This window comes from Lynx rufus, unplaced genomic scaffold, assembly GCF_022079265.1.
Source record: "Lynx rufus isolate CCGP_SWC_20201006 ecotype Redwood Valley unplaced genomic scaffold, mLynRuf1.p SCAF_11, whole genome shotgun sequence".
Lineage (NCBI taxonomy): Eukaryota > Metazoa > Chordata > Mammalia > Carnivora > Felidae > Lynx > Lynx rufus.
In genome coordinates, this window is record NW_025814825.1 from 28,532,813 (window position 1) to 28,676,607 (window position 143,795).

The following is a 143,795-nucleotide window of genomic DNA, read 5'->3' on the forward strand; positions in this document are numbered from 1 at the left end:
CCAATCAATCGTCCTTTCTCTCCTGTATCTCTTACTAAACCGTGCCGCAAACCTCGCAGTCACAGCGGTCACCTCCAAGATGGTCGTAAGTGACTCACAGTTTGCAGAGCACGGCAGATGCGCTGTCCCGTCTTGCAGGAAAGGTACAACAGCATGAGAGCATTCTCCTAAGCTGTCTTGCCAAACTTGACTCACAAGCCATTCTCCAGCTTTCTGTCTCCCCACTCCACAGCCTGAGGTAGTAGAATGCGTATGGCATTTCACATCCAAAATCCCTGTTGCTACTTTCCAGCTCTCTAGTCATCTGACTTTTTGAACATCAATTTCCCCATCTGCAAAAGAGAAATGATTCCCATCTCAGAAGAAGTTGTTTATGAAGTGGTAAAATGCTCCGTGGATGTGGTGGTGGTCGTTAGCAGGTGGGGTCTCTCTTTCATAAAGGTAAATGGGGGTGGGCAGGGGAGTGGATAACAGCCTGCCCCTTCTGCTCCTCTGTCAAGACCCCAGCATGCCTGCCTCTCTGGTATTCCCATTATCTCCCTCTCCCTTCTGCCCCCGTCCCAAGTCTTGCCTCCATCTGGCATTGCCTATGCTAAACTCTGTTCTGTCCAAGTGATGTCTACCTCCTTTCCTCTCTGCTGTAAACAGTGTTTAGATGGGGGAGGTCAGAGTGGGGAATGGGTTTAGGGGAAAGAAACCCTCATTTCTCACTGTATGCAGAGGTTGCCACCTGGCTATGAGAGTTTTTCTGTTTGACCAGAATTGATATTGGCTTTATTTTATATTATTTAAAAATTGAAAACAACTGTACAGAACACAACCAGCCATGGCCCCTTCACACAATGATTTCTGCCTGACCTCTGAAGGCATCTGAATTCACAACCCCTAGATTTTTTTTTTCTAGATAGATTTTTTTAAGTTAGTGGGCTTATGGCTGACTTTCCTTTTATTGTATTCTTCAGAAAAAGTTGTCTAAAGGAAAAATCAACCAATCAATTAAACATTTTTATAAATGTTTATTATTTATTTTGAGAGAGAGAGCAAGCTAGGGAAGAGGCAGAGAGAGAGGGAAAGAGAGAATCCCAAGCAGGCTCCACACTCAGTGCACAGAGCCCGACGCGGGGCTCAATCCCACAATAGTGAGATCACATACTAAGCTGATATCAAGGGTCGGATGCTTAGCTAACTAAAAGCCCCAATAAATGAAATGTTAAAATGTTTTTTAAGTATCAATAAGACAATGAACTAAAACCATCAATAATCTCACAACCGAAAGATAATCATTAATATGTTATTATATAGCTTATCATGTTTTACATAAATTTATTGTATGCATACTTTTTAAACAAAAAAAAAAAAAACCCAGGATTGTACCACTACCCAGTCTTTTAGTTTCTTATTCACTTAGTAATATTGTGAATATCTTTCGATATCACTGAATGTTTCACAATATTCTTAGAGGTTCTATACGGGTAGTTAGACATATGTCCAGGTGCTGTAATAGAGACCCGAAATAGTGACTTAAACAAGACAGTTTATTTCCCTTTTATGTGGACGTCCAGTCTGGTAAGGTGGCTGTGCTCCGTGAGGTGGCAAGGCTCCCCCTGACCTGGTTTCTCCACTATTCCTCGGGTGTGGTCCTTGTCCCCATGGCTCAGGAGGACCCCTCCCCAGATCAGCATTGCAGTCACCAGGGAGGGTGGAAAAGGAGGGTAGGTGACACATCCTTCCTTCAGAGGCACAGCCCTCTCAGGGTCTACATGGAGCACTTGTTACCTCTGCTCTTCTCCCATTGGCCAGAACCGTGGCCACACCCATCCATTAGCCTTAGAAACAGTTCTTATCTTGACATCCCTGTGCCAGATGAATAGGGCAGCTTCTACCATTAGATAGAACAGGGGGAATAGATAATGGGAGACAACTGTCAGTTACTGCCACTATCTTATTTTGGGGACTACTGTGGGATCATACACCTATTGTTATTTTTTGAAGATAAATTTTCAGTAGACAAATTATCAAAGAATAAGCATACTTAAGTTTCAAAAGAGCGATTCTCACTTCTCCTCATTTCTGTGAAAGGTCATACCCACTTAAACATTTTTCTTTTTGGCTTTCCTTCTGCCTTGAGCACACTTGAGGTCTCCATCCTTTAAAAAGGGACCAGCCTGGCACCCCCAGCCCCTGCCAGTCTGGAATGTCAGGTACTGCTGAGAACCCCCTTGCCAGGGGATGGAAGTCTGGATGGAGCCCCTGATCCCCCCAGACAGACTCTTAGGTAAAAGCACTGGTCGGGGGCAGAGGTCACAATCAGGAAACCTTAGGCAAAAGGACACTGGGATGTGGGCTGGAATGCTATGGAGGCAGGTCCTGGAACAGGCAGGTGGTTAGAGCTTTCTTTCTCAGGGCTGGAGAGAAAGATATTCACAAGGTCAAATCCAGGAGAGTCAAGACTCCAGGCCCCTGGCTGATTTCTTCCCAAAACAGGTTCATCTAGTAGTGGTCCTGAGGGCCTCCCTTAAACCCACTCCACAACTTTGGTGGGTCTTAGAGGAAGCTGCCACCAGCAGATGGGGCTCTCTGTTTACACCCCTACTTCCTGAATCACTGGTCAACACCATAAACTCCATGAAAATCTAAATTCAGATTTAGAGCCATGAGTGCCTCAAAAGGAGACTGGGGAAGTGGAAGGAAGGCGGGTGAGGATATCCTAGGCAAGTGCATCTTGGGAAGCAGGGAAGTGGAGTGGGGAGGGTCTCTGCGTTCCTAGTTCCTCTAGTCCAATTCTCTCAGATCTCCGCTTTCCTTGAGAGTTACCAAGCAGATGGGCGACTTCTGAAATGGCCACTATCCTGAAGTCACAGGGAGCCAATCAACCCAGAATCACCCTACTGATTTCAGCCAGAGCCAACAATTGCCACCAGGAGGCCCCAAGCTGCAAAGGGGGGTAGCTTGTTCCTTTACAGCAGGAAACACCACTGAGTCAGCTTCCTGGTCCATCAGAGAAGCCCCTCCAGAAGCCCTCCCAGCCGCCCCCTCCCCCCCCCAAACCCTCGACCTGGCCAGTCTTCCCACCCTGTCCTTGCCCTTCTCACTGTCTGGGAAGCCTTCAGGCTCTGGCCCGCACTTCATCCACCCCTAACTCAAAGTCAGCTCTTCAAGAGATTTCTAGGGACACCACAGCTCCACTCTCCCCAACTCTCTGCTCTTCTCCTGCCTTCATTTCTTTTTTTAGTCATCAACATCTTCTCACAAGTTTAAAAGAATTTTTTAAATCTTTATTTAGAGAGAGAGAGAGAGAGAGCTGGGGAGGGGCAGAGAGAGAGGAAGAGAGAGGATCCCAAGCAGGCTCCATACTGTCAGTGCAGGGCCCAATGTGGGGCTCCAACCCACGATCGTGAGATCATGACCTGAGCTAAAATCAAGAGTTGGTGGTTTAACCGACTGAGCCCCGCGGGGGCCCCAACACCTTCTCACAAGTTTTAATGGCACGTGTTTAGTGTCATCTCCCTGCTGGCATGCAAGCTTAATGGTACATCCGGAGTCTAGAACAGCACCTGGCTGGTGCACAGCATTTTGCTGACTGAAGAGACCCCAGTTCTCCCCCTGGCTGGACCAGCTTCCAGCAGCCCCAGGTCCCCTTGGCCACCACCAGGACTCTCCAGGCCAGGACTCTCCACCACCAGCAGAGTTTGATGCCTGAGAAATGTACCTTCTTGCTGCTGAGAACTTCTCCTTAATTATCTTGCTAATTATAAGCCCTATAGTCCTAGCTCTGCCCCGCCAGCATTGCAAACCTCATATCCTTATGAAGTCCAGGATAAACAAATCCAATATATTTTGTTTTAATTATTGCTGTTTAATGGGCCATAATGAAACTACGGCTTGGGTGCACAAAAGGAGATCATTTAGAGAAGACGCCGGTACAGAGCTGCTGGTGAGTGAAGGCCTTGCTGTTCCGATTTCATTTACTGTAATCCCGGCTGCCTCCCTGTGCCCAGAAACCCATCACTTATTCATCCCTCTTTGCCTTTGGCTCTGAGCCTGCCACCCCTGCAGGATGTCCACCCTCATGGAGAACAGTCAGGAGCCCGGGGACCAGGGGGACAGCGGAAGATCCCGGTGGGCCGGGTACCTGGACATCTTCCCGCATGCTCACTGAGGCAACGGGAAACTTTTAAAACAATTTGACAGTCTGACAAGCCACACATAAAAGACATCTTTTTCTATGCTCTCTTCTCTCTCTCTCTTTAAATCACTATATGGTGTTAAACAGTTTGCCACACTTATATTGCTTATATTGTATTATATTTCTTTGGGGGCTCTTTTTTTGGGGGGCGGGGCTTCTCATTCCATGCCTGTTTTTCTGTTGGAAGTTTCAAAATTTCTACTGGAGTACTAATGCTTTGTAAGAGCTCTGGATGCCATAAGATTTTACTCTTCTGTTTGGCCTCCACGTGGCCAACGTTTCTCTTGGTTTATCACGCACCAGTGGCGGTGTGTCCGTTCACAGGACAATCCCAGTGACTCTGTGCTTTGGCCTTGGTGAGGGCAGAAGTGGTCCCTCCATGGCCCCACCCCCGTGTGTGGAGTCGGTGGGAGGCAGCACCCTCCCTCCTCACTCAGGGGCTGGTTCCCTGGCTGCCCAAGAAGAACGACCCCCTCCTCTCCAACCCCCAGGACGACCCTGTCCCTCCTCTACCCTGTGCTCCCCACTCGGGCTTTTCCAGCTTTAGGAAGTAGAAACACTCTATTCTACTTCCACATTCAGGCTCCTGCCTCCTTTGAATCTTTGTTTCTCCTTTGGAGGAGACTGGGGAAAAAACATCTCTGGGCAACAGTGAGAGAATTCGGGGGAAAGCAAATATCCAGGCAAAGGACCCAGCGGAACCCTGGAGAGCACCCCGCATGATGGCTTGTCTTCACCCCACATGATGGCACCCTGCCTGATGGCTCCCAGAAAGACTTCTCAATACACTGCGGCCAGTCGGCGAATGGAAGAGTGGGGCTTCCTTTCAACCCTTGCCCACCAGCAAAGCAGAGTTTGAGGGTGAGATCTGGGGAGCGTCAGCTGCAGAGAAGGTGGGGGAGCCTTGGAAATAGCCAAGGCTGCAGGTGACACTGGGCTCTACAGAGCCATACCTGGCCCTGGAGCTGGAGTCCTGGGAGGAAGGGAGGTCCCACCCCCACCCCCACAGCATTTCCAGGTGCAGCCAGATGCTGGTCCTGGGCACACAAAAACTTGAAAGGGCACAGAGGCAAGTCTGGCCCCTAACTGTGGTCAGGGGATTATCTGAAGACAGTGGGTATTGTGCATGCTGTCACCTAACCAGTCAATAATGTGGACCAGGCCAGAGGGGCCTAGACATACCCAGAGGTGTCCTGCTGTCAGGACACCTATGGGATCAAATAGCAGCAGGCTCTGGAGGTCTGTGAAGGAATCTGTGCCTGTTGTCCCTGCAGACGGCCAGTGTTCCCATAGACTCCTGCCTATGCAGGATAATGAAGCTTCTGTCTGGGGTGCAGGCTAGGGGATGCTGGTGGTTGAGAGCTGGGGGACCCATGGGCCACGGCCTCTGACAGCAAGCTGCCCTGCAGGCCCCAGACTCACAGAAGGTGGGACAAAAGGGTAAAACCACAGAACTGTGAAGAGACTGAGCTGGGGCAGGGCAAGGCACCGCCAGTAGCCCCCAACCCCATCACAGCAGACTGGTGGACAAAACCCAGCTCTGCGGCTCAGGAACTGTGTCCTGTCTCCAGCAGGCCCAGCAGGTAGGGCTGCGTTGGGGGGCAGGGGAGGCGGTGACTGAAGAGCGGGGAGAGATCGAGCCCAGGGCGTCTGAGGAAAACTGAGCACTTTTTCCACAGCACCTGCTCCCCTCTTACCTTTGAGAGCTCCCAGCATCCTTCTAGACCTGTGGTTCTCAACTGGGGAAATTTTATCCCCAGGGAACATTTGGAAACCTCTGGAGATGCTTCTGGTTGTCACAACCTGTTGGGGTAAGGGACTGCTACTGGCACCTAGTGGGAGAGGCCAAAGATACTGTTAAACTCCCTGCAATGCAGAGGAGTCCCGTGCTCACAACAAAGACTCGTCTATCAGGCCCCAAACATCAACAGCACGGAAATCCAGAAACCCTGTTCTAGACTCAGCTCGCCCATCCGTCCATTCATTCATCCAACACGTATTCATTGAGGGCCAAGTGTATGCCAGGCTTTAATGGCCCCTCTGCTGACATGCCTTCCTTACCCCAGGCATGTGTAGGCCCCATGTCTTTCTCCTCTTCATCCCATGTCTTCATTAAGTAGTAGACAAGTCCCAAACACCAGCTCTGTGCCACACTTTGCCCTGCAGAAGAGGGGCCCGTGAAATCTTCTCCTAGATGCTCCTGGCCTGGCCCCACACCATCTTCTCTGCCACCTTTTCTGTGAACTAGTATTTGTTTCATCTCCCTCACCAGAGTGTCCCTTTACTTTTATTTTCTTACTGTGCGTCTGCCCCTCTGTTGACACTTTGAGAGATGTGCCATTTCCCTCTCTTTACAGATAAGGAGGCTGCCATTCAGAAAACCTGGGTGACTCTCTTAAAGTCACACAGCTAGCTGGCCAGGGGCAGAGCTGGGTTCAGACACAGGACTCTGACCACATTCTCAGTGTGCAAAGGGCTGTAAGCCAACAGCCCTCATTTTTAGGTCTGCAGGACACCGAGAAAAAAAAAATCCTTGAACGGGATCTTAGGTTGATCTGGGAAACCCAAGTTGTGCAAAGACTCAAGGTCACCAGATCCTCATTTGTACCGGGCAGGAGCCCACCGCAGGCTTGTAGGAAAGGCTTGTGTCCCTGGCCCTCCCTGCTTCCTCCTGCAGAGACACACATCTCCCTTGGTCAGTGTTCCATGTTGCCCAAATCGGAGAGTACATCTGTTTTGTTTTAAAAATGGTTGTTTTTTTCTTGTTAATATCTTTATTGTAGAAAAGGTGGGAAACATAGTTAAGTAAGAAGTAAACAAAAAGCACACAAGATCTCAATAACCAACTTTTGTAACCAGTTTGTAACCATTTTTTTTCATCCAATGATGCTGTGAACATCTTGCTATGAGCATCATCTTCTATTTCTTCTCCATAACTTGGATGGGAGAGTGGATGAATGGGTGGTAGATGAGTGGATAGGTAGATGATGGGTGGATGGATGGATGCTGGATGGATGGGTGGATGATGGAAGGAAGGAAGGAAGGAAGGAAGGTCATTCATTCACCAGTTAGTGCCCTAGAAATGGACATTTAGTTCACACCTATTCTTAAATGTTCCAAATGGTTTCTCCTTGATAACATACTAAAGAATTTTCTGGCGGGAGTTTTTTCTTTCTTGTTTGCTTCATTTCATCTAAGCAACACCACGCACCTACAATGGACCATAGAGGAAGACTTACTTCTCTTTCCACTACATGGTTGACAGTGGTAGCTTACAGGAAAGGCAAAGTTCTTGTTCTGATTTCATTAGACCTCTGGTGATCTCATCTGGGATCCAGCTGAGTTTGTCAAGGAGAAGAGTGAGGATCAAAGACACCTTTTGCTTTACTGCTCTCTCAGCTGCACAGGGACACAGGTGCCCCTGGCCCCTTGGCTTTGCAAGGTCTCAGCTGTGCCAGTGACCTACTTCCCTAAGCTTCATAAACACCATTGGTGATCCACCTTCTAAGATGGACAGCCCCCACCATCCATTGTCCAGCCAACTGGGAGAGGGAAAGACCCCAAGCTAGGACTCAGGACCCAAGCAGTGGAGGAGATGGAAGAAGGCAGGGAAGACATGAAACCCTTCCTCCTGCTTCCTCCAGACATGGCCTGGTAAGAATGACTACAGAAGCCTCCAGTTCATTTATTATTGATTTAGTACTATCAAGGACTGACTCTGTGCCCAGCCTATGTGGTCCACAGGGACCCAGCAGTGAACGACCCTGCAGGAGAGGATGACACAAGCAATAACAGCCCCTCCCAGAATGGAACCAGCCACCCTTTCCTACCCAAGCCAGTACCATTCCCAAGTCCTTGTCTCATCCTGTGAGGTCAATCAAAATTCAGATTCACTTTGCAGATGGATAAAGCAAGGCTTAGGGAGAGTCTATGCCTTGCCTGTCACACAAGGAGTTCAATGCATCCTTAGGCAAGATCTGGTGCTCTGGGCTTCCAAGTGGATCTTTTTCCTCCTGTGCCTGATTTCTGCTCCCCCTACTCAAGGGAGTCAAGTTTTTATGCCAGGGTGAGGCCCCAGGAAGAACTGCCACCCATCCCTGCCTCACTGGCAACCACAATTCTCCACCAACATGCCTGCACACCGTCATGGTGAGGTGTCTTCTGCTCATTGCAGTAGAGGGAGCTGACAGCATTGAGCTTATTGGAGACACAGGAAGGCCTGGAGATGGCGGGGTTCACCTTACAGTGGGAAAGGAAGGACATGAAGGAGGTGTGACTAGAAGTACAGATCCTATGGCCCAGTGGATGGACATGCTGTCCCGTGCAGTAGTTGACCTGGGGTGGGCAAGATGACCCAGCCTCCACTAGCTGATATCCTGGAGGTCCACGTAGAAGAGGTGCTTCCGGCAGGTCATAGGCCCCTTTGAGCTGCCTCTCGCACTCCACAGTCCCCCCACCCTGGGTGGCCAGTGGTGATGTGAGAAGGAGCTGTAGAGGATGTGCACCTAGCCTTCGCCGGCACCTCACCTCCCTGCCCTTGTCCCAGCCCTCACCCTCCACCTCTGTTCTCCAGGGGGCAGTAGGTACAGGTAGGACTTTACCTGTGACCAAGCACTCTTGTTGTCTCTCAGGTGCGGGTCCACTTCTTCCCTGCCGGGTGGCTGTGAGCAACACCAATCAAGCGTCAGGCATGGTCCATGCGTTTTATCCATGTGCTGGGGTCCAAATGGGTAGGAGTTAAACAGGATGGCCCTGCAGCCACACCACCTGGATTCAAACTCTGCCTCTGGCCTTCTCGTGCCTCAGTTTCCCTCCCCTGTACAATAGTAACAACAATGACATAAACCTCAAAGGTCTGCTGAGAACATTAAAGTCATTTGACTTGGTGTGGATGAGCTTAATTCGATAACTCATTCAACCCCACAAGATCCCAAGCTGACCCCAGTCTTTGCAAAAAGAAATGAAGGTTAGAGTGGGTGAGTAGATTCACCAAGTCATCAGGCAGTAAATGGCAGAGCTAGAATTTGAACCCAGGCAGTGAAGCTTCAGAGCCCACGTTCTTAACCACTACCTCATACAGGTGGCCTCTTGGTGCCTCAGTGTCAGATGTGTAAAATGCAGAAAATGCAGACAGCACCACCTCTTGGCAGAGTTTTCCTGCTGGTATGTATGATCAAAAAGGGGGGATATTGAAGGGCTTCATAAATGCACAGGCTGCCCATGGACTGCGGCTGGGCCGCATCATAGGGCTGCCTGCTGATGCCAGGGCTCTGTGTCGCCCTCTGGCTGGGCCTCCCTCCTGGCCCACCAAGCCACCTTCATGTCTGATGCTTCCCCTGCCTGTCAGATGGTCCCGTGACACCCAGCACACTGTCAACAGAGCTCTCGTTCACTCAGGCTGAGCATGGTTCATCCTCACCAGCCGGCAGGGCAGTCCCCCCAAGGGGCTTCTTGCCCCTGTTGTTGGTGTAGGCAACCTACAAAAGGTTCCCATTCCCTTTCCTGCCCCACTCCTGGTCACTTCTTGGGCTTGCCCACATCCTTTGTGGTCAGGACCAGAAAGCTCCTGGCCAAGGCTTTTGTCTGCATCCAGGTAGTCACTGGGAGACAGCATCCAAGTGCCAGGGGCCAAACAGGTAGGGGTTCAACAGGATGGTCCTTCAGCCACACTGCCTGGGTCCAAACTCTGACTCTGGCTCTTATTAGCAGAGTAGTTTTCTTTTAATATTTAGTATTTACTGGGCACTTACTATGTGCCAGACACTTGATAGTTTATGTGCATTATCTGAAACCAATCCTCACAATAGCCTCATGAAATAGGAACCATATTTATCCCCATTTTATATATAAAGAATCTGAGACTTGTGAGACATGTAGAGACAGGTAAAAGGTCCTTAATATGTACCACTTCCCCTTAAGACAAACTGAACGAGCAAGTCACAATTTTCTGCTTAAACAGACCCAAGTCAGTGTATGTTTTGAATGGAAAGAAACTCCAATGAACATTTTATCTTTGAATACTAGCAATATAAGAGACTTGAAATTTCATGCAGCCCCACATCTGATACCCCAGATTAGGAAAGCAGAGATCAGCATCCCTGGTCACCGTTATGGACTTGAATTACTGCAGCACCAAGGAGCCCTGCCTCACTGAGTAGCCTTTTGTGCTGCAGTTTCCCCATCTATATGATAGCAGTAAGAATGGTATAAGCCTCACAGTCCTGCTGAGAGCATTAACTCCTATGACTTGGTATAAATGAGCTATTTTTCTTAGCCTAAGCCAACTTTCCTATGAGCTGGGCATTCTCAGCATTCAGTGTTTTATGGGGGGAGGGGAGGAGTACTCCAAAGTGCCCCTTGGTGTTCAAAACCAAGTCCACGGCAATATGATCTGGGGCTTTCCTGACTGCACTGATTCATATCCCACCTATACGATGTGATACAAATCCAGGGCTTACTATCGACTTCAGTTTTTTCTATAAATTGCCTCATCTAGGTAACCCAAAATTTATTTTAAATGAACACTTTAAAGCACTATCATAAAGCCATTATCTTTCAGTTCATGAGGACAGACTGAATACAGAATACAAACAATATTCTAGTAGCAATGAGCACTTACTACTTGGTTTCTAAATAGCATTCCCCACTAAAACAGAGCCAGACTTATGAACGCTATGTAAATTTGAAATTATTTCAGAAAAAATAAAAGGTAAAAAATAGAGGGAAAGAGAGAGAGGAACAGAATTCCTCAGAGAAATGGCTATTCCAACTGAGGCAAGGAAAGTACACTATGAGCCTGAACGAGCTTCTTGTGCCAGGAGGTAAGAAAGTGGCCAAAAATGATAGGAACATGTCAAAAGGCCACAAGAGCTCACTTAAAGCAGCTCCTGGCCAAGACTGGGAATATCTGAGCATCAAAATAAATGAGGATACTAATGGATTATAATTTACTGAACAAAATAAAATTCTATGAGTTCGTTCTGCTGTAAATAAATACATAAGCAGTGACAGCTCTTCCTTCCAGTAAATGCCAATAATAAATATAGAGGGAATGGCGGAGTTAGAACATTTCTGGCAACCATCGTAGTAGTCACGGACTCAGGCGAAACGTTTCAATGAAGATTGAAAATACTGGGCAAGTTTGATGAGAAACAGCCACAGAATCTCATATAACTTCTTCACAAATTACTTACTGAGCTCAAAGGGGGAACGAAAGAGTAGTGCAGAGTGGAGGAACCCACCATCCCCAGTGGTCAAGTTGGCATGACCTACATGGGACCAGAGGCTCCTCGCACCTGCCCATGCCATGCCCCGAGGGGACACCACACCACCTCAGCTAACAATGCTTCACCTAGCCCTTACCATGAGGACCCACAGGCCCCAGTGGAGAGACACCCTGCCACGTTCAGGCTGGGACTATCATGAAGGCAGAGGAAAGACAGAAATGTAAAAATTGAAGGAAATTAAAAGGCTGGAGGACACAAGGCAGTGTGTGGTCTTGGACAGGTAGGCAGGGGGAGCTTCCGGGGACAGTGTGGGACAGCTGGCAAAATTTGAAGATAGGCTTTGTGTCAGGTGACAGTATTATATCAATATGAAATTTTTGACTTTGGTAAGTGTACTGTGGATAACGGAGATATTTTCCTTTTTCTTGGGAAAAACACACTGAAATATTTAGGGGTAAAGGGGCATGATGTCTGCAACTTACTCTCAAATGTTCAGGAGCAATAGTTGTGTGTGTGTGTGTGTGTGTGTGTGTGTGTGTGTGTGTGGAGAGAGAGAGAGAGTGCACATAAGCAAATGGGGCAAAAATGTAAACCGTTGGTGAATCTGGGTCAAGGGCACATGGAAGTTTTCTGCCATTCTCATAACTCTTCAGTTAGTTGGAAATTATTTCAAAATAGAAATATTTTAAAATTAGGGGCGCCTGGGTGGCGCAGTCGGTTAAGCGTCCGACTTCAGCCAGGTCACGATCTCGCGGTCCGTGAGTTCGAGCCCCGCGTCAGGCTCTGGGCTGATGGCTCGGAGCCTGGAGCCTGCTTCCGATTCTGTGTCTCCCTCTCTCTCTGCCCCTCCCCCGTTCATGCTCTGTCTCTCTCTGTCCCAAAAATAAATAAACGTTGAAAAAAAAAATTTTAAATTAAAGGTGTTTGTGTGCTGACCCTGATTCTCTGCTTTGGGCATCCTTGAAAGAGTGGAAATGGGGTGCGGCCAGTGGGCACCCTGCGGCCCAGCACCCATGTTCAGTCTCCAGAGACCTCCAAGCCTGACGGCACCACCTGGGACCTGGAACCATAGAAGTCTGGGCTTCAGGCTGGAGAAGGCTAGAGGAGACGCACCTGAGACAGTGTATACGGTAGCAGTGGGAGTAGTGCTTGGCACACCGTTGGTACCCAGCAATGCTGCCTCCTTGCCCCCAAGCTCTTCCAACCCAGGGAGTTGACACCCTGCCCCCTTACCATCCAGGTGACATCAAGCACCAGCCAGTGTTACAGGCAGATCCCCGGCTGAGGGGAGACTCCCTCGCTCCAGCTCTGGGGTCAATCTCAGGATCTCATGGCCTTATACATGAGGACATGCCAACCTGCCACAAGCTGTGCTCATACTCCCAAAAGAGGAGAGAGGCTGCCCTTGGCGCCATTAAGAAATAAAACCCAGATGCCAAGAAATGCCATAGCTCTGACAACTAGGAAGCTGGCCTCCTCCTTTCTGGAGAAGTTGAAGGGCCACTGACCTGGGAATCCTTCCAAGAAACTAATCCAGAGTGAGAGGGGAGATAAAGCCTTTGTGCCTGGAAATGTCCATCAGTATTATCTGTAACAGGAGGAAATGGGAAACTGATGTTAACTATGACACATCTACATGATACACTATTATGTGACCAGAAGAATTTTTAACATGGGAAAATAATTTAGTGAAAACATCAAATGAAAAACATATTTGTAAAATATAATCTGCTATAAAAGAATAGTCACGAGAGAGAAAACGATTGGACATAAACACATCTAGAAATTGTTAAAGTTGCCCATGAGAAGTATGATTATGGATATTCTTACTGGTTCTTCTTTATACTTTATATAACTTCAGAGTTCCTCCAGTGAGCATAGGTCTCCTTATTACCTATGGAATAAAGTCCAGTCTGTTCTCATTCCAGACCTTCTACAATTACTTCCAACCCACCACCCCACTCATGTTCCTGCACAGTTTTCCCTGTCCCCTTCCCAGAATACCTTCCCTTTTCTGCCTAGTAGCATCTATGCATATCTCAGGGCCAGCCCAGATGGCAGGAACTTGTCCAGGGATGCTGCCTGATAGAGGACTGTGGAATGAATGAGTACAATGGCGTCTCCCACACCAGCTCCCCCGGAATCCATGTTGCAATCCATCTGCCGCCTTTCTCTTGAGACTCTCACCAGGGCATTGGTACAGCCTGCCTCTTGATGGTTCATTGAGAGCCTGTCTCCCCTAGGATTAGGGTCTCTGAGGACAGAGTCTTTACCCTCTTTTCCCCTGAGGATGGATTAATGGCACATACAGTCGGGGCACCTGGATGACTCAGTCGCCTAAGCATCGGACCCTTGCTTCCAGCTCAGATCATGATTTCATGGTTTCGTGAGTTGGAGCCCCACATCAAGGTCTGTGCTGGTGGTGTGGAGCCTGCTTGAGATCTATTCTCTCTGCCTCTCTCTCTCTTCCCTTCCCCCACTCACTCTTTCAAAATAAATAAACTTTTAAAAAAAAATGGTACATACAGTCAACACTCAATAAACATGACCAAATGAAAGAGAGGAAGTGGGGGGGTGGATAAGGAAGGAAAGGTGCATTTGGGGACTTGTTAAATTGACCCCAGAAACACAGAGCACCCACCCTGCACCTCCTGGATTCCTGCTGCTGAAGATGCCTACCTATCCTGTCTCCTTAAGTAGGAAACCGTCCATGGCTTATCTCCCCACAGGCCTCCCAAGTCAACCCAAGAGCGAGAGCATTCCCTCAGAAATGGTTTCTCACCAGAAACCTCAGTGGGAACCCACCTGCCTCTGGGCCGACAATCTGTGAGCAACCTGAGAGCCCCAGGGAAATGTATTTGGACAGGCCGAGGCTGGTTGTCCGCTTCCAGACGCGCTCCCTCCAGCTCAACTGAGACCGGTACAGAGAAGCAAGCAGCCTCCCCACCTATCACTGGTGGGCGACACCCCCCCCCAAAAGGCCCTGCTCACACTGTGATAACTGCCCTATTGGCTTGCTCCTCTCACAGCTGTTTCTAGACCACACTCTTCTGTAAGGAAACCCTCACTGATCCCCCTCACCCAGCCATAGTGTGCTGTACAACAGGGACACCAGAAATCAGCCTGGGCCCCTTCCTCTCCATCTTATCCCTCATCTGACTACCTCACTTCAAGCTCCTGAGGAAGGGAAACACACTCAGCCTCTCAGCTCTCCCAGAGAGCCCAGCGAGGCCCTACTCACTCCAGGCAGAAAGGGCCTGTTGATGAGAAAACCAAGCGACCATAGGGATACCTTCAGTTCAGTCTTGGGGGTTCTCTTGGCTTCTCCATGCACAGTCAGCCCTCATTTATATAACCAAATCAACAAGCCCCTGGGCCCTGGGTTTCCCCCACAGCCTTCACCACTAGCCCAGACAAGGTCATGAGACCCAGCCCGGGTGCTGCAGGAGGTAGGGCTGCAGATACCACGTCCCTTCTCCATCCTCCATGCACACCCAGCTCACTTTGACGGGGTCCCATGGGTGTATGACATGGATGCTGAAGCTGTATCGGGACCACTCACTCGAGGGAGTCCATGTGTGGTTGGAGATGAAAGAACCCCTCAGAGCAATGGGGCTCTTTTGTCTTTCTTTAACTTTTCTTTTTTAACAAAGCAATATATGCATATGTTTTAAAAGTCAAACGCGACTCTAAAGCTGGTAATTAAACAAAAGCATTGTATGCCTTCATCGGGGTGGGAGTACACAGGTATACACGCTGTCCTCAAATGTTGGATCTTTACTTGCCTGTTCTTACTGCAGCAGAAAGAGGTATCAAAAGTGGAAGCTCCATGTGCAAGGACAGAGCTGGCTGGGTGATGGTCTTCCAGGAGGGGCCCCCACTATTTGCAGCCCCTCCATCCTGAAGGACATGAAGAATGAGGTCTTTTATCTTGGTCATTCAGCTTTTCCAGAGGATTCTGCCAATTTCTTGTCTAGGGGATGAATTCTGGCCACTGGGACTCTGGGCCCAGGTTGGAGAAAGTGGCTTGGCTCTCGCCAGTTCCACAGACGTCCACCTGATTTCTATCTTGCCGACATCTCTGTACCCCCAGTCTCTGCTATGCTTGATGCCCAAAGCCCACAGGTCCTCCAGTTCATTTCTGCAGAAGGTCAATGTTCCTGCACTGCTTGGGTAGCAGAAGGGATCTGGCATTTCCTGATTTGGAGGAGATTCCTCTGCATTCAGTCTCCAGCAGGCCCTTGTGTTTCTAATTCTGAGCCTTTCTGGCCACCCTCAGCATACTGTCTTCCTCCCCCTTCAACTTTATTCTGCCAAATTACTTACCCTCCCTCATCTGTGTCGCCTTTTAAAAACAGTTTTGGGGGTGCCTGGGTGGCTTAGTTGGTTAAGCATCCAACTTCAGCTCAGATCATGATCTCGTGATTTGTGAGGTCAAGCCCTGCACTGGGCTTTGTGCTGACAGCTCAGAACCTGGAGCCTGCTTCAGATTCTGTGTGTGTGTGTGTGTGTGTGTGTGTGTGTGTGTGTGTTGGCCCCTCCCCTGCTCGTGCTCTGTCTCCCTCAAAAATAAATAAACATTAAAAAAGAAGAAGAAAATATTTTTGGTATTTCTCATCTACTCTTTCCTCTTCTGTTCTCATGCCCTTGTGGGTCTACACCATGGCTTCAGGAAGGAGGCGAGAGCGCTGTGACCTCAACCACACTTTCTAACTGGATGTCTCTGGTTCATTTTCTAAGTTGTTACATTGCTTTGAAGAATGTTTCTTAACTTCTCTGGGCATGAGTAACCACCTTTGAAAGCCAAGAATGCAGACTTCCAGTCATCTTTACGATCTCAAAGTGTTTGATGACCCAAGTGCCTGGGTGTGTTGTGTACCCAGGATTCAGCTCTGTCTTTGGAACAGCAACCTCTCCATCGTCAGTGAACAAGGCAATGGAAGTGACAGCATGGGGAGAAGTTGCTGCACCCATGTTCAGTGGTGCTGCTGAAAGAAGGCTCTAAAAAGAGGGAAAGAAACACACCCACTCTGCCCCAACACTGAGTGAGTTGCTCACCTCCTGTAGCCTCAGCTTCTTCATCCTTATGTTGAGAAGAAAACCTACATACAGGCTGTAAGGACTGAGAGTGAAGGGACATTAATGATGAATGGAGAATGGTGAGTGGAAGTGGATGACGGATTGTAAGTGGAAGTGAATGGAGGTGAGTGGTGGCGGAGAGTGAAGGTGAATAGTGGATGGTGGATGGAGACAGATAGTGGATGGCGGATGGTGAATGGAGGTGGGTAGTGGATGATGGATGGAGGTGGATGGTAAGTGTAGGTGGATGGTGAATGGTGGGTGGTGAGTGGAGGTGGACAGTGAGTGAAAGTGGATGGTGGATGGTGAGCAGAGGGGGATGGTGAGTAGAGGGGGATGGTGGCTGGTGAATAGTGGTGAATGGTGGTGTGAATGGTGGTGAATGGAGGCTCGGAAGCTCTTTCCCATCTCTGAGAGAAGGAAAACCTTTTTCACATTCCTGTAACTTTCTAATCCACCTTCAAAGTGGATTTTTGCTCCAATCCATTTGAAAGAGTAGGGATTTGGGGATGGCTCTCAGAGGGAGGGCCTGGTATGAAGGAGAGGAAAGAAGACAATATCCCACTCTTGGAACAACTAATCTCCAGAACTTTGCTCTAACCTAAGTTCCAGGGATATATCTGGCTATTATCTTCCAGAATATATATAGAATAGGTGGCTCTCAAAGTGAGGTCCTCAGGCAGAAGCCTCAGCACAACCTAGGATCTTATTAGAAATGCAGATTCTGGGCCCAGCCTAAACCTACCAAATCAGGAACTCTGGTGGTGGGGACCAGCACTCTGATTTAAGGAGCCCTCTAGGACATAGTGATACCCACTCAAGTTTCAGAACCACTGATCTCTAACATGCACACAAATCACAGAGATCTTGTTAAAATACAGGTTCTGAGGCCTGAGGTCCTGCACTTCTAACAAGCTACCAGGTGATGCTGATGCTGTTGGCCCAAGGACTTCACTTTGACTAGTAAGGCTCTCGAAAATATCATCTGAGCCACAGATTAAATTAGACATTTTCTAGTAGCCACATTTTTAAAATGTAAAAGGAGGCTAACTTAGTTAAATGATATTTTCTTTACACCAATACATGAAAACATTATTATTTCAACACATAATCCATATAAAAAGGTACTGAAATATTTTATATTATTCTTACATTATTTCCATATTTATATTCTTTCTCACACTAAGTCTTTGAAATCTTTTAAGTTTGAAGCACATCTCAGCTGACACCGGCCACATCTGCCTGGTGGTTACATATTGTAAAGTGCAGCTATAGATGGTCTCCCCACGATCCCACCCACACATCCCTCTTCCTCCTCCAAGGACGCATCCTAGGATGAAGACATATGCCCACAACTCTATGGGTGACCTTCCTGTGGGACTGTCCCCTCATTAGAGTGTACATTTCATTTCACCAGTGATTTAATATTTAAAAAGATTCCTACCTGTATTTCGTACATTTCTATTGCTTACCAGAGATAATTACCCCTATGCTTTAACATCCCACAAAGAGACAGTAGAAAACTCATTGTGCCCACTCAAGCCAGAAAGCTGGAACTAAAACCACTGCACAAAGCTGGGATTCACAGTGGCAGGGGCACTACAGTCAAAGGGGAACAAATAAAATCCCGCCCAGCAGCATAAAAGAGGTCAGAGTAGCTGGTACATGCACAGGGCTCTGAAGTCAGGGGAAGACAGAGGAGTCTCCCAAGGCAAAGTGAAAACCTAAGCTTACATCATGCATGGGCTTGCAGTCCCCATGTACACAGTCAGGGAAACATGGAAATTCCTAAACCGAAAAATGAACATGAGAATTGGTCATGACTGGGTGAGACCTCAGGCATGCTAGAGAAAACAAAGGCAAAACCAGTCCTTAGGAATAATTTCCCAGCCCAAAGATTCCTACATTCAAAACAAACAAATGAAATCCCTGCTTTGTAGAAGGTGTCAATTTAAAAATTCCAAAATACACAGGGAAATGAGATACGATGAGTAAAAATTAGCAGGGATATCAAACAAGAGGATTAGCCTCCCCTCCCCCACCAATTTTGAGTGAGGACAACATGAAAAGGTTTCTAAAGAGAGACTATTTTCTTTCTTTCTCTTTCTTTTTTTAAATTTACATCCAAGTTAGTTAGCATATAGTGCAATAATGATTTCAGGAGTAGATTCCAGTGATTCATCCCCCAGGTATAACACCCAGTGCTCATCCCAACAAGTGTTTTCCTTAATGCTCCTTACCCATTTAGCCCATCTCCCCACACACAACCCCTCCAGCAACTCTCAGTTTGCTCTCTGTATTTAAGAGTCTCATGTTTGTCCCCCTTCCTTGTTTTTATATTATTTTTGCTTCCTTTCCCTTATGTCCATCTGTTTTGTATCTTAAATTCTTCATATGAGTGAAGTAATATATTTGGCTTTCTTTGACTAACTTCGCTTAGCATAATACACTCTAGTTCCATCCACATCGTTGCAAATAGCAAGATTTCATTCTTTTTGATTGCCAAGTAATACTCCATTGTACATACATACATCTTCTTTATCCATTCATCTGCCAACAGAAATTTGGACTCTTTCTATGCTTTGGCTATTTCCAATAGCACTGCTATAAACACTGGGGTGCATGTCTCCCTTTGAAACAGCATACCTGTATCCCTTGGATAAATACCTAGTGGTGCAACTACTGCGTTGTAGGGTAGTTCTATTTTTAATTTTTTGAGGAACCTCCATACTGTTCTCCAGAATGGCCACACCAGTTTGCATTCTCACCAACAGTGCAAAAGAGATCCTCTTTCTCCACATCCTTGCCAACATCTCTTCTTGCCTGAGTTGTTAATGTTAGCCATTCTGACTGGTGTGAGTTGGTATCTCATTGTGGTTTTGATTTGTATTTCCCTGATGATGACATCTGGATGTCTTCTTTGGAAAAGTGTCTATTCATGTCTTTTGCCCACTTATTCACCAGTTATTTGTTTTTTGGGTGTTGAGTTTGATAAGTTCTTTATAGATTTTGGATAATAACTCTATATCTGATATGTCATTTGCAAATATCTTCTCCCATTCATTCCATCGGTTGCCTTTTAGTTTTGATGACTGTTTCCTTCACTGTGCAGAAGCTTTTTATCTTGATGAAGTAAGTCCCAATAGTTCGTTTTTCCTTTTGTTTCCCCTGCCTCTGGAGACATGTTGGTAAGAAGTTGCTGCAGCAGAGGTCAAAGAGGTTGTTGCTTTATTTCTCCTCTAGGATTTTGATGGCTTCCTATCTTACATTTAGGTCTTTCATCTATTTTGAGTTTATTTTTGTGTATGGTGTAAGAAAGTGGTCCAGGTTCATTCTTCTGCATGTTGCTGCCCACTTTTCCCAGCACCATTTGTTGAAGAGACTGTCTTTATTCCACTGGATATTCTTTCCTGCTTTGTTAAAAATTAGTTGGCCATATGTTTGTGGGTCCATTTCTGGGTTCTCTATTCTGTTCCAGTGATCTGAGTGCCTGTTTTCGTGCCAGTACCATACTGTCTTGATGATTACAGCTTTGTAATACATCTTGAAGTCAGGATTGTGATGCCTTCAGCTTTGGTTTTCTTTTTCAAGATTGCTTTGGCTATTCAGGGTCTTTTCTGGTTCCATACAAATTTTAGGATTATTTGTTCTAGCTCTGTGAAGAATGCTGGTGTTATTTTGATAGGAATTGAATTGAATATATAGATTGGGTAGTATTGACATTTTAACAATATTAGTTCTTCCAATCCATGAGCATGAAATATGTTCCTTTTTTGTGTGTTGTCATCAATTTCTTTCATAAGCTTTGTATAGTTTTCAGTGTATAGATTTTTCACTTCTTTGATTAGGTTTATTCCTAGGTATTTTATGGTTTTTGGTATACAATTGTAAATGGGATCAATTCCTTGATTTCTCTTTCTGTCACTTCATTGTTGGGTATATAGGAATGCATCCAATTTCTGCACATTGATTTTATATCCTGCGACTTTGCAGAATTCATGGATCAGTTCTAGCAGTTTTTGGTGGAATCTTTTGGGTTTTCCATATAGGGTATTATGTCATCTGCGAAGAGTGAAAGTTTGACTTCCTCCTTGCTGATTTGGATGCTTTTTACTCCTTTGTGTTGTCTTATTGCTGAGGCTAAGACTTCCAATACTATATTGAATAACACTGGTGAGAGTGGACATCCCTGTCTGGGTCCTGACCTTAGGGGGAAAGCTCTCGGTTTTTCCCCATTGAGGATGATATTAGTGGTGGGTCTTTCATATATGGCTTTTATGATCTTGAGATATGATTCTTCTATCCCTACTTTCCTGGTGGTTTTTATCAAGAAAGGAAGCTGTATTTTGTCAAATGCTTTCTCTGCATCTATTGAGAGGATCATGTGATTCTTGTCCTTTCTTTTATTGATGTGATGTATCACATGATTGTTTTGCAGATATTGAACCAGCCCTGCATCCCAGGTATAAATCCCACTTGGTTGTGGTGAATAATTCTTTTAATGTATTGTTGGATCTGGTTTGCTATTATCTTGTTGAGGATTGTTGCATCCATGTTCATCAGAGAAACTGGTCTGTAGTTCTCCTTTTTAGTGGGCCTTGTCTGGTTTTGGAATCAAGGTAATGCTGGCTTCATAGAAAGAATTTGGAATTTTTCCTTCCATTTCTATTTTTTGGAACAGCTTCAAAAGAATCAGTGTTAACTCTTCTTTAAATGTTTGGTAGAATTCCCCTGGAAAGCCATCTGGCCCTGGACTCTTGTTTGGGGGAGATTTTTGATTGCTAATTCGACTTCTTTACTGGTTATGGGTCTGTTCAAATTTTCCATTTCTTAAGTTTCAGTTTTGATAGTTTATATGTCTTTAGGAATTTGTCCATTTCTTCCAGATTGCCCAATTTATTGGAGTATAATTGCTCATAATATTCTCTTATCATTGTTGGTATTTCTACAGTGTTGGTTGTGATCTCTCCTCTTTCATTCTTGATTTCATTTATTTGGGTCCTTTCCTTTTTCTTTTTGATCAAACTGGCTAGGAGTTTATCAATTTTTTTTAATTCTTTCAGAGAACCAGCTCCTGGTTTTATTTATCTGTTCTGTTCTTTTGTTTGTTTGTTTCAATAGCACTGGTTTCTGCTCCAATCTTTATTTTCCATCATCTGCTCGTTTAGGGTTTTATTTGCTATTCCTTTTCCAGCTTAAAGAGAGACTGTTTTAAATGATTAAAGAAATTAGAGAGGCACCCGGGTGGCTCAGTCAGTTAAGCGTCCGACTTCAGCTCAGGTCATGATCTCATGATTTGTGGGTTTGAGCCCCACGTCAACCTCTGCTAACAGCTCAGAGCCTGGAGCCTGCATCAGATGCTGTGTCTTCCTCTCTCTCTCTGCCCCTCCCCCACTCATGTTCTGTCTGTCTGTCTCTCTCTCAAAAATGGATAAACATTTAAAAAATTTAAAAAAAAGAAATTAGAAGTCCTGTAAGAACAAGAAACTTTGAAATATTACCTAACAAAAAGGAAATGAAATAAAATATTTAAAGATGTAAGTCACAGAAATTCAAAATGCAATAGGTTTAAAAGTGAGTTAAATGCCTGTGGGGGGAGAATGAGTGAGAGGGGCAATTCTGAGGAAATCACCCAGCATGCATCACAGTTAAAGAAAAGATGGAGGGGCGCCTGGGTGGCGCAGTCGGTTAAGCGTCCGACTTCAGCCAGGTCACGATCTCGCGGTCCGTGAGTTCGAGCCCCGCGTCAGGCTCTGGGCTGATGGCTCAGAGCCTGGAGCCTGTTTCCGATTCTGTGTCTCCCTCTCTCTCTGCCCCTCCCCCGTTCATGCTCTGTCTCTCTCTGTCCCAAAAATAAATAAACGTTGAAAAAAAAAAGAAAAGAAAAGATGGAACTCTTTGAGGAGTTCAAGAACTATACACTAGGATGAGTAGAACTGACACATATCAATAGGCATTCAGGAAGGAAGGCATGTGGGGAAGGGAGGAGAAGCGATCTTTGAGAGGTTGGTCACTTTAAGAAATTATTTTAAAAAAAAAGTGAATCCTCAGACTGAGGAAGCAGAAACAGTCATGAGCAGGAAAAATGAAAAATGAACCCATGGCTATACCTCACTAAGAATCACTTAAAAGGCAAAAACAAAAAGAAAGTCTACAGAGCAACCAGAGAGGAAAGACCAATGACCTTGCAAGGCAATGACCATCTATCTGACTGACAGCAGGTGTCGAAAGAGCAATAGAAGAAGCCATAAGACAAGAGAAGGAAATCTTCAGCACACCGGAAGCACATACCTATTAACCTAGCATTCCATACCCTGGTGTAGAATAATAGTTCCAGAATGAGGGGAAATAAAGTAATTTTTCATTCAAGTAGAACATGCCATTACAGTCACTCATTTACTCACTCACTGTGGTAACTATTTAGAAATGTACTTCTGAAGCAAAAACACTGGACCTAGAAGTAAGGAGTGAGATGCTCACAGCAATAATGAACAAAGAATTGAGTGATCTGCAGGTACATCTAAGTGAGCTTAAGCTGTACAAAGTAACACTATGATCAGTAGGCATCACTGGAAACAAGACAGACCAAAAAGCAAGACAATGAGCATGCAAGTTAGGGGGAGAGATACAAAAACAGTTCAAGGTCCTGTGGCTCTTTTATTTTTCAGAAAAATTATAAAAATGCTGATTTTTTAAAAAGCATATTCAACTTTTAAAGAATAGGGATAAACTATATAACAAGTAAATAAAAGTTAAAGGGAATAACAAAAATTCGGTTAATTCATAGAGGACAGGACACAAAAAATGAAGTTGAGGATTGAAACTAAGCATGATAATAATAAATAGAAAAAAAGAAGTAAATACAGATTTATTAGTAACCTCAGTTATAAACTGACTATATTTTCCCATTAAAATACAACAATTTCAGATGGGATTTTTTTTAACCCAGCTATATGCTATTTTGTAAGAGATGCAGCTAAACACTATGACACACACAAAAACAGATGAATGTAAAAAGGTGAGAAAATATAGGAGGAAAATATTATTCAAAAGAGAGCAACTGTAGCCATACTTATATTGGACAAATAGACATGACAAAAAGCATTATTAGAGTAAAAAAATCATACATGATGATAATGAGAACAATTCAACATAAAGATATAAAAAATCCAAATTTGTACATTTCTAACAACATAGTTATAAAACAAAGAAAAAATCAATACATTTATAAAAAGAAATTGAAAACTCCACATCATAATAGAATTTTATAACCCCCCACTCTGTAATTGATAAAGTAGAGGGAAAAAAATATTAGTAAGGACACAGAACATTTAAACAACACAGTTTACAGGTTTTATCTGACAAACAGTTACAGTATACCCAACAATCAGCATCTACACAACAAAACTGACCTCAACAAATACAAAAAAAATCAATACCATGCAGATCATGGTCTCCAACCACAGTAAAATAACATTAGAGATCAATAACAGGGGTGCCTGGGTGGCTCAGTTGGTTGAGCATCTGACATCAGCTCAGGTCATGGTCTCATAGTTTGTGGGTTTGGGCCCTACTATTCGTGCAGAGTCTGCTTGGGATTCTTCTCTCCCTCTCTCTGCCTCTCCTCCACTCATGCTTTCCCTCTCTCTCTCTCAAAATAAATAAATCTTAAAAAAAAATCAATGACAGTCAACCTTGCAAATGTATTTGAAAATTCAACACTTTAAATAGCTTATGAGGTGAAGAAGAAATAATACTGGAAATAAGAAATTAGAACCAAACAATGATGACTATATAAGCTTAGAAACTTTAGGATCCACCTAAAGTAGCACTTAGAGGGAAATTTATAGCTTTAACTGCATGCACTAAAATACAAGGAAGATTGAAGACTCATGAAGCAAGAATCCAACTCAAAGTGTTATTAAAAGAATAAAAGCTAAAACTCCAAAAGCATAGAAAGAAGAAAATGGTTTTTAAAAACAAGTTCATTTGGGGAAATAAATGAAATTGGACCTCTACTTCACACCATGCATAAAAATTAATTCCAAGGTGCATTAAGTACTTAAATGGCAAACTAAAATTTTTTGTAGAAAATGTAAGTAAACATCTTTCTGAATTTGCTGTAGGAAAAGATCTTTTAAACAGGAGATAGCAGGTACCAGCATTAAAATAAAAGTTTGATAAATTTGACTGTATCCAACTAAGAATTTATGTTTATCAATAAACACCTTAAAAAAAGAGCAAAGACAAGCTAACTAACAAGCAAAGAGAATATTTGTAACATGCACAGCCTACACTAGATTAGTATTAAGAATATGAAGAACTCCGGGGCGCCTGGGTGGCGCAGTCGGTTAAGCGTCCGACTTCAGCCAGGTCACAATCTCGCGATCTGTGAGTTCGAGCCCCGCGTCAGGCTCTGGGCTGATGGCTCAGAGCCTGGAGCCTGTTTCCGATTCTGTGTCTCCTTCTCTCTCTGCCCCTCCCCCGTTCATGCTCTGTCTCTCTCTGTCCCAAAAATAAATAAACGTTGAAAAAAAGAATATGAAGAACTCCTACAAATCAATGAGAAGGACAAACAACCCAATAAAAATTAACAGGAGAAATAAATGAAGAAGAAAGAAAACACATATTAGGAAATGTTCCCTATCATTTGTGAGTCAATGATCAAGGGAAAATCAAATTAAGATTAGGAGATTTTATACTCATTTGATCCACAAAATCTAAGACGTCAATAGCATCAACTGTTGGAAAGGATATGAGTTAATAGGATTTCTTATACTTTGCTTGAAGGGATGATTTTTGGAGCAATTCATACAATTGCATTCCTGGCTATTGTCCAGTAAAATATGTCCAAGAGACAGCCCTCCTCATGTAATACCAGGAAGCATATATCAGAATATTGATAGGTACTGTATTTATAATTTTAAAAACCTGGAAATAACTGAATGCCTTTCAATAAGTGAATAAATTATTCACCAAATGACATGTCATACAATGGTGAAAAGTGAAGAAGTACAGCTACATGTAGCAACAATGGATGAGACACAGTAGTATAATATTGATAATATTGACTTAAAAAAAACAAGTCCCGGGGCACCTGGGCAGCTCAGTGGGTTAAGCATCAGACTTTGGCTCAGGTCATGATCTTGTGGTTCGTGGGATCGAGCCCCATGTTGGGCTATCTGCTGTCAGTGAAGAGCCCACTTTGGATCCTCTGTCCCTGTCTCTTTCTGCCCCTCTCCTGCTCACACTTTCTTTCTCTCAAAAATAAAAAATAAACATTAAAAAAAAAGTCCCAGAGGGGTGCCTGGGTGGCTCAGTCAGTTGAGCGTCCAACTCTTGATATTGGCTCACGTCATGGTCTTGCAGTGGTAGGATCAAGTCCCACGTCAGGCTCCCCACTGAGCGTGCAGCCTGCTTGGGATTCTCTCTCTGTCTCTGCCCTTCCCCACGTTCTCTCTCTCTCTCTCTCTCTCTCTCTCTCTCTCAAAATAAATAAATAAACATAAAAAATAAGTCCCAGAATATCACGTACCACAATATTCCCTTTTTATTACATTAAGAGCACCCCAAAATAAACAATGTTCTTTTAGAAATATACACAAATACGGAAGCAAGAAAATGAAAAGCACATGGTCCGGAATAGTAGTACTCAGTTGGAGGAGAAGGCTGAGGGAAGGCGGGAGGAATAAATGGGTAGATGTGAACTACTGGGGTTGTCCTCTCTCTAATGTTGAGCAGTGGGCTCCAGCCTGATTATTATTACATACATAAACACAATAAAACAGGCCATGGCAGGATAACGATGAGCATCCTGAGCCAAGAATTCTCGCTTATCCAATTCTGAGCACCTGAGGTCCATTAGAAAGTTAATAACATAGTAATCGAAGAAATAATAGAGAGAATGACAAAACCTAAAAGCTGGTTCTTTGAAGAGACTAATAAAAGAGACAAACCTCTAGCACAATAGTGAGATTAAGGAAGGAGAAACACAAAAACAATCTCAGAAACACAAACGACCATAATTACAGGTACAGTCAAAATTGAAATAACCATTTGAAAATCAGATGAGTTAAGTTTATGCCAATAAATTTGAAAACCTGGATAAAATGATATATTTTCTACAGAACTATAACAATAAAGTAACACAAAAGGAATGAAAATGCAGAATAGATTCGTACCTATTTAAGTAGAATCAATAGTTGAAACTCTTCACACAAATACAGACACATACAGTAAAGCAGGTGGGTTCTTTCAAAATTTCTAGGAACAGATAATCTTACACATATTACTCCAAAGAGTTGAAAAAGCAAGAAAACTATCCTAACCAACATGTATTCTAAACAAGAATAGTGCACAAAAGGAGAGTCATACTCTGGATTCGTTTATGAACACACATGCAACTACCCTACATAAAATAGTGGCAAATGGTACCTAACAGTATATCCAAACATAGTAGCAAAGCGGGATTTATCACAGGAATACAGTGATGGTTTCACCTTAGACATCAGAGCAGTGTGTTTCATCACATGAAAAGATCAAAGCAAGAAATAAAACCACAATCACCTCAACAGATGTAGAAAGAGGATTTGATAATATTCAAAAACCCTTTTGTGATTACCATTCTTAGTAAAATCAGAGAAGGAAATTTCCTTAGTCTGACAAAGGCCAGCTACCAGAACCTAAAGCAAATATCATACATAATAGTGAAACCTTGAAATCATTACCTTTAAAACAAGGAATAAGAATTTTCTGCAGAGGAAAAAGCAAGAGACCCTACAGATAAAACTAATAGACCTAATCAGAGGATTCAATCACCAGCTGATAAATACATCAACAAATAATGAGAAAATGTACACTTCTAAAAGGTATTAATCCCAATAAGCAATAAAATCTATAGATATGTTTGACTAAATCTAACAAAATATGTGTATGAACTTTTATTGTTAAAAGTATAAAACTTTACAGTAGGCTATAAAAGACCTACATAAATGGAGAGCATACCATGATTAATGGACTATTCAAATCATAAATACAGCAATTCTCACTAAAATAATCTATAAATTCCATGCAATTCTAACTTAAGTCCAAACAGGATTTTTCATAGAACCCAAAGAGCTGATCTTAAAATTCCAATGGGAGGAAAAAAACCAACAACATGAAAAGCCAAGTCTGTTCTAAAGATAGAGATGATAGACTTTCTACTTCACATATCAAGTCTTACCACAATGCTACAGAAATTGAAACCATGAGATTTTATATATATATATATTTATTTATTTATATATATATATTTATTTATATATATATACATATATATACACATATATAATTTATATATATATATAATTTATATATATTTTTATATATAATATATATTTATATATATTTATATATTTTATATATGTATAAATATATATATAATATCATGTACACATATATTGTATGTGTGTGTATGTAAAACCTGTTATCTGACAGAGGTAAAATTATCTGAGGAGAAGAAATAAATAAATTATTCTGGGTCAATCAGCTACCCATATGGAAAAAGAATCAGGTTCCTGTCTCACATCATCCACAAAAACAAATTCCACACAGATTGAATACCTAAATACAAAAAAACTTTAAAACTTTAAATGAAAATACAGATGATCTGGGTTGCTCAGTCGGTTAAGCATCCAACTTCTTTGGCTCAGGTCATGATCTCACAGTTCGCGAGTTTGAGCCCCACGTTAGGCTCTGCACCAGTGGTGTGGAGCCTGCTTGGGATTCTCTTTCTCTCTCCCTCTCTCTGTCTCTGCCCCTTCTCCACTTGCTTGCTCTCTCTCTCTCTCTCTCTCTCTCTCAAAATAAGTGAATAAACTTTAAAAAATTAAAAAAAAGAAAATACAGGGGGGGCACCTAGGTGGCTCAGTCGGTTAAGTGTCCAACTTTGGCTCAGGTCATCATCTCACACCTGGTGAGTTTGAGCCCCGTGTCTGGCTCTGTGCTGACAGCTCACAGCCTGGAGCTTGCTTCGGATTCTGTGTCTCCCTCTCTCTCTGCTCCTCCCCCACTCATGCTTTCTCTCTCTCTCTCTCTCTCAAAAATAAGTAAACATTAAAAAAATGTAAAAAAAAAAAAAGAAAATACAGATGATCTTTACGACATTGGGGAGAGGGAATGATTTAATAAACATAGACTCAAACCCTAAATAAAAAGACTAACAGCTGAAAACTTCTCTGATAAGAGATACCTTGCACAAAGTAAAAACACAGTCTACTCAGAAGCAGCTTTTGCAACATACAGATAGAAAGACTGGTGTCTAGACTATGTAAGTCAGTCCTAAAATCAGTAAGAAAAGAGTAATATAAATAAGCAAATGATATAAACAGCCAATTCACAGAAAAGGAACATGAACAGTCTCTTAAGCAAATAAAAAGATGCTCAACGTTCCTAGTAATCAGAGAAATGAAAATAAAACAATGAGATACAATTTCACTATCTATCCATTTAAAATATATTTTAGGGGCTCCTGGGTGGCTCAGTCAGTCAAGCATCAGACTCTTGTTTTTGCCTCAGGTCATGATCTCACGGTTTGTGGGGTCGAACCCCACATTAGGCTCCGTGCTGACAGCACAGAGGCTGTTTAGGATTCTCTCTCCCTCTCTCTCTGCCCTTCCCTGGCTCATGTGCTCTCTATCGCTCTCTCTCAAAAATAAGTAAAAAATTTTTAAAAATCACTCAGAGGGTGCCTGGGTGGCTCAGTGGGTCAAGCATCTGACTTCGGCTCAAGTCATGATCTCAGTTTCGTGGGTTAGAGCCCCGCATTGGGCTCTGTGCTGACAGCACCAGGGCCTGCTTGGGATTCTTTCTCCCTCTCTCTCTGCCCCTCTCTTACTCACGTTCTCCCTCCTTCTTAAAAGAAATAACAACAACAAAAAAAAATGAACAAAAAAATTCCATTTAGTGTATGGCTAGGCATATAGTCAATAAATAAAAATATGCCTGGAAGAACACAGGTCAATTTTAGAGGGTTAACATATGCCAACATTAGGAATCTAGTTACCTCGGAGAGAGGAAGTGAAAAGGAATTGAGATGGTGGATTCCTTTGTCACATTTAGTTCTCTAAGAAACAGATCTGAAACAAATTTTGCATAATCTTCACATTTGCAAAAGCTCGGCAAAATATTCTGCCTTCATGAAAGAACATAACTTAAAAGGTACTTCATTGAAAACTAGTAAGAATCTACTTAGAAAAAGGGGAAATGCAGGGGGTAGGGAAAGTACCATACAAATGAAGATTTATCTCCAGGAGTGAGAAGCTTGAGAGTCGGGGCTGAAATCTCTGAAGAACAGGTGAGCAGTAAGGCAGAGAGTTACCTGGGTGGAGGCAGAGAGAAGCAGCTGGAAACACTATTAAGATACCACCTTCCTGGGGCACCTGGGTGGCTCGGTCAATTAAGCCTCCAACTTCGGCTCAGGTCATGATCTTATGGTCCATCGTCCATAGGTTCGAACTCCATACTGGGCTCTATGCTGACAGCTTGGGAGACTGCTTTGGATTCTGTGTCTCCCCTTCTCTCTGCTCCTCCTCCGCTCACGCTCTGTTTCTCTCTCTCAAAATAATAAACATTAAAATTATATATATCACATTCTTGCCTTGATATCTCAGAATGTTTGAGGTTCCAAAGTGTGGTTATTAAATGGAGGGAGACTCCTTTTTAATGCAAATTAAAATTATTCTAAAATGTGACCTATTATAATAGTTCGACAAATGAAAAAGAACTTTAAACCCACTTTGTCCTCTTAAAGGCAGAACAGCTGTTTACATCTTTCCCTGTTCCTCTGCCTTTTACCTGGATACAAACTCATCTTATATGGTGCACAATTCTGCATCCTGATTTCTTAACAGTGAAATGTGTGGTCCCCCAGTTCCCAGGGTCTCTGCAGCCACTCTCCCAGGGGGACATTCTGTGCACCCCAGGTGTCACCCAGGGCACAGATTTTCCAACCCTGAGCGCCCTCAGGGCTGAGTTCCATCCACAGCACCAGCAGCCTGTACCGACTACAGCACAGCTTTACAAAGCCATTTTCCTGATATCATGGGTTTAAAAATGGAGCTTTGGTTATTGCGATTACTGGTTATGACCCACTAAAAACCAAACGGAGAGGAGGCAGAAATGTGAAAGAACGAGGAAGAAACAAATGAAAGCGGGGAGAGATGGTGTTTCAAATTTAAAGTAAAACTTTACCTTGTGAGATAAGCCAGGATGGTCTCCTGGGAGCAAGGGAAACCTGAGGCACCTCTGTCCCTTGCTGACCATCTTCTCCCACCCTTGGTGTTTGTATCCAAACAAGACCCCTGCCCTGGAGGTGTCAGCCTCTCCCCAAAACTAAAGTGGACAGCCACAGTTACAAAGGTCTAACTCCCACCCCTCCCCACCTCCCCACCTCACACCACCCACCACCTCCCCCACCGCCCCGACCCCCCGCCAAGGCTGGAGAGTTAAACGCCTAGTTTTCAGAAGCCGTATCACTGTTTTCCAAATTACAGTTAGAGCCCTAAGGTCAAGGTTACCAGAGAATGTGAACCACCCTCCTCTCTGGGCCTCCTCCCTGAGGGTCCCCATGTTGAGTGGGAGTGGTCTGGTCTACCCTGTCGTGAAAAACAAAAAATGTTTGTAGATTTCTTTGTACAGTGCCTACAAGCTTGAAAGCACCAAATTCATTGCGGAAAAGAAAATGATAAATGGAGGTGGCCAATATTCAGATACACAGTTTCTCAAACCAAGATTCAAGCTAAGGCGCTGTCCTTTTTTCTCCTCCAAAGAAGCAGCGTGTTCTAACAAGCAGCTTAGAAGAAGTTATTGACAGTGACAATACTAATGAGATGCATCAGTCAGATGTAAAGATGTGTTTGTCTTAAATTCAGACTCTATCCAAAGCCATAATCTAAATCGAAGCTGGTTTTCGACTTTTTTCAAATCTGAAATCCACAAAACAGGTAAAGGAAATAGGCAGAACAAAGGTTTTTAGATCTGAAATCTACAATACACAGATGCAATACATAGGTTTGGGGGCACAGGTCTCCCACACTCTTGCTGGGTTGGTCTTACCAGGGGGCAGGTGGTCGTAGAACTGCAAAGAGCCTCTTCTGTGGGGATGAACTGATTATGGTCCTGTTAGATTCTTCACCTCCCAAATTTCATTCCTATAGTTAGTGAAAAGTATTTTCCGTTTACTCTCAGGTTACTTGCTTAGCAAAATGAAATTTTTATATTCCAGGGAAAACAATTTCAAAATTATATTCCAGGCATTAATTTGAGGATTAAAACATGTCCAACAGACTAAAAATGTTAGCTGACATTCTTCTCCTGTAGATAGTTACTTAGTTTGCATTCACTTCAGACACTTGTGCCAATGGAGGTATAAAATGTCCCCTTGGTGTGACTGGATCATCAGGAGGTTACCTTCCCTTCCCTCACTGCATAAATGAAGCTCCCAGAGATTTAACAACAGAGGACACTGAATGGGAAAGTGAAATTCAACTTCTGAAAGAACCATTCCCACTTGGGCAGTAAATTAAGATTCAGATAAAAAATATGTTCTAAAATTACTCCCATGAATTAAATGTTAATACATTTAGGTTAAAGAAGTTAAATCGGAGTCATTACATGGAGACTGAATGAAATGGTAGACTGAGCATAAATATTTGACACCCCTTCCAGACAAAATATATATACACATATAAAAATAGTTATATATAGTTGTATGAAATATATAGATATATCAATAAGTGTTGGAAGATGAATAAAGGAGGGCCCACTGTGAATCAGAAATTATGAAGCATCCCTGAAGGGCAGACACAATGGGATGAGAGCAGGTGGCGGCTGCCAGTGTGGGAGTGGCTGGGTGCTGAGCCCACAGTCAGCGGTTCTGCAGGCAGCAGCAGGTCATTTTGTTAGGATGAGGCAGAGGTTGGGCCCTCTCCCCCCGACCTTCACCCACCCCTACTGTGGCCTTGCAGGCAGGTACTTGAACAGAGGGGCTTTGCCATGCCCTCTGCTGGAAGCAGTCAGGAGAAATGGGGCCCGCATGCACCTGAGACTTGCTTTGGAACTCCCTCCCTAGCAGCAGAGCCTGGTTCCCTCCACAGTGCTCAAGACAGGTTAGGATAAACATGAGCATCTGTAGACAGACCGACAGAGGAGCTCAGAGATATCGATGCAAACATTAACTAAGAATCAATCATCAAAGAGGAAAACCAGCACCATAAAAATTAGTACCAAAACAATGAACTGCAGCACTGGAGTTCAAGGAAAGGAACTGACTAGAAGCAATGAAAGGAGATATTAAAAATAATTAACACACTGGAGGGATAAAAGAGCCTAATGCATCCATGACAAAGGAATAGGATATTAGGAAAGAAGGACCAATGACAAATCTCAGAAATGAGCAGTATTTTGTGATATTAGAAGACACACAGCAGGGCATAGACAGACTAACAGAATTAACATTGCTAAAGATCAATTTAATGATTGGAAGGATCAAGCAGAAACATTCCCCCAAAAGGACCAAACCCAAAGAGTTTTACAAGCATTCCATCAAATGTTCATATAAATTCCCATGTTGTATGAAATCTTCTTAGAACAAGGTGAGAAGTGTCCCGATTCATTTTCCAAGAGTAATATAACCTTCATACACACACATGTGCACACACACACACGTACACACACGTACACACACAGAGAACACATCAAAAAATGAGAAAAAAACCTGTAGAGCAAATTTCCTTATGAACTAAAGGGTTAAAAATCAAATAAAATGTTAGCCAACTGAAACCAGCAATATATTTAAAAGCAAACTATTATCATGACCTGATAGGGAACCCCCACCTCCAACCCAGTATTGAGAACATCCCAGGATTGATTGAATGAATTGATTCAACAAAAACTAGATCTACTATACTAATTTCTGTAGCAAATTAAGGAAAAGTCTTGTCATCACAGTAAATGCAGAAAATGCAAATGAAAAATTAAACATTCATTCTTAATAAAAAATAATTTGTAAGCTAAGAATAGGAATAAAAGTTTTTAATGCATTAAAAAGTATCAACCAGAGGGGCACCTGGGTGGCTCAGTCAGTTAAGTATCCAATTCTTGATTTTGGTTCAGGTCATGATCTCACGGTTCATGGGATCAAGGCCTGTGTTGGGTTCCACATAGCACAGAGCCTGCTTGGGATTCTCTCTTCCCCGCTCTCTCCCTCCCTCACTCGTGCTCTCTCTTTCTCAAAATAAATAAAAATAAACATTAAAAAAAAAGAAGTATCAACCAGAAACAGCACAAATACTCTTAAAATATGGGAAGTGGCCACCCTTATCACCAATCCTGGCTATCACTGGGCTTGAGAAACTAAGTAAGAAAAAAATAAGAGGTGATAGTATTGAAAAGCAAGAGAAAATTCTGTCATTATTTATAGATGATATTTGAAAGACCCAGAATATATAAGAGAATCAGCTGTCAAAATCTTAGAACTATAAAGATAATTCAACAGTAACAACAACAACAACAAAATAATAACAGCTAAGCTCTTATTTTTTGTGCCAAGCACTATTGTAAACCCTTTTTACCAACATGACTAATCAGAAAATACCATAGTTTCAGCAATATAACACATAGGATCATCTAAAGGTCTTTGTAAATAAGAAACATTCTATAATGTAAAAGCTGAGCTCTTCACAAAGTAAAATGTCAGAGCCTACAAATGAAAAAGAACCTGAAGAATATAGAGTAGTGCATGCACAGTGTAAAGTGCTATTTCTGGGGGCACCTGGGGGGCCCAGTCCGTTGAGCGTCCACCTCTTGTTTCGGCTCAGGTCACAATTTCATGGTTTGAGCCCTGCGTTGGGCTCCACGCTGTCAGTGTCACTGACAGCGTGGAGCCTGCTTAGGATTCTCCCTCATTCCCTCTTTCTCTGTCTCTCCTTCACTCGCGCACTCTTAGTGAATAAATAAACTTAAAAAAAAAAAGTGCTGTTCCTGAAATCTAGAAATTTGGATTTACCACCAAAATATGGATAAGAGACAAGGGAGTCAGAGCAGGACCCCCAATTATAGCCACAATCCTCAGAAAAACAATGGGCTCCTCCTGGAACAAAGAAGCGTTTCTCGAGCCTGAATTCTTCCTGGGGGTGTTTTCCTCTCCTCATACCTCACCCCTACACCCACTCTCTGAAAATTTATAACTATAGGCTCACATGGGTTAGAGTTCAAATTTACACACTACCATGTGATCCAGGAAGCTTCAAGCCAAGAAATTAACACAAAAATTGGTCTCAGGCTGATAATATCATGGGACATCAACAAATGCAAAACCACATTGGAGAGGCATGGTTTACACCCACAGATAACCATCCCTCTGAAGAGAATTCGCATCCAACGTTAGAAACCGCACAAAACAATCCACTGTGGGGAAGAGCCAACAGATACAACACAGAACAGGACAAATACCAAAAACTTCAGCCCTTGCGGTAATTGGATGCAGTCTTTAAAAACAACTGCTTAAAAGTATAACCATAAAAGAAAAATTCAAAGAGAAAGATAATGTGAAACAAACTCAGGAAGGTTTGGGGTGGGGAGCAGCTTTAGAAATAAAAATTTTAGTTTTAAAACTAAAAATGGAGTTACAAAATAAAAAACTAAAAATGCAATGGATGGCTTAAATAGAAAACTAGAAAGAAAGGGTTCCACAAGGATGGGAATAGAGAAAACTGGGAGATGTATATTCAAAGAAATAATGCCTACAGTTTTCCAGAATTATTGAAAGACACAAATCTTCAAATTCAGGAAGCACAAAATCCATATAAGATCAAAATAAATCCACACAAACTAGAATGAAATGCAGAACACCAATGACAAAGAGATGATACCCACAAAGGAACAGCTTTGAAAACTTAGATAAAATGCACGATTTTGCAGAAAAAAATGTAACTTACCATATTGACTGAAAGCAATATTGAACACCTGGAAATATTTTAAGTGCTTTCACTTAAAATTCAGTGACCTTTAGTACATTCACAATGTTGTGCAGCCACCAACTCTGTTTAGTTCCAAAACATCCTACTCACCTCCCAAAGAATACTGCGTACGTATTAAGCAGTCATTCCACATCCACTCCCCTACTCCCAGCCTCTGGTAACTTCCAATCTACATCTAGCTCTATGGATTTGTCTATTCTGGACATTTCATGTAAACAGAATCATACAATATATAGTCTTTTCTGTCTGGCTGCTGTCACTTAGCGTAATATATTTGAGGTTCACCCTCAAATGTGATAACATGTATCGGGCCTTCATTCTTTTTCATGGCAGAGTAATATTCCATGTCATGGGCATGCTATATTTTGTTTATCCATTCATCTGTCTTCCTTTACTCTTCTTTTGCATTGAATTCTTTTGTAATGTAGTATTTTAATTTCATTAATGATTTTTCACTATTTTTTTAGTTATTTTCTTAGCAGTTGCTCTAGGGTTTACCATATACCAGTTAACAGAATCTGTTAAAGATTGTTTTTCTAGTTTAATTCCAATGATGTATAGAAACATTATTCCTCTATATCTCTATTGCCTTTTCCTCTTTTTTGTATTAGTTATACAGATTTATTAATGTTACAAACCCAACAGTACACTGCTATAATTATTGTTTTGTCACCTGTCACCATTTCATTAGCCCATTACAGCTCTGCTCCCACCCACCTCCTTTGTGTTGTTATTGGCAAAGGGTTGCACCTATATTACATTTCTGCATGTTATAGGCTCAACAATACAGTACACACATACTATTTTATACAATTGCTTTTTGAATCAGTTTAGGAAAGAAAGGAGAAAAAATATGCATTTATAGTGTCTTTTATAATGACACGATTACTTTTACTGGGGCTGTTTATGTGGACTTGCATTTCTATCTGAAATCACTTGCTTTCAGTTGGAAGAACTTCCTTTAGTATTTCTTGCTAGGCAGGACTGCTAGCAACAAACTTCCTGTTTTTATTTGGAAAAGTATGTATTTCATTTTTGAATAATATTTTTGCTGGATCTAGGATTCCTGATTGATAGTTTTATTTCTTTGAGCACTTTGAGTGTTGTCCCTGCTTTTTGACCTCTATTGTTTCTTCCGAGAAATTGGTCATCTTACTGAAGTTCCCATGTAAATAATGCGTCATCTTTCACTTGCTACTTCCAAGATGTTCTGTCTTTGATTTCAGCATGTTTACTATGATGTGCCTGTAGGTCCCTTTGTGCTTACCCTGCTTGGAGTTCCTTGAGCTTCATGGATGTTTTTCAATAAACTTGGGAAGTTTTCAGCCATATTTCTTTGAATATTTTTTCTTTTTCTCTTCTCCTTCTGGTACTACCATTATGCACACATTGGTGTACCTAATGGTATATTACATTTTTCTGAGGCTTTGTACATTTTTCATCATTCTTATTCTTCTCTGCTCTTTGGATAGCATCATTTCTATCAATCTATCTGTAAGTTGGTTGACCCTTCTTCCCTTTCAAATCTGCTGAGCCCATCTAAATTTTTAAATGTTATTATACTTTCTAAATTTTTTTTTTACCATTTATTTATTTTTGAGAGACAGAGCACCAGCCGGGTAGGGGCAGAGAGAGGGAGAGACAGAATCTGAAGCAGGCTCCTGGCTCTGAGCTGTCATCACAGAGCCCAATGCAGGGCTTGAACCCACAAACTGTGAGATCATGACCTGAGCCAAAGTTGGATGCTTAACTGAGCCACCCAGGCACTCCTGTTATTGTACTTTTTAACTCCATGAACTTAATCCCTGCAACTTGGAGCTGGAGGGGATGAGAAATGCTGGTCACATACTCCTCCCAGTGAGATACTGTACCCTTTGGGAACAGACGAAGGGAGCCCTGTCTTCGTGGCTAAATCCACCTGGATTACAGCATCTGTCATCACAGTGAGGTGGGAAAAGGCAGGGAAGAAATGGGTTGTGGCTCAAGAGTCACAGACTCTTGCTGTTCTTACCAAGATTTAGTTGATTTTCTTGACTGTGTCTTCATTTGCAGTATGTCCTTAGGACTATTTCCAGAAACATTAATTGATCTGGCAGGGGAGGGGGGCTCTCTTGATATTTTGTCCAGTTATAGTTGCTTTCTGGATAGCAGGTCCATGGACTCCCTAACACTGTCAATCTGGAAGTCTAAAAGATATTTTAATGCTGGAAAACTTGACTGTACTTTATGACACTAAGAGAGATATTTAAAGGAGAAAAACTAACAGATCAGTAGATGCAGAAAAAGCATTTAATAAAATTCAGCACTGGATTTAGGACTGGAAAGAGCATTTTTTTTAACCTGATAAAGACCATGTGCTAGAAAATAACAGCAATTGCATATTTAATGGTAAAACTTTAGAAGTTTGTCTTTGATGTCAGGAATAAGACAAAGATGCCAATGGTTGTCACCTACATTATCAGGTTATCATATTGGAAGAATTTAAAGTATGTAAGAATTGGAATGAAAGAAACACAATTGTCATTATTTGCAGTTGACACGATTGTTACATACACGACAATTTATAGACTAATTAGTAAAATAGTTTAGCAGGGTTGCTACATACACACCAATATATAAAATCAACAGTATTCTTATCAACTAGAAAATGTCTTTCTAATGTTATTTACTGTAGCAACCAAAACTATAGGATAATTAGAAATAAATGTAAGATGCATATGATCTTATTGTAAGTGAAAGACCCGGTGGAATTATGTCTTCATAATAAATATGTATTAAAAATGCCCTATTTAAAATATGGAACTAGGAACTAAGGCATTTTTGGAAGATGAGGGAAATCATTCTATCATATACAATAACCAATTATAAAGCTACAATGATTAAAACAGTGGGTTATTGGCAAAGTTAGATAGGTGGACCAATTTAACAGAAGCCCAGAAATATTCCCATAGTTACATGAAAATTGGATATAATCATAGCGATAGCCTCACAAATCAGGAAAGGATGAGCTATTTTTTTTAAACATGCTAGAAAAATAACTATCCATATGGAATTTACAAGACAATTTATGAGAATGTAATAATGACATCAGGTTAGGAAAGGGATCCTCAAATAAGGAAAAATATGTAAAGACTGAATTTGACTACACTTAAATTTAAAACTTCTGTATGATAAATGGTATCATAAGGAAAGTAGATACATGAATGTTCTGATTCTCCAAATTTTTATGTAAGAAAGATCTCCAACGAAAACTAAAAATCTATATAATACCTAGGAATAAGCCTAATATGAAAAGTGGCAAGATCTTTATGAAGAAAGTTATTAAAAATTTATCCAAGAATATAAAAAACTTTAACAAAATGAGACCTATCATGATCCTAATGGGAAAATTTGTATTAATTTGAAGAAGTCTATTATCCTCAAGTCAATAAACTAATGCAATCCCAATCAAAAGAACAATACAATCTTAGTGACATTATAAACTGATTCTAAGACTCACCTGAAACAGGAAATATACAAGATGGCAATGGGGGCAGAGGCAGGGAGGACTAGGAACTTGCCTATAGAAAGCAAAACATAGTACAAAATCAAATGACAGTGAAGAGTGTGGTTGGTAGAATAGACATCTAGATCCATTCTCCTTGAAAAGACAATTTAGCATATGATAAACCTGGCATTTCAAGTCAGTGGAGAAAAGAATGAACAGAGAAAAGAACGAAGAATGAAAAAGTTCAATAATAGTTGGGGCAATTGCCTCTTCATTTTTCTTTGGGGGGAGGGACCCTGAAAGATTAATAACCAATTGTAAAACTAGACAAACATGATATGAACAAGCAACACTCAAGAGAATCTACAAATGGTCAAAAAACATGGAAATCTTTGGTTTTCAGGGAAATTCAAGCTCAAACAAGGTATTTTCAAACACAAGACTTGTTAAAAACAGAACAAACCTCCCAAGATTGATGCTACCTACTGTTGGCAAGGGTGTGGAGAATGGGGTCCTTTCATGGATGGAGTATAAACGGAAGGAAGCAGTTTCACTATATCCATTAAAATTAAAATCTATGTAATTTTTTAAAAAATTTTGAGAGAGAGTGTAGGTCAGGGAGAGGGGCAGAGGTAGAGAGTGAGAATCTTTTTTTTTTTTTTAATAATTATTTATTTTTCGGAGATAGAGCACAAGCAGGGGAGGGGCAGAGAGAAAGGAAGACACAGAATCTGAAGCAGGCTCCAGGCTCTGAGCTGTCAGCACAGAGCCCGATGCGGGGCTTGAACTCACGAACTGCGAGATCATGACCTAGGCCGAAGTCGGATGCTTAACTGACTGAGCCACCCAGGCGCCCCGAATCTTAAGCAGGCTCCATGCTCAGTGCAGAACCCAATCCGGAACTCAATCCCATGACCTTGGGATCACCCGACTGACTGAGCCACCCAGGCACCCTGAAAAAAATCTAAGTTTTAAACCAGCAGTTCCATGAAGGTAAAGCCATAATTGTAGGGATGAAAAGATATCTTGCATATAATGTCCAATGAAAAGCTAGCTGCAAAAAGGATGACATAATCTACATAGATCACATATCCAAAACAAAACTGGAGGCTGTAATAAACAGACTGTAAAAGGCAGTGGTTAAATCAGGAATTTATTTTATTCTTAAGGAACAGGTAAAAAGAAAGCAGTTCAAGGCTAGCAGGCCAGCTTTTCCAGCCTCAACACACGACCTATGTCGATCCCATGTCACTGCTTAAGGTCCCCCGACATCTCGGCAAGAAGAGTGTACACCAGTCCCTTATTTAAGGGCCCAATCTGGAAGTGCTGCTCATATCCCATTGCCCAGTCACAGGGCCACACTTAACTATAAGGGAGGCCGGGAAGTCAAGTCTGCAGCTGAGTAGTCACGTACCCAGGTAAAACTCAGGAAATCTTGTCAGTAAAGGAAAAGGGGAAAATGCACATGAGAGCAGCAGTCTCTGCCATGGGTATTTATAAATGCCTGGGACACAGCCTGGAAGAATACACACGACATACAGTACTTATCTCTGGGACAGGAGCAAGAACAGTGAGGAGACAAAGTATTGCCTGAAATTTTTTACACAGTGATAGTATATTCATGTATAAATTAAGGAAGTTTTAAAATTTCAGAAAATTTTATAGCTTGATACCAATATAACATGTTAAATACATTAAATCTATCTACATTGTACAAAGCCTTTAAAGTTGCAAAAAGTAGATTTTATCTAAATGAATAAGTTACTATTATTAAAATCATGACACTTAGAGCATCGTCCTCTAAGCCTGTCCACCTGGGAGGCATGGTGACAGTGTTCATAGATGTCACACTGAGACACAGGCAGAGCAGCGACCTGCCCGAGGTCCCAGCATGCCAGTGGTAGTGCTGAGACAAGAACTGGAGTGAGGACCACTCTGCTTTGACTGCATCGTCCCTTTTGATAGCATTTTCTACTTGACAAGAAGGGTGCAACTTCTCTTGCTCAGCAGAGTTCAGATCTCAGACAAGAAAGATAGAATGAACTAAATTCAATCAAAGAACAAGGGGGAAGTAGTTTTCTTATAGGCTGATTATTACAAAATTAAATTAAAAAAAAGAACTTCCCAGTTCTTCCCAGAACTTCCCAGGGAGTTTTAACTCCCTTCTGAGCCAAATTCTCAAGTTCAGGATTTATTGAGCTGTTTAAAAATCCCATCTATGACTTCTGGATAAAGACAGCAGACTAAAGAAAATAATAGCATCTTCTTCCTCTAACATATAAATCACTCTAAAAACAGAATAAGATGAATAAGACAGAATTTTTTTTTAAAAAGCAGAAAATCCTAGCGGGAATGACTCTCTGCCATCTCCTGTCTATGGGTAGGGATGCCTGGGCCCAGGCTATCAAACAGAACCTCAGACCAGAGAGGTAAAATGCAAATCCTCCAACCAGGGCTGTGTGGTGCCCAGCAGAGGCTCTCCCAGACCCCCAACCCAAGTCCTTTCCCTTCCCTCTGCGTCACAGGGAAGAACATACAGATATGGGCAGAGTGGCTCTCTTGCAGCAGAAGCAAGATGTAAAGAAATGGCATAGGAGGAAGGCAAGCATGATACAGAAAAAGCAGACAGGAAATATAGCAGGACAGAGAAAACAAATCCAAGAAACAAACTGCACTGTGACCGCTCTAGAAGAAATGCAAGCAATACAACGAACTTAAAACAAGATTTCAGAGCTGAGATGATAAAACAAAGGGCAGGAAACGAGAAAATCAAGGCTAAGAAAACAGAGGATCAGAACAACACCATCACAACAGCCAAGAAACAGCTACAAAGCAAACCTCTGGAGCAGGAGAGTCACAGCAAATGCAAAGCACAAAGACAGATGAAAACCGCTGGACAGAAGATAACACAACACACAAGGGGAACGACGGTGCCTAACACAAAGTAATCAGCATCCTCAGAAAGCAAACAACAAATAAAATAAAAAATGCTCCAAGTTACCGCTCGGCATGTGAACAGAGGGAGCAGGCCGCCAGGGTGGTCATTACACAGTAATCATGGTATATCGGCTGTGGTCTGGAGTGACATTTGTGTGCACGTGTATGTTGGTGGTTTCATTTGTACTTACTTCTGGTTCTGCTTAAAGTTTTGTGTATTTTTTTAAGATAACACATTTTATATTCCTAAAAGACAGTCCCCGTAGGGGGGAAGAAGATGCACTTGGCTTAAAGTAAAGCCAACATAAGCTTAGTAACACTACAACCTTTTGCAAGTATAGGTCTTATTTATTACCAAGCTATTTCATGCTTTACTAATGAAAATGCCTGCTGATTTAACAGTATCTTAAAAGGAAGACTATGAGACAGATATATTCATAAGACACCAAATCTCATTTTTTATGGGTAACAAATAAGTTTAAATGTTTAAAACCTATGCCTCCAAAATAAGTATCTGTTACCAGATATTGATGAACTAATTTATTGAACAGGTCTGAATGAATATAAGACATGTTTTTAGCACCAATAAAAGAATTCTTGAGATTTCTGGTCTACAAACATCTAAACGAGCAGTAATGTGCTCCCCGACAGCATCTTTTGGGTAGAGGAACAAATGCGATCCAAAGATTAACTATCAGGTCCCTGATTTTATAACATAATTCATAGTGCCAAAATGAAAACATCAACCCAAGTATTTTTAAAACTTTTAAGTTTTGGAGATGAATGTCTTCTTCCTTGAAATTTTAAATTATGAGGTAGATATCATTCAAAGTAAACATCAAATGCGGCCAACTTCTGTTGACAAACATGATTATTAGTTATAGGATTAATAACCAGAAATTTCCATTAGGAAAAGTCAATCAAAAGTTTAGAAAGTAATGTCAGCAGTATTCTGGCTTGAGTTTCCAAATTCCTTCACCACTAGAAGTCCTATGAAAAGTGCACAGATTTCTCAATAGTTCTCGAAAGACACAAGACTGTGAGGCTGATAACTTGCACTCGAACTCCTGCAGGATCTCCCGAGTGCTGGCCTGGCCATCAACACGGGCCTGAAAAGCAATGAAGTTTCTCATTTCCACCAGCAGATCATCGTGTTCCGTGGTGGCAGATGGCGGAGCGGATGCCTCTTGGTGCGCACTGTCACTTTCCAGTCGCTCTGGCAAAATCAGGTGGTTCCTAGCTCTCATTTTAGCCAACAGTGAAGACGAAGGGAGGGCCCCGGGTGAAGATTCTGCATCTTCCACTTTTCCACTGAAGTGCTCAGAAGTATTATCCTTTCCATCCTTTCTCGTGACGCCGTCCTGGAGAAAGAAGACCACTGCAGTGATATGCCAGCTTCTAATTCACGCTCCTACTACTTTCCCCAAAACACTGAGGAGCCATAAGCAAATACTAGAGCCCAGGGTAGTGAGGCTGACAGGAAAGAATGAGATGGCATCGAACAAAAAGGGGCAGGGGGCATGTCAAGCACTGAAACCCACCCGCCATTATATACCATTTTTTTAAAAACCCAATTCCCCCAAACTACACTCTTCACTCCATCCCTTTCTGTGTGGTGAGAGGAGGGGGATGGGCAGGGGGCGGGGGTTGCAGCCTCCCTTGGGTGGGAAAGCCGGCTCTAGGAGGTGCGGGTTGTGCAGACTTTTCCTGCCCTTCCTCGCGAGCCCACCCTGATCCAGGCACCGTGGGCTAAGAACAATCGTAGAGCTGCACTTCCTTCTCTTCACTTTTAAATCTTTTGACTCTTTCCTACTTTACACTTCATGTGAGTTTCCCTAGAGCAACAACACAAATCTAACCTTTTTCACATCCCTATTGCTAAAAGAACAGAACATGGAAAGTCAAAGAAACGTTCTCTGTTCTACATGTGTTCATATTAATCTAAAATGGGAGTCTGAGGGGTGCCTAGGTGGCTCAGTTGGTTGAGCATCAACCCAACTTCAGTTCAGGTCATGATCTCACAGTTTGTGAGTTCGAGCCCCGCATCGGGCTTGGTGGTGACAGCTCAGAGCCTTGAGCCTGCTTTGGATTCTGTGTCTCCCTCTCTCTCTGTGCCTCCCCCACTCATGCTGTACCTCTCTCTCAAAAATAAACATTAAAAAAAAATTTTTTTTTTTTAAGTTTGAAACAGGAGTCTGAACTTGGGGAGTTTTCAACTTTTACCAGTAACATAACCCTTAACTAGCAAAGACCAAAGAGAGCACTGAATGATAGAGTCTGGTCCAGTCTTTACTTAGTGAAGCACTCAGGGCATCTGGGGGCTACAGGACAGGGAGAGATGGGCACAAGGTTCTAGTGGCTAGTAAATTACAAACAACATCCCAGGTGGTTTTCTCAACCTTCACGTTAGAGGGTAGGGCTCTCCAGAACTGGTACATCACCACTGAATGGAGCAGGCTGCAGGGGCAGCAACTCCCACATCCTCTATCCCTGTGTTAACTTTCTGAGGGCAAAACAGAGATTCTGCTGTAGATTTGGGTTAAAGAGTGTCTTTTACAAAGTTGGCTGGTCCTTTCAGTTTCACATGAAGATGCTTCATTAATCAGAGCATACAACACAGATACCAGGGGCCATTATGCCAGCGATTTTCTTCACATCTGAATCAGGTTAAATTTTCACAGTTCTATCAATTAAGACTCACACACGAAAAGCAGACAGGCTATCATATTACCTGGCATTTCTCCTTTGAAGATGTTGAAGAAGGATGCTGCAGAGAGAAGTTGGAATTCCTTTTCTGACCAAATCTACTCCTAAATAAGGAAAAGAGCCACAGTAGATGAAATGTTTGCTCTTGTGGACTTAGAGATGAAAATGCCCTTTCAAAACCTAATCTTTTGCTGGAAAATTTTCTTCTTCATGGTTACTCTTTCATAACCATGAGGCTCATCCCCTTCAGTCTTTCTACGTTGCTCTCCTGGGAAGTCACAGCTGCATCTCAAGTAAGAACCACTCAGTATCTTGTTCAACAAGTGATGGCAACTACCCACAAATTCCAGGTAGAAAGATTATTCTGAACAAATGAACCGAATAGCATAGTAGTTACTGATTGCTGAACACTGGCTAATCATCTTACTTAAGTTTAGTTATTATTCTGTATCTCTTATTTTTAACAACATCTCTTGAGCAAAACATATCATGCCGCCTTCCCTGAAAACTCAGCTTTGGAAGGCAGGAGACAGTGTGAGGAAGAACGTAAGACTATAAATGTTTTTCCCCAAGTCATGCAAATCCGGTTGACCCAACCCCTCCCTGCAAGACTTTCTACCACGCCTGCCCTGGCTTTATTCCTGGCCTAGGCGGTTTGGCCAGCTCACATGCATGGGAGAGCAGCAATCTCTTACTTTATTCCTGCTGGTGCACCAGAAACCCCCCGATGGCCTGTCCAGGTGGGAACACCGGACACTGCTCCCAGACAGCGTTGACGAGAGAGCCTCAGCGCCTTCAGGGCGTCCTGGGCCACTCGGTTGGCCTCTGCCTCCACCAGCACATAATCTGGATTGGCCCCATCTATGATGGCATCGTGTTTCATGACACTGTGCACACCAACTAGCAAGAACAAAGGAAACAGTAATGTGTTATTCCGGTTTGTACACAATGTTTTCTTCTATATTGGCTAGTCTTGTTGTGGGTGGAGGAAAAACAATGAACATTTTTAGCTGCCATTTGCCAAGTTGACTATCACGACCCAGGAACTTTATAAATGCTGTTGCTAGTCACCTTCAACACCACCCTACAAGGTATGTGGGGATTACTAACGACCCTCAACATATCTGCTACCTGGAAATTTTTAAAACCATCTATTAATTCTTTACTGAAGGGAAAAATGTAAAAATATAAGCCAGAATTATAGAGTTTCTAAAAACTAATGATCATGAAAATGCCACTTATCAGCAGAATTTAATGAAGTTATCAGTGGTAAATTCATAGCCTTAAATATTTATGTATCAATAAAAATGAAAGAATAAAAATGAATTAATTTCTTTTTTTATTTTAAAAAAGCACTTTTCTCTTTTTGAGTTAGAGAGAGAGTACCCTTGGGCTTGTCCCCTACATGCACAGACAAGGTGGGGAGGGGCAGAGGGACAGGGAGAGAGAGAATCTTAAGCAGGCTCTATGCCCAGCACGGAGCCCGACTCAGGGCTTGATCTCACAATTGTGAGATCATGACCTGAGCCAAAATCAAGAGTCACGCACTTAACTGACTGAGCCACCCAGGCGCCCCAAATGAATTAACAAATTTCTAAGTCAGTCTTATAAAAATTAAGCCAAAAAAACTCACCAAAACGCAAAAACTAAATAAATAAATAAAATAAATAAAGGAAGCACGGGGAATAAAATAATAAAGATAAAAGCAAAAATTAATGAGGTAGAGAACAATAGACCTAATTAATAAATCAAAATGCTGATTTAAAAAAAAAATCACAAACAAACCACTAGCTTAACCTGACCGAAAAAAAAGTGTGGCAGAAATCTACAAAATTAGAAATGACAAGGGAGCAACTGTCTTGAAACAGAAGCAAGTTTCTAAAAAATTACAATAACATTTTCAATGCCTCTATGCAAATAAACTTGAAAACTAAACAAAAGAGATCATTTCCTAGGAAAACAGACCAGTAAATGAAAAAGAAATAGAAGGTAGGAGGCCCAGAGGGTTTCCTTCTGAAATGCCATACAGAAACCTGCCCTCCCGAATTGAGACCCACTAACGGTGATCTCTGGTCACTCGGGCCATCACACTGTGAACGCAATGACTGCAGAGGCCTGAACAAGACAACATTCCCAGGGATGACTACACTGTGCAGGACTGCCTGTCCTCCGTGGTCCTGAGCAACTGTGGAATCTGCTTTCCTGATTGTTCTCCCTCGATATTAGTGATCAGCTTTCCCACTTCCAGAGTGCCTGCCTCTGGCCACGTCCCTGCCTCTCCCCTATGACGGTTACTTTAATCTCCTGTGCTGGAAAATGACATAAATACAGCATGTCCAGAAACTTCCTATTAGTGTTCAGGTCACACAAATCTACTTAAAGCACGGCACCCCTCCTGTATGTGGTTGTAAGTCAAGTACTGTTGTTCCCCAAAGGTTCAATTTCTTTGAGGTCTTCAGAAAAGAGAGGTGATTAAGATTTTCAAAATGTCACTATATTCCAAATCTGAATTTTAGAAGAAAAACTACTTCCAGCTGAGAGCCCATTTGGCCCTGTGAGTAAAGGCTGCTACTGCTACAAAGAGCCTACCCATCTTCTGTTCCTAGCACACCTGTGGCACATTCAGCAAAAAGATTACCTGACTTTTTGAAAAGCTTTTCCAAGACATAATCGTCATTGCTCTGCTGGCTGGTCTCATTCTCATTTTCACTGTCTTGCTTCTGGTACCGCCTTTTCTTCACGAGGTGTGGAATTCGAGTTCCTTCAAACTTGGCATCTCTGCGATGCTTAGAGTTCTTAGGCTTTTGCTTCAGCCTGCGATGGTGCTCCAGGGTCTCTTCTTCTGGTGCACTATGTTTTGTTTTAGACTTGTGCTTATAAAAATTATTTTCCGTTTGCTTATTCTCCCGAAGAGGGTCTGTTGCAGCCTGGCAGCTTTCTCTTTTGTCAGAAAGACCTTGTTTTTCATGGATGCTTTCTTCACTAGACAGTCCATCCATTTTGCTGATTCCTGGAGAATCTGAACATTCCCCATGTCCACTAATCACTGATGACTCCTCTGGTCTAGACACTGCACTCACCTCTTCTCCAGGCCCATCACCACCAGTCAGATCTCTAGGCGTTCGAGGGGCATCTTTCAAAGGATCAGATGTTACTTGATCAGATGTTACTGCATTTACTTCAGCTCCTGTTGCTGTAGACTTCTCTTCAGATGATGTGGCATCATTTGCAGATGCATTAGAATCAGGGCACTTTTTGCATATTGAAACATTAGGGTCTGTTCCAAAGGCTGGCAGAAGTTTTCTTTTTAAAAGGCGTTTGGGAGTCTGAACATCTGAACCAGTTCCTATAAAGGGGAAAAGCACACTCAAGTTACACTAAATAATTCTGCCGCGATTTATTACTCTAAGTTATTTTATGTAATACCTGCAAAAATAGCACTTGTTTCAGTGCTCTGGGATGCATCGGGGCTTGTCAGAGTGAACAGCTCATAAAGATCGTTGGACTTGAAAAATCGCCTTTGCTTCGGATCTTTCAGCACTCTATTTGTCAAAAACTGCTTGAAAATTTGTCTAAAAAGATAAAAATTAAACTCGTATAAAACAATGCTTAGCCGTGCCTCAAAATCCTAATTATAAAACTATGACTGATATGATAACTGCAGCTGAACAAATGTCTAAATAATACCCAAACTTCTTGCCTTGGAAAATTACAATTCAGAACGTACATAAAACATTGGATGGTCTCCCATGTTTTATAGAATCTGAAATACAAAGAATGTCGTATTATTTATACCCAGTGAGCTTTTTCAACCTCCAAGATTCATCACATGTCAGACAACACTTTTCTACATGTAATCATGTGATTCACAGCCTCTCTGAGCTGGAAGGAGTCAGCTTCCTGGCAGGTCCCCTGCCCTGCCCTCTTCAGGACCCTTCCATGATGGCATTCAGGAAACTCTCTTAACTGAGCTTTGTACTTGAAGCCATCTCACCCACTTCTGCCTGCTGATTCACTCTATGCTGAAGCTCCACACCATCATCACCCCTGCCCAGACGTCCCCACAAAGCAGTCCTGCCTCTATCACCCAGGCTACAACATGTCTCTCTAAAAGGAAGCTCTCCCTCACGGGACTCAGCTCATCTCCAGCCCTCTCAGAATAAGGACTTGAGGGGGCGCCTGGGTAGCTCAGTTAGTTAAGTGTCCAACTTCAGTTCAGGTCATGATCTCACGGTTCATGAGTTCAAGCCCCGCGTTGGGCTCTGTGCTGACAGCTTGGAGCCTGGAGCCTGGAGCCTGCTTCAGATTCTGTGTCTCCCTCTCTCTCTGCCTATCCCCCAGTCACACTCTGTCTCTCTCTCTGTCTCTCTCTCTCAAAAATAAACATTAAAAAAATTACAAAAAAAAAAAAAAAAAAGAATAAGGACTTGAAGAACACATACCTATCTGGCAGTAACCCAGTGCAGGGTAGAAAGCAGGGAGCCTTGCTTTAAGAGCTAGGGTGCAGTTTGAGAATAAAGTCTTCAGCAGAGGAGGGGGGAGAAGGTGGCAGTATCTCCACCCCACTGTTAAAGCGACCTTTGCCCAAACCCCTACTCATTGTAGAGAGGGATGGAAAAAGAAACAGGTATCCTGGTCAACCTGTCTCTCAGGGGCATCTGAACCAGGCTACTCCACGCTGATCACACCTGCATGTTATGTGAAAATTTCAGTATGTATTTCAACTCTGTCACTTCTTAAAATTTTTGAAAAAAAGATGGTACACTATAGTAGATAGGTACGTTTCTCTTAAATAACAGTTAACATGAAGTTTACACATAAGCAGTCCTTGATGTTTAATAAGGTACAAAGACATTCAGGTTCAAAGACTTTTACTTTTTTTTTTTTTAATATTAAGTAAACTCCATCCCCAATGTGGGGCTTGAACCCATGAACCCGAGATCAAGAGTCGCATGCTCTGACAGCCAGCCAGGGACCCCAAAGACGTTTTCTAAAAACTCAAAATAAGCCATCTGAGCTTACTTTAATAAGAAAAAATACAAAACCAAAACAACAACCAAAAAAACCCCCCAAAACCCCCACATATCCTTTAAGTTACAGCAACTAGTGCTCTAAGATGAAAAGACTCTTAAAGCAATGCATGAAAAAAATTCCCAGCTCCAAGCCCTGGAGGCATACTTCTAGATCTACATCCTGCACACGCCGCAGCGGGGAGAGCAGTCTCCAGTCAAGGAGCGAGCAGCCATCTGTACTGACCGGTGGTAAATCTTTTCTTCGATGGTGCCTGCAGTCAGCAGCCTATACACCGTCACTTGCTTCTTCTGGCCGATCCTCCAGGCTCGCTCCCGGGCCTGCGGCAGAGAGATGCATGGTAACAAGCACCCTTCCCAATGACAAGCACTTACCGAAAGAAAAGAGAGACAGCCGGTTGCTTCCTTCCCCTGCCAAAGCTAAAATTTTGGCTACTGATGCTAAAATATATATAAGGCCTATTAAGGAAGATAAATAGGCAGGTGACAAAGGCAGACGGAGCCATCTCCACCTGAAAAACAATGTGTGTAACTTTGCACTCTCTCTCTGTACCCCAGGTGTAGCGATGAATGTTACAGATAAACTGCTGGAGACTCTTCCTGTCTGTGAGGCCAGACGGTATCTTCCTCCACGCTGAAGACTGGGCAACAACCAAGATGTCAGCTCCATGCAGAACCTGACAGGGGCGCCGAAGGACACTCCCAAGTGCTGGCCACTCACCTGTATGCCACTAATACACTCCCTTACCTGTGTGTCTGTACTTGGGTTCCAGTCAGGATCATAGATGATGACTCTGTTTGCCCCCGTCAGGTTGACTCCTATGCCACCCACCCGAGTGGTCAGAAGAAACACAAATATAGATGTGTCCTAGAGGTAAGATGTGCAACATTTAGCATGCTCATTTAAGACTAGTTACAGCTCTTCACCTCTGTCTTTACATACTCTACACATGGAAACCTCTTCCCAATACAAAAAATGGGTTATGTCCTGGAGACCGTGGGTCAGTCAAGATCTCATCCCACAACTCCTACTTTTAGTATCAATTATATTAGAAATATCTCAGAGTTGGCTTTTCAAGAAGGAATACACATTCTTTGTTTAGACGCACAAACATACACAAAATACAGAAATGCACAGAGTTTAAAGCAGTAAGTCTCTCCCTACCCACTGCCTATTCCCCATGTACGCATGGCTCAGGTGAGTGAAGCTATTCTCCTTCCTTCCTCTGCACGGAGTAGCACTACTTGGTTTTACTGTTATATACACTGGTTACCTCGTTGTATCTTGTAATCAGTGGTTGTCTTGAAGCTATTGCAGTGGTACCATCCATCTTGAGGTAAGAATACTTTTGGGCTCTAAGGAATACTTCAAGTATGTCCAACATCTGTTTAGGAGAGGGGGGAGGGGAAAAGAGTTTAAAAATCAAAAATACACTTGCAGTGAGTACTCTCACATTTCTCTAAACAGTCAAACCTTCCCCAACAGGCTTAAATTAAAAGGGGCTTCTTGCTCTGAGGCAGATAAATATAATACTTACTACAAGAGTATTTTTGGCATTTCTCTACTATTAATTCTTCTCAGTTTTGTAAAGAGCAGGACATCTATTTGAGTTCAGACCCAAACCTACCCACACCCTAGAATCACATGGTAAACTTTTTTTTTTTTAATTTTTTAATGTTTATTTTTGACAGAGAGAGACAGAGCATGAGTGGGGGAGGGGCAGAGAGAGAGGGGGAGACAGAATCTGAAGCAGGCTCCAGGCTCGGAGCTGTCAGCACAGAGCCCGACGTGGGGCTTGAACTCACGGATCGCGAGATCATGACCTGAGCCGAAGTCAGACACTCAATTGACTGAGCCACCCAGGCGCCCCTTTGGTAAACCTTTTTAAAAAGCTAACTTCTAGGCACCAACTCTAGAGAAAGATCCAAGCTCCCAAAGAGATCTGTAGGCTTTCCACCTTAGTATCAGGGGGTGAATTTGCTTTTAAAATCATTATTTTAAATTACATCTCATTTTTAAAATTACTGGTTGTTAAGTCTTAAAGAATTGTTGTTTCTTGTATGAGGTCTGTATACTCACTTGTCTTGACTGCGAAAATAGCAATACTCGTTGACCTTGTTTGTGCCATATTTTCAACAAGGACTCAACTACTATCATTTTCCCAGAACGTTTCCAGTATCCAAACTGATCTTCTTCTAGTTCCTCATCTGGAATACCTCTGAGATTCTTGGGGCCTCCAGAAAAGAGATCAGGGTGGTTGCAGATTTTTCTTAGGGCTACAAGTCCAGAGAAAATCTATGGTATAAAAGAATTACGTGCATTTGAATTATCCCACTTAAATAACATTCGCTTGGAAAGGGAGGGAAGGATGATATTCAGTATGTAACACAGATTAAAAAGGAATTCTTCACCAGCTTCTTAGCTTCCTCCACATCCACAGCATATTAGGAGCTGGAAAAAATCAACCTTCATTCATCTTCTATCTTGCTAAGGTAAGTAAGTTCTCTAGAAACAAAAACATCCTATTGGACTGAACATCTACTGGTCATATTTAATTTACTGATGATTTATTTTCTCTCACTAGAAAAAAAGGTATGCAGTTCACAGCATATAAAAACTGACTCATCTTTTATGTGAATAAAAAAATGTCCATCTAAATTTGGAGAAATCAGGCGGGTGACTGAAGAAATGCATTTAAATATTACTAAGTACACCTCACTGAAAGTTCTGCAGTTGAACATGAGTCAGAGGTTGAAGTTCCATTTACTTTTAACTTTTTTTTTTTTTAATGTTTATTTAGTTTTGAGAGAGAGAGAGACACAGAGTACGAACAGAGGAGGGGCAGAGAGAGAAGGAAACACAGAATCTGAAGCGGGGTCCAGGCTCTGAACTGTCAGCACAGAGCCCGACACAGGGCTCAAACCCACGAACCATGAGCTCGTGACCTGAGCCAAAGTTTAGACGCTTAACCGACTGAGCCACCCAGGCGCCCCAAGTTCCATTTACTTTTATATTAGAATATCAGAAAACGTGTCTGCCTGGAAAATATGCAAATGGGAAAGACATGAGGGTGGTTCATTCAGCAGAAGGGCATAAGAAGAGACCAGGAGTGCCTGCCCTCCAGGCTCCCAGCAGAAGGGCATCCTTCACAGCTTTCTGAGTATGACTCAAATCAAGCTCAGGAGTATAAAAGCTCAAGTAGAAAAAGATGAACCATAAATGAAGTCAACAATGGTAGTTTTAACTAGCAAACAACAGTTAAACAAAATAAACAATAAAAAAATCTGAACAAATCAGGAACATTGTCAAAATTCCTCCAAAGAGTCATCTGTAACTCCCCGTCTGCCTCTAGATCTGTGCTTCCAATACAGTGGTCACAAGCCACAGAGGGCTACTATGCACACACAGTGTGGCTAGTCCAGGGGCACTTGGGTGGCTCAGTGGGTTGAGCATTCAACTCTTGGTTTCAGCTCAGGTCAGGATCTTGCGGTTTCATGGGTTCAAGTCCCACATCGGGCTCTGTGCTGGCAGTGCAGAGCCTGCTTGGGATCCTCTCTCTCTTTCTGCCCCTTCCTGATTCGCACTATCTCTCTCAAAAATAAATTAATTAAAAAAATAATAAAGCATGGTAGTCCAAACTGAGATGTGCTGCAAATGTAAAATATCCAATTTTAAAGATGTAGTTTTAAAAAAGGTAGAATATTTCATTAATAATTTAAAATGTTTGATTATGTATTAAAATGACATTTTAGATACATACATCAGGTTAAGTAAAATTCATTATCAAAATTGATTTCACTTCCTTTTACCTTTTTTAATGTGACTAGGACAATTTAAAATCCCATATGCAGCTGGCATTGTGTATCTACGGGTTGGTGCTAATCTAGACCACCTACGGCTTCCCAATTCAGAGGCACACGAAGCTAAGTTAAGGGATGATTTTGGAGAGATGAATAAATGTGAATGATTGAAGAACCTCCCATAGATGCCAAAGACAGATGAAGTAAGAAACTGTGCGCCATGGCTGAAAGAACTGAAATGACTTCATCTGGAAGAAACAGCACGCAGACAGTACAGGACACGGGCAGCCCGTCACCCATTCTCATCTCTTTGTCAACCTCTGTGTATAAGCAGGGAAGTGTGTTTCGGAGAGTAAGGTGCTTGCCACTCAGCTGTACCTCCCATGAGGACAGACCAAAGACTAAGGAAGTTTTATGTGTCAAATAAACAAAACACAATTCACACTTTAGGACACTGAAGCACAATGAAATTGAACAGTTTATATGGAGCTTCAAACTAAATGCTGATTATAAAGCCACTATGCTTGTTGAATAAACCTTTACCCCCATCTACTGCTGAGTACTGCCAGTAACTAAAATGTTATCACTCACACAAACATTTATAATCCTAATTCTTCCTTCATGCACCTGCTAACCCCAGCAGTCCAGGGCCACTTCCCTGCTTTCTGCAAAGGACCAGACATCCCTGCAGGACTCACCACTACAGACCCTGTGTCTAGCACTACTCTTCTGGACCACGAGACGTGGGGCTCAATACAGGCAAAAGGAAGCATGCTCAAATGGAACTGTATGTTCTCTTACTTCTGGAAGGGCTTTGAATTAAGTGACGGTGCACACCCGAATGTTTCTAAGAGGTAACCATGAATCCTTGACTAGTCCTAGTTTCCTTTCCTCCCCTGCTTCCCTGCTCCACAATTCATTTCTCTACTTTCCATTATTTAGCTGACCTGCATATCTCCATTAAGAATTCTGTAAACTTCTTTGGAATCAATAAAATTTTGGTAGACTTTAAGTTGCTCCTCTGTAAGACGGCAAAATAGGACCTATAGGGGAGAAAAAAAAAAGAGAATTTTTTTTTTTAAAAACTATGAAAATAATTAAAATATCAACAAAATTTTCCAATTAAAAAAGCACAACACATACAATTTTAACAATGTACCTCTTATTTTAAAAAGCCAAAACTGTGCCACATCTCAAGCTGAGCAAAAACACAGTCACCCCTTTACATCAGCCCCTCCATTTCTGTCATCCATCCACCTCCAGATTCCTACCCACTCTCCCAACAGTCCCTGAAGACTGGCTTCCTCTCCACAACAAAGTTCAGGGACAGGTGCACAGAGCCTCCTGCATCCTAGCCTCCAAGAGTTCAGACCATGTCACCACCTGTGCCCCGCTCCCACCTTCACTTCCGCAGACCTGACCAGGGACCCTACCCTCGCCTGACTTGTTCCCTTTCCTGGAGATGGAAGCACAGGTCCGTAAGTTTACCAGACTCGCCCACCCTCCCAACCCAACTGTGCCTGTTACTCCATGCCAGAACATTCCTTGATTTTCTGCCTCTCAATCCTCCTTTCTCCACGTCCACTGCCGCCACCTCACGGCTTGACACTATTCCTTAGTCATTAAAACAAGACATTCTCCTTCAGCTACCCCTTTGCCACCCACTATGTCTGCCTTGTAAACTTTCAAATGAAGACTGACTCAACCACCTGCCTTCTCTAATCCTTTCTGGTAAAGTACTGAGCACTGCTGAAGAACACTACCCATCGGGGCAGTGTCCTGCCACTCTTGCTCCTGGTCTCCAGGGGAAGTCTCTCTGCACTGCCTGCTCAGCACCTTCTGTAAACCTAGAACAACTGTGACAACACTCCTCATTCTCCCCAAGCCTCCCACCTACCCACCTTTGTTACCCACCTTTGTCTCAACCTCTACTTAAAAGCAATCAAACGGACAAAACATCAAAAATAGAAACTGAAGCTATCAGTCGTGATTCCCTGACTTTCACTTCCTAAAATTCATCTACTTTATCCACCTCACCTGGTTTTCCTTTATCCTCAGAACAGCTTCCTATTTGCGATTGGGGCAACCCTTTGACCTTCACACTGGATCTGAAAACCCTCTCCTTTTCCTTAGGACAGTGCTCCACCACCTTACACTTTCCAAAATCTGAGGGGGAAAACTCCCTGAATGGATTATGTACAATCACCATCCCCACATCCCCTCCTGGACCCAGCACAAGCCTGGAGCACATCCACCAGGAAACTGCCGTGGATGAGGTCACTAATAACTTCCTGGCAGCTGGCCACACAGGGACCCTAGACCTCATGATCCATTTCCCCTAACCTACCTCCTGCCTTTCTACGTAGGCCTCCTATCCTCCTGGCTAGTCCCTCCTGATACCCTCTCCACAACACTGCAGCTTTTCTCTTCTCGTTCTGTGCATGGGCCTCAGGCAAACTCATCCCTCCTTGTAACTTTCACCCCTTCCCTGCTCAGAGGTCACAACTACATCCCAGCCTAGAACTCTCCTCAGAACCCAAGACTCATTTATAATTGCCTTTTAAGCAGGCAGATATTTCGTGGGTGCTTCAAACGACCCGAATTAAACTCGTCAGCTGTCTCCTCCATGTTCTGTCCTTTGAAGCCTCTGCAAGAAGATCCATCCCATCAATTACACAGGAAACCCCTCCTTGGTTCAGACTCATCTTTCCCCTCAGACTCTATAAGGACCGGCTAACTCATCCCTGTGCCTCCATTTTCCTTCTCCTCCAATGCGTTCATATGCTGCCTGAGTAATCTTCCTAAAATATGAACCTGAGTATATGTAATTCCTGATTTCTTAAACTCATATTTCAGTCCTTTGAATACAAAGGCAACAGGGAAAAGCATTTCCTGTTAATTACAAAGTTAACTGAACAAATTATTCACCAGATGCTTCATGTACGCAAATCACTGTTTTAGGTGTTACGTGGCATTTTAAGATGGGTAAGACAAAGTCCCAACCTCAAGGAATTCTAGTCAAGAGCCTCGTGGGATCTTAAAACTCCTGTGTGTAGGTTTGCTGGAGTGTGGGATGGATGGATGCAGTGGGGTGGAAAACCTCCAGGCAGAGGGAACATCCAAGCACATGGAAAGACAAGTGGCTCATGTTTGGAAAACAAGAAGTGATTTGCCTTGGCTACTACATGGAATATAAAAAAGACACATTCTGGGACTCCACAGCAAAAATAAATTGGTGCAAATAAGCTAAATCAGGTATTCTTGATGGGAAGAAGGACATTGAAGATAACTGGCAGGAAGATGAGCCTTGGAAAAACTAATCCAGCAACACTATGCAATACTGAGGAGAGTGCCAATCAATGGTGGGAAACGAGACAGACACTGGCTGCATTAATTTAGGAGGATGTAGAGCAAAGAAGCGAAAGCATGAAAAAGGACAAATAAAACAGCACAGCAACTGGTGGATTTGGAATTAGACAAAGAACAGAGCATTGTGGCCTGAGACACTGGTGGGAAAGAGAGACCTGCAAGGGGAATGCTAAGATCAAGGGCTGAGTTTGGAAATAAGTCTGGGGGAAGGGAAGAGGCAGGGATAGAAAAGCCTTGGTGACAGATCTCCAAGATCTTTTATATTTTCAACACTGAGAATCTATATTGTACTTACTTTCAAAAGAAGGTGTAGTCATTGGTGGAGATAACAGACCACCAGGATGGCCTTTAAAAGGATGCCCCTTGCACTTGTACCCCAATGTTTGTAGCAGCCCTCTCAACAATAGCCAAATTATGGAAAGAGCCTAAATGTCCATCAACTGATGAATGGATAAAGAAATTGTGGTTTATATACACAATGGAATACTACGTGGCAATAAGAAAGAACAAAATATGGCCTTTTGTAGCAACGTGGATGGAACTGGAGAGTGTGATGCTAAGTGAAATAAGCCATACAGAGAAAGACAGATACCATATGGTTTCACTCTTAGGTGGATTCTGAGAAACTTAACAGCAACCCATGGGGGAGGGGAAGGAAAAAAAAAAAAAAAAAAAAAAAAAGAAGTTAGAGTGGGAGAGAGCCAAAGCATAAGAGACTGTTAAAAACTGAGAACAAACTGAGGGTTGATGGGGGGTGGGAGGGAGGGGAGGGTGGGTGATGGGTATTGAGGAGGGCACCTTTTGGGATGAGCACTGGGTGTTGTATGGAAACCAATTTGACAATAAATTTCATATATTAAAAAAAAGAAGAAAAAAAAAAAGGATGCCTCTTTTACAACCTAAGTCAGATGACATCATTCCTTGGCTCAGTATCTCCCTGTGAACCAGCTCCTCCCTCACAGTAAAATCCAGTCTTCAGCGTGACCAGCAGGCCCTGTTGATCTGGCCAGCCATCTGACTTCTCCCTCTGACCACTGTCATCCTTCTTCCTGCCCTCAGGCCACAATGCCTTCCTTGAAGGCCCTTCCACTTCCATCTACCTAAAATGCTCTTCTTCCAAAAACTCCATGATTCACTCCTTCACCTTCTTTAGGCCTCTGTTAAATGTCTGTTTACCAGAGAGGAGACCTCTAACCATCCCTTACAAGAAGCCCCCTTCCCCAAATCCTTACTCACCCCATCCCCCTTACCCTGCTCATTTTTTCCTCCACACTACTGCTGCCTGCCATGTGACATATTTACCTATGACTATCTCCCCTCCTCAAGAATGAATGTGAGTTTCATGAGAGTGAGCGTTTGCTCTGTTCATTGCTATCTCCCAGGAATGTGACTGGCACCTACTATGATTTGTGGCAAGAATGAGTTGGGGCTTGAGGAAAATAGAGAAGTTTACAAGTGCAGCTGCAGGAATATGTGTGTTAATAAGCAAAAGAGCAAAGCCTGTGGACAGAGGAAGAGTCCTGCCAAGGGCAGATGACACAGCAGGCTCACCTGTCACATACAGATGTATACAAACATAAAGCAGCAGCCCAGCAGCACCAGCGACCACACCTGTTAGCCTCGCCAACTTTGCGCATGAAAAGTAAACAGACAGGTACACCCACGCTTCAGAAATGTTTTGGTAACTCCTGGATTTACAGACCTGTTCATTTTTATCTGGCAAAGAAAGGCTCATTTTGACATCTGACTTCATTCTCCGCAGTAGGTATGGATTTATGGTATCTCGTAAGACACATGCACATTTATAAGCAGTTTTAACCTTTAATAAGAGAAAAAGGTAAACAATTACTTATGTTTAAGAAATGCATTTGTTCTTACCTCTCAACTGATTCCAATGTTTAAAACAAAATTTTTTAATGACCTCTGGTTGTACAAAAGGGGCTGGAAATGGCTGGAAAATGGTTTGGAAAAATTAGGATAAGCTCCATATATTCCATTAGGTGGCAGATTTCATAAGATCTCATCAGTAAAAAAAACTTACTAATCAAATTTACAAAAAAGAACTGGTAATTCTGTGCCCTATTTCTCCTCCATACTTTGCTTTAATTATTATATAGTTAGACTTTAAAGTAGAGATTGGTTTGGTTCTCGACTACCCTCTAGGGAAAAAACAGCTTTCAAATGAATCTCTGTTTATAATCTTGCATTCTCCAAAAGCTACAAAGAAACTGCTGCCCTGCAAGACTGAAGATCAAAAGCTAACTCTGGGGGAAAGCTGCAGCAATGGGAGCAACCAGATAATAAGCTGAGATTACTGCCCACTGGGGACTTAGGAGAGTAAGTTCAAGAAAAGCCCTATGATCCCAGAAATAAAAGGTCACTCTAGCCTAAGACAGAGCATATGGTTCTGTAATGGAGCATAGCCACATGAGATGGGTATTAACTGTATGTAGAAAAACAAAGACCCACAGCTCAGGAAACACTCCCTCTGCCATTCACTTACAGGCAAACAACGAATTCAATAAATTATTGATACCTGGAAAAATCTAAATAGGCTTAACAACCTAGTAAGGAGGACTATTTAATGAAACAAGAAAAATTCCAAACAAAGTTTAAATTTAACAGAGTTAGCTGCAAAATGAAGGGCAATAAAAAGAGTATGACTGTGTAATACATACAGAAAAACTCATGTGAAGAAGTAACATGTAAAAAACATTTTAAAAGACCCTAAGAACACCTTACTCGAGTCTGTAGACATGTTATGTGCATGTATGTGTGTGTATCTTGTGTGTATGGGCATATACAAATATAAAAACAGGATTTACTTGGAATAGTAGACAATAAACAAACAAGTTCAATAAACAACTTTTAATTATAGGTAACCTCATAAATGTATCATTCAGACACTGATAAAAATTACCCTGAAGATGATGATCAGGAACATATTATTGTTTGTAATACAGAGATGATAAATTTCAAAATTTAACATGACATTATAGTCCCACCAAGGAAGCAAGTGCACGGTTTAAATTCTTCCTAAAAATATATACATTATGTTAAGGAAACTGTCCCCACATCCCCACCTCTACCCACATTTCTGATCTCCAGAAGCATGGGTGAGTGGATGATGATTCAGGAAAACCAGGGCTGGGCTGGTGGGTCGCCTGGCTACTCATTCCCACTCTTTCTTCTGTCTGTCCACCCCTCCGGAGAGTTCTCCCTCCCCCACCCCTCCCTGCTCCTGGCCTACTGTGGTGAACTCACAGGGGTCAGACCTCAGAGTGGCTGGGGATGGGTCTGTTTTTCATACCCAACTCTCTTCAAAGAAAGATCTAAAGCTCTGGAATGGGGTGGAGATGGGAGAGCAAGGAACACCAAGAAACCCAATTTTAGCCTGGATGTCAAGCCATGTTCTCAGTGCAACTTTCCTAGGCTATCCTGTGCTTCATGCAATAAAGCTGATTCTATATTTACTCCCCATCTGCCTCTCTGTCTCTCTGTGAATAAACATACATGGTGGGGATCCAACTGTATTTCTCTTAACTATCCCTCCCAACTCTCTAGTACCATGGAAAATGGAGACCTAGCAGAGCACGCCCGTGCTTCCTTCCTACTCCTGTCCATGTGGAGTGATTATCACTCCCCAGTTCTGCCTGTTCCAGAGCTGAGTGACCTTAGGCCAGTCACCAAACCACCGAGTCTCAATAACCTTGAGCAAGAAATGAGGAGGTTCTTTTCAGTTCTAAAATCCCCACACAAGCTTATTAACATGCAAATCCAAGAAGCAGTCCATATTCTTGGCAGTTAATGTTCTTCTCCCTCACCTTCCTCAGCCTAGCATAATCCTCTCTCTCCCAGGGAGCCTTTCTTGACTCCCACAAGCTCTGATATTGCATTATCTCCCCTGATCACAGTCCTCATTACCCTGTACTACGATCATCTGTTTATCACGTTCCCACTGTGCACCCACCACTGGAGTGGATACTATTCAAGGTAAGGTTCTGGTTGCCAGCCACTTCTCATCATTTTAGCCCCAGCCTGACACAATAAATTATCTGCTGACAGACTATCTTCTTGGGATTCAGTAATTGATGGCAACCATGGACGTATAAAAGCAAATGTAAAAACAACACCTCTGCTCCCAAGGACCTCATAACCAAAAAAGAGGAAAAAAGAGAAGTACACAAACTTCTGAAACAAGGCCTTCAAAGAAGAAACAAGACCATGTTTACAGGTCTCAAAGTCTCTCCCCATAAGTGATTTATTAATTCCGAAGGAAGTGGTTAACTTCAAAGAGTTTAGAGATCTGGTAAATACCCACCTTACCCACCACCACCAACTACAACCACCACCAATGAAGGGACAGGCCAACAGCATGAGCCTCCAGATGTGAAGAACTGAGAAACGCAAGTCACAGAGAATGTGAGACAAACCCAAAGTGAGGCACTTTCTACAAAACAACAGGCCTATAGTCTTTAAAAGCATCAAAGTCATGAAAGGCACAACAAAAACAGAGGAACTGTTGCAGATTAAAGGAGGACTAAGCAGGGAAAGTACTGGAACAACTGGCAACATGTGAATGACTACACCTCAGAATTATACCAGTGTTGAATTTCCTTCTGATTTTGATGTTTTTACTGTGGCTATGTTCTTAGGAAATACACCCTGAAGGATCTGAGGAAAAGGGCATAATGTCTGCAACTTGCTCTCAGATGATTCACACAAATCCGTACAAATTTGCATGCACATGTACAGAGAGATGGGGAAGAGAAAGAGAAGGAAAGACCTAACAAAGGTGGCAAAATGTCAGCAAATGCTAACAAGTGGTGAATCTAGTGAAGAGTGTAACAGTTCTTTTTACAATTCTTGCAACTTTCTGTTAAGTTTGAAATTATTTCAAAGTAAAAATTTGTTAAGAGAATGGTATAAATGATGGACAACAAGAACTCAGTGGAGGAAGAAGGCTCTTATAAAAGTTAGTTATAAGTCATTCCATCTCAAAATGTAAAAGGTATTAAAATGGTTTTAGCAATCCTCTAATTTTAAAGGGCTAAAATTCTTTCTCTAAATATTTTAAAACACGTAAATGTCTCTTTTGGTGGATGGCTTTATTGCTGGGTCAGTCATGACCTGGCAGGTACAAGTCCCGCAGGAGGTCTGTGCAGAGACCCTGCTCCTCACCGAGGCCGAAGCCTGCCTCCAAGTGCCACAAACTGCCCTCAGGTCAGCCTCCTGACGTTCCTCTCGGAGCAACTCCCTTTTCCCAGTCACCCAGACCTAAAACCTCAGGGTCTGCTGCAGCAAGCTCACCACATCCGCTCCATTTCCTTTATCTTGTCGGCCCCCACATCTTATTTCTTCTGCCTACAAAGATGCCACTTAGAGCTTTTGCTCTTCACCTTCCTCCTAAGAACCACTGCCCAAGTCCAGGCCCAAGTCCTCATCACCCTCACTCCTAATGATTCCTGAGGGTCCACTCCTAATGATTCCTGAGGGTCCCTCAAAGCCAGCCTCCCTCCCACAACCATCTGCAGCCTGGGTGACTCTCCGAGAGCAACCTCCTTTCAGCCTCCTACTTGGATACCTTCTGTGGCTCTTTGCTGCCTGAGCACCTCTGCCTGCATCCCTTTCAAGGCCCCCATTTCTGGCATCCGCACCTTCCCTGTGATATATCTCACAAGCATCTCCAGTGCAATCAGGCATGTCTCTTCACTGCCCGTGGCCATATAACGTGGCTGCATTCATATTGCTGCCCTAATCTAGAATGCCCTCGCTCTTCTTAGAGGGAGGCAAACCATACGAAACTCTTAAATACAGAGAACAAACTGAGGGTTGATTGGCGGGGGGGGGGGGGGGGGGGGGGAGGAAGCAGGGGAGAGGGGAAAATGGGTGATGGGCACTGACGAGGGCACTTATTGGGATGAGCACTGGTTGTTGTATGTAAGTGATAAACACAGGAATCTACCCCCAAAACCAAGAGCACACTGTATACACTCTATGTTAGCCAACTTGACAATAAATTATATTAAATAAATAAATAAATAAATAAATAAATAAATAAATAAATAAATAAATAAGAATGCTCTCACTTTTCTTAGCCTGTTTTCCCAGAATCAGGTTAAGGGTCACTTGAGTGTTGCATTAAGTCCTCTCTGAACAACTCAATCCTCCCTGGCTTCCCCTTTTCTAAGCTTTTACACTACCTTGTAAGATGTACTAAATTATATACTGTCCAGAACTGATTCATCCTTGTTTCATAATTCTGACTGCTCCTGAATACTTTACGTGAGTTTTTAAAACTCATCTGGAAAAATATATGCTATCAAGCACAAATGATTTTGTGATTTTTGGCAGATACTGGTTTATAAGCTTGGCCATTTCCCTTATATTATGAATGACTTGGCTACAAAGTATAGTACTTGTAGGCACATTTAAATATTAAAATGCCTGAAGTGTTACCTGCCCAATACATTACCTGTACTGGGGAGGCATTTGAATATCCCCCCATGGTGATAGGAACCGAGAACTGCTCCATGAACACGGGCAACGTGCCTAACTTTCCTGGGAAGATGAAGTCAAAGAGCGACCACAGCTCCCGGAGGTTATTTTGCATTGGTGAGCCGGACAAGATGATGCGATGAGGGGTGCGGAACTATTTCGGGAAAGAAAACACTTTTTTATTAAATTCACTTTCCAAGGGATGACTACCATCCCAACCCCAAAATACTCCCATGCAATCCTGTTAAACTGTAACACTTTTACATATCATTTTAGTCATCTCCAAAACATGGACACTTTATGCAATTTTAATTCTTCAATTACATGTAAATAAATAGGGAAGAATTTTTCTTATTGTTCAAGCTGAATACTACAGATCAGAGTCAGGTTTGGTTACATCTTAACAAATGACCCCTAAAAGAGACATTTAGTAATGTGAACAATTAGAATTTTTAAAAATATGATAATGGGCAAGAATAAAGAATTTTCTGCATTAAAGCAAAATGTGTATTTCAAATCCTTTATGCAAAGCCCCTAAGTGTGTTACTCTCAATTAAACACTATTTTTCACCTGGAAATCCCCCAGTTATAAAAGGTCATACCTGTTTGCAAGCAAGGGTGACAGCAGCATTTGGATTTCGAATTTTGTGCCCCTCATCCAATATCACATAGTGCCAGTCATGCCTGCTAATGTCATCTTGCATCAGCCGAATGTAGGAGTAAGAAGTGATCAAAATGCCATGACAATGAGCAATATCTCGAATTAGTTTCTCCTAAAATATAAAATGGAAAAGCTAGTTTTAAATAAGCTCATTTAAATAAGTTAAATGAGTGTTACTCTTTAAGTGGCAACCTTTCAATCATGATATAATCTATTGCACTTTTAAAATATGTATACAAACATAATATACCCAATTATACATTATTAGCACTGGAAGTTTACTTTATGTTTCATTAATCTGTAAGTGGTACACACAGACTACCATATCTACTATTAAGCGGGGGAGCCTCAAAAGAAGACTAGAAAAAGTTATAATATGTAAACACTTACCCAATTTTTATTTTTCTAAAATATCCTTCCATGTCAATTCTTGTTAAATTTAAATCAACAAGGAGATGGGAAGTGATTATTTTAAAACCAGAAAAAGAAAATGAGAGAAAAACCAAGGAGACAAGACAAATCCAGGAGCTCTACCAGTATAAAACATGAAATCCGAGAGAAGAGAGTAGAAAAGGACATAAAAGCAATGATTTTTTTTTTAAGGTAGCAAAGGGACAATCTTTCCATAATTGTAGGGGGAAGGCTTTGACCCCGGAATTCTGCATTGATCCAGACTAGCAGTCATGCCTGAGAGAAACAATAAATTCACCTTCAGACAGGCAGAAACAGAAAACAAGCTAGAGACAGATTAGGTAGGGTATGTTATATATCCAGCCAGTGAGAGGTGACTGCACCAAAGAACATAGTACCTTTCCAAGGGCAGAAGAAAGTGTGTCTAGAACACACAGCACTCTGCAGAACGGCGACAGCAGAGCTCCCTGAACCGAAATGCTCATCACACACAGAGCACTTGCAGCAACTCTATGAAAAAGGACAGAGGTCCTATTACTAACCCCTGTTTTACAGATGAGGAAACCAGTAACAGACCAGGTCACACAGCTGGTAAGTGGAGGAGTCACGATTTGAAAGTATAAAGGCAGCCAACTCCAAAGATAGTATTAACTAAATATTAGGCAATGCTGCCTCATACTTAACTGTAAAAGAAAAAAAAATTTAAGGGAAAATTACATGTAATATATATATACCAGTTCTCAATATAAATAACAGGTATCCTCTGCTTCAAACTAGCCACTTCACTTTTAGGAAAGACCTATATTAGTATCTGTTTTTGCCAACCAACAGAAATCCAAAGAGGATTTCGCTTTTATGAGAAAAGGTGAAAAGCAAAATTAGCGTTCAGTGTTTGTTTAGCAGGGAGCCATTCTAGAAGCATTATGCACCCCAGCAACTAGAGTGGCGCCACCAGGCTCCTTCTCCAGGAACTACACTCAGCATCTTGGCAGCAAGCTGCGGTGCTTGGAAGCGGGTCCATATGCGTTTGGTGCTGTATCTTGACTTGTTTTGTGCATGTTAGCAAGATGTGTCTTAAAGTATCAGAAAAGCCTTAGGTTATTTTTGCGGTCTGGGGATGCTCGTTTTTCCATATAAATTAATGGCAAGGGCTTCTTCACTTCATGCCACTTCAGTGTATGAAAGGTTTTATGGGAACGCTCTACTTTTGGGTAGTGGGGAAACCTGTATTAAAACAGTAGGTGAATATGAAAGCATTGTTTTAAATGCTAATGAAACTGTTCAGAATAAATCTAAAACACAAAAAGGGATATATTTTTAAGTGTCACTGTAATTCCTGTTTGGTTTAACAAAACCTAGAGCGTGTACCGGAGAAAATAAAAGTGTACTAAAAATGCCACCCTGTCTAAGGACAGAAAGGGGCACAGGTGACACACACTGTGTGGTTCTTAATTGTGAAAGAAAAATAGGTTGGATTTACATTTGTAAAAAACAAGCCCACCTACTGTTCCACAGTTGCTACTTCAACACAAATACAAGAAAAGAAACAGACTGTAGAATTATCAAGGGGGAAAGGTAAGAGAAAATAGGGGAAAAAAGTCTGGAAAATAGAACACAAAAAATACAATAGCTGGTTTCAGACTAAATGTACCAGGGGTCTCCACAACGATAGCAGGTCATTAGCAGCGAGACTTTCCAATGGGTGGGTACACACAGCCAAACCCTTAGACCCAAACTAGACTGGCACTGAAAGTTGAAAATATGGGAATTACCCAAGAAATGCAAACAGAAACAGGGCAGATCTAGAAATACAAATATCAGACAAAAGGAACTGACCAGAAAAAAAGAGGAGCATTTGATATTTTAAAGGAGACAACACACCAAGGAAGAGGAGCCAGGCATGGCCAGGCACCTGTCTACCAAAAAGCCCTACAACAACCCACGAGCACAAGCACTCAGAGCTGCACTGACGAAACAGTACATCCACAGCCTGCAGGACAACCGACCACAGCCTCCCAGAGTTTTTGACAGGTCAGAAGAGAGAAAGTAAGATTAAAGAAAACAAAAGGTCAAAAATTAAGATACAAATGTTCTGATGTGCACTCTCCATGAGCTCCTTGTAATAGCTATCCGCAGAGCTTTTGACCACACAGAGAATACTCGTTCTTTACGTGCCACTGAGGCAGAAATCAAACTAAGCAGTCAATGCAATCTGCTAAAAAAGGAAAATGAGAGAACACGATAAAAACAAAAATTAGTGGACATTAAAAAAAAAATAATAAAAACCCTGGTAGAACTAAAAAAGTAAAAATCGAAACAGCTCACTGAAAAGACCAGACAAACCTCTGTAAACTCAGCCCAGAAAGCAGACTCAGATGCACAGCATGAGAAATGTCAAAGGAACACAACCCAGATGTAGACAATACACAAATATGTATTCTCACCAACACCACTGGTGAGCTAATGCCAAAACCCTGAACACTTTGACAGAAGATGACTATTAAAAAAATAAAGTACCAAAATGGACCCAAGAAAAATGAGACAAACTGATCAGACCAATTACTGAAGAACTTGAAAAAGATGGTATGCTCTTCTCACCAAAAGTCAACCAGACCCAAAGGGTTTCATAAGTAAGAATCCATCCTGTTGTTTAAACTGTTCCAAAAAGCAGGAAAAGACAGGATGCATTTCAATTCATTACTGTTAAGACTAGTAAAACCTTGTTTTCAAAACTAATAGACACAACACACACGTGTGTGCACTCCCTACTAGAGATCCATTACTTTATAAATAAAATCTAGTAGTATATTAACCTAATAAGGCTCATCACAGGAATACAAGAGCGAAATATTAGGAAACCTGATGTAATAACTCATGTAATCACAATTATACAAATTTTGTAAAACTCAACATCTTCAAAAATGACTTTCATATTACGTTAATAAACTAGGATTGGAATATTTTTCAATTCAATAGAGTATAAAAGGGTACAATAGGAGCCGAAGAATTTTGAAAGAGAAATATAAAGTGGGAGAAATGACCTTCTCGTGTCATAACACACTCAAAACTTCCAAGTTAATAAAACTGCCTTAGAGGATAATTAGGATATCTGGTATGTTAAAGGTTCGACGGGAGATCTGTATTATCATTATCATTATCATTATTATCATTATTATTATTATTATTATGACTACTACTCTGCCATCCCCCTATTCCCAATTTTCAATGCCTGCACAGTACTACACTGAAGACCACACGTGATTAACCATTTCCCAACTTTGTACCTTATGATGAATGTACAGTAAAAACCTCAGGGCTCACAGCTTTACAAACACACATATAGGTTCTCCTGGGACTCACCTCCCTCCACTTTGCCTTTACGACGCTGCTATTCCAATGCCACTGGCCCCACCACAGCTACCAGTAGCGCCCATGAAGAAAAGCAGGCTGTCCAAAGAAGCACTATTCTACCTCAAACACCTCATCCCGTCAGTCCTGCGATTTTTTGAAGCCCGAGTAGATGTTAATAATTCCTCTGCATCTAAATTTTCCCCTGAGACTGTGGACAGGCAGCTACCACAACTCTACCCCCATTTTCCCCTCCAGGAGAGCAGTGGCTGCTCAAAGTCATGAAGCAGGTAGGACCCAGGAAGATAGCAAACTGAAATACAGAACGTGAGTGCTTAATTTCTCCTCTAGACCTGGAGCTCTGTGTATACATAGAGAGAAGAGGCAGGTGAAAACAAGTACAAATGTTTGGGGCTTCAAAAACAGCACAAGTCAAATTACCACTCACGTTTATAAAACATCCACTGCATTGTAGCCAAACCCCGCAAATGTAGGCCTACTTGCTCATGACCCTGAAACTCCTGTTAGATTCAGGATGGTCATTCCATTAACCCCCCAGGAATACTGCTCCCAACTGGATTCTGGACATCACTTCAACAGAGTTAAACAAATGAGATGCCAAGCCCGTCAAATACACACCAGTGGAACCATGTTCAGCTTCTTTTGCAGGTATAAGGATCAAAGTTTATTTGGAAAATTCTGTAATGTTAAGCTATAGAAATACAGAATTTCTACCATATTCAGAAGATATATGACAGTGATTAAGAATCAAAAGGACACTTTTATAAAAAGAGTAAGAATCTTTTTAAAAAAAATATCCCTATTGAAAATATAACCTCCACTTAACAGCCACTGGGTAAAAACACCATCTAAGATTATTTGTTTTCACCTGATTCAATCTCAGAATTCTATAACTGCCTAGACTGGAGTTTCAATAATGGTGAATTGTTGAATATTATGGACGTCTCTATCCAAACACTTAAGACAAATCATCTCGGGCGGTTTCAAATTAAAAGCTTGTAAAATATGTAACCTCTCCTAGTTTTTGCAATTAATAGGGTACATCTGCAATTAGCCTGACTTACTGAATGCAGTGCTGTTGTCATTAAAAGATGTCTGTGGAAGTGCTGCTGTTATTATGGAGGCTCAGGAGACCAATCCCTCCTAGAGGGCAAACAGTGGACTGGTAGAAAACAACAGCCATAAATCACACTGTCAGGCAGCGGGGAGAGCGGAGTGGAGCACAGGCACATGAAGGCCATTCACGGTAAACACAGCACGGCAGCTTCCCGGGCAGGATTTACTGCACCTGTAATTAATTAAAATTTCCTTCAAGCTAAATCTTTAATAAACAAGGATTTGTGCTGACAATGAAGAAAAAAGGGCTCCAGCAACATAATTTTACAATATACTTCACAGAACAAGCATAGCATCTATCATTTCTTGTATCAGGTGTATACACTGTCTCTAAAGTTAATAGGAATTACATCACTTTGTGTTATAATTTGTGTACTTGGAATGGGTCTGAAATATTTAGGATGCTTGAGGGACCATGTGGTCCTTTTCTACTTTTATCTGTTATGTCTCTACTTGACTCCCTTCCAGCTCGTTAAAAAGCCAAGTCTTTTGACTCCTAGCATTCCAGAAAACAGGCCTTTTTTTAAAGAACACGTGATGGCAGTTTCATCAAACAGCCACGTTTTCCTGTGGTTTGTTCTTTAATCGTACCTTGCATTTTGCAAAAAGAATTTCAACATGCTATTTTATTGTTTCCATTTGGGGCCAAACGTATCTGGATGTGAGAAAAAAAGGTCTAGAAGTGAATGCCCACGAACGTGTTTGATAAAGCAAGTGTGAACCTTCTATCTAGAATGTATTTATACTCAATCAGTCAGAAACATCAGAGCATTTTTTCTTGACTACTGAGAAGAAGGAGTCTACAACATTCTTTGTTTCTAACAGTAAGAATTAACTGAGTTACATGCCAAGGACAACACTAAGCTTTTGTGTACATCTATTACCCCAATAACTCTTCACAAAATTACCAAAAAATACTCATTTTTCAGGACATCAAACTAGGCTCAGAGAAGCTAAATGACTTGCCCAAGGTCACAAAGCTATCAAACGACAAATCCAAGATTGGAACCCTAGTCTGGTAATGACAAAATGTATGCTTTGGAGCCTTTAAGCTATTGTTGCATTTCCCACTCTTCTGCCTCTAAGTGCCACAAATTTGTCAAAGTGAGATTAAACTCTTTGAATTATCGAAAATATTCCACATAATTACTATATCCTACATAGCAGGAAAAGGTAGGAGAGACAAAGTGACAACTGTTTCAGAATATAAGCATGAAATTTCTCATTATGTTTCTTCCAACAAATTGAAAAAAGGGTCCTTAATAATTAAACTTCATAACAGTGCTAAAGACGCCACCACCCACTGTGAATTATGTGAGAAGTATCACAAAACTGCCTTCTTTTATTATCTTTTCATATATTTTCTTTCCCCAAGAAAATGGTTAGCTTTTCAAGGTCAGTTAAAAACATCACATCCATTTTTTGGAGCCCTAACAGCATCAAATACGTACAATATCATGTTTATAGTTATTCAACAAATGTATGCTAATTGACTCATATCAAGTTTCTCTATGTTAGAAAAAAGGGATCATGAAACATAATGAGAAATGGAAAATCTTAGATTCCTATTAGATGAGATTTCAATTGACCATTAAAGATGATTCAGAAGACTGAAAATGTCTTTATCTGATTTGATTGTTTGGCTGAAATATTAGCCACATATATTTTTGCATGGCTCCTGGGTTTGCACTTGATAATTCTAAATTATGCTGTCAATCAAATACAATAGTAACAAAGATAATATAGGGTCACATGGTGAGAGACGTGGGAAGCTACAAGGCAATGTAAGGAAGAAGAATGATAGATGTGTTCCATTCAGAAATGGTTTGATCATTTGATGTCTGTTCTCTAAATGAAATTTTTTTCTAGTTTTTAAATTTTTACACTATATCAGCTACAACAAATCATTAGGAAAACCAAGACAATCTACTTGAATAAGGAGAACAATTCTTGAATTATTACTTTTAAGTTTTCTAAAGAGAATTTCTCTTCTGTATTTTCTCTATCACTGCATGTCCCTATGCCAGAGCACCATTATCACATTTAGATAGGACAGCTACTGGACACAGAAAGCCCCACCATGGAGAAAAAGAATCTCAGCCGATAAGGACAGAAAGTAAGTTAGGCATTACATGCTGGATTAAATGTCAGACTAGCAATGACAGAATATTTGAAATATGATTAAAAAACATAAACTGTACTGCAATGTAACACATTATCTGTAAGCCAACAGGAATGAGTGGGGTGGTGACAAAGATCTTCACACATAAATATAAAAGGAAGGGGCAAAGGTATCAAATGTCACTTTGGTGTTTGAATCCAACAGCTGGAGTTCTGATCTCAGGAAGTGTTAGTAACAAGGTCTGTGCAAAGGATTTAAAGTATTTTCAATGTGTCCTCATCACAAATAACAAACTGATACTAACAATAATGAGTAATAAACTGATTGTGTTTCTAAGTCAAGACTAGTCTGTAAGATGCAAATGAACATCTTTTTTATCTTTTGCATAACAACTTACATCTTTAGAGATCTGGAATACTTCATAATGGAAAAGAAATGGTAGAGTTAATTAAGGGTCAGAGGAAAAACACAAGTCTACAGCTTTTCCTCAAAAGTTAAATAAGAAACTTCAGATTAAGGTCCTTGGTAAATGGTAAAGCACTGAAAAAATTATGAACATTCATATGTATGCAGGTGTCTGTGTGTGCAAAACGACCTCAGAAGATGAAACCACTGTAAACAAAAGTGAAATATCTATTCTTTAAAGTTCTGCCCTCCAAACAAGGAAGCAAGTCGCACCAACAGAGACCTTACACTTACATGAAGACAGTTCTTCAGTTTAAAATAAAAGAGGAAATGCAGGTAAGCCACGATATACGGTGAAAGTGAATAAATGCCCTTCAGTATCTCAAAAGAAAAGAAAAGGTTGAAGAGGAACATATGAAAAGCGTACCTCTTAAAGAGAAGCATCAACTAATGAATGCTGCTGCAAGAGTTTGCAACATAAAACATTAAGAAACATCAACAGACAGACAAGTGAAAAAAGGCATCAAAAATGTTTTACAGGGTTGACGGAAAGATAGTTACAATTTAGTTTGACTAGAAAGAACAATCTGAACTGTTATTTTCATGCTGTTAAAAATCACTGGATTTTGTTTTGTTTTGTTTTGATCACAGCATTAACCCTACTTCATTAATTATTTTAATTCAGTTTGTTACCATCACTAAAAATTCAGGGCAAAGTCGACTGATTTTAACAGCAGCTACTATAAGCAAGATTCCATCTCACCAACCTTGAGCTACCAAATTATAAACAGTCCTTATTCACTTCTATCAAAAGTTCCACTTACTCACGATCATGAACAAAATGGGACTCTGGGAGGAAAGGGGTACTGGGTGAACCCGCGGAAAGTGGAGTTTAGTGGCTCACATGCATCCACCTCAGTGAAGCAAACATTCAGCAGCTCTTTCAGGTACGCTGCTCTTGTGGGGGGAACACAAGAGCTCACTCAAGAGCCCCAAAGACTTGGGAAAGAAAGAACTCATAACAAACTGCCACTTCCCGTCAATAATGTAACCTGCAAACCCACAGCAAAGAAGGGTAATTATTCATTTAGGCAAAGTCTGGATGGTCAGAGATGAGAATTTAAAAGTATAATACAACCTCTCTATGCTACCCATTGGAGCACAGGTAAACTTCCTTTTTAATGTGACTAAAACTACAAATAAGTGAAGAAATTCAACTTTCAAAATCCAGTGGTTATGCTTACATGATGACCAAGAATTCAGAGACCAAAAAAGCAACTTAACTAAAAAGCAACAAAACAAATTAGGAAATTCACAAAAAGGAAGATTGTTCTTTCGTCGCTAAGAATATATTTAAAAGCACGTTAAATGCATTTACCAATGAGGTGTTCTATTACTCTTTCCTTAAACTGTGTAAGGCCACTAATGCCCCAAATCCAGCTGGCTAACTGTTATATAAGCCCCGATGTACGGTCCCACTCATGCTAGTAGGCTTGTGGTGCCCTGTGACCAGTTGTATTTTGCTGGACAACAAACATGTCTCAACACCACTATGAACTGTTAGAATGATAAAGCTTACATTCCTAATTGTTTTTGAAAATACAGAGATCTAAATTAAATCAGTGACAATAAGATTAATGCAGAAAAGAAATATGAACATACATGTGAGAAATATAGGCATCAGAGGGAAAACAAATATGTAAAATGGAAGACTTTAAAACCAAGCAAACCATAAGGTACTGAAGTATTATAGTGTTACCTTTTTGTGAGTGTAAGAGCCAGTTTCATGCAGAATTGCCACTCTGAACGGAGGCCACCACGTGTGAAATTCCTTCACCCACTGATGCATCACTGTCGTTGGACAGACAATTATAGTCGGACCCAACCCCTTGAACCTGCACCCAAAACATCCAAGAAGAAAACACAACCATGAATGACAGCATATGGGTGATTAAGCACTAAAAAACAAAAAAGGAAACAAGTAGAAAGCTAACAGTTTAAAAAAGAAGAGCCTAGCTATGGAAATTTATTTTTTCTTTAAAGAAAAAGCTATTGAGGTTAAAACCCAGTAAGTGAAATCTAGAGTAAAGTAAATGGAAATTGAACAAAAATTACATAACAAAAATACTTTCCTTTCCTCTTCTCCAGATAAGGGAAAATATTACAGGTTTCTTCAAACCAAAGAGAATCTTCTGTTTGAAGCTTTACAGCCTATGAAGAGTTTTCACTCACACAATTTCAATCAACTGCACAGCCCTAGAAAGTAAGCAGGACAGGAATGCTGCAGTGTTCCGGGGCTCTGGAGGCCGGCACGCCTGAGGCAACATGGTTACCAGCAGACGCCGCAAGGCCTAGAGCCAGTCTTTGCCCACCACAGCCTGCCTTCACTGCGTGGTGCCGCTCGCTCCTCTGGAGGACACCACAGTGACCGCTTCCACTGGAAAGCCCATGCCACGAGCACAGCTGCGCTGTTCTCACAGAGAGCAACAGAGCACTACGTGGTAAGAGGCTTAACGACAGTCACCCACTGACCCAGCCATCCTGAAGAAACATTTATGTACCAGGATACGCACCGCAGCATATTTACATTGTGGAAAAAGTGAGTGCTACCTAAACGTCCATAAAGACAACGACTGAACAAACCATCCCATTTCTTTAATTCAGCACAAGCCAGTGGGTCTGGACTCCAGCTCTTGCACACATAAAGTGCAAGATCCTGGGCACATCAACTAAACCTCTTTGAACCTCAGCTTTCACATCTTAAAATGGGAATAATAATAGTATTGATCATATAGAGTTATATAAAGATTAAATCAGTTAACACCTGTAAAATGCTCACAACAGGGCCAGATAGCAAATATTACAAGCTTGTTAAATAAGATTGAATATCATATAACCATTAAAATCATTTTTGAAGAATATTTAAAAAGCTGGAATAATACTCATAAGAAGTCTTTTAAAAAACCAAATTATGGAATCATCCCATCTCACTTACACACGGAGAGCCGGTAGATTGGTCCTGGTGGCCACTATCTCAACATCCATCTCTCCTCTCTCCTTCCTAACAGAACCACCATTTTGTTAGGTATCCTCTCTTCCTTCCCACACATGTACTTGATGGGACTGACGACTGCCTGGCTGAGGCGAGAGGGGAAAAGCAGGAACCCTGGTTCACGCACAGCAGTCAGCACACAGTACCCCCTGGCGATGCTCACTCTTCCATTCAGGGCCTGGCAAGTCTGGTTCACTCAGGGTAAGGACGGACTTCCATTCTAGGCTGGGGCAGAGTTTGCTCTTTTGGGTGCTCCTACCAATGGCTGATGGGCAGTTGGGTTACAGTGCAAGGAGACCTGATGACTAAGGAACTGGCCATAGGAGAAAACTGAAGTCCCTGGGTCCCTGATCACATCACTGAGCTGCTGATCATACTGTGTCCACTGCCCACCTCCTCCATAGGTTCTTAGGTATACTACACGTACTGTGAACATCGGACTTGACATAAGGTTTCCCTTACTGGCAGTAAAAATATCCTGATACATTGCACACCACAGGTAACTCACTGCATGTGTACCATCCTGCCCTTTCCCCCTGTTACAGTGGAAAAAGTATCCCTTTTTTGTCTGACCAATCCCTTTGCCTGTCCTTACCTCTCACTCATTCTGGGGCAGAGTCACTGCCACTCTCCCCCTTCCCCACCTTTTTCTGCCCCGCACACTGCATATGCTTTCCCCAAGCTACCTCATTAATTCCCATAGTTGTAATTTCTCCCTTTACACTGATGCCCTCAAATCTAGGTCCCCACCTCAGATCTCTTTCCTGAACTGCAAAGTACCATACTCTTGAATGTCTAATTGCTGGCTGACTCAGATGTCCCCACAGCACCACACATCATTCTTCTCTACCTCGCCCTCCTCCCATGTTTCCAAACCCAATGGAAAGAACTGTCACCCACTGTCCAGGTATCCGAATTAGAAATGCATGCTTCCTCACTGATCTGTCCCTCTTGTTCTCTACCATACCCAACCTATGCTGACTTCATGCCATGTCTACCTCCTAAATCCCTCTGAAAGGCACCCTTCTCTCCATCTACACTGTTAATGCTCCAGTTCTGGCCACTATCACCTCTTACCTAGGTTACTACACTTTTTAGCACAGTCATTTCAGAAAGGCAAAATCTGAATGTCTCATCACTTTGCTTGAAAGCCTTTAATGTTTGCCCACTGCGCTTGAATAATCTACACACCTTAAGCTGGCCTATGAGACCACAAGGATCTGACCTCTGCTCACCTCTTCAGCCTCACCTCTCTCACTGCCCCCATCCCAACATCTGCCTCTGTGGTTCAGCACTCCACCTGCCAGTGCTGTCTTCAGTTTCTACGAAGTACATACTCCTCTGATCTCTCAACCTTCCCCTTGTCCCCTCTTACCCTCTTAACTGCCATCTACTTGTGCTTTAGCTCTTGAGCTTCTCCAGGGTCTTCCTCTTTCCCTCCAGATAGGTTAAGAATCCTTCTGTGGTATATCCACACTAGACAGGACCCCATACTAACCCTACCGTGACACATATCACTCTTATCGTAAATGTGTATTAGATCTTTCCTAAGCTCCTTGAGGGTAGGAATGGCCTCTTCTTCAAATGATCTCAATGCCCAGACCACAGGAGATAATGTATATTGGCCTTTTTAAATGAAAACATTTTCTTAAACGTTGTTAGAAAATATACTGAAATGTTAAAAGGGATGATTTCTGAGTTAGGGAATCATGTAATTTTTATTTTCTTGCTACAGCTCAGTAAATAATTCCTGAGCTTAAAAAAAATTTTTTTGTAGGTTACTCAGAATAAATCACACAGTGCTTGATGTATTAAAAATAATCTTCTGCACAACTCAAAAATACCTAATAGAAAACAAGCCATAACCAAAATGAGGCTTACCCTTATATTCCAATGTGACAAAATGCCTCCAACCACTTCTAAATCCTCTCACCCTTCAGCTACAGTCACTGTCTCTGCCCCTCTGCTCCATATTAAGGTCTCAAGAAGTCAGAGGCTACAACAGACTGACACTTCTCACTGAATTCCCAAGCCAGAATCTGCTCCTCACTAAGGGCAGGTCCCATGCAGGACCTCAAGCTCCCTGGGGAGGGCATGACTTTGCTCTGGCCTCTTCCATGGCTACATTCCTTTCTAAAAGGATTAAATGCACCAGCTTCTTTACATCCTCCAAGGGGAACACGAGTTATCATCAATATGCACTTAGCAGGGATTAGGAAACAACCAACCAAAACCTCTTTAAAATATTCACAAACTCACTTTCAAGTAAGCATGAATATACATACACACTGTATTCAGTTATACAGCATTTTTTCTTTTTATCACATGCTTTCTGCAAACGGCTACATTGATGACTCACACTTTGTCATTTAAGGCCAATATTTTATTCTAGCTAATCATCTATCTGGCATTACTATACCCTTTAATTTCTGCCATTTTCCCTCTATTAGAAGACTATGAAGATTTTCACACTGAGTGGAAATCTAGGAACAGACCTAGATTGTTCCTGAACCACAGAAGGGTCAATCAAATCCATTAACAGTCACATCAACTGAATCACCCTTTTCCAATCCTCAATACCAGTGAGATGAGCATAAGAAAAGGCTAAATGTACTAGAATGATTAGCATCAATTACCAAACTGGCTAAAATTTCTTTCATCTTTGATTATCATTGATTATCTAATGAGTTTAGGGCAAGGCAATAGCTCCAACAGTCAAATACTTCAACCTGCAGGATGGAAATCTGCTATACATTGGTTAGAACTTACCAGGAATTACAAAGTAAAATATTTACCTTTGGAAGTTCATTAATTTTTTCAGGCCACTTATTGGTAACCAGAAAATTACTAAATGATATCCAAGACTCTATTAACTGAAGTTTGAAAGGTAAGTAATTTATTTTCTCTCCATCATGAAATTCAGGGGGCCTATCATTATAACAGGAACAGCCCCGGGAAGAGAAGGTAGTATGTATACATGATGATCTGGGATAGATTTTTACAACTGCATGTAATAAGCTACTCCCTCTTTTAAAACCAAACACACATGCAAAATACATTAAAAAACAAAACCAAAAGAACTTCTTTACCATCAAGTTTCTTCTTGGCATCCCAGAGATTTACACTGTTTTAATGATCATGGACTATAAAATTGCAACACGAAGACCATCTCAGGTCAGGGCCCCAAGTCTACAGCTTGCAGGGGTTCAGAGAAAATGTAAATAGCCAAGGAAGCAATGTCAGCTCATGCAGAACTTCATGTGACCATTTGTCTATTTTTCTTTAGGACATAAGCACAAAGAAGAACTCCAAGTTCATCTAGTTACAGAGGTGGACATGTTATAAACTTGTGAGGAAAATGTGATACAATTTGGTCTGGCACATGGAAGTGGAGGGGACCAAGCTCCCCAGTACACCTCTATCCATAAAGGGCCCGGTGGTTTGGGCGATACACAACTGCATCCTGGGAAGCCACTTCTACCAATACTATTTTAATAAAGACAATCTGGGCTACAGTCCAGCATGCCACACTATTTCATTATGAAACAGAGGATATGGGCATTGATGGTTAAGTGATTACAGCTGCTGCTCACTGTTAACCCTGATTTCCCTCCTCGTCAGACTGCCACCACTCCAGAGAGCAAGTTTTAATTTTTAGATCAAAACTACACTGCAGGGATGACCTGAGTTTTCCTAGGCCCAGCATATCAGACTCTACACAAGTTTCATGATAATAGAAAGGGAAGGAAAGATTAAGAGATGGGAAATAAGAAAATCCCAGATATCATTTAAGGAAAGAAAGACAGTCTTAGAAACCATCAGGGGCAGCTTGGGGCATTCCAGTTATCCAAAAAGAAAGAAACAAACAAACAAAAAAACACCCATGTAGACATGCAGAGCCAAGCCAATCAAAGCGCTTATTTAGAACACAGAAAGCACTTTTTAAAATGCTAAACTGACACTCATAGAGAAGAAAACACACTAACTGTTCATTTTCAACTATGACTTTTCCCTCGGGCTGGAATCTTTCCACCTTTCCAAGCAAAATATGTAACAGAATTCTAATATTGGAAGCAAAACCTCTGCTTCGGTATAACCTCCATGTAATAACAAAATATTTAGTATTTTTAAATCTCCAAATGTTTTTTCCCTTTCTTATGTCATATAAATATTCCTAAAATATTCTAAAACTTTAAGTAACACTCATGAGAAGGCTGATCTGTTAAATAAATGGAAGAGTAATGAAGAAAAATAAAGCACTACTGAAGATTAAAAAAAAAAAAAAAAGTTCTTTACTCAATAGTTTATGGTTTGCATTTGGCTCCCTACTAAACATTTCTCTGGGGATAAACCAGAGTGCAGGACAGTAACTTTCTGCAGTTGCTGACTTCAAGCACATTGACACTATGTTAAAGGTATCTCCAAACCCTATTTAGTAAATGTCTGAGGTTTCTACAACATAACCATTTGGTAGATATCTTGCTATTGTTACCCATTAGATAAACCTATTCAAATACAAGGAGCTCTCAGATTATTTGGGTTCAAGAATAAATACCCCACACGATTTACCTACTATTAGTTTTACCAATACTGATTTACATAGAGCCAATTTATAGCTTCAATACAGAAATAAATGCTCACTGTATTTCAAGATAAAATACTTCAATCCCAACACACTGAACTGATAGTTTAAATGCTTATTCTTTCAGAATACCAAAGCTTTAATAGTTCATTTCAATTCCTAAAGAAAATAAAGATTGCAATCTAAACATAATTTTCTATCATTTTAGGCAGTCATTTAGGCTTTGGCTTTAGAATTGATATAAAAATCTTGAAGATTAGGAGAGGGAGAAGAAAGCAGAGTGAGCAGACAAGTAATTTCATGTAAAAAAAAAAAAAAAGCACTATCTATAAATGCTATCGAGCATACTGATTATAAAAGAAATTCGGCAGAATGGCTTCTCCAAAGCTCCAACCTTCCCCATGAATAGACTTTGCACTTACTGTAATGCTCACCTGGTCTCCTGCCAGAACAAAATATTTTAATGTAAAATTTAATAAATGGAACTAAAGGTATTATGCCCAATTTAAAATTCCATATTGTGTAAACTATCGATATTAACATAATTGAGTTTGTAAACAATCCATTTGTAGAAGCTAACCTTAGACACTGTATTGACCCAAAATATCTAGTGGGGCTCATCTGCAAAATGAAGCATCAATGCCTGGAATTCATTAAAAGTGTTACATGTTTAATTTCTCCTGCCCTACAGCTCCATTGTCTCGTAAAAATTTTCCTTTGATGTCCCCCACTAAAAGAATTAAAGGAATATTGTAATTGAAATGTCATCAATAATTCACAAGACCCTCCTCCACAGCAATACATCTGATGAAATATTAATTGAGCTCCACAGACTGACAGTCTGCAGAGGAGCACTTGCCTGTAATTTGAACCACGAGTCCTGATCTTGCTGTAGCTCAGACCTGCCAAGAAGGCAATTATCTGGATGGTCTTGCCCAATCCCATTTCATCTCCCAGAATTCCTCCTGCCTGCTGGCAGTGCAATTCCCACAGCCACCTAACACCTGTCTGCTGGTACCTACAACAACAAACACCAACAAGAAAGAGAAAATGGCAAATGGTGGATAATACAGATCATAACAGAAAGTACTCATGAATTAATCATTTGACTAGGTTCTAGTACCAGTCAGAGAAACATGCCGGATGTGTGTTTTACATGAGTATTATATTTATGAGGTCATACATTTTTGATTACCTAGGCATAAAATCACAAATTTTTCTTTATAGAACACATTAACACATTTCTAATTAAACTGATAGATGAGGTAATTAGGGACTATTTCATTTCTTTTTCAACATTAGAAATAGCTTAGTAAACAAGCAAAAATTTATTGTCTTTTATTCAATATCTTTCTGGAAAAAAAATCTCACATATCTTTAGTTATATAAAGGTCCAATAATTTGTCTATGAAAAAGAGGCATTAACATTTACATTTTCTATCTCAGCAGCATCAAAAAGCAAGACAGAACACCACAATTTACAGCATATACTGTTGAAAAGTCACTTGACAATTACATTATCTTTTTATAGGAAAATTTTAATTGAATTTTGAGGCCATAAACAAGTCTGAATAAAAGGGCTGCTCACAAAATTAGTACATGACAGATGATTCTGTCATATTATTAGCAGATGCAAAAAAAGAACAGTTTAAAGACAATACAAAAAATCTTTTTAATATTTTAAAGCAGAATTTGATTCAGAGAGTTTATCATAAATACAAAAAGATCAGAGCTATTAAAATTTTAATTTTTTTAATGTTTATTTATTTTTGAGAGAGAAAGAGTGTGAGTAGGGGAGGAGCAGAGAGAGGGAGACACAGAATCCAAAGCAGGGTCCAGACTCTGAGCTGTCAGCACAGAGCCTGACGCGGGGCTCAAACCCACGACCGCGAGATCATGACCTGAGCCGAAGTCAGATGCTTAACCGACTGAGCTGCCCAGGCGCCCCCAGAGCTATTAAAATTTTAAATAAGGAGTACAAAACAAAAAGAAATAATATGTTCCCCTCTAAAAAAAAAAAAAAAAAAAAAAGTTGGTATTTTCCTTTCTCCACTAAAGGCATAATTTATAATCTAAAAGTGAAGCTTAAAAAAAGGAATAATGCAAGAGGCATTTCTGAGAGTGAAGGAAAGACAATATCATGGAATGGTATGAAAATTACCAAGTTTAAAAAAAAAAATCTAAGGCAAAAAACACTTACAGGACAATAAAATCTACAGTTTTTTCTTTTTTTCTCCCCAAAGAAAATACCAAGGCTGATGAGTGCCCCACCCCATCACAGTTTGGGGGCAGCTGGGTGGCCACTGGTTAAGCGTCTGATTCTTGATTTTGGTTCAGGTCATGATCTCCCAGTGGTTGGTGAGATCAATCCCCATGTCAGGTTCTGCACTGTCAGCAAAGAGCCTGCTTAGGATTCTCTGTCCTTCTCTCTCTGCCCCTGCCATGCTTTTGCGCACATGCACATGCTCTCTCGCTCTCTCTCTCTCTCTCTCTCTCTCAAATAAATAAACTTAAGAAAGAAACAATACAGGTGGTTTTCTTGTTGGTTTACTGGGTCAATATTTAGTCTAGTGTGTGATCTGTCTACCTAGAATCTCTCTGTGAACTCCAGTCCTTGCTGAGCCACACTTATCTAATCTTTTCTTAATTATGTTATAATTTCCCCCCAATAGTTTGCAAATCAATTCCAAAAGTGTAACTCTAGCTGTTGCCGTTACTATCATATTAGGAAAACTTTGAATAAGAATGCTGCTGCTCATTAAGTTTGTTAATATATACACTGATTATGTCCCCTGAAGAAGAGGATTAAAAATCAAAACATAGTAAAGTCTAGTATGGATAAAAGAACTTTAGATCCAGGAAGAAGGACAAGTTCTATTAACACACGGTATGTACAGAGAATGATGGCTACCAACTCCTTTAGAAGCCAACTGCTGGGGAGGCAGCTGGCCAGGTGGTTTGGATACAGCCCCACAACCATCCTGCATAAAGATGATCAACCCATTTTATAGTTAGGAAATGAAAGCACAGAGGTTAAATAACTTGCCAAAAGTCACACCGCTGGGAAAAAAAAATGAGCAAGCCAGAATTGAAATCCAGAACCTCTCCTTCCAAAGTGACTCCACTTAGGAGATAATCTTGACCAGCAGTTCTCAATGGGGAGTTATTTGGTTACCTAGGGGACATTTGGTAATCCCTGGAGTCATTTTTGGCTGTTAAAATTAGTAAAGCATAATTGTCATCTAGTGGGTTGAGTCCAGAGATGCTGTTCAACATCCTACATGCACAGAATAATTCTTACAACAAAGAATTATTCTGCCCAAAATGTCAGTTGTGCTCAGGATGAGAAACACTGATCTAGGCTAAAAGCTGCTGTGAACCAGTGACACTGGACCAATTTCAGCTGTGGATAAAGATGTGGTTCAGGGGTGCTGGGGTGCCTCAGCTGGTTAAGCTTCCAACTCTTCATTTCAGCTCAGGTCATGATCTCATGGCTGTGGGGTCAAGCCCCATGTCGGGCTCTGTGCTGAGCAGGGAGCCTGCTTGGTCTTCTCTCTCTCCCCTCTCTGGCTCTCTCTCTCTCAAAATAGAAAAAAAAAAAAGATGTAGTTCAAAAAACTCCCCCAAAAAACTGATGTACGATCGGAATCACTAAATACTGACAAACCTCCTTTTTCTGAGGTGCAGAACAACTATGAGACCAGCTCCTCCAGGCAGAGCAGGGACCTCAATCTCCCAATGATCATTCTAGTGTTTCACTTTTAAACTACATGGCCTCCCTCCAATAAGGGTGCAACACCTCTCTTCGTTTGGGGCCAATCAACTTAAGGCAGGAAAAATCTAGAGGAGCACTTGAGAAGTCATCAAAGGAATAAAAAGTGGCAACCGGCATGGTATCCCAAAGGGAGTCTGGGAGGGCATTAAGACAGCTGCATCCTATGTGACCCAGGAGAGGCAGTAATAGCGTGCCCGGTGTTTCCTCACCTCCAAATGTAATCTCCAAGGGTACCTGAATAGCATATGATTATGTGTTTATAAAATGAATAACACTAAAGAAATGGTTTAAGGAAAAGTCTCCATTAGGCGGCCCTGTAAGTCGTATCACGACTTTCTACAAAGGCTCTCAGACTGCACCCGCATATGCTGGCTGAGGCGGCAGGGGCCCTGGGTTCTGGTTTTGGCAGCACCACTGACAGACTAAGGTTCTGTTGCTTTCGTTTCCTAATAAAAACTGTAAAAAGTTACTTCAAATGAAAGCAAGTTAACACAATTCCGTTTTCAGAACCTTTAAAAAGCATATAAAAATTACTCCTTCAGAAAAAGTTAAAGATTTTTTACAGGCTATTATAAAATAGTAAAAAATGACTATACTGTGCTTCCCCCATGAGACTGAAGTATCACCAAATAACCACAAATAATTGGTTTTTCTTGGCACTGTCACACTAACCCAAGACTGCATTTGCTAGTGTGGCTAAAAGTCAGGTCAGAAGACTGAAGTTTGTCATTTGATTGCTACATTATACAGATGAATGCATTTGCTGGGCAAATTTTCAAAACAGAATTTTAAAAGTTAAACACGATCTTGCAGAAAATAGCACTTAAATAGATAATTGTACCTTCTGACTCCCTTGTGTACAACTATACCCTGTTAATTTAATTCCACAGAGGGCGGTAAATACAGCAAAAATATATCTACAGCTTAAAATTAAACTGGCCTGGCTAAAACTTAATCATCAAAGAAAAATGGAGACACATCAATCCTATTAATTTTTCTCATACAGCAGAAGAAAAGGAACAGAAGTTTAATAACACTTATGAAATATTTAAAAACCTGTTTTTGAGAAATGAACACAAAATACTTTCCAGAAATGTGCAATTAAGACTAATTAAAACAGGGGCGTCTGGGTGGCTCAGTCAGTTAAGTGCCCGACTCTTGGTTTCGGCTCAGGTCATGATCTCACGGTTCGTGAGATCAAGCCCCACATCAGGCTCTGCGCTAACGGTGCAGAGCCTGCTTGGGGTTCTCTCTCTCTCCAATCTCTCTGCCCCTACCCCACTTGCTCTCTCTGTCAAAAATAAACAAACATAAACAATTTTTTTTCTTAAAAAGACTAAAACAAACAAGCAAATGTACTTACATTAACTACTATAGGGTTAATAGTCAATACCCTGAATCCTATATGCTCCTAGTAATCAAAGTTTGGTTCGACAGTGAAATTTCCTTAACAGAAAATCTCACACTTTCACAAAAATGCACTCAACTTGACTCTTGAGCATATTTGCCAACTCACTTACTACATGTGTAGAAGCATCCTTATTTGTTAAATCAATTTAATTTATAATCTGGGTATTCCTTTTGCTTGTACAACACTGATACTATTTGGCCTGTTCCTTAAGAAGCAATCACTTTAGAGCCGACAAAAAGAGAGTTGTCAATAAATGCTGTCTTTATGAACCCTTCCATAGTTAATTTTCATGTGGGAGAAGCAATAAACAAAGAAGCTACCTCTCTGGGCTATAAAATGATTCATCTGCAAAAATTACTAGGGAGATTCTGGCCTGAATTTCCACATAGGTCTTCTTCTGTCCAGTTAGGACAACCCAACCAAGACACTTCACATTTTCAGGATTTCAGCTTTCCTACACATTAGTGGGATAAAGTAACTACTCCCAACTCCTTCTGCCCACCCTCTCCTCATAGAGATAAAAACTGAAACTATAAGACCTCTGAGAGAAAAGATAAAAAGCATGTTATTTTTCAATAGAGATCTTGCACAAGTTTTCAATAGAGACTATTTTCAATAGAGATCTTGCACGGTTGACAGGTGAATCTATGAAGGAGATTAAACATAACTGTCTCAAAGAAATTAAGTTCACATCCTGCACCCAACTACCAAGTGATGCTACTAGACAGAAAGCTATTTAATGGTTTAACTTCCTCTATGCATTGAAGAAGCCTTCCTAAATTATCTTGTTAAGTAAATCCCAGGAGTGATGAGACTGAAAATGTGCCTCAGTATTTACATTCATCATAAGAGACTGGCCCAGGCCAGGTAGGCTACAGGCACGCATCTATCACACAGCTCCCAGTTATCTGGAACACTTGGCCACTTCACACATGAAACATAGTCTCACATAAAAGGTGTTTGCCTATACCTTCTCTTTTGACATTAGAACAACATCTGCATAAAATATTTAGATGCACATTTGGTCAGCTCAGAAGTATTCTACCCTTAGGTACAATATAAAACACTTAGATACTACTCTCAATAGTTTTTTATTTCTACACAGAAGTAAAAAAACAAAAACAAAAACAAAACAAAACAAAACAAAAAAAAAACACACCCCAATATTGATTTTAATATACATCTCTTCTTACTTAATCTGACTTAAGAAATTAGAGATTTGGTCCCTTAAATTTACTAAGAGCAAAAAAATAATCTGATGGAGATGGCTTTTAAATGTGTTGCTTCTAGGCTGCAGAGACAGGTCCACACAGACTCAGCAGCTTACAAACATGCCCAATGTGAACATTAGTCAATTTATTATCATCTACTTTTAATGAGCAGCACGTGGCTAAAATTTCATTTGATGGTATCCTATCTGCAATACATTGTTGCAAGTACCTTAAGGGTCCACAGGTAACTACTGTGCAATTCCTGAAATATTAATTTGTACACAATGGCTTGATGACAGACATAAAGGAAAGAACACACAGCACATACTTAAAAAGTTTTTTGAACAGAAAACCCGGGATTTTAAAATCGTCAAACTCGGCATCGCTCTCCTCAGAATCGCCTTCAAGCTTCAGACACTTCTCTTTGTCCCGCAGCCTCAGCTTATTCCATCTCCTACCATGAAAATAAAAATCATATTTCCATTATTTTGGTTGCATGATTAGAATATAGTTCTAGATAATGCACAAGAAAAAGAAGAAAATTAGAATGGTCTTTTAGCTTTCTACTACCATCATTATCCAAAACACTGATACTCAAAAAAAAAAAACATTCTCTTTTCCTTCTTTCTCAATTCAATTCTTATTTGAATTATTATAGCTGCTTTAGAAATATTTCTGGAAGGTCCCATTTCATTATCAAAACTACTTGTTCCTCTCCTGGCATACCCTAAAGGGAAATTTCTATGCTAGTTCCTAAGATATATGAACTTAATTCTAGAAAAGACTCAGTGAAAATTTCAATGTAACTTAATCTCCAAAATGACAGTATAACAAAAAATAGATTTCATTTATAATTACTATTTCTGTGCCAAAGGTATGATAGTCATAGCATAAAACAGCATAGTGTCTTGAACATAAAGCAAATTTTTGGTCAAAACTGCTATATATCAGATTAACATATGAGGGGGCATCAGCAATATCAAAGGACTGACAATTAACTTAGAAAAAATGTTTCCACTAAATAAAATCTAAGTTATAAATTTAGTAATAAGATGCTTTTAAGATATAAAATAAGATGAATTGTTACTCAAAAACTAAAAATAGAACTACCCTACGACCCAGCAATTGCACTACTAGGCATTTATCCAAGGGATACAGGTGTGCTGTTTCAAAGGGGCACATGCACCCCCATGTTTATAGCAGCACTATCAGCAATAGCCAAAGTAGGGAAAGAGCCCAAATGTCCATCGATGGATGAATGGATGAAGAAGATGTGGTATATATACACAATGGAGTATTACTCGGCAATCAAAAAGAATGAAATCTTGCCATTTGCAACTACGTGGGTGGAACTGGAGGGTATTATGCTAACTGAAATTAGCCAGTCAGAGAAAGACAAATATCATATGACTTCACTCATATGAGGACTTTAAGAGACAAAACAGATAAACATAAGGGAAGGGAAACAAAAATAATATAAAACCAGGGAGAGGAACAAATAGAAGAGACTCATAAATACGGAGAACAAACTGAGGGTTGCTGGAGGGGTTGTGGGTGGGGGGATGGGCTAAATGGGTAAGGGGCATTAAGGAATCTACTCCTGAAATCATTGTTTCACTATGTGTTAACTAATTTGGATGTAAATTCTAAAAAATAAAAAATAAAGTTAAAAAAAATAAGATGAGTATTTATATTTCAGAAGGGTGATGCCATGTATGTATAACGAAAAAATGTCAAAAGATCTGAAAGTCTTTTTTTTAAGTGTTTATTTTGAGAGAGGGAGAGAGAGAGAACACACGCACACGCAGGGCAGGGGCAGAGAGAAAATCCAAGCAGGCTCCACAATGTCAGCGCAGAGCCCAACGCTCAGCTCGATCTCATGCTTCATGAGATCACAACCTAAGCTGAAATCAAGAGTTGGATGCTTAGGGGCGCCTGGGTGGCTCAGTAGGTTGAGCAGCTGACTTCGGTTCAGGTCATTATCTCACGTCTCGTGGGTTCAACTTCCACATGGGGTTCTGTGCTGACAGCTCAGAGTCTGGAGCCTGCTTCAGGTTCTGTGTTTGTCCCTCTCTCAAAAATAAACATTAGAGGGGCGCCTGGGTGGCTCAGTCGGTTAAGCGTCCAACTTCGGCTCAGGTCACGATCTCGCGGTATGTGAGTTCGAGCCCCGCGTCGGGCTCTGTGCTGACAGCTCAGAGCCTGGAGCCTGTTTCAGATTCTGTGTCTCCCTCTCTCTCTGACCCTCCCCTGTTCATGCTCTGTCTCTCTCTGTCTCAAAAATAAATAAATGTTAAAAAAAAAAATTAAATAAAAATAAAATAAAAAAATAAACATTAGAAAAATTTAAAAAAAAAAAAAAAGAGTTGGATGCTCAACCAACTGAGCCACCCAGGCGCCCCTAAAGATCTGAAAGTCTTAACATCAAGACTATTGAGAAAGTGCAGCCATTTCACCAGACTAATTCTGTATCCAAATAACTATGATGAATATTGGTGTCATGAATTAAAAAATATACATACAAACGTCAAAAGCCTCACACTCTACTCACTCTCAAAATAAATGGATGACCTTACTCAGCATGCACGCAGCTCGCAATGTGAATTTCACAAAATGGTGGGAATAGGATAAAGCAATATAGATAAATGCCTTCAAAGTCAAAAGCTCACAGGAAGGGAATGAGAACAGTAACATATATAAGAAGACATTTATCCGCCATCGATTATGGAAGAATGCTAAGAGACTACGTGAGGAAATGTAAATGAGAAAGTGGAAATAATATCACACATACTGTCCACTTAAATCAATGTTGTGTTCCGTATTAATTAGCACAGGAGGCCAAATACATGAGTGACAGGCAATCCCATCCAGGTAGCTGCTGGAGGACCTTCAAGTACATCCTCTGATAAATTCTTGCTTTGTTGAGGATGTTAACTCTTCAAGTAACAAAGGGGCTACCTGAAGTTTAACTGTGATCAATAAGGAAGAACTAGCTGATGATCTGAAACTCCTTCAGGGCACTACAAGTACCAACAAATAAGCACTGTTGGTAATTTCCAGAGAAGAACAGCAAATTTAAGAGGCAGCTTATAGCCGAGCCTAATAATGGTCATATAGCCATGAAGTTTAATGTAAGATAGTCTTTTTATACAAAAATTGTAATGACCTTTTTGTGCTCTAACTTCTAAAGGCAATCTTTTCCTCTCTTTTTTTCTTCCTTAAAAATTATCTCCATGCAACTGACGAAATGAAGTACGCCTTAGTGGCTATAATCGGCTTTGATCTTCTTCTGAGTTTCCTATTATCCACAAATTTAGTTAAGTGCAATGGTATACAGCACTGGATCTCAACCAGGGGCAATCTGGCCATCCTCCCCCCCACCCCAAGTTAATTTGACAATGTCTAGAGACATATCTGGTCATTACAACCGCTGTGAGGAGTAAGATATACTACTAGCATCTGGCAGGTAGAGGCCAGGTGCGCTACTAAACATTCTGCAATGTACAAGACAGTCCTCCATAACAAAATGTGACCTGGTCTCAAATGTCAATAGTGCCAAGTCTAAATAAAAAACCCTGGTAGATCAGTATACCCACTATTGGAACTTAGAAACCAAAATGAGGGGTGGTGCCTGGGTGGCTCAGTCAGTTGAGCATCCAACTCTTGGTTTCAGGTTGGGTCATGATCTCACAGTTTATGAGTTCGAGCTCAGCATCAGGCTCTGTGTTGACATCGTGGAACCTGCTTGGGATTCCTGCTCTCCTCTCTCTCTCTCTCTGCTCCTCCCCGACTTGCGCAAGTGCACATGCACACCCTCTCCCTCTCTCAAAATAAAGAAATAAACTTTAAAAAAAAAAAAAGAAATCAAAATAATGTACATACATTTCCCTGTGTATATATTTGGATTCTTGCTACCTACTATGTGAAATTTAGCAAGCAAGCAATTTCACATGAGATATTCCTCAGTATCCAAATTCCTTACCATCAGAACTCAAAAACAAACATCTGCAAAACAAAAGATACTTCTATTTAGTAAATTTATGAATAATACAAAACTGATAAGAATCACAGAAATTACCATACTCACTTAAAAGTACTCCATTTTGCAATTACACAAAGATAACTCATAAGAATCACAAAAATTATATCCACTTAAAAATACTCTACTTTGCAATTACACAAAGATAATTTTACAGGAAGAAAAAAAAAAACACCAGAAGATACTGGTTTCACAAGTTTGGCATAAGGTCATTGAATATTTTACATACAAGAGTATCACATATTTAACTCCACTGATAGATAACAGCTATTTCCTTCAACTCAGCCAGTAAATCTTTGGGGCTGTTAAGCTTCCCACTGCATCACTCTGTGTCAACAGGGTTCAGCTTCCTCCTTCTCCTCCCTCCTAAAATGTACAGGCATCATGTCTCCACAGCACACAGCACCTAGGAAACCACATTAGCCACCACAGAAATTATTGCATTCCAGTACCTTCCGCTTCATAAAGATGAGAAGAGCCAAACATTTATTCAGTTTGGCTAAAGGATGACTAAAGATGGTAGGGAAAAATCATTATTGCCTACAAGTATTTGTACCATTGTGAAGACAAATCGCCCCAGCAGAGTCATCCACACATATTAAAGACAGAAAATACCAGAGTTATAAAACCACATGCATATGCGGCTCAGTCTAAGCGATCCTTCTGTTATATAAAGCTGTAATTCCTCATGGGGCTTGGAGCCAGAACAGACCTCTGACCATCTAACCAGTCCCCACTGAAACAGTGCAGCACCTAGTGCTGATGGACAAGAAGGACCACATGGCAGACTGGGGGCGGGGAGAAGGGGGTGGTGGAGGAGTATCACATTCACCTGATGCCTTTCCCATCCTAGATGCTATCAAGAGTCTTAAAGTTGCTCTCAACCTGCTTGTCCTGCAACCTGGCAGGCTGGGCGACCTGTCTGGCCAGCAGGTGTAAAGGGATCTCTGTGCTATGAATAAACTGGGTTTAACACACAGAATAACCACAGGCCAAAACACAGAAGTCTGCACCCGGAAGGTCTAGAATCAAATCCTGACTGCTATTTATTAGTTCTTTAACCCTCAGCAAGTAACTTCACTTCTTCAGCACCTAAGTTTCCTCAAGTAGGAGATGGGAAGAACAATGGCATCTACTTCCCTAAATTTAGGGAGGATTAAATGAGGTGTCACATGTAAAGCACTTAGCATGAGCCTAGAATGTAAGTGCTTAACAAATAACTACACTATTACACGTAATCATATCTGCTTACTGAAATCCTCACACAAACACAATCCTCAGAGCTGTTACTATGTTCACGTACAGAGGAGGAAGTGGAGGCAATATATAACCCAATATAATCCATCTGTGATAAGGTAATGCACCACCAGTGTTTATTAACAGAATTCAACAAGTATGTGTGAACAAAAACCATGTTTATTAATCAAATGGATGCTCAGAAATTATGAGTACCATGCTCAACATGAGTAAACACACTTACCCATCAGAAGATACCTGCTGGAATACTTCAATTTAAAAATTCTGTAACAGATTTGTAAACAGTAAACTGTCATGAAGTATGGCTGCCTTTTATATGACAGTAACAAAAAAATTGATACAGAATGACTTAAATTGGTTGGGGATGGCTCAAGATTAAGATCTGGGCTCCAGTGATTCAAAATCTTAAAAATCAGATATGGTCCCAAAACGTCTAAATTCTGTGTTTCAATAAGTAAGGCAGATAATGGATTTTAAAAGTGGAAGGGGGCAGTAAATAGTCCAATATTTACATTTTTGGAAAAGAAATAACTTTTCCATGTTTTTTATCCTCGCATTTAAAAACATTCCGCACATGTAATAGTCACAGCTGCAGCCACATAAAAGCAAGTGGGCCTGGTGTTCCCTGGCAGGGTTTCTAACTCTTTGCGGGACTGCCACAGTCAGCCTGCTAGCGACTCCACTGGCAGCCACTTAGAAAAGAACCCAGTAATAAACATAAACTTACAATTCCAATCAGATGCAGGCAGAGAAAATGCTCCCTGGCTTTGCTACATTCATGCAAGAATGAGAACCTGGCCCAGACTGTGGGGCCTGGGGCTGATACCACAATAATGATCTGTCAGAAGCAATTCGGACCCAGGGCCAGGCTCCTGGCAACAAGGCACAGCTAACCAGTTGAACTACACCAGGAACAACACTTCCTCCAGTTGCTAGGGCACCTTGTCAACAGAACCCTAAGAATACACCTGAGAGCTAGTTGCCACCATTTAAGGTTATTTATTTTCAAAGAATTTCCCGAACACCAAGAATGTTTAAAATATGTAAGTGGAAAAACACAGCTAACTGCCATTATGCCATACCTTGCAGTTTCCTCATATCTGTGCTATCTGCATTCCTGTACTGTCCCCAGGCTCCCCCCAAACACATATATCCCCACCCCACATGGACCATTGAGACCTCTGCCCAAGCCGTGCCTCCAGAGACGCCTTCTTCGATCAGAGTTAGGTGTCCTGTCGTCCAGGTGCCTTCTCAACCCCACAGCACCTTGGACACACCTGGTGTTTCTACTAGAGTACTCACCAAGTGTTCAGCACCATTTGAAAATCGTATCTAATCTTCCCCATTAGACTGGGAGACACCTGAGGCCACAGACTGTTTTAGTCATACTCCTAGAGACCAGTGTAATGCCCATCTAAACACAAATACTCAGTAAATGCTGAATGAATGAATGAATGAATGAATGAGGTTCAGAATTGGGCTGGAAATAAGGAAGACATCACAGACAGAAGCATGGCCTGAAAATGGTGAAAGTGGGTCATTCAAGAATGAGTTTAAGAATTGTCCTATTCTGGGTGCCTGGGTGGCTCTGTCGGTTAAGCATCTGACTTTGGCTCAGGTCATGATCTCACAATTCATGAGTTCAAGTCCTGCATCAGGTGAGCTCAAGCCCCGCTTTGGGTAAACACGAACTCTGCTTCGGGTGAGCCCTGCTGCTCTCTCTGCCCTTCATGGGATTCTCTTTTCCTCCCTCTCTCTGCCCTTTACTCACTTTGTGCCCTCTTTCTCTCTCTCAGAAAAAAAAAAAAAGTCCTGTTCCTTTTAAATTTTTAAATTTTTTTAATGTTTATTTGGGGGGGGAAGAGGGAGAGAGAGAGAGAAAGAGAGAAAGAGAGAGAGAGAGAGAGAGAGAGAGAGAGAAAGCAGGGGAGGGGCAGAGAGAGAGGGAGACACAGAATCCGAAGCTGGCAGCACAGAGCCCGATGTGGGGCTTGAACTCACAAACGTGAGGTCATGACCTGAGCCAAAGTCAGACACTTAACTAATGGAGCCACCCAAGCACTCTAGGAAGTGTCCTGTTCTATCTCATTTACAGCCTACCTCCTGCTGCATTCCTGCTCTTTCTACATGTATGATGTTAAAGAACTACTCCTAGATACATCCACTGGGTAAACATGAGTAAGGTCCACTACAAAGAATGAGGCATGACAAGGACAAAGTCAGAGAAATTCTTGATTGTATAAGGAGGAAAAAAAAAAAAAAAGGACAAGAAAGGAAAGGAAACTCCTTTATTAATAAAAATTTTGTAAGTTATTTTCAAGTCCTGAATTGTGTTTTGGGTTTTCCAGTGGATTCACTTTGTAACAACACTGGTTTCTGCACACCAGATCTTGGGAAGAATCAGAAGCCCCAAGTTTGCATCCAAGCTTCCCTAGGACCAGGTGGAAAAGGGTGGGCAAAAGATTCAACTTTTTAATGAAAGAATTCATCTTCTGAGAGAGGAAAACAAAAAATTTAACTAGCCCTAAACTACAATGACAATACTAGAAAGGAAATAATGTTTTTGATGGTCCCACCATCTTTTTCTTTAATCTACATATGTAATAATCACAGCTGCAACCAAATAAAATGAAGTACGTTATTCACTGGGGAGGTTTTCTAACTCCTACAGTTCCTCAGACTTCGGTGGCAGCCCCTAACGGAGAACCCAGTAAAAAACACAGATTTAAGATACCCACTGAGAAGTGAAAACCAGATGTGGGCAGAGAGCTGCATTTCAGGTCTCTAACTGGCAAGGAGAGGTGTGAACTTTAGAAGCATCATTTAACACCACTGCATTTGTCTCCTCTGCCACAAAATGAATCAAATAAAAGTTTCACACAGCACTAAATGGTAACATATGTACTACACCCTTGGGAAACTACTTTTTTTATATACTACATGCATATCAGATGCTATCTTGCAATTAATTATTGGTAGATTACACACAAAAAAAGTAAAACTGAGAGAAATTTTTGTTAATTGCAGGTTATATATGAATACAAAATAACTGTTAAAACACCTACTGTAATCTTGGGCAGGCAGGAATTAGGTGTAGCTCCTTAGTCTAGAAGGCCATCACGCTATTCCACCCATACCATCAGCAAAGATTAAGATTATCACAGTCCACTTAGGGAACAATGTCCTGCATATCTAGCACAGCAAGGAGTGTGGAAATCAAGACTTACAAGGCACAAAAGAATGATCTGGAACACGGACCTTAGAACAGAGAAACCTGTGAGGAAGCAAAGTGTAATCCTCACCTATCCACACTCAGAAGCAAGGAGCAGGCTGTGAAGTTTGAAGAATGCCCCCTGGGCAGAGGTCTAGTGCCCCCTAGTGCATTCAAAGGAGAAATATTTTTTGATTTCTCCCAAAACAACTACTGACAATGTGTTTATATTTGTACAACTTTTTTATCACTAAGTGGACCTTATCATATTAATAAAAAATGTATAAAAGGGAAAAGAAGCCTAATATCAACAAAACTAAGTATATAATAGCTAATGATCTGGCTATGCATACTAATACCAATTGTTAAACTGCCTTTTACTTTAGAAACAGGACACCTTTTCATAGATACCATTATTTATAGGCTCTTCATGATTCTCACAGACCTCTTCCAACTTGATGAAATCTTTGTAGTAAATGTTTTACCTGGTGGGCATGCAAATAAGAGCAGCTAATATTTATTGACCGCCTGACATAAGCCTAATATCTTAGACATATTATCTTTTGTAATCCTCATACCATCTGTGAACAAAGTACTGCTATGACCCTCATTTTACAGATGAAAAGATGTACAGAATCTCATGGTTACTAGGTGAGACTCTGGCACTGGACTCCATGGCCTGTGATTTCTAACCCCTATGTCACATATCACCTCCTTGAGTAACAACGGCTAGCTCTGGACCAGTTGTGTTTTCAAACTACACATACAAACATCCATATTATGTATATATTTTTTAAACTCAGAGTCAGAAAACAAATACCAAGGAATGACAACAACTAATAGTTACTGATGCTCACCATGTGCCGGGCACTGTTTTAAGCAATTTACCTGTATTAATTTATTTACTCCTTGCAAACCCTGTGAGGCAGATACTATATCTAATCTTTTTCACAGTTAAAGAAAAATAGGGACAGATTAGGTAGCCTGGCCAAGATCACCAACATGAAGATTCAAACTCAGATAATCAACCTCTAGAGTCTACTCCTGTTACATAATCTTGTCTCTCAAACGTATTTTCCAAACTCCCTAAAACCACCTCTTTTCTCATAGTGCAAGCCAAAGAGTCAATAATCGCTTGTTTACTGGCTACACAATGAAAACAACTGTACAAGAGCAAACCAAGTTCTAAAAGTCCAATTCACAGATGTCTCAAAAGATGTCCTTCCCTACCTCAATATTGCACAAAGTGAGTCAAAACTCCCTCTTCACTGCACAGTTGCCAACTTTTTCAACAGTAAAATCAGCTTAGCAATTCTTTTGACTACAAATAATCTAGACTGAGCAAACACATAAAACATATTTAATAAACAGACAAACCAATGAACTGCCTATACCAACCCACAAAAAAGGCAAAATATACCTATCAATAGGAATTGTCAAACATTAGTAGCTTCAGACCGTATAGTAAGAAAATGAACATGCCTGCTCCAAAACTCCAAGGAAGTCATATATTGAGCTGCTTGAAATTCACAAGGGACCTAACTGCTCTGCCTTCATTTTTACACTGCAAGAGCCACCAAGCCTGGAGCACTTCAGACCTGCACTGTGAGGGAAAAGTCACACACCATATTGTTAAATCATTCTCAATACAGGGTGAAATTTCAATCTCTGGCTCATTCTGCACTTACTGCAATATCCATGAAAGAAATCTACAACAGAAGCACAATGAGTACAATTTGATTTTTAAAAATATATTCAAGGCACCAAGCTGGGTATTTAATATAGTTTGCATTTCTGTAGTGCAATAGGTTTTCTATTTCAGACAGCTAAGAATCCCTTACAGATTAGTCTAATTTGCTAAATTGAGATACTCAGTGTTTTACTTTTCTTATCTGCCTTTTTATGGTCTATCTGGGTGGACTTAATTGGCACATCTGAGCAGATGAAATACCCTCAGTTAGGAGTCCAGATCTCACCGAGTAAATTAAGACTGATGCAGACAATTATGCACTGAAACTGGGAATGAGAGGTGTGTGCAGAGCACGAAGCAGAATTAGTCTTCATTTGTGTCTTAGCTTTGTCATTTCAAAGAAGCCAAGATTCTAAGAAAACTCTTTAAGGGAGTAACTTTTCCTTCTGTCTAAAATATAGAATCCTAGGGGGGGAGAAAAAGAACACAGGTTTATTTCTTGAGACATTAACTCCTAGAAACTGATGGTAGTAAGAACAATCTTCAAATCATTATGTTTAGGTTTCTTGAATAAATCTAGATTAAACTTAAAAATTCAGATCTTAGACATCAAATGATTTGGAGATCAAATGCTTTTTACAAAAAGTTATAAGCTCTACAATGTAATTGGCCTTTCCTACATGTGACCTTCCTGAAAGTGCTAAATCATCATCCAGTGCAAACAAAGATCCAATTGAAGAATAAATGAGAAAATCCCAGTGCAAAGGGAGCCAGCTCTAGGCAAAACAAGACACAGAGGCTCTGTAGGGATAATAAAATGGAGACAGAGCAGCTAGGAGAGGGTTCTAGGAGGCACAGCCTTCAGCAGCATTTCAGGCATGGAATGGGACCCGCAAACAGTGTGGAACTGGTCCCCATCAAGTGAAGGCAGAAACTTGTTGCTGAGGCAACGCTCCTCCCAGTCCATCACACCAACCAAGCTGATAGATCACTCCCACCTGACCCAATCCTCCTCGGATCCCTTTCTCTTCTCCAGCCTTCTCCATTTACTGCTATCTTGGACAAATTATATCAGCTTTCTGGGCTCAGGTTCCTATCTCCTAGGGTTTGTGAGGATTAAACCAAAGAACCCATCTGACACAAAGCACTGCCTAAGTAGTAAGCGTTAGGTGATGCTACCTATAGTTGTTCTCATAGAACCTTTCTTCCAACCCCCACATGCCACCCTTGCTCAAGCCATCAAGGCCTCCAAATTTCCAAATCCAAGAGACTTCTCCAACATTTATCCTACTTGGCTTGACCCCTCTAAGCACCTGAAAATGCTGACAGCCTTTCTCCTCTAGAACTATGCAAGTATACAGCCAAACCCTCCAAACCAGGATCCAAATCGCCTCTGGCCCCAGTAGCTCCAGTGCTTAAGGGGAAGGACAACAGAGATACTGTTTACCCAGATGATTAAGCCTTGCAGTGTTAGAAGGTAATCTGTAAGATTTACATAATATATGGAGTCATTAGCCTTTTCTAACTCAAAGTTAGTCATACAAAACAAGGTAAAAAAAAAAAAAAATGGGGCAGAAAAGAAAAATCTTTAAGGTTTAAAGATTTAAATAAATATATTTATTTGAATAAATATTTGTATTTATTAAAAGCCAGTTACAGGGGTGCCTGGGTGGCTCAGTTGTTTAAGTGCCCGACTTCAGCTCAGTTCATGATCTCACGGTTCACGAGTTCAAGCCCCGTGTTGGGCTCTGTGTTGACAGCTCAGAGCCTGGGGCCTACTTCGGATTCTGTCTCCCTCTCTCTCTGCCCCTCCCCCACTTGCACTGTCTCTGTCTCTCTCTGTCTCTCAAAAATAAAATAAACATTAAAAAAAAAGTTACATCAACAGGCATGACTACAGATGCAGGTTACACAAGACCGTGAGGCAAATTCTATCCCCATCCACACCATACCTGTCAAGTCTTCTAGACTCCCTACAATCACCCCAAGTCCCCATCCAACTGGTTTAAGTTTTTGGTTTGGTTTCCATTACAGGAAGGGGGAAGAAGCTAAGTGCTGATTCTTAGTGCCACCCTGTGGTCACATCTAGATATTACACATTCCATCAATTCACAAATGCAAGGAAAATGACATTTACAAAACCCTCTCCTGGCTTCAAATCCCAGCTCTACCTCTTAACAGATCATATTGGCAAGTCGATCAATTTGAACAAGGCATGATCAAGTGTTTGAATAGCCTACTATAACTGTAATAAATGAAAGGTACGTATACATAAGATCAAAGCCTAGAATGAAATGTAGACAAATGACATAAAAAAGAGGTGTAAGTAGTGTTTTTTTTTTCCATCTTAATACTGTCATAATTTCATTATTTAAAAAAACAAGGAATCATCCAAAGTTCAAGGTGGGGGGTGTGGAAAGCCTTCAAACTATTTGCAGGTAGCAGCTCAAATCAGTTTCAGGCTGTGATCTCAGCAGCTTAGAGTACCACTAGATGATATATGAGGAGACTCAGGAATCACCTACTGAAAAGTCTGTTACCTTGTTTCACTTACTGAGGTGGAGGTGGAATGGGGGCGGGGTAGGGGGGAGATTTATTGCAGTGGTAATACCAAGCTGACATTGGGCTAGAGTAGAGAAAAAAGCATCACATTTTCAAACCCCAATGTCCTTAACCAACAATTCTTTCCAACTGCATCAAGGGTTTCCTAAATGGGAACATAGTAAGGGCCTGTAATACTGAGGAACGCCACCAACCTCGCCTCAGAATTAGTGGGAGCCCAAAGTACAAGCGCAGCACTCAGCTCCTTCCGCCCCTGACCTGCTGCCTCAGACACTGCAAGCTGAGTCCTGAAGATGCTTTCCAGGTGATTCTGAAGCATATGTTCTGATAAGAAGCAGATGATCTATTTTACACAGCACTTAGCTGAATGAACTGACCTCAAAGTTCCTCTCCAAGCCCTTTCCTATATAAACACAACCCACTTGTGCAGGGTACATAAAAGAGGATTTTAAAGTAACATATACACCTCAGCACTTTCGACAATAGCCAAATCAGGGAAAAAGCCTAAATGTCCATCAACTGATGAATGGATAAAGAAGATGTGGTTTATGTATACAATGGAATACTACTTGGCATTGAGAAAGAATGAAATCTGGCCATTTGCAGCAACATGGATGGAACTGGAAGGTATTACGCTAAGTGAAATAAGTCAGTCAGAGGACAGATATCATATGTTTTCACTCATATGTGGATCTTGAGAAACTTAACAGAAGTCCATGAGGGAAGGGAAGGGGAAAAAAATAGTTACAAACAGAGAGGGAGGGAGGCAAACCACAAGAGACTCTTAAATACAGAGAACAAACTGAGGGTGGATAGAGGGGTGGGGGAGAGGGGAAAATGGGTGATGGGCATTGAGGAGGGCACCTGTTGGGATGAGCAGTGGGTGTTGTATGTAAGCCAGTTTGACAACAAATTATATTTTTTTAAAAGTAACGTATAAAAACTGAATCTGCCAAAAGCTACCACCTCAAAAAGGAAAAGTATATAAAACCTACTTATACACATTAAGTAATTCCCAAAGTTGACAGTGCATCAGAACGACCTGGAGAAGCTTTTTAAAAATTACGACCTGAAGCCCCATGCTAGATTTCTTGAATCAACACCTCCAATGGCAGGGCACCCAGGTGATTCTGCAAAGTCAGCCTGTAGGCTGGGAACCTCTGCTTCAGTCTATGCTCACTGCCAAGAAAATAAAGCCTGTTACTATTATATACTGTCTGGCACACAGAAATAGAAAGAAGAGCTTCAGGGTATGGGTTTAAGTCAAATTATAAATGCTAGCCCTAGTTGTGTCAACAGGAAACAAACTTACTTGGAAGGACATCCTCTCACTTAGGATACAACCTGACCTACAACCCAAGTCTGACCCAAGCAGTGCTCACTGCAGCTGGAGAAGGAAGCCAGAGTTGGTGACATTTTTTGTCTGTGCTATCTCTCAGGTTGGCATATAACTGGCATGAATGCTGCTGCTTCCCTCTGAGGCCCCCGTGTCCATGGTAGACATCACTAACGGACTGTAGCACTCTTTCCTAGAGAATCCAAACAGGGCCTCAGTCTCCCCCCCTGAACAGACTGCCACTGCCTAAAATGGGAGCTGTCTGGTAAGGTGAGGGCTTGTGCCCTACCTTCCTACAGTGACTGCTTAGAAACCAGACATCTCTGCAGACCACAGCCACCACACCACTATCCAAGGCAATCCAAATGAGAAATAATGTGTCTCCAAAGCAAAGCAAGCATGTATTTTCCTTTTCAATAACCTGCACCCTAGGGTCTTTTTCAACATATCTGAACTACTCAACAGACCAGGCCTTGCGCTGGGATGAATCTCCTCCACAAAGTCTTCCCCAAATACCTGTCTGAATTCATTATTCCCTTCACACTGCTTAGGGCCCATCTGTGCCCATGTCCCCTAAAAGACAAATTCCTCTCCGGAAACCCTAGCACCAGTCCTAGAGCACACACACACATTCATGCAGTGAGAGCAAAGATGACACAATGAGAGCTGCCTCGTATCTCATCTGGAAATCAATCAGAAACACCGAGGTAACGAGGGCTGCTGATCTTTGATCACCTCAAGGGGAAAGGTGCACATATGAAATGTCTGGTCTTCTAGGCCACCCTTGACCCATTCCGGCTGTACAGAGTGGGTAAGTAACACCTAAGTGTTCACCAGAGACACCTATCACTCAAACACTGCATGTGTGTCAATCCTATTAAGTCTTTATTTGGCTCCTGGAGCTCCCAGGCCCTAGCTTTCTACAACAGCGATGTATTTTAAGAAAAGCTAAACCTCACAACTAAGAGCAACAGCCTAATAGAAACTCTGCTGCTACAAAATTAAAATGAAAAAATAACGATGTTTTCTAGGATCTGCACACCAATGACATGAATAGGAACCGACGGAATATTTACTTCAAAGAACTGGCTCATCCTTCCTGGTATATCCAGAAGTATGAAAATCAGGGAACACCACTGAGGAGGCAGCCTCAAAATGCAACTTAGTGCAGAGACAGAAGCAGGATACAAATGTGAGACAGACACATGAGCAGTTTAAAAAATGGTAACACTTCCAAGACTGATCTGAGGTCTTGGGGCGAAGTCAGAGAAAAGGAGGATCCTAACAGTTATTATCCTGTTCCAGAAAAGGTTACGTTGTAGAAAAGTCTTGATAGGAAACTCGCACTTAGCAACACCTAAACACAAAGTTACCAGGTTGGGACTGAACTAGAGCTAAGGGAAGACCTCAGACAGATGCTCCCTCCAGCTCAGAGAAGAAAGGGGATGAGATGTCTAGGAGTGACCCACTTTCACTTCTAAGTTTAAATGACCATTATAATTAACAGGGTTATAACCAGGACAAGTTCAAAAAGGACACCTAGCTTAGGTACACATTTCTAAACTCTAACCATTAAGAAAAACTCATTTTCTGTGTTGCAAACTCTATGGGGCTTTACTCTGATTATCCATCCTCAAACCACTGCTAAGATACAGAAGCCTAAAGTCTTTTTTTTTTTCACTCAAGGGAATACCATTACAATTTCAATCTGTCTACAAAGATCAGCAACAAGAAGTAACAAAATATAAAAAGCAACTGGCAGTTCTAAAATGTTCTTAATAACGCTTCTCAGTCCAAAGCATTTTCTTCTAACATCCCCCAATCCAAAGAGTATCAAAGGAGACGCAAAACAAACATTTCAATGTGGTATCTGCAGTTTAACAGCCGTAATAACTGTGGCCATAAAATTTTAAGAGCTATAGTATTTTGGTGGCAATTAGAGTTATTGATATTTCTGAAATTCATCTGAGATTTTACTGTAACTTTAGCAAAAAACTGGCTTTGGTATGGCTTTGGAAATAATTGTTCTACAATCTTAACATTATTAAGAAAAACGCATTGCAATGAATTTAAACTAAACCCATATTTAAAATTCAATCAAAATAAACTGCTTCTCATCAAGATACTAATACATTTAAAAATTAATTTAATATTGAATGGGAAGAAAGTATTGCTTCATTTACAATCAATATGTTGAGATTAACACTTTTATTAATTCTCTACAGTAGTTAGAAAGAGACTGACACCACTCAGCATTCAAGAGCATCCAGTGATATCCTTCAAATACCTCTACAGATATTAAATGTGCAAAGTAAAGTTAAAGTTGCAATGAGAAGTAACAAATGTAAGCCACTCCTCAAGGATGCTACTTAAGGTCTACCACAGTAAGTGTAACAGCTCTAAGAACTGGATTTAGGTCACAGGTCCTCAAACTGTGTGAAAAAAACTATGCCACCTCTGCTTTTAAAAGGTTAGGCAGGGGCACGTGTGTGGCTCAGTTTAAGCATCCTTCTCTTGGTTTTGGCTCAGGACATGATCTCATGGTTCAGGAGTTCGAGCCCCAAGTCCTGGCTCTGTGCTGATGGCATGGGGCCTGCTTGGGATCCTCCCCTCTCTTTCCCTCTCACCCTCTCTGCCTCTCTCTCCCTGCCCCTGCACACTCTCTCAAAATAAATAAAAACAAACTTTAAAATAAATAAATGGGGCGCCTGGGTCGCTCAGTCGGTTGAGCGTCCGACTTTGGTTCAGGTCATGATCTCGCTGTCCACAAGTTCAAGCCCCACATCAGGCTCTGTGCTGACAGCTCGGAGCCTGGAGCCTGCTACAGATTCTCTGCCCCTCCCCCACTCATGCTGTCTCTCTGTGTCAAAGATAAACATTACAAAAAATTTTTTAATATAAATAAATAGATAGATAGATAGATAGATAGATAGACAGATAAAAGGGTTAGGGAGTGTATGAGACAATCTGGATGTGGGTCATCAGTTCTAAGTAACAGAAGAAAAAATATCAGGACAATCTGCATTCATAAAGGCCCGTGGAAAGCTACAAGAAACAATAAACTAGACCTCCCTACGTAGAAAAGAAGAAAAAACTGTGGAAGACTGGGAAAAAGCCATCCCAGGAGCAAACACTTAACAAGTAATCTGCTGGGGCACCTGGGTGGCTCAGTTGGTTGAGCGTCCCAACTTCTGGTCAGGTCATGATCTCACAGCTCAAGCCCCGCATCGGGCTCTGTGATGATAGCTCGGAGCCTGGATCCTGCTTTAGATTCTGTGTCTTCCTCTGTCTCTGCCCCTCCCCACTCTGGATCTGTCTTTCTCTCTCAAACATAAACATTAAAAAAAAATTTTAATAAATAAATAAATGAATAAATAAGGGGATCTTTTTATCTTATTTACCTGTTTTATTTATCTTTCAAACAGATCCCCTTTCCCTTGGACCTTGTTCGTGCTTAGTAAGCTCATGTGGGAGACCTGAGGCATGGCAGGGTCGTGCTCAGTGGGACACACTGGTATCTGCAGCATACAGACCCTTTTCCGGGGCTCAGAAAAAATATATGGCAGCTGACTTCCTGAATGAACACATTCACCTTCCCTTTTATCTTATTTGCATCTTATACTGAGAGAGCCATGGAAAAAAGCCAAAGTCAATCTCCAGCATAAAAATGACCGTGAAAAGGAAGGGTATGCAATGAGCATGAAATACACTTCTGGCAGCATGACGGGTTTATAATTCTGTAGGTGACTACTTTCTCAAGACAAGGAAGGAGGGATTTAAGAAAACAAGCTTATTCTTTCATACACCAAAGCTTAAATTTCAGCTTCTTTTTGGGACAAAGTCCTCCACAATCATTTCCCTGCTTCAAAAGAAAACAAAAACCACCACTATACAAGCCAGTCTTCTCCTGACCCTTGTTACAGGTGACCTCTCTGAGTATAAAGGCATACATCTCAGACTTTAGTCCTCTGCATGCATCTTGCCCTGGCCCTCCCCCAAGCTTTTCTTCTGAGACTCGTCCCAAGTCTGAACGAAGATACAGAAATTAGAAGCATTCCATATCAGCTCCTCTGGGGACTTGGGGGTTCTGCTGGTTTAGGAGGCTAAGGATGCAGGAAGTCCAACCTTTGGATAAACGGGGGTCTAATACATTAACCTGAATCTAGAATCCTTATTTAATAAACCTGCTGCCTAAGACAAAGCAAGCAGTACAATCTCTTTACAATCTCTGCAGACTGACCTTAGCCGCTGCTTATAATAATCTTCATCTCCATCATCTCGGCATCTCACTACTTTCCGACCTCCTCCTCCACAGGTGGCTTCTGCTTCTTCCCCAGAACTTGGAAAGAAGTCATCCCCCATCTCCTGCACCGTGACTTTTTTCTGCCGCTTCCGGTGCTTGAGCACAGGTTTCAGCAGGGAGTCAGGGCCTTCTCCGGTCAGCTCAGCCCCCTCTGCCTCCTCCTGCTCCTCCTCCGTGGGGAAGTATTCGGACTCTTCGCTCTCAGAGGTGCCCTCTGCCTTCGGCCTCACGTCAGACTCCAAAGGCTTCTTTCCTTTCGGCAAGCCCACTTTCCCTTGGAAATGAAGAGCCCTTTTCTGCAGCTTCTTGATGTGCTTCCTCAAGCGCTTATCTGCTTTCGAGAGAACTTTGCTTCGCTCACTTGGTTTGTTTTCACTGAGTGTTGCGCTCAGCTCAGAGGTGCCCGAGGCCGCAGTTTTCCTAGCTGCTCTTTTATTACAAGCTTGCTTCTTCCTTTCAAAAGACAATTTTGCTTGATCTGCCAAATACTTTTCAAAGCCTGATGCTTCATCGAGCATTAGTTTTCTAGGCTTTTTCTCCTGTTTCTGAGGGATCTGGGTTCCAAAAGGTGTCATCTGGCCAGTGCGGATGAGCTCTTCCCAAGCAGCCTCCTGGACAGGCATGAGCATGCTGCCGAGACAGGATGGCCCCGGTTCTGAAAGAGGGACGACAATGCACTGGGCACTAGTGTGAACCTTTCCAAGAGTACGACACAAGGACTCACTTATTCAATAAACAGCACCTACAAACAACTCACATTTAAAAAACATACCGTGATGTAGTAAAGCATATTGTATATAAAAGAACAGAATAAAATTTATTATAGCATTCATCATACCACGTTCAATACACTCCTAGTCAAAAAGGTGTTGTATGGAAACCAATCTGACAATAAATTTCATATTTTAAAAAAAAAGGTGGGGGGCGCCTGGGTGGCGCAGTCGGTTAAGCGTCCGACTTCAGCCAGGTCACAATCTCGCGGTCCGTGAGTTCGAGCCCCGCGTCGGGCTCTGGGCTGATGGCTCGGAGCCTGGAGCCTGTTTCCGATTCTGTGTCTTCCCTCTCTCTCTGCCCCTCCCCCGTTCATGCTCTGTCTCTCTCTGTCCCAAAAATAAATAAACGTTGAAAAAAAAAAAATTAAAAAAAAAAAAGGTGGTTTCTCAATAACTTTTTCTAAAATAATGCATTATAAATACACTCTCTGTGTATCTAAAGACAGAGCTACTCATATACAACATACACATTTCTCTGTGTTTCCTCATCAATTAAAGAGTAGCCCCCAAGGAAGCAATCTCCCAAGTTTCCATGTCACTTCAAATACCAACATTCACATGGACTTAAATTCAAGAGATAGTAAAACAGAAAACATAAAGAATCAGCATGCACCTACATAGGTAAAACATAAACATTCACTCTGCACTGCCCAATATAATAGTCACCATTGGCTTTTTAAGTTGAAAATTCAGTTCCTCAGATGCACTTGCCATATTTCAAGTGCTCAATGAGCCATATGTGGCTAATGGCTACCATAATGGACAACACAGACAGCATTTCCAGCATTGCAAACAGGTCTACTGGACAGCACTGTGTTAAATGTGCAAAGTTAACTAACAGAAAAGAGAAACTAAAATTGGAAGTTCTGCCGAGCAATATAAAGTCACCCAGATATCATCCCTCTTTCGTTAGTTGAACTTAATCTCTGGCAAAATTATTTCACCCACAGCCAAAATACAAACGTAAGTAAGGCTGAACAGGAAGAATCCATATTCTAAAAATCTACATTTCTTGTAACCAGTGTTTCACTAAACTTGCAGTAAAGAACAATACACATCAGAAAGGGCACAAATACTAACTGTACAGCTTAGTGAATTTTCAGAAAAAAAACATACCCATACACCGACATCCAGATCAAGAAACAGAAATCACTACTACCCCCAGATGCACCACCCTTCATGGCACACTCCAGTCTCCACCCCCCCTAAAATAATAACTGACCATACCATTAACGCTACAAACAAGCTGTACCTAGCTTTGAACTTTATGTAAAAGGAAATGTTTGTACTCTTACGTCTGGCTTTTTTGCTATAAACATGCTTGTGAGAGTCATCCTTATTGTTGAATATCATTGCAGTTTGTTAATTCTCATGGCTGTTAGTATTATATTATACAAGTATACTATAATTTTTCCATTCCACTGTTAATGGACATTTGGGTGGTTTCCAGGTTTTAGCTACTATGAATTATGTTGCTATGAATATTCCAGTACACCTCCTTCAGAAATACATTTATACATAATTCTTTGGGTATGTTAAGCTCTAGCAGACACTGCCAAATGGTTTTCCAAAGTGGTCCTATTAATTTTAAGTTCTACCAACAGTGTTTGAGAGTTTCAATTCTTACCATTTTAGCTATTCTGGTAGTTGTGTAATGGTACCACTTTGTGGTTGTAATTTGTGTCTCCCTACTAACTGATGAACTAGGGCACCTCTTCATAGGTTTACTGACCTTCTGAATAGCTTCTTTTGAAGACAATGTTCAAGTCTTTAGCCCTTTCCTAAGAGTTCTTTAATACACTCTGGATTTGTGTCCTTCAATTATACATGTATTCCAAATATCTTCTCCCACTCTGCAGCTTGTCTTTTCCCTCTCTTAATGCTATCTTTTGATGCACAGTTTAGTTGTGATATAGGTCACTTATCAAATCTTTTTCTTTACAAAAAGCATTTTTGTGTCTCGTTAAGTCTTTGCCCCAAAATCATGAAAATACTTTCCTATGCTATACTCTAAAAGCTTTGTGTTACCACTCACATTTATATTTTTATAATCCTTTCAGAATGTATCTTTCTACATAGAGTAGCAGGCCAAGACTCATTTTACCTTCATGTGAACCACTTACCGAAAAGACGACACTTCCCCATAGCACTGTACTGCCACATGCATCATAAACCAACTAATCACACATGGGTGGGTTTGTCTGCTGGACCCTATATTCTGTCCCACTGATCTATTTGTCTTTCCTTGTGCAAATACCCACTGTCTTACTTACTGCACCTTAATCACGGGCCTTGATATTCTGTTCCTCTTCAAGACACACTCTTCTCAGGATGCCTGTGTAGCTTAGTCGGTTGAGCATCTGACTCCTGATTTCAGGTCAGGTCATGATCTCTCAGTTCGTAAGATAGAGCCCCCACATTGGGCTCTGTGCTGACGGTGCAGAGCCTACATGGGATTCTTTCTTCCCTCTCTCTCTGTCTCTCCCAGGTTCATGCGCTCTCTCCAAATAAATAAATAACCTTTAAAAAAAGAACGGGGGGAAGGGTGCCTGGGTGGCTCAGTTGGTTGAGTGTCCGACTTCAGCTCAGGTCATGATCTCGTGGTTCAGTTCATGAGTTCGAGCCCCACATCAAGCTCTGTGCTGACAGCTCAGAGCCTGGAGCCTGTTTCAGATTCTGTGTCTCCCTCTCTCTCTCTGCCCCTTCCCCGCTCATGCTCTGTCTCTCAAAAATAAACATCAAAAAAAATTTTTTTTTTAAATCGACTTTTCTTAGCCCAATACATTTTTATATCAATTTTAGAATTAGCTTGTTAATGCCCCCACCCTCACCCTATACTTCCCACCCCACACCCTCTCTCTAAAACAAAAACAAAACAAACAAAAAAACCACTATGGAAATGGTCAGAGGGCCAAAAGGAAAACCAGTAGAGACTGGGATCCTGGAAGGCACAGAAGTATCAGCTGCTACAGACAGGCCAGGTGGAACAAGAATGAAAAGGGGCTTTTGGAATTGGGGAAGTCTATTAATCCTGGGCAGTTTTACCAAAGAAGCAAGAGAAGGTACAATGCAGTGGCAGGTTTTAGGCAGCCGGACAGGAACAACGAGAACATGGAACCTCAGCAGGAGAAAGCCTTGGTTACAAGCCCAACGAATTCAGAGACTGAACTTTTAAAAGTCCATGTCTCTAATTTTTTTTTCAATGTTTATTTATTTGTTGAGAGAGAGAGCGCGTGCACACTAGCACAAGAGGGGCAGAGAGGGAAACAGAGAATCCCAAGCAGGCTCCACACTGTCAACTCAGAGCCCAACACAGGGCTTGATCTCATGAACCATGAGATCATGACTTAGGCTGAAACCAAGAGTCGGGACACTTAACCAACTGAGCCACCCAGGTGTCCCAGTCTCGTATTTTTTTCTACTGCCCTAACTCTTCATAAAAATTCCCCTGCCTTATTGAATAAGTTTCTGGAGCTGGTAGAAGACATTTGCTTGGAAAGCTTAAATGCTAAGAAGCTTCAATCTATATTTCAAGTATTAAATGACTGAGCCACTACCAACAATTTCTAAACACACACCCACACATACACACAGACCACAAAGATATTTCATTTCAGAGCTTACGCATTTTCCCAAAAGGTTTTCCAAAAGACATTCATCCTACGCAGTAATTAAAACAAAATTACAGCCATAGTATAACCTGAATGAAGATGCCTTTTCATTAACGAGAAGTGATGCTTGGAAAGCCTGCCAAACATGTCCCAAAAAGATATGTAAAAGCAATTCTATGAATGTTGACTGATGATGTTGGGCTTAAAAATGTAATTTGATCAAGATGTTAGCTGTCTCTACAAAATTAACTACACAAGAAGGCTAAGCTCCCTAATTTATTAAACATAATAAATTATGTGCACCAGCAGCCTCTAGTAGATGCAGTTAAACATTTACTTTCATTCTTTAAAAACCCCACGACTTAAAACAGATTTGGTTCTGCAGAAGTAGAGAATAAAATTTTCCTAATTCTGTTTCAACACTAAGGCAAAGAAACACATTTTTGGGGAACCCTGGCCATGACTGAGGAGATACCCTCCACCAACTTCAGGCATCAGGCACCAATTCAAGAACAAGGAGACACTGTTCCTCACCTGTATCCTCTTCCTCCAGACCAGCATGATCTATTTCAACTTGTACCTCTGCTCCTCCAAGGATGGCCTGGAGACGTTTTTGTTTTGCCGTGATCTTCTTTAACTGTTGTTCCTTAAATGGTAAATATTGAATACAGAAAACAGAAATGATTTATTGCTAAATACCAAAGATAAATGTAAAAACCTTAATCAAGAGCAAAATAAAACAGAAATTCCGTATGTTACTATTATTAGATAGAACCTCATTTGAGCTACTGCCACTTTTCTAGCAGGAAGCAGGCCTCCAAGCATTTCCATCAGGCAGGCATCCCTGTCTGTACCTCCTCTCTTGGCTGGGCAGCACAGCTGTCTATGTTCACATGCACTGGCTCTCCACTGACTTGGGAGGTGGAGCTGCTCTACTCGGTTTTCCCCCATTACACACAGGGCAAATTATTAAACTTTTGTTTCTGACCTTACTAACTAACAGGCTATGAGGTCAATAATATTCTCTGGAATAAGAAACATAAACACAAACGTTCAAACACTTGAAACAGCCCCCTTTGATAATCTACCATACTTATGATTGTCCTTTATAGTATTCTACCCAATCACAAGATTTTAAAAGGAATATAGGGACGCCTGGGTGGCTCAGTCAGTTGAGCCTCTGACTTTTGATTTTGGCCTGAGTCATGATCTTGCGGTTCATGGGATCAAGCCCCATGTCAGTCTCTGCACGGACAGCTCAGAGACTGCTTGGGATTCTCTCTCTGCCCCTCCCCCGCTCATGCATGTACTCTCTCTCTCTCAAAATAAAGATTTAAAAAAAAAAAAGGAATACACATTTTGATATACCCTTTTACCCTCCCACCCATGACACCTCTTTGTCTTTTCTCCCTCTACACCACCAGAGCTCAGCTATGCAGCCATTCTTAGGGCCGCTCCAATTAATTAGGCCTAAGGTACCTGGTTCTTCTCAAGGTCAATGTTTAAACACCAAATATGAGTATAGGACAAGGAGAAACACTGGATATAAATGCCACGTTATACTAAACTGCATTTCATTTTCTTTTAGTCTTTCCCTCATTTAATCTCATTTAAACAGATTTTAGGTTAAATCTCATTTAAAAATGAGAAAATCTCATTTCTCAGGGTACCTGGCTTGCCCAGTCAGTTGAGTGTCCAACTCTTGATTTTGGCTCAGGTCATGATCCCAGGGTCATGGGACAGAGCCTTGCATTGGGCTCCATGTGAGCGTGGAGCCTGCTTAAGATTCTCCCTCTCTCTCTCTCTCCCTCTGCCCATCTCCCCAGCTCTCTCTCTCTAAACACACACACACACACACACACACACAGATAGCCATTCTCAAAAAACAAAACAAAACAAACAGCCTTTCTCTCTGAATAGTCTAACCATCAAAGAACTATTTTAGAAAGATAGGAATATATAATTGAGTTACACTAGTACCTAAAATGGCCCAACATTTGGTCCTCGCTGCTCCTTGAAACCTCAGCTCACCAGAAGCCCAAGATTAGAGGTCTCTGCACATTAATTTGCATATTCCAACAAGAGGCCAGATGTCCCCAAAGCGGAGACCTTGGCTACCTGAAACCACTGCGAGCTCTGACCTTTGGGCTGCTATTCTGGTGAGAGAAGATGGGGTGGTGAAGATAATGGACTGGTGAGCAGAAAGCAGGAGGAATCGAGTCTATATGCGTCCACTAGTGGAGCTTAAATAAGATATGTAAGAACTTCACTCACTGCAGTGGGTCAACTGCAAGCACAAAAATATCTGCTAGTCATTTTGGATGACATTTTGGATCAAATGATCAAAACTAGTCATTCCTATCTACTCCAATATATTTTCATAAAACACAAGTAAATACTAAAAGCTGTTTCAAACCTCGTAAAAACAATGTCATAATCTCAGATCTTCCCTTGCCTGAAGCTGTACAACCCTCAATGCAGACCCATCAGTGTGGCTGGGTGATGATTGCAATACCTAATGCTGGCCTCTCAGAACAGTGAGCATGAGTGTGAGAGGGGTATGGCTATACCAACAGGAAACACAGCATACACAATCAGTACAAGCAGGAGCTAAGCAGAAGAAAAAAAGGAAATTCACACCACACAAGGAGACTGGATGAGAGGCCAGCATGCCAAACAGGAGTCTAAGCTGGGTAAAAGAAAGTGGCAAAGCAAGGAAGACCATAATCCTAAACATGAATAAGGCAGCATGCAACACCAAGAAGGGAACGCTTTCTCAAACATGTGTGAATGTGTATTTTTAAAAATATTTTTTTAATGTTTATTTATTTATTTTGAGAGAGAAAAAAAAAGAGAGATCATGCAGGAGAGGCAGAGAGAGAATCCCAAGCAAGCTCCAAGCTCTCAGTGCAGAGCCCAACACGGGGCTCAATCCCGCAAGCCATGAGATCATGACCTGAGCCCAAATCAAGAGTCGGACACTTAATCAGCTTAAGCCACCCAGGTACCCCTAAAAAATGTTCTTTAACAGGAGATATTAAAGGGAAACAGCTGAAAAATTAAACATACAAAAGGAATTCAAAATTTTTTATTATAGACACATGCTTCACATATTTTAACTACTTTTCGAATACTTCCTAAATATTAAATGAACAGAAATGATTACTTTTTCAAAAATGCAATACTTAAATGTGTTATTTGGATTCACCTTATTATATTTCTGTCGTTTTACAGAATCTAGTTTCCTGTTGACGTCTCTGTTGGTGGCAGCTTGAGGGCTAAGTTGTTCAATAATTTTATTGATTTGCCTTAGGGATGTCCTACATGACCTGAAAAATAAGATACAGTGTCTATTTTCCACTCTGGTAACATTTTTTTTTAATAGTGTAAGATGACAGAAATGCTAAAACAATGTCCTTTTACTTATTAACTAAAAGATAAAAGAAACTAAACCAGAATCCATATTCTTTTTGGCCACATATTGAATTTGAAGGGCTGTTAGAAGGTAAGATAACTGCTAAGCGTTTTCTTTGATCTGGCTGATTTAAACCAGCACATTCCCATCTGTAAGCTGTTTCATTCATTCTAGAAGCATTCTAAGGGTCTACTCTATTCAAGAGACTGTGCTAAAACAGTGTGCAGTAAGTTACCCTTTTAGACGAAAAAATGCGTATACATGGTTTGGTTTTTTTTTTTTTTAAGATTTTATTTTTTTTAGAACACTTTTAGGTTCACAGCAAAACTGAAAGGAAGGTACAGAGACTCCCATATACTTCTTGCCCCAAACACACACACCCTCTCCCATTATCAACAAGCCATACATGGGTTTTTAAAGTCCCATTATGGAAGTCACCCAAAGTTTGGGAAAGAACTAGAAATGCTTATACATTTTCTTATACAAGTCAGGTATCTGTGACAATTATTTTTCTTTCACAATATTGGAAGACTTACTTGCTGTAGCATTACATTTTACAGTGTGAAGGGGGAAAAACTCAACCTATGTTACGCTGCTCCTAAAACACACACCACAGAATGGTAAACTCCCAATTTTCAAAACACAAATTCAATCTTGACACTTAGGTAATTTGCTGTTTGTAACCTTTGTGGATTTCAGGATAAAAGATGTTATCAATGCAAGTTACTGGCAGTCTAACCACGTGTCACCATCGCTCTGTTAACCTGTGTTGTAATTCTGCAGCACTCCGCCGTCACCTATGCAAGCAGTAGGTCAAATGTAAAGGTGTGTTCATTATAAGGAGTAGAGCTCCTCACACATGGAGGTCAGAGTACAAGTAATCCAGAATGCCTGCTACTCAAGAGGCCAAAAGAACACACCAAGAAGCTGCTGGCAGAAAACATGTCCTTTAAGTTCCCACAGCATCTGTACCTCAGCCTCCCCCACTGAGGGCAGCCAACAGTCCCACCTCTCCCCTCCCCAGCCACCCACATCCAAAACTGCACCATCCCTCCACCCATTCCTCTCCTCCTTCCTGCTTGCCTGACACAGCCTAGAAAACTGGTCATGACAGGGCAAACTGGCAATGGGGAGGAAGTTCAATCTTCCACCTGCCCCACCTTTTAGCCCAGGTCCAGGGCCTGTTTCTCCTCTAAAACACAAATGAAGTCTCCACAGGACATCATCTTTCCTACAGAATCACAAGTAGGACAGAAGAAAGGAAAAACAAGGAGTTGTTTCTCATTATTTCTAGAAATACAAATCTGAAAAATTACCAAAAGGCTGTCACTTGGTTTAGACACAAGAAACTGGAAAGAAACTATAGGACAAGAGAAAAATGCGAGGGGAGGTGGGTGTGTTCCTGGTGTCTTGAGTAGGACACATCACACCTTTAGGTACACTTCTCCTGAGAACCATTTTGTGCACATGCTTGTGAGTTTTGGGGCACTCGGAACAGTACTTCTCTCTAGGACGTTATGCATACACAGGCTATTGTTGGCTGGACTGGGACCCTAACTACCATGTTCAGTGCTGCTCCTGAGGGAAAGGGCTAGGGTTCACACACAAGGCCAAAGACTGCCCTAATTGACCTCATCTTTCAAATTAGAGGTTCTATCAATTTCCTAAATTTCTGGAATACTACAGCTATCATCTGAATTTCTCTGTCACATGTAAACACAAATTCTGCAATCAGAGAAGACGGTCCACACTCACGTGAGGTCATCCAGGACTGAGCGATACTCTTTCTCTGCATCAGCAAGTTGGGCCGCACGGCTGGCCTCATGAATGGCGCTGTCCACCTGCCGAAGCACACCCTGTTCCAGCACGTCCTGGTCATACACATCCACACCCAACCCCTGCAGTTCAAGAGCCTGCGCACTCAGCTCCACCGTCTGTATCTGATGTCTGTTGATGTGCAGCAGGGCTGGCCCTCTCCTCAGAACTTCTGATGAACAGCCCTCGGCAGAAGTGGATGGTCCGCTGGCAGAGGAACAAGAGGGGAGGTTTTCCTCCACCTCTGCATTGCCGTCATCTTCTCGTTTTATTGTCATTTCTTGTTTATCACTGACACACTGACTTTGTAGACAGTCTTGCTCCTGAGCTTGGCTTGAGTGGGGGATTCTTGCATTTTGCATCCTCTACAGACTATCTAAAAGGAAAAAAAAAAAAAAAAAAAAGGTATGTAATAAGCTTTTTGGTTATAAAGAGTTGATATTTATATAGTTTCTTAAAAATCTTATAATTACAGGGGGCGCCTGGGTGGCTCAGTTGGTTGAATGTCCGACTTCGGCTCAGCTCATGATCTCACAGTTTGTGGGTTCGAGTCCCATGTCGCGATCTGTGCTAACAGCTCAGAGCCTGAAGCCTGCTTCAGATTCTGTGTCTCCCTCTATCTGCCCCTCCCCTGCTCACACTCTGTCTCTCTCTCAAAAATAAACATTTAAAAGGAAAATTAAAAAAAAAAAATTATAATCAAAGAAGCCTGATTTCTCAAAAGAGCAAATAATAATCCTCCAATTAGATAAATTCAAGTTTCCAAATACTACTTTTCTTAAAAGGGTACAAGCTATACATATTCTTGAGATTTGATAATAAATAAGAAAAAATTAACCAAAAAAGAAGAAGAAGAAGACAACGACGGCGACAACGGCAACAAACCAGTAGGAAAAAATGCAGTAGCAGCAACAAAAAACATTTGGAGAACCAGCCAATAAAGCTGGCAACCAAAATCTTGACTGACACCCTGAGTGTCTTCTCCAAATCAACTGAAGTCATTGACTGCTGCTTTCCAAGTTAGCATTTTCACTGCATTATGGCACAAAAGATTCCCAATACAGTGGCATGATTAACTGTGATATGCAAATTTAGTGAAGTAAGGAACAAGCTTCTCTATGACTCTGACACTAGAAATTTTTAGGCTAAACATTTACTCTAATAAACACAAACTACAAACAAGACATAAGAGCACCACTCAAATCTGAATCTGAGAAAGATTAAATACTCTCAAAAATAACCCCATTTCAATGTGCAATACAATTTGCTGCAAATCAGGTTGGCAAAAACAGTTTGGGCCTGATAATAATCCAGTACAGATGAGGAAGATCCACCCTCACACAATGCTGGTAGGGATATACTAAAGCTCTTCTGGAAAGCAATTTAACGGTATCTATCAAGATTTAAAATGCACATGACCAGGTATTTATTCCAGAGAAGTACTCACATGTATATAAGAATGTGTATTTTAGCATGTCAATAATTTAATACAAGCATTAAGTATTTTCAGTGACAAGGATATAAAAGTCTTGTAAAGTGAAAAAAAATTCCCCTAGGACGAACACATTTATGTTGGTTAAAAAAATGTATATCTGTATGTGTGTGTATGGAATGCATCCAAAGTGATCTGGAGATACATATTAAACTATTGGGGAAGGGGAAGCAGAAGGAATAGGGAGGAATAAAAGAAGCTGTTATATTTTACTCCACATACTCAGGAACTCCTTGAATGAAAATGTATTCACCATATTGACTGCGTAACTATCTAATAAATACATCAAAAAACAATCCAATAACCAACAGCCTTGCTTTTTATTTAACTGTGAATAAAGGAAGGTATCTTTCACCACTGAAATTTTATTCATATGAAATGACCAGAAGATCTCCCAGTAAGCCCCACTGATTTCTCATTAAATAAAACCATTCCAGTGGCCAAACACTAGGATACAAAGATGCCAGGAACTTAGCACCATCCCCTCCAGAGTAGCTCACTTTCTAGGGGAGGAGAAACATGTCAACAACATGGGCAGGTCTGCAGAAGAGCCACCAACAAGAGGCCACCTGGATACAGAGGAAGGGACAATCCATTGGGTCTGGAACTAAAAACAAAAACAAAAACAAACAAACAAAAAACCAAACATATACAAGCTAAAATTTGAACACCTGGCCCAAAGTTTGATACACAGAACATACTCCATATGTGCTGAATGGAAGTAAGGTTCAGAGAAGAGTCTAAAATAACAAGTCCAGGGGCGCCTGGGTGGCGCAGTCGGTTAAGCGTCCGACTTCAGCCAGGTCACGATCTCACGGTCCGTGAGTTCGAGCCCCACATCAGGCTCTGGGCTGATGGCTCAGAGCCTGGAGCCTGTTTCCGATTCTGTGTCTCCCTCTCTCTCTGCCCCTCCCCTGTTCATGCTTTGTCTCTCTCTGTCCCCCCAAAAAATAAATAAACGTTGAATAAAATAACAAGTCCAATGTGACAACTGAGTCACTGGTGAATTCAGTCATAAAAATGAGAATCTCAGAAAGAAAGCAGATGAGAAGCAGAAGGAGGGGCTGGTAGAGAGCTTATAAGCCACAGGTAACATGTCCAGCACGCAGTCAGAAATGCAAATCTTGGCTCAAGAGAAAGGTCTGAAGGAGATGTGGGTGTATCAGCGGAGCAAACAGCCCAAAGAATCCTAAGACTATGACAGGTACCAGAAATCCTTTCAGAGGGTAAGACGTAACACTGCAAAGGTTAAAAGTGAACAGCAGAGTAAAAAATTCTTCCTTTTTTATGCCTTCTGATTATTTTCAGAAGAAAGGATCAACTTGGTGCTCTATCATTAGCTAGCCTGCATTTTCAACACAGAGGGCAGGATCGTGGCTCAGGGCCTTCACACTGGCTGGAATTAATAATTCCGTTGTCACTGTTCTTATTTGTACATATACAAACATTCCTTTTTTAGTTTAAAAAAAAGACATTAATTCAATCACAAATCTTAATAATACTGTAGTACAAAAACAAAATTAAAATTACGATGTTTGGAAAAAACTTCTAATAATAGAAAAGAAGGGATGGTTAAAAATGGGAAACGATATGGCAAGTTCACGTAAGGAAGCCAGAAGGGATTTGGAAATTAGGTCACTAATTATCTTAGTAAAATAAGTTTCAGTGGAGCAATGGGGACGAAAACCAGACTGCAGTGAGTTAGGTGAGTAGATCAAGAAATGGAGGCCACAAGTGGGTAACCTACCCCCCCTAAGGAACCTGGCTGTGGAAGGGAGACAGCTGGAATGACAAAGTAATAATGGGTTGGGGGAGGGAAATTAAGTCAAGAAAAACTATACAATGCAATAGGGGCAAGGAGCTGTATAGGGAGATAACCTACAGAGAAGGTTGTACAGGAGACAGTAGCAGGGAAAGACCAAGTATAGATGTAAACAGAAGAAACATCTTTCTCCAACTCTGGCAGAAGAATGATCTTAATGTATCTAAATCCGTAAGTGCAGAAGAGGAAAGCTGAGGTGGACCACAGAGAAAATATCCTGCAAGGCAGGAAGTTTGGGCATCTCCTGAGCCAAAGGACAAAGTTGGGATGGAGGCTGGAGAAGAATAAAAATCTGGAATAAATGTCCTATAGAAGAGAAAAGCTGATGGGGAACAAACACTGGTGATGGGTGTGGAGGGCCCCCCAAAACAATCCCCAAGGCTGTACAATTTCCTCCTTCAGTAATTAACATAACAGTCCCAGGGGAAATGTCACTGTTGGGGGTTTTCTGAGCAGAAGTAGCAGAGGACAAAAGGGCATGGATACAGATGCTGAGGAGGAGACTAGTTCAAGTAACTGAACTTGGGGTCCAAGCTGGGGGGGGGGGGGAGGAGGCCGGAAGGGACTGGAATAGGAAGACAGGGAAGGAGAGAGGGAGACATCAAGAAGCCACTTGAAGAATGACTGTGGACCAAAGGGCAAGCTGGGAATGAGAGCTGAACCCAGGAGGTTCTCATCAGAAGATAAAGGGTTTCAGAAGTGAAATAAATCATCCATTCAACAATTTCAATTATGCCAGGCAACATACTAGGTTAACTAGTTTCTGTCCCCATAGACTTTAGAGTCTCTTGGGGAAACCATACATTTTAAGAATTATACACACGTATACATATTTGCACATACAAAATCTATGCTCATATATAAATTATATACACAAATGTAGTTATAGTAACTGTTATAAACAAACAGGATTTTTCAGGACAAAATAACAGAGGAACCTAATTGACAGGGCAGAGGTAGGTGTGAGAAGGGAGGCTGATAAAGTGATACTCGGGCCAGTATCTGAAGGATGAACAGGATTAATCAGGCCAAAAGTGGAGTGAACATCTTGCAAAGAAATGTGTAATTTCTAAGGCTGATGAGCTGGGGCATTTGGGAAAATGAAAGAAAGGTGGAACACAGTGAAACTTTTTTACTTTATCCTATATGAGTAACTGAGTTAAAGTTGCTGATAAGGACTCCATTCATTGTGTAAATCTTACAGAATATCTTCTAACACTCTGCAACCCTTAATCATCTTGGAAAAACGGTATCTTCATTATCCTCCCCTTTGAGCACTGGGGCTTCTGTGGGAAGAGCTGAATTGTGGTATGCATATTTTATTGTAACCATGCCTAACTGGGGATGGAGTGGGGCATAAGCGAAGATGGAGGAGTTGGCTGGGTCACAAAGGACCTGGGAAAACATTAACTTGGATTTTATTCCAAGAGCAATGGAATGATTTTTAAGGGTTTTAAACAGGATGATGATGGTTATGACCTATTTCACGTTTGTAAGAGACCACCTGGGCTACTGTATGGATAATGGATTAGAAGAAACAGTACAAGGAGATGATGGGAGACACACGGGTGAAAAGTGACGGCAGCTTGGAGAAGGATGACAGCTATGACGATGGATGCTACGTGGGAAACCAATGTAACAGTATTTATATGTGGACAGCTCAATCCTCCTCCACATACTCCCACTTGACTATGTCAATGCCCAAAGCGCCTGACTTGAATTTACCCCGATCCTCTCTTTCAAGTAACAAACTCCAAACAGGGCCGCGCTGACCCTACGCGCCGGAGCCCACACAAAGCTCAGAAGTGATGTTCCGTGGCTGGCCGGCTAGCCTGCGGCCCCAAGGTTGCTACCTCCCGCCGCCCCAGGTGGGCGCGCGCTACTTCGTCAGTTCCGGCCGCAGGTGCGCCGGCACGGAAGGCGCGCGTCAGGCCCGAGGGCCAGCTCCCGGCCGCCCCCGCGGATGGGATCCTTCAAGGCGGCCAAATGGCCGAGGCGAGGCCGTGGGTGCCTGGGAGTCCGAGCAGGGCCCAAACATCCCCTGACCGACATTTAGCCCGGCCATCCGAACACTCACCCCAGGGCCGCGCGGCCACCCGTACGGAAACGTAGACGCCGCCACCGCCACCAGCCGTGGAAACTAGACTGGGGCCAACTGCTGCGCATGCGTCTTCAGTCCGCCGTAAGCACCGCCCCCAAGCGTGACCCGACGAGCGTGCGCGGGTGGGGCCTACTGTGCATGCGCCAGGCTCCCTGGAGCAGCGGGCGAGGTCACGTGATTTGAGGGTGCGGTATAGCCTTCAGTTTTTACTTGGAGCTGTTCTTGAGTGTCGTCTGGGCAAACGGTCGGCTGTGTGGTTTGGGCCCGGGCTTCACTCGTGGTCAAAAAAAATACCGCTCTAGGAAGGCGATTATAAGAAACACAAGACATGTTTCCATAGAGAGAAAGAGAAAGGTACACGTGTGCCACAAGAATGTAAATGCTTGCAATTAACCGTGAAGTCCAAAGAAAGTAAGCTTGGGAAGGGAGCTGGCTTGAGTGTTACTTTTCAATAGCCACGCGCGGTAGACGTTGTGATCCCTGTTAGTCATCTGGCACAGCTGTTAGCACGCCAGAAATAGGGAGAGGGCTTGTATATCTCTGTTGCCCCTCCACCTCCCACACACATACTTGGGCTGGGACGGTGTACAGTAGGCTTACATGAATGTCTTCATTGCATTAATGAGTCAATCGTTTAATAATCTGTCCTGATATCAAAGCGGTAAAAAGAATTTTGAGCCAAAATGAGAAGTTTTGTTTGGAGCAGTTGAAGAAACAAAATGTCCACACCTAGGTTCGGAAGGAAGGGAGGAAACTGATCTTTACCTAAGGAATAGCCCAGGATGTAGTCTGGCCGCAGTGGTAACGGTACCAAACAAGGCAGCATCTCAGCCCAGGGATCCCAGTGCTGGGAGAGGGTACCAAAGCCAGAAAGTCCTCTGGGAGTAAGAATCTTTGCGTGTGTTTTTTTTTTTGTGTGTGTGTTTTGTTTTAGGGAAGGATCTTTGGGTCCTGGGTAGGGAAGTGCCGCCTTCGTTTTGAAGCCTGAAGTCGGGCTATAGCAAAAGGGGGCTAGGAAACTACTTGGTAATGCTCAGTAATATCCCCATATCACTCCCGTTAGCAAGGTTAATTTACATATACTTCAAGTCGTCCCACATGAAAATGTGCCTCAGTTTTTAAAAAAAGGAATAAAGAATTCTAGTGATCTCCTGAATACAATAATTGAGAATAGAAAGGCATTCATAAAATATTAGTTTTAATGCTTGAGTATGAAAGCTGTTTCTCCCAGATGTATAGTGGTTCCCAACCATTTTGAGAATGAGATCCTCTTTTCAATGGGCATTATTTTGCTGAGCCCATACGTATCAATCAGAATTTGGACAGGAAGCAGATGGTACACTCAAACTGGATAGTTGAGAATTAATAACTTTTACAAAGGTGTGGACAGGGTTAGGAAAACAACTCAAGATTGCACAGTACCCTGGGGCCAGCAAGACCTCAGGAGCTATTCCTATATGTTATGAGCGGGACTGCATCCATCCAAATTCCACAGAAATCGTAACCCCAGTAGCTCAAATGTGACTGTATTTGGAGAAAGTTTCTCTAAAAACCCTAAAAAACTTTTATTAAGCTAAAATGAGGTTATTAGGGTAGGCTCTAATCCAATGTAACTGGTGTCCTTATAAGAAGAGGAGATTGGGGCATGGACATGCACAAAGGAAAGACCATGTGAAGACACAGGGAAATGACAGCCATCTACAAGTCAAGAAGAAAGGCCTCAGAGGAGACCAACCCTGCCAACCCTCGGTCTCGGACTTTCAGCCTCCAGACTGTGAGAAAATGAATTTCTCTTGTTTAAGTCCCCCAGTCTGTGGTACTATTTTTTGGCAGAACTAACAAGTGAATACATCATCGCTAGGCATGAAAAGCGTAATGGGAAGACATAGGTTCAGAAGAGAATGGTTAAATGGAGAAAAACCAGTTGACGAGAGAAATGCACCAACCCGTGGTCACTCGGTGGGGGGGAACAAGGGAAATAAATAGGCTAAACTCACTACTCTTCCATTATTTCATTTGCTGCTGCCTCCCATTGGTCAAAGCCGGAGAGCAACAGAGCCTGTTGATGCCACTCTGTATAGATCAGCTTCTTAGAGCCCAGGGCAGGGGAGAGAGAGACAGAGAGAAGGTTTGGAGCATCAAACTGAAATATGCGTCATACTCCGCACAATTGTAATTATCCCTTTAGTATCCCTTTAATTTGGAGAAGGTGTGATGAGACAGAGCTACTATTAATTCAGTAAAGCTTTTTAGATGAATTTGTGTTTAGTTAATGAAAGGATCTATGCGCTTTCTCTAAGCCAAGTTTCTCCTGACCTCTGTGGCCTGAGAGTAGTAATAAGGTCACATTAGCAGCAACAACTCAGATTTTGGTGACTCCTGTGCCCACCTGAATACTCAGGATTGCTCTTTTCACTCATGCCCTTATGAATGGAATTTAGCTCCCTTATAAAAGAGGCCCCAGAGAGATCCTTCACCCCCTCTGCCATGCAAGGACACATCAAAAAAAAAAAAAAAAAAAAAAAAGAATGTCCGTGAACCAGGAAGTCAGCTCTCACCAGACGCTGAATCTCTCAGCATCTTGATCTCAGACTCCCCAGCCTCCAGAACTGTGAGAAATAAATTTCTGTTGTTTATAAGCCACCCATTCTGTGGTAATTTGTTAGCAGCTTGAATGGGCTAGGCATAAGAATACAAGAAGTGAGGGTTTTAGTAACTTACTTATAATACTCATTTATGAGCTTAGGTGCCTGAATGGTTTTGTCAACCAAAACCTCTCTCCTCTCCCCCTATATCCACTCAGTCCCCAAGTTCCATTGCTTTTGCCTCCGCCTTAGATTACACACCTATCCCATCTTCTCCATCCCCTCTGTTCAATCTTGACCGCTGCTACCGGTTTCCTACCTCCAGTCTTGTTCCCTACCCATACACTTGCATGCCAATACCAGAGGGATTTCAGACACTTCTGATCACGTCTCTCCCCTGCCTCAGATTCACCCCCACAGGATAAAGCCCAAGCTGTTTAACATGTTGTCCAAGCCGTTTCATTATCCTGCCCAATCTAATTTTTCTGTCCTTTTCTCTCTGGATGCCTATGCTCAAGATTTAAGGAAGTATTTACTACTCTAATTGTGATGTGCTGCAGTCGGCTGGACTGGCTAGACAGCCGTTTGTGTGCACCTCTTCCCAACTGTCTTAGTCTGCTCAGGCTGCCATAACAAAATACCATGCACCAGGGGGCTTACACAACAGATAACTGATTTTCACACGATTCTAGAGGCTGGGAAGTGCAATTCAATTCTGGTGAGGACTCTCTTCTGGGCTTGCAGACAGCTACCTTCTCACTGTCCCCACATGGTGGACAGAGTTCTGGTGTCTCTTCCTTTTCTTATAAGGGCACCAGCTCCATCAGATTAGAACCCACCCCACTCTTAAGACTTTATTTACCTTAAGTACCTTCTAAAGGCTCTATCTTCTAAATACAGTCGCATTAGAGGTTAGGGCCTCAACGTGTGAATCAGTGGCCTCACATTGGAAACTCCAACTTGGCCATGTAGGAGTATTTACACTACAGAAATAGCCAAAATCTGTGAACCAGGGGCTTTGGTAGGAGGAGGACAGTTTATTTTTTCCCAGCCTACCCTAACTTGTTATTTTCAGGTCAATGTGACTTTGCACATGGGTCTCTCTTCCTGGAATTCTCTCACCCATTCCAAACTCAGCCCAAAGTTTCTTTTTTTCTGAAGCTTTCCCTGACCCTCTAAACAGAAATAGGCCTTTGTAGCAGCTCCGCACCCTGAACCGGTATTTTCTTTTTTTTTTTTTTTTTTTTTACATTTATTTATTTTTAAGACAGAGAGAGACAGAGCATGAACGGGGGAGGGGCAGAGAGAGAGGGAGACACAGAATCGGAAACAGGCTCCAGGCTCTGAGCCATCAGCCCAGAGCCCGACGCGGGGCTCGAACTCCCGGACCGCGAGATCGTGACCTGGCTGAAGTCGGACGCTTAACCGACTGCGCCACCCAGGCGCCCCTGAACCGGTATTTTCAATATTTCTACTGTAGCACTTACTACTTTGGATTTTAACACATTTTATGTTACAAGCACTTTTACAGCCCTGACTATGGGCCAGATTGTCCTGAATGGTTTACAAATATTAACTCATTTAAATATGACCAGAATTTTCATTGTGCCTTTACTTTCTATCTAGTGTTCAGTGTAAGAAACTCTCTCCCTATGCTTACAAAGCAGAAGGACTAAGTTGATTCCCATTTTTCAAAACTTCAGGGTAGTGTCAACGCCCCAATTTTGTTCCCCATCCCCCATAAACATGGAAAAACTAATGAAAACAACAATAGAAATATATTGGAAGTGCATTGAACACTGTGCAAAATTGATAAATCTAAAAATAGCAGTGAAAGCATATTATTTAGAATTATATTAGCAAACACTACAAAAAATAATGTTAAATATATGTTGAATAAATGAACAAATAATTTTAAAGGTGAATAATATATAACAATGAACAATGGTTATATGATTCCATTGAAATATATATGTATATATGTGTGTTTATGTGCATGTGTATATACGGTGGGGGAGTACAGAGTGGAGATGAGGAACAGTTTCCCTGCTTTTTTGGTCACACCTCCACCATAGCATTCTGTGTCATTATCTCTCTTAGTCTCACTGTTCCATATGTTCTGTCCAACTTCATCTTTGCCCTGACTTTTCCTCAAATCCCTCCCTGATTAATTTTTGGGCACTGCTTTTTTCCTAACCTTTTAGGGCCATTTCAGTAGTCTTCAGCAAGCACCTTACTCTCCAGAGCTGATCTATAAAAGAAAAGAATAAGAAATCTTGTCATTTGCAACAACACGGATGGACCTGGAGGGTGTTACACTAAATGAAATAAGTTAAACAGAGAAAGGCAAGTACCATATTACTTCACTTGTATGTGGAACCTAAAAAACAAGACAAGCAAAACAAACAAGTGAAAAACCAGAAATAGATTCGTAAATACAGAGAACAAACTGGTGGTCGCTAGAAGGGAGGGAGCTGACAGCTCAGAGCCTGGAGCCTGCTTCAAATTCTGTGTCTCCCCCTCTGTCTGCTCTTTCCCCACTTGTGCTCTGTCTCTTTCTCAAAATAAATATTTAAAAAAAATTTTTTTTAAGTACAAACTTCCAGTTAAAAAATAAGTCACACAGGGGGCACCTGGGTGGCTCAGTTGGTTAAGTGTCCAACTTCAGCTCTGGTCATGATTTCACGGTTTGTGGGTTTGGGCCCTCTTTCTCTGCTGGCTCGCTCTCTCTCAAAAATAAATAAACAGTTAAAAAAATAAAATAAAATAAGTCACACAGATGCAAAGTACAATATAGAGAATGCAATCAACAATGTTGTAATAACTTTGTATAGTGACAGATGGTAATTACACTTAAAGTAGTGAGCATTTCATAATGTATATAGTTGTCGAATCACTATGTGGTATGCGTGAAACTAATATATCAACAATGCTTCAATTAAAAATTAAAAACAAAAATGATAAAATTAATGAAAAATAAATAGGAAAGAAGAAGAAAAGAACAGATATGTATGAACAACGCTCTGCTCAAACTTTAGGAAAAGATACAGGTTAATTTCAGCGTGCCCTGGGGCACCTGGGTGGCTCAGTCAGTTAAGTGGCCGACTTCGGCTCAGGTCATGATCTCACGGTCCGTGAGTTCAAGCCCTGCGTCAGGCTCTGTGCTGACAGCTCAGAGCCTGGAGCCTGTTTCAGATTCTGTGTCTCCCTCTCTCTGACCCTCCCCTGTTCATGCTCTGTCTCTCTCTGTCTCAAAAATAAATAAACGTTAAAAAAAATTTTTTTTAAATAAAAAATAAAAAATTTCAGCGTGCCCTGATTTTAGCAGACTCCACTAGCTCCGTGTAATTTTATCAGCAGTAACCAGCATTGTAACTAAGGTCTGCAGTTGAACATTAAGGAGATTTTGACAGGAATCATGACGACTCTGAACACATGAGAATAAAAGTTATTGCTGACCTAGTCTTCCTAAGAGTGGAAACTAATTGAGAGTATAACGCAAAGAAGAATTTGGCAATAGTAAGAATAACCTGAGGATGTGGACATGTCTACAGGATATCTAATTCCAGATAAAATCTGTCGGAAGAAAGAAGAATCACGTGATCTTAGTATGCTGAATACTGTGGGGGCAGTGCACTTGTTTATTCGTTATGTGTGAAGCCCCCTTTGAGCAGCCAACTCGCAGAGAGAGCTATTCAACAAATGGCCACTAGGGAAAGCAGAACACCAACTAATGGGTTAGAGTAATGTCATTTCTAAGAGATGCATCTTATCGAGCGGCTTCTCTGAGCCAGGTGTTCTGTTATTGTGGGGGACACAGAGGTGCACAAGGCAGACAAGGGCCGTGCTCTCCTGAGACTTCCATTCTACCAGAGAGGGAAAAAAACCCAATAAATTTATTAAGCAGATAAAAATACAAAGTAGTAAATGCTATTAAGGAAAATAAAATAGGATTATGTGTGAGAGAGTGACTGGAATACCTCTTTAGTGGGTATAGTTTCTGAATAGGAGACATTTTGGCTGCAATCTGAATGACAAAACAAACATCACTACCTGAGTATTAGGTAGAAGAGGATTCTTCACAGGAAGCATTAGTGCAAAGAGGCTAAGACAGGCACAATCCTAGCAAATTTAAAGACTCGAATTTCTATTGTATTCAAATCAAATCCATTGAAGGGTTTTAAGTAAAGAAGTGACATTATAAACTTACATTTTAAAAGTATTATTTTGGCATAAGGACAGTCATATAGATTAATGGAATAGAATCAGGAATCCAGAAGTAAACCCACATATCTGCTGTCAATTGATTTTCAACACATGTGCCCAGACCATTCAATAGGCAAAGAATAGTCTCTTCAACAAATGGTTCTGAGGAACTGGATACTGACATGCAAAAGAATGACATTGGAATCTACCTTACCCCATGTACAGAAGTTGACTCAAATGGAGTAAAAGCCTAAAGGTAAGAGCAAAAATTATAAATTCTTAGAAGAAAGCTTAGACCTTAGATTTGGTAATGGATTCTTAGATATGACACCAAAACACTGCGACAAAAGAAAAACTAGATCAATTGCTCTTCATCAAAATGTAAAACTTGTGTGCATCAAAGAACACTCACTGTCTAGAAAATAAAAAGACAACCCACAGAATAGGAGAAAATATGTGCACATCATATCTGATAAAGCACTAGAATCCAGAATATATAAAGATCTCTTCCAACACAACAACAACAAAATAATTAAAAACGGGCAAAGCATCTGAATCCACATTTCTCAAAAAATGTATGTGTAAATGGCCAAGAAGCACATGAAAAGATGCCCAACATCATTAGTCCTTTCAGAAAGGCAAATCAAAACCACTATTTTTTTACATGGTTATTTATTTTTGAGAGGGGGGAAAGGGGACAGAGGGGGAGAGAGAGAGAAAGAGAGAGAGAGAGAGAGAGAGAGAGAGAGAGAATCTGAAGTAGGCTCCACGCTGACAGTGTAGAGCCTGATGTGGGGCTCGAACTTATGAATCATGGGATCATGACCCAAAGTCGGATGCTTAACCAGCTGAGCCACCGAGGTGCCCCCAAAACCATTTTAATTAGTAGTTGCCAAGGCCTGGGGGAAAGGGGAGTTGGAGAGTGATTGCTAGAGTACAGGTTTCTTCTGGGGGTGATGAAAATGTTCTGAAATTAGTGGTAATGGTAATGTTTGCACAATTTTGTGCTTCTGAGGGCTCACCATAGCAGAGAGGACGTGTCATTTACACAAAGGCACAGGCAGCCCGCAGGTCACTGCACTGTTACCTATAGAGCAAGCATACCCACGGGGACTCCAAAGGCTGCACAGATCACTGACATTCTAAGGGGATGCAGGCATGAGCAAACAATAAGAGAACCACTCCTCCCCTACTGAGAGCAGGTGGTCCTGAAGGGGGGCCCTTCCGTGCACAGGCACATGCCTGTGCCATGCCTGGTGGGCGCAGACACCTGGGGCCGGGAGGGGAGGCCGGAAGGGAGGGATGCTACGTACTTTCCTCTGCCAGCAGCCCGCTCCTTCTGAAGACCTGGGCAGAGAATCCTAACACCCAAATAACCTGCATATTTACCCGAAAGGACGCAACGGTTTTAACGCCACATTAGAATACTGGCCAGATGTGACCTGGGTAATACTGTCTGGCAAGAGACCACCTTCTCTTTCTCTCCACTTTCAGGAACAGCAAAAGAACCTGAAAATGCAAAGTTGATAGTAATGGTGATCAGAGGGGGAGCAAAAATCACATTTGTACCTTGCTAAGTTAAAACTGCACAATTCAGCCTATTACCTTCTGTCACTCATTTTTCTCTCCCTAATATGTGGTGCTAGCCATGTGCCTGGCCCTTGGAAAGCAGAGGAATAAATGTCTGAGTCTTTGCTCATGTCCTTCTCCTCTGTGGTGATGGATATTCTACGAGTCTTCCATGATTTAGCTCAATTCAGCCCTTTCATAAAGCTCTCCTGACGCCCAACTTCAATCTGCAGGAAATTCTCCTTGTTCTTTGTCCTCAACTTCAGCACAGCGCCGCCCGCGCCCCACCCCCCAAGATAGCTTTGTAATTGGCCAGGTCACCATCCGTTTCCCAAGATCTCCATCTCAGCTGCTCCTGCAACTTTGACCCTTTCCCTCCAGGGACACAGATGCCACTCCCAGCTTTGTCCTCTCTCTCTGAGCCACAAGGACCGTCAGGTGCTACAGATAAAGAGACATGGTCGCTGACTCTCAATGCAGCAGCCCCTTGGGGACCACAGATCTCAGAGCCAACAGCTGTTCTCAGGTTGTCGGAAGTGGTGAAGCTTCAAAAACACGCTTCCTCCCGCCTGGCAGAGCCCCTACCCACAACCCACCTCATTTCTGTGAGGTCTGTGTTTAGAGACCCACAGATTCCTCAAGATGCTTTTTAAGACTTCCTGCTCTTGGCTGGCAAATTGTTAATCAGTTTGTGGCAGCATAAATAAAATTAGAGGGTTTAATTAAAACTAATGAATGAGTGAGCAGAGACCAGCCTGGCCGCGTTGCTCTCTGAGCCTCGGAGCAGTAAATAATGAAAGTGTCACACAGCGAGTGAGATGTTTTAGCAGAAGTGTAGGGCCAGCAGAAACGAGGCCACAGAGAGCTCCTCCACCCAAGGTGCAATTTGCAAGTTGGTGGAAACCCCATTTTAGTGTGTCTTATTAATTAATTCTGCAGAAACTGCTCCAGTTTTCTGGCCTTTCAAAAAAAAAAGAAAGAAAGAACAGAGTAACACACAGGATGCGCATTCTGTGTGTCCCTGGCACGTGCTTTCACAGGGCACTCCTTAATGTCCTGGTCCTTGTGGAGGGGAGCAGGGGGCACGACAGGCATTTCAGGGGCAGGGATCTGGAATTCTGACATTCTCAGCATGTGGGACATAAAAGGGAGAATTGTCCTACATCCCACTTGAGTTTCTTTTTTTTTAATTTTTTCTCACATTTATTTTTCAGAGACAGAGAGGACAGAGTGTGAGTGGGGGGAGGGCAGACACACACACACACACACACACACACACACACACACACAATCCAAAGCAGGCTATAGGCTCTGAGCTGTCAGCAGAGTGTGACATGGGGCTCGAACTCACAAATAGTGAGATCATGACCTGAGCTGAAGCCAGATGCTTAACTGACTGAGCCACTCAGGCGCCCCATCCCACTTGACTTTCAAATACACTCCCAAAGATTTGTGTAGGTTAAAAAAAAAAGCTATTTATAATTATCTGGGCTTCTACCTGAGCTCCATGTAAACATAAAGTCCTTTTTTGGGGACAATTTTACTGAGGACATGCTACCACCATGTGAGTGAGGTAAGCTAGGACTTTGCTTGGCAGCATTTTAAAAGTCACATCCCCAGTGGCAACAGCCCTCTTAATTTCTATATTTTAAGTATAACACCTACATGAGTTCTCCTGTAGCCTGTCACTTTTAAGGCGATTCCACACACAGGTATAAGCATGTTACTATTTGTTTGTGTCCAAGTGTAGGCCTGCCGGGGTATTTCCATGTTGAAATGAATATTAACTTATTATGAATTACTTCCCTTGTATTTTACCCAGCTTGGGCATTATACCAATTTTTTAAACACTGTGTGTAGGGGGTGTGAAGAAATATTTGTTACAGAAATGGGTGCGTTGGGGGTGCCTAGGTGGCTCAGTTGGTTAAGCGTCTGACTCATCATTTCAGCTCAGGGCATGATCTCACAGTTCATAGGTTGGACCCCCAAGTCTGGCTCTGTGCTGACCGTGCAGAGCCTGCTTGGGATTCTTTCTCTCCTCCTGTCTCTGCCCCTCCCCAACTCATGCTTGCTCGAGCACTGTCTCTCTCTCTCTCTCTCTCTCTCTCTCTCTCTCTCTCTCAAAAAATAAATAAATACACATTAGAAAAAAGAAATGGGTGTTTCAGATCAGATGAGTTTGAGATTCTGAGAACCACTGCTCTTGCCAACATGTGAGTGTGAAGATGGTTGAGAGAATTTTGGAGAGTGTCTCTCCCACTGCTCCTTCTGTTCCCTGTCCCCACCACCTCATCAGAGCTGATTCAAGTTTGAGGACACTTCCTGAAGTCATTTCCAAGGCCCTGGAGCAACTCGTCAGCCTGGCAAGTAGTGCCAACTCTAAACTCTCTATCCAGCTGGCTGCCACGCTCGGTTCTTTCCCCAGCGCTCTCCACACATGCCCTACACCCAATCCAGCTCCCATGGCTCTTGAAGAAGCCCAAGAATGTTCTTTACTTGGTTTTCCTTATTTTTCCACTCATTATTATGTCCAGAAGTTTGGGGTTATAGAGGTAGGAGTCCCAGACTGAGCCTGGACACCAGGACAATGTGACAGGCTAGGATTCCAAGATGACCCCCATGATTCCCCCAACACACTGCTGGATATGCCCTGCATAGTCCCCGGGGCTGTGAGTATACTGGATTTTATCCATGCGAGCAGGTTATGTTATACAGCACAGCTGACATTATGAAAGATTTTCTATATGGGCCTGATATAATCACCTGAACCCTTTAAAAGCAGTGTTTTCTTTGGTTGGAGAGATTCCCAACCTGCCACTACTGTATCCAACATGTGGACAAGTCCACATGTTGAGGAATGCAGGTGGTGTTTAGGAACTGGGAGCTACCTCCAGCTGACTTCCAGCATGGAAACAAGGACTGTAGTCCTACAACCACAAGGAACTGAATTCTGCCAAGAATAAGAATGTGCATAGAAGTGGATGTTTGCGGGGCGCCTGGGTGGCGCAGTCGGTTAAGCGTCCGACTTCAGCCAGGTCACGATCTCGCGGTCCGTGAGTTCGAGCCCCGTGTCAGGCTCTGGGCTGATGGCTCGGAGCCTGGAGCCTGTTTCCGATTCTGTGTCTCCCTCTCTCTCTGCCCCTCCCCCGTTCATGCTCTGTCTCTCTCTGTCCCCCCCCCAAAAAAAAGTTGAAAAAAAATTAAAAAAAAAAAAAAGAAGTGGATGTTTGCCCCAGCACCTCCAGACAAGAACTCCATCCCACTGACACCTTGATTTTCAGCCCATGATGCTCTGCACAGTCATGCTCTCTTGGGTCGTGCTGTGCCAGACTTCTGACCTACAGAAGTGGCTGATGTTCTGCACAGTCATGCTCTCTTGGTCGTGCTGTGCCAGACTTCTGACCTACAGAAGTGGCTGATAGTTGATGCTGTTTAAGCTGCTAGAAATCCAGTAATTCTTTGTGCAGCGATAGGAAATTAATGCAGACAGGCACTATTTTCCTGACAACAACAGAGCAAGATATTTGAAGAAGGATTTGAAAAGTAGTGCCTGTGAGGAGTTCAAGTCAATACCTGGCGGAGGCAGAAACCAGAGGCCAGGAAGATGGAAGGTCCAAGTTGTGGTGGAGGTGGGGGGGAACCAGCCAATGTATACCACACTGACAGGGTACAAGCAGGGGTCAGTTCTCTTGCAAGTGTTTCCTTTTAGGGACGCCTGGGTGGCTCAGTGCATTGAGCGCTTGACTCTTGGTTACTGCTCAGGTCATGATCACAAGGTTTGTAAGATCCAGCCCGAGTTGGGCTCCATGCTGATAATGTGGAGCCTGCTTGGAATGCTCTCTTCCTCCCTCTCTCTCTGCCCCTCCCCTACTTTCTCTGTCTCTCAAAATAAATGAACTTAATAAAATAAAATAAAATATTTCCTTTATTATAGAAAAGTCACCACCAAAAAGTAGTAAGAAAAACCCAGAAATCCCAACCCTGACAGACAACCATTGTCAACTTTCATTTACACCCTTCGGGTATCTATGCAATATGAAAGTAAACAATCTGACACAATAATTACAATTAATTTTAGTTGTAGGCTTGCCATGGGTCAGTACTATGCAAAACGCTTTACACATGTTAACATTTAATCCTTACCACACTTAGGAGTACTTACGTATTCATATGTACCGATGAGAAGGATAGCTCTTATCCCCATTTTACAGCACATTCACTGAGACCCAGAGAAACTGCATAATTTTCCCGTGGTCACTCGGCTGCAAGTCTGGATTGGAACTCAGGCAGCTGGACTCCAGAAGCTGAGTCTTAACTGTTGCCTCTCTACTGCCCCGCATAAACGGGATTTTACAATGGGTGCAATTATACAAACTGCTTTTCTCGGTAAAAGGTCATGGGCGGTATCCTAAGTTGGGTCCTGCAGGAAATAGGTGCTAAAGCAGAGATTGTGCATTGGAGACTTACAGAGAATGAAGGAAACCAGACTGGGCAGAGGGAAAAACTGGACCACAGTGCAGTGTCAACATGGGCCTTGGCTTATTCTACATGGAGCTTTGCAGTTGGCATAGCCCTCCAGATTGAGGCCCTGGGACGCTACCTTTTGCCTCTTCCCTCAGGGAACAACACTGTTTTTGATTTACTGTCCTGCCTGGAGGTGGGAGGGCAGTGGTTCCAGAAACCCCTAGTTGGCCTTCCCTTTTGCAAAAGCTCTTAGTACTCCATAGGCCAAGGAACCACTGTGGGAATTTCATCAACCATCAAGTATATGCTTCCCAGATATGCATTTGGGGATTAGGGAAATAACCGCCAGGTGGGCCTGTGAGTCCTTCCACAAAAATAGTTCGCTTAGCTGACAGGAGCTACTTTGTCCAACGTCTAATGACTGACTCATGCAGGTGCACAGAAAGCAGCCTCTATGCCACAGTTCAAAACATCTGCAAAGGGCCAGCCCACCTCCAGGACTCTGAAGGGATTAGTGCTGCCTTTCTTGCAAATGCATTTCCAGCTGAACTGCCTCCCTCTGCCTGCTTCCCTCACTTCCACACTGTGGGGTTACCAAGAGTACTTTCCAATAAACTTCCTCTGCCTGACAGTCTGGTTCCCAGGGATCATGACCTAAAACAGTCAGGTTCAGGAGTTGTTCAAGGAAGCAGACCTGAAAACGGGATCTTAGGACAATGAGAACCCCATAACTGGGTCAGGAGGATTAGACAGTCCCTAGTATGCTCACTCAGTGCAATTTTTAAATTTCACCAGTCCTGCACTGGAATGGGACAGTGGGAAAAGGATATGACAGGTGCAATGTCTAGGGCTTCTGAGAAGTTCAAAAGAAGTAGTGATTATAAAGACAAGGAATTGGTTGGCTCTTACTAGGTGCTCAGATCACATGCTAACTTGGTGGCCCATGGTTAAGTGTTCAGTCTCTGCTAAGACCCAGTAACAGGCCAAGAGCTTTCTCTCAAGGAGAGAGTAGTTATCTGTGGAGGATGGCAGGGCTTTGCCCCCAAATCCCAAGGGCTTGCATTTCAGTTCACCCATTGGGACCTGCCAAACGCTCCAAACCATATCCCTATCTGCCACTCACACTTCAAGTATTTGGAAGTCTAGATTTTAAGAAACAGAGGAGATAAGCATGGCACTTGTTTTTTCTCTTGATTAATAGTTGTTTCCATGACCCATAAATAATACTTTAAAAATACAGCATGATGGCTTTATTAGTGTGGGCATGGATCACACTGTGTTATAAGGCCTGCAAATGTGTTCCTTTCTTACTCAGCCTGAAGGCAGGGACAAAAAGAACCCATTGTACCTCCACATCCTCCCTGCCTAATCATGCCTCAGATGTGGTTCTGTTTAGTGTTCATGAGATGGATGGATGTGAAGCTGGCATGTGGGGTCCCAAAGGGGTCTGTCTGCCAGGGTTTCCTTCTGCCTCCTGGGTCTAGCACACTCTTTTAGCTTGGAAGAGTGGTTCCCAAAATGCAGCATGAGGCACACTTGCATCAGCATCGTGGATGTAGCTGTTAAAGGCCGATTCCCAGGCTCCCTTCAGGCCACCAGAACTGGAATCCCCAGGAGTGGGCTGGGAACAGGCTTGTCTCCCAGCTCCTTGGTTCCTGTGGCTCCTGGCACGTGCTGAGTGGTGGCTTCCAGAGCTCCAGACCAGAGGAGCCACTTCTGAACCCTCCACCCTCAGGGAAATTCCTCTCCTCCTTCATTCTCATCCTCACTGAGACTCTCCCATGTTTGGCTGTTTTCTCTCCTCACATTTTCCCCCACCTCTGGGTTATCTCCCTCCTATCACACCAGAAAAACTATTGTGAAGTCCAGTGGTAATATGGTTCACAAAGTTACACTGTGTCACATTTCCCACTCAAGAGATGTGGTGTTTTATTGGTAGCTGGCTGTTCCTGCCTGAGTCAGTACAGAACTGATACAGGTAGGGATCCAGGGAACAAAGGTACAGAAATTAGCAAAGGTCCCAGGGCAAATCCCAAATTTAACAAAATAACATTCAAGAAAAGAATGCAAAACCCTCTCAAACAATTACTGCCTTGGGAATCACAGCTTTAATTTGTAATTTTTAAATCCTTACTGGGGATGGGAGTTGGGAATCACAGCCAGAGTGGTATGCGTCTTGTTTTTTTTGTTTTATTTTGTTTTGTTTTTTTTTCTGACTGATAGAGGCATTGAGGCCTTTGGTCCAGGGGAGAAAATGACAGGCTCAGCAAGATTCCAAAGTGGAAGCAATTTGGAAATGGTTTGGAGATCAATTCCCTGCCCAAATGGTCTAAACAAACCCAAACCAGAGCTTTTAACACAAATGATTAGAAATGAAAGCAAAAATTTCGTCAAAGCAAAGGTGTGTGTGCAACATATTGGCCCCTTGGTGTCATTTGAAGGAAATTAATGTGGGGGCCAAAGAGATGGAGTCTGCAATATGCAATGCTCCAGAGACCTGCCTGTGATTTTGTTCCTAGTGTAGCAGAAATAAATGCTCCCGGCAAACCTTCAGGGAGAACTAAGACATGTGCATAAGTAAGATTAATCAGTAAAGCCAGCATCGACCTAATGAGTCATCTTTGACATCATAAAACTTGAAAAATACAAGGTTGTAGCTTGTCAGATCTGTGCATGCTCGGAAGAAGCAAAATGGGGGCTGCCCAAGTGCACGGTGGTGGGCAGCTCTTGGGTATATTTGGCCTAGCACAGCAGAAGAAATAGAAAAAGGGCTGCATTGAGACTGCCTAGGTCTGTTTCTATGGAGACTTGGGTTTGGGTGCTGGGGTGGAGAAAATCAAAATTGTGGGGGTTCATGCACCTTTTACCCTCAGGGATCCCTTTCCTTCTATTCACACGGAGCTCCCAGGGAGACAGTGTTTCCATCCAAACACATCATCCCCCGGGATTTCCTGGGATGCAGCATCAGCTTCTGGGAGACTGCAGAGAGGAGGGTCACAGAGCATGGCCAGGACAGGATCTCCATGAGGCAGGACCTTCAGAAGTTTCCAGCCCCCAGAGAAAAGGGTTTGTCACGGCCTTGTGTCTAACTAACCGAGCTGCCGATTCTCCACTCCCATTTGTCATCAGATCCTGTGGGCGGCCTCCACCTAGAATTAGCCCTTCCTTTCTGTTGTGCACCCACACCTGCTCACACACAGCCTTGCTTCCCTTGAGCCCGAAAATCTCTTCACATCTCTCCCTTTGCAGTCTGATTATTCCCAGACTCAATCAGGAAGAAGCTGAGGGCCATGTGCTGTCTGGAAATCGCAGGCTGTTTTGGAAGGTAGTCTGTGCCACAGGTATCGTTCGCCTGCCACCCTCAGCCATCAGAATACCAAACCTCCTCCTCAGGGAATCATGATTGCATGGCAAGCCAGACCATGGCCTCTTGACCATACACTCCCCAGGTACTTCCTGGTTTGGAAAGCTTCTTTGCTTTCCAAACTTCCCGGTTTCAAAAGCTGAAATCCACCTTTTCTCTGTTGACGGATTCCATGCTGATGGTGGACCGCACACTCCCATCAGTCCTAGAAAGTCCCTCCGTGGTTAAAGCCTCCTGAAAGAACAGCCAGGCCCCTCTGCTATGCACAGCTAGGTTCTGTGGGAACAGTGTCCTCCCTGCAGGGACCACACCAGGTCACTCCAGCGCTGGCATCTGAACCGGTACCTTGACCTCTCCAGTCCTCTGCACACACTGCCAGCCATGCTGTGTGTGGCTAGATGCCTGGCTTATTCCGCAAGACTCAGCTGCAGCACACAGCGTTCTGGGCACACACCACCACCCCACCTCCAGTGGCCGGTCCCAGAATCCTTAGCAAGGATATCAGATCTGGTCCACTTTCCTGGGCATGTGCACACTCCCTGTCCATTCATGCAACTAGTGGAGGGGTTTCTGGGACGCTTCCTCATGACAGTCATTGAATATATAAAAAGGCACAGACTTTGAGGCCATATGACAACACGACTGGCCTGATGTCCTGACTCAGTCACTGATGTGTGCCCTGGGAAAAGAGTTAATATCTTGGAACCTTGATTTCCTCATCTTTTATTCATTCAGTGACTATTTACCATGCCTACTGTGCACCTGCTGTGTTCTAGGCGCTGAGGAGACAGCAGCAAGTAACAAAGATACAATCTCTGATTCCCTGGAGGTGAGAAAAGAGGTCTGAAATAGAAAGAAACTTAAATTTGGAAGTCTTCAAGTGGTGGATGGAAAGTGAAGCCAGGAGATCCAACACGAGGGCGCTAAAGCAATATATAAATAGAAAAGATGGATCAGAGTGCCTGCCTGGGTGGCTCAATCCATTGAGCATCCAACTTCAGCTCAGGTCATGATCTCACAGCTCGTGAGTTCAAGACCTGCATCAGGCTCTGTGTTGACAGCTCAGAGCCTGGAGCCTACTTCGGATTCTGTGTCTCCTCTCTCTCTGCCCCTCCCCTGTTTTCGCTCGTGCTCTCTCTCTCTCCCTCTCCCAAAAATAACAAACCATAAAAAATTTAAGAAAAAAAAAAAAGATGGCTCAAGCTCTAGAGCCTCCAACATTTACAGGTCAAGCATGACAAACGAGCGAAGGAGACTGAGAAACTGGGGTAGGAGAAAAAATGGGAAGGAGAAAATGTCACAAAAGCCAGGAAAGAGAGTATCTCAAGAATTAGGGACTGGTCCATTGTTTTTATAGCACCCACTTCATAGTACTGCTTCAAGAACTGAACGGTGTCTGCAAAAGCCCCTATGGGCCATGCCCCAAATGTCCACTTTTACTATTAAAAGGCCCTATGTTGAAATACAAATCAAAACCACACTCAGGTATCACCTCACGCCAGTCAGAGTGGCCAAAATGAACAAATCAGGAGACTATAGATGCTGGAGAGGATGTGGAGAAACGGGAACCCTCTTGCACTGTTGGTGGGAATGCAAATTGGTGCAGCCGCTCTGGAAAGCAGTGTGGAGGTTCCTCAGAAAATTAAAAATAGACCTACCCTATGACCCAGCAATAGCACTGCTAGGAATCTACCCAAGGGATACAGGAGTACTGATGCATAGGGGCACTTGTACCCCAATGTTCATAGCAGCACTCTCAACAATAGCCAAATTATGGAAAGAGCCTAAATGTCCATCAACTGATGAATGGATAAAGAAATTGTGGTTTATATACACAATGGAATACTACGTGGCAATGAGAAAAAATGAAATATGGCCTTTTGTAGCAACGTGGATGGAACTGGAGAGTGTGATGCTAAGTGAAATAAGCCATACAGAGAAAGACAGATACCATATGGTTTCACTCTTATGTGGATCCTGAGAAACTTAACAGGAACCCATGGGGGAGGGGAAGGAAAAAAAAAAAAAAAAAAAAAGGACGTTAGAGTGGGAGAGAGCCAAAGCATAAGAGACTGTTAAAAACTGAGAACAAACTGAGGGTTGATGGGGGGTGGGAGGGAGGGGCGGGTGGGTGATGGGTATTGAGGAGGGCACCTTTTGGGATGAGCACTGGGTGTTGTATGGAAACCAATTTGTCAATAAACTTCATATAAAAAAATAAAAAAAAAATATAAAAGGCCCTATGTTGTCTGCCTCTCATGAGGTTCCTGTTGTGTCCCTGTGGGCCACTCTGTCCCAAATTGCCAGTGATTTTATGCAAGGAAGGACAATCACAGTACTGTTTCCCTCAGGACTACAAGAAATTGTAGTGATCATCGGATAACAAGAAACTTTCAGTGGAATGACCCAGAAGGTTTAAATGAGAGAGGAGAATGGAAAGAGGAATGAATTTATAAACATCATGCCTGAAACCATAAGAGATCCTTAAATACTGAGAACAAACTGAGGGTTGATGGGGGGTGGGGGAGACAGGAAAGTGGGTGAAGGGCATTGAGGAGGGCGCCTGTTGGGATGAGCACTGGGTGTTGTATGGAAACCAATTTGACAATAAATATATTTAATATAAAAAATAAAAACAGAAATACATAAAAATTCAAAGATCATGCCTGAGAACCGGAATTTTCCCCAAGGATGCAGAAAACAAATTTTGCCAAAGAAAGAGTAAAGGATCATTCTAAGCCTCATTAAGACACTGAGACCAAACATTATTCCTGATTGCCCATTGATTGATAAAATAGGCTGTCTATAAAGTAGTTGGGTTGACAGAGACGTCAGTAACTTTTGGACATTTTGTTAAAAAGCATGCAATCTGAAACCATTATTTCAACAGGTAAAATAGCCCAGTCATTTCCAAACATCTCTATTGTTCCTCCATGTCTTGAACAAACCACAAGAAAACAACAACACATGAGCTTTAACAACACATGTTGTTCACAACAACACCCATGAGCTTTAAGTACTTGACTCGCATGTGTGGTGTGAGTGTCTGTGTGTGTGTGTGTGTGTGTGTGTGTGTGTACAGGAGAGGGGAGGAAATTCACAAAAGAGAGTCAAGTTGGGGGATAAATTAATCTCTTGAAAATCTATTTCTGTGTGAAATACTGTGTAAGATGTTTCTGCTTAAATCTTTTACCCCTCTCTCCCTCTCTCTCTTCTTCTCAAAGTACGACGGCTTTTAAAATTTGACATTACAGATACAACTCCTTCTGGCTAAACAAGGTCCTACATCGTATTCCCTATACTAAGTAAAAAAGAAAACAGAAATAAATTGCTATTTTTTAAAGCCTTTCATTCAATTTTTTTTAAGTTTATGTGTTTATTTTGAGACAGAGAGAGTGAGAGCAAGGGAGGGGCAGAGAGAGAGGAGAGAGAGAATCTGAAGCAGGCTCAGCACTGTCAGTGCAGAGCCCAATGCAGGGCTTGATCCCATGAACAGTGAGATCATGACATGAGCCAAAGTCAAGAGTCAGATGCTTAACCGACTGAGCCACCCAGGTGCCCCTAAGTCGTTATTTTTTTAAATAATGCAGATTCTTTTGCATTCTCATAGACCCCAAGCTAGCCCCAGTATACGATCTGTTTAAAAGAGTCAAGGCCATGGGCACCTGGCTGGCTCAGTTGGAAGAGCCTATGACTCTTGATCTCAGGGTCATAAGTTCGAGCCCCATGTGGGGTGTAGAGATTACTAAAAAAATAAATAAAACTTAAAAAATAAAATATAATAAATAAAAGAACCAAGGCCAAAGATGAGAATTAGTAGCTGGTTTATACCTCTTGCTGATGCTAACCTGACTATCACCTTGAGAGGGAGCACAGAGGTGCCTGTGGAACAGTCCCATCACATCAGAACTTCACACAGACTTTACACTCTCATGGTCTTGCTCCTTTGCCTTGCTCCTTTGTTAAATACCACAGAGCTACCTGGCTAGTTTTCATGTCCATGCCAGCTCTTTGACTGGGTCTGAGTGGGCTTTTTCTCTGACATTACACTGGACTCCATTGACTGTCCAGTGTTCTCTAGCCTCTTCCCAGTCTTTGGTTCTCAGCTTTGTCACCCTGTGCTGGTCCTGGCATTTCAATTGGACCATGTTCTGCTTTTAGTCAACCAATTATTCACTAACCTATACACAACACAACATCCATCCACCCACCTGTCCATCCAGTGACCATTTATTGATCACTTTCTCAGTTCCAGATCCTATACTTGATGCTAAGAAGTCAGAAATAATGAGAAAACCAGAATATGACAAAACCAGATTTTGAGAGGGAGTAATAAGGACCATATTCACCCTCTCAAATGGAACAGCCAAAAATCCAGTCAAAATAACAAGAAACAATGGATTTTAATACGTTGGACACCAGGCAATGAAATATAGAAATTCTTAAGAAGTGGCAAACAATCGGGGCGCCTGGGTGGCGCAGTCGGTTAAGCGTCCGACTTCAGCCAGGTCACGATCTCACGGTCTGTGAGTTCGAGCCCCGCGTCAGGCTCTGGGCTGATGGCTCAGAGCCTGGAGCCTGTTTCCGATTCTGTGTCTCCCTCTCTCTCTGCCCCTCCCCCGTTCATGCTCTGTCTCTCTCTGTCCCAAAAAAAAAAAAAAAAAAAGAAGTGGCAAACAATCAAGGTGAGCCCTAAACTTGCCTCAGCTTTCCACCTTGAGGGCATTTCCAGCCTTTAATACAAAGAGGAGGGACCCAAAGAGAACCAGAAGACTCTTGACAACAGGGAGCTGAGAATCTGGGACAACAACAGCAGCTAAAATTTAGAGGGCAGAGTACCAGAAAAGGATGAGAACTACAGAGACTTACAGACTTACAGTCTCCTTTGAGTATTTAGCAGAGTGTTGACCAGCATGTTTGTGTAAGTAAATTACCCAGGTCTGAGGAAAAAGCCATCCAAAAAGATTGGAGGAAATAATGCCTATGCTTATACAGTGGCTGGAATAGCGCCTGTTCCTACCAGGCAGACTGGAAAACCTCATAATTCACGATAGAAGTACTGATAATAGTCTTGTCTCATAATGCCAAATAGTTAATCTGAGACTGGGTACTACTCCAGATCCACCAAACAAATCATAAATCAAAACTTAAAGAATCAAACTGTCTCCAAGTAAATTATATTACATCCCAGGACAAAGCTCAGGAAGATTTATAATAATAAAACACATTCAGCACCCAAGGAGGCAAACTCATAATGTCTGACATTCAAAGATCACCAGACATTCAAAGAAGCAGGAAAACATGATCCGTAATGAGGATAAGGAAGTTAGAAAGAGACCCAAGTTAAATTTCTGAGAGGAAAACTGCAATGTGTAAAATGAAAAATACGATGGGTAGGATTAATGGCAGAATATAAATTATAAAGAAAAGAGATTAGTGAACTTATAAACAATAAAAGCTACCCAAAATAAAACAGAGAAAAATGAACTTTAAAAATGAAAAGAGCATCATTGACTTATAGGAAAATTAAAAAAAATTTTTTTAAATATTTATTTTTGAGAGAGAGAGAGAGAGACAGAGTGCAAGCAGGGGAGGGGCAGAAAGAGAGGGAGACACAGAATGAGAAGAAAGGTCCAGGCTCTGCACTGTCAACACAGAGCCCAACGTGGGACTCAAACTTAGGAACTGCAAGATCATGACCTGAACTGAACTTAGATGCTTAACTGACTGAGCCACCCAGGTGCCCTGAGTTATTGGACAACTTTAAGCAACCTAATCTGTGTGTTACTGGAGTCACTGAAAGAGTGGGGGAGCAGAAAAAATTTGAAAAATAATGGCTGATAAGTTTCCAAACTTTATGAAAACAATGAACCCACAGATCCATGAAGCCTGACAAACCCAAGCACAAGAAATATGAAGAAAACTACACCAAGACATATTATCATCAAATTGTTCAAAAAAGTAAAAAAAAAAAAAAAAAGAGAGAGAGAGATAGAATCTCAAATGCAGTCAGAGGAAAACAAAAACATGTTATGTACAGAGACACAACAATAAAGATAACCAAAGATTTACCTTTGGAAACAATGCAAACAGGAGCACGGTGGAGAACATCTTTAAAGTACTGATAGAAAAAAACATCAATCTAGATTTTTATACCCAACACAATAATCTTTCAAAAACAAAAGTGAAATAAAGCCTTTTTCTGACATAGGAAGGTTTAAAGAATGTATCATGAGTAGACCTGCAATATAGGAAATTTTAAAGGGTATCCTTCAAACAGAAGTAAAATAATACCGGATAGAAATCTGGATCTATACAGAGAAACAAATAATGTCATAAAAGGTAACTATATGGCTATATGTGTAATGTTTTTTTTGTTTTATTTAAGTTGATTTAAAAGATAACATAGTTTAAACAAAAATGATGATAATGTATTATAATAATCATAACATATGTAAAGTATATGACAATAGCACAAAGACTAGGGGAGATAGTAAATACACTGTTATGAGGTTCTTTATGCTATCTGTCAGAGTTTCTCAATCATACCAATATTGACATTTTGGACCAGGGAATTTTTCATTGTGAGGATTTTCCTCACATGCATTGAAGGATTTTTAGCATCCTGTCTTCTACCTTCTAGACATTGCCAACTGTTCTCTGGAGCACAAAATGGCCTCTCATTCAAAACCACTGCTCTATGTGAAATAGTTTAGTATCACTTGAAGGTACTGATGATTTAAAAATGTATATTATAAATCCTAGAGCAACTACTAATGTCACAAAACAAAGAGCTAATAGGCCAACAGAGAAGACAAAATTGAATGTTAGAAAACATTCAATCCAAAGAAAACATGAAAAGAGTTAAAATGGAACAAAGATAGAATATTTAGAAAACAAATCATAAGATGATACACTTGAACTTAACCACATAAAAAAATCACATGAAATGTACATGGTTTACACTTCCGATTAGAAGACAGAAATTGTCAGACTGGGTAAAAAGCAATACCAAAACTACATGCTAAGAGAAATGCATTTTAAATATAAAGACAGAAATAGATTAAAGATCAAGGTGAGAAAAAATATATCCCAAGATAACACTAGATGAAAGAGAGCTTCAGTTGGCTATATCGATATCAAACAAAGAAGATTTCAGAGCAAATAATGTCAGGGGTGGAGAAGGTCATTTCATAAATACAAAGAAGTCAAAATATGTGGAGTAAAACCAATAGAACTTTATTGAGAAATAGATAAATCCACATTCTACTCAGTAATTTCAATACTCCTCCTTCAATAATTGATAAACCGAGCAGACAGAAAATGAGCAAAGATACAGTAAACTTGAACATTTTCAACCAACTTGGCCTAGTTGACATGTATAGAATGCTCCATAGCAAAGTATTCATTCTTCTCAAGTGCTCATGGAACTATTTACCAAAACATTCTGGGCTATAAAATAAGTCCCAGCAGTCCATTTCATTACAGTGAAACAATCATATTTCTGAAGTTATCTAATTTATTTTTTAAGTTTATTTATCTATTTTTGAGAGAGGGGGAGAGAGAGGCAGACAGAAACGGAGACAGAGGATCTGAAGTGGGCTCTGTGCTGACAGCAGAGAGCCTGATGTGGGGCTCAAACCCACAAACCGTGAGATCATGACCTGAACCAAAGGCAGACTCTTAACTGACTGAGCCACCCAGGCACCTCTGAAGTCATCCAATTTAAAACTGCCTTCTACTTTAGGCCCTACCTGTTCCAAACTAAGAACTTACAGGAAGCCTGAAAGATGAGGCTCACATAGAGAAGAACGTAGTCATCTTCAATATTTCCTAGTTTTGCACCCACTACCACCAGTGGCTGGACTATGTTGAACCAAAAAGGAGAGATAATTAACAGAAGGTACAAAATGCCTGGTCATCTAGTAAAAGTGACCCCTGAATACTAGATGTGTAATTGCCAATGTGTTCTCTCATTGGAGGATTGTGTAGGTTCATGGGCAGTCCCCTTTTGGAAAGAACCATCCTCTTAAGAGCCCAACAGGGGCGTGGAGAATAATGGCAAAAAGAGAGAGAGAGAGAGAGATTGAGAGACTGGGGCCTTGGGATCAGGGGAAGCATCGCTCTTTCACCTTCCCACAGACTGCAACCCAGATGGGACAGGGATCCAGCTTCAATTGTGAAACTAGGGCATTCATTCTCAAAGTGGCCCCAGACCAGCAGCTTCTGCATCACCAGAGAATTTGTTAGAAAATAAATTTTGGAGTGCATAACAGACAGAACTAGAAACTTAAGAGTGCAGACCAAGTCTCAACTCAGGGAAACCATCCATGATTCTCTCACACCGCAGTAGCTGCCCCTTCCTTGGTACTCAAAGAACAACTCGCTCTCTCTGCATCTGAGCACCTATCCCACAGCTTCTGAGTGGCATGGCCAGGATCTGGACCACAGTCGATTCAAAGTGAGACCAAGGGCTCTCGGTTCATAAGTAACAGTGCTTCCCATCGCACTTCCAAGGATGCACGGAGAGGAGGGGTTAGCATCTTCCATCACAGCCATTCTGCTTACCAACAGCCCAGCTCAGCAGCTTATAGCATAAAGCATTTATTTCTCCCTCCAGGTGGTGGGCATCTGTGACTTATCTGGGATTGGGTAGGGTTGGCTCCAGACTAGGACAAATGTCACTGGGGCACAATTTTCTCAAGGAAGAAGACAGAAGCACAAGAT

General features: G+C 41.8%; 1 protein-coding gene across 3 annotated transcripts; it reads right to left on the minus strand.

Moving 5' to 3' along the window:
* Positions 1-39,985: 39,985 nt before the first annotated feature.
* Positions 39,986-118,915, minus strand: ERCC6 (ERCC excision repair 6, chromatin remodeling factor). 3 transcript variants are annotated; one of them, XM_047073098.1, is made up of 21 exons: positions 118,857-118,915; positions 113,406-113,841; positions 111,444-111,564; positions 108,770-108,881; positions 103,789-104,506; positions 85,782-85,907; positions 79,916-80,074; positions 73,182-73,317; positions 63,941-64,111; positions 63,316-63,492; positions 58,543-58,659; positions 54,419-54,514; positions 51,751-51,966; positions 50,945-51,055; positions 50,419-50,538; positions 49,897-49,991; positions 48,067-48,212; positions 47,279-47,986; positions 45,336-45,540; positions 44,666-44,744; positions 39,986-43,295 (listed from the first exon to the last, which is right to left on the minus strand). In XM_047073098.1, the coding sequence occupies exons 2-21, from the start codon at positions 113,825-113,827 to the stop codon at positions 42,876-42,878; spliced, it is 4,455 nt and encodes a 1,484-aa protein (XP_046929054.1). In that variant the 5' UTR covers positions 113,828-113,841; positions 118,857-118,915; the 3' UTR covers positions 39,986-42,875. The 3 variants fall into 3 exon arrangements, with proteins under 3 accessions (XP_046929054.1, XP_046929055.1, XP_046929056.1); XM_047073099.1 differs by having other exon boundaries at positions 113,406-113,837; positions 118,857-118,905; XM_047073100.1 differs by lacking the exons at positions 44,666-44,744; positions 45,336-45,540 and having other exon boundaries at positions 43,181-43,295.
* Between the last annotated feature and the right edge of the window lie 24,880 nt (positions 118,916-143,795).

Excerpts from the sequence above, each read along its gene's own strand:
- ERCC6 (XM_047073098.1), bottom strand. The coding sequence starts at position 113,827 with ATGCAAAATGCAAGAATCCCCCACTCAAGCCAAGCTCAGGAGCAAGAC. Across the intron at positions 58,660-63,315 it reads CAAATGCCTCCCCAGTACAG|GTTAAAACTGCTTATAAATG; the intron begins GTAATGTATTGG and ends CTCTTATTAAAG. Across the intron at positions 43,296-44,665 it reads CTTCAAAGGAGAAATGCCAG|GACGGCGTCACGAGAAAGGA; the intron begins GTAATATGATAG and ends TTCTTTCTCCAG.